Source organism: Fringilla coelebs (genome assembly GCF_963513975.1).
Source record: "Fringilla coelebs genome assembly, chromosome: 4".
In the NCBI taxonomy this organism is placed as follows: Eukaryota; Metazoa; Chordata; class Aves; order Passeriformes; family Fringillidae; genus Fringilla; species Fringilla coelebs.
Genome location: NC_140032.1, coordinates 51,748,725 through 51,892,903, shown reverse-complemented (window position 1 = coordinate 51,892,903; position 144,179 = coordinate 51,748,725). Strand labels below are relative to the sequence as shown.

Here is a 144,179-nt window from a genome sequence, read left to right as displayed (position 1 = left end):
GCAGGAATGTCAAAGGGCAGCCAGTACTTTTCAACTTCTAGTACTTTATACAGCAAGAGCTGAACTAATAAATCAATTATTGTCCCCAAATCCAGTTTCTTAGCAACTTCAAAGAATCATCTCAAAGTATGTATTGAGTCAAAACTCCAGAATTTGACCAAGGGCAGTGATGTCCTCGTGCTCACCAAGCTCTGCTGCGCAGGGATGTGGGTGGTTTTACTTCAGCATTCCCCTGAGCCCAAATCCTTCATTCTTCAGAGAGCCCAAGGACATTCATTCTTTCTGTATAAAGCTGAGGAGTGTTCTCTTTGCCCTGCACCTAGAGAATTCCCATTACCACAGAAATAACCAGTTACCTTGGCAGAAGTGGGAGGAAAGCAGATCAGCAAGCCATGTTCTGCTGTCCAGAGCTTTCCCTTTCCCTTTCCCTGGCTTTGAGCATGGCTGCAGTTAGAGCTAAGGGAGAATGTGTGAGGGAGACAATGCAAGAACAGAAGGGAAAGCTGCACTGTGGCCCCTTGGGAGATAATCCACTTCCTAATCCCAGTGCACCTGAAGGAAACCCCAGCACTTCAAAGGAAGCTGTGAGGTTAAATGGTCTTGGCACACGTAAATGATATTGATGTGAGTGCCTGATAGGGTGCTTTAATAACTGCTACTGCATCATGCAGCATGTGACACACTGGCTCTTTTCCTCCCTAGTGAGCCTTTTGAGAGTTACTCTCCTTGGAATCCTGTTGGCCAGGGCATGAGTGGTGCTGAAAACCTCCCATAGGTGCCAGCAGCAAGGTGTGCTGCTCACCTCTGGTGTTTAGTGCTCTTCTCCAAAGCCCTTTAAGTGCACTAAAGGGCAGCGATAGCCTTCTCTCTTCTGCTGCCTTTGCCTGTGTCTGGGGTGTGGCAGAGGGCAGGATCCTTTGGCTGGGCAGGAGCTGCCAGGAGATGAGTGAGTTTTGGGGGACTGGTGTGAACAGGTTCTGCTGCACAGACTCTTGTCATTCTGCACTTCTGCAAGGCTTTGCTTTTCTGGAGCTTCCCAAGGAAGATGATAAGCCTGAATGTTTGCTGACTAGTTATCTCAAGTTTTTCTATTTGGAATGAGCACATGAATGGTACAGACTGAAACAGATAAGCTTTCTTGATGCCCTCTTGGCAACAGAATGAACAAAATGGTACAAAATCTATTCTGTTTGGAAGCTAGGATGATTGGCTCAAACAAGCATATCCTCTCTAATTTATCCTCCTTTTTTTCTCCTCTCTATCACAGTAATTTCTGGTGTTCCTATCTGATAAAAGGTAGGAGTGGCAGAGTTCTTTGGAAGTCATACTCCACAAAAGTACTTGAGATAATTTTCAACCAAAATGAGTAGGTTTCCAATACCTGATTGGATAAATAACCTGGTCTGATCTCCTAGCCAGCCCTGATCTAGTAGCAGGTTGGATTAGACACCTTTTGCTCTCCCTTTCAACCCAAATTACCCTGTGACCTGAGGTCGAGGCATTTGTCTGTAACAGCACACTCAGCTGTTGGCTGGTAAAAATGCAGTGTGAAACAATGGTGTTAGCTCCTTACTGCCACTTTTGTGACAAAGAAGATGTGAGGTCTCCCAGAGTCACTGCACCAAGCTGGTGGGAGTTGCAGTGGCTCCCAGACAATTCTGATTTTTGTCACTGACTCAATTGGTTTAGAAATCAGTTACTTTTAAATCTGTGTTTTACTATTTCTTTCACCCCCCACCCCTCAAACTGGTAGCTGCTAAAAGTCATGTGCTGAAAATCTCCCAGTTTAAATATCAGCCCCCTTAAGGAGGGGAAAAAAAAGCTCTACCAAATCATCTGCTGCTTTCTTGCACATTTTCTGTTTCCCCTGCTTTTCAGGTGTGGCCTTAGACGCTTACAACTCTCCAACTTGCTTGTTTGCTTTGGGAAAATTAGTCTGTGTGGCTATTAATTGTGTTTTTTCAAGTATAGCTCTCAGGCTAGAGGCAAGTGTAGTTGGTTGGCTGTTGAAGGCTTTAAACTCTGGGCAATTTAAAGAGAGAGTGGTGGCAGATGAGCTGTCCATCAGCGAGATTGTTATTCGCAGGTCTAATGTCATATCCATGTATAACGAGATAGTGATTGACAGGAAAGTTTGCTTTGCAAGGAGCAAAGGTCAAGGTTTTGCTGACAGCTCAACAATGGAAATATTGCATCACCAGGACATTTTATGGAGTGATACATACATCTACATAAATGTAACATGTGATGGTGGAGCACTGGTGCAAGAGAAAGCTCTGAGTTAGGATGAAGTTTTAGAACACTTATAAATATAAGTTGTCTGTGCTTTATCCATCTTTTTGAGCAATAAACTCCAAGTATCTGCAGGCATGGCTCTTGCAATGAATTTGGCCCACATCACACGGAGAGCCTTCACTGCAGAACACTGTGGTTGAGTGGGCAAGACATTAATTGACTTTGTCAGTGACTTCCTTGGGGGACCTTGAACAAATGATCGCACCTGTGTGTTACTTTCCCCTCCATTTAAAGGGGAGAAAGCATTTTGTCTGTCTTGAGTTTTAGGTATGAAAACTTCCTAAGCCCTCTTTGCTATAAAAGAATTAGTTTAAAAGATCTGAAAGATAACAGAGAAATATCTGAAAGATAAAAGAGAACAACTGAAAAGACAGATGTTCAAAATATTGGTCCTTCTGGAAGATCTTTCCCAATTTTTCTCTTCTGGATTTTTTTTTTCCTTTAATTTCTTTTTTGAATTTCTCTGCTGTACTTTGAGTGACCTCACTTCCTCTTGTCCCAGATTGATTCTCAAATTATTATCCTTTCCTGACTTTACCTTTGAAAAGAATTTTTGCATTTATTGTACATTAAACTAAAGACTAAGAGAATTTTTTATTGCTGTCATGGTTGAGATTTATGCTATTTTTTCTGCTTTCTTCTGTTCCATAGTATCCAAGACTCCCTTTCCCCAGTCTCTGCTCCAAAATAGGTTGGGTTTTTTTAACTTTCTCTTTCTGCACTGCAACCTGTCAGTAGTGATCTTCAGCAGTGCCTGTGCTATAAACCCAAAGAGGGCCAACCAAATAAACCAGCAAAATAAAAATTCAAAGCAGCTCCCCAAATACCTTCCTCAAGCACACAGCCTAAGGGTTTAGCTAACATTTGAATTAGGCACTGAAGGCCAACAAATTCAGGCCCTGCTGGAGCAAGTGGGTCACTGGGAGCTGAGAGCTGTCCCTGCTGCCCCATCCCTTTGTTCCCACATGAGGATCCCACAAAAGGTGTCGTCTCTTCCACGTCAGGTTTCTTTTCCTGGCCTCCCCACCACAGTTACCCGTGCTCTTCAACCCCTCAGATCCATCCTCTTCCCCAGTGATAAGGGTCCTTTTCCATCATGGATGGTAATTCTCATCTTCTCCCACACCTGGAAAACTCCAGACCCTGGGCTAACCAAGGTGCCTCATTTCCCTATGCCATAAAAGAGCAGGAGTAGGTATGATTATAAAGGAGTAACAATGATAATGCAATGAAGTAGCTTCCAGGCAGTATTACTCATCAAAGTAATTAATTACTTGAATAATGGATGAATTTTAATTTTTAAGACCTTAACTCAGTACCAATATTTTTTAACCTAAAAAATAATCATCTTATTTAGTTAAAATTAAAAAAATTATTACATTACTAGCAGGAATGACAATTTTTGCACTGAGTAATTCAGCATTGTAAGATGTTAATCTTTTTTCTAGAAGCTCTTTATTTCATGTGCTTGCAAATACTAGCACTTCTGTTCTGTGTAAGCAGAAAAAGAAGAAAAAAAAGCAGACAAGTTGGACCATTTGTGCCTGATAGATAGTGATGCAGGTAAATCTGAGCCCAACTGTTATTCCCCTCCTCTTGGCAAGGAATGCTGATGGTTTAGGTTTTTTAAGGACTCATGTCTTCATTATACTTCCCATAGTATTTTTAATGGCATTCTGTGAAACTAAAATCTAAATCCACAATGTCTGTCTCCAAAGCAGGGCATCCTGCTCCACCACAGTGGCTGGGGCGCTTCAGTACTCGGGGTTCCTGTTGGAGATTTCCTCAGTGGTGGGTCTGCCCCATCCCAAGCATGCTGACCTGCAAATGCTGCCCAGTGAGGGCAGAAGGCTCCTCTGGGCTCTGGTGGGAGCAACTCTCTCCCTGCAGAAATGCACTTGAGGAAGGAGAAGCAAGGCAAAATCTACTTCCATGTTAGGAACGAGGGTTCATATCAGAATTCTTAGCAAGTGCATCTTCCAGGAGGCTCTGCTTGACTCAGTAAGGCTTCTTTTAGAACCTTGAGCCACCAACAGCATCCACCACGTACAATTCTTCCATCTCTAAACAACAAGGTTTTTGCTTGGATTTTGTAAACCATTTAAATAAGTAGTGGTTGGAATCTTATCTAATTTAAGCTTTTTGTGGGTGAACAAGGGGCAGACAATGCCAATAAGGTTCCTGTCCACCTGATTCACCCAAACTGACCTTTGAGATGGCTGCATTGACCCACTAGAATTTTATGTATTTTCAGTTCTCCTCTGCTTGGTTTCAGGAGGCAGCAGCACTGCCTGTCTGAGGGGGAATGTGATCTTTGTGTGCTGCTGTTCAGGGCACACTTGAGGACACAGAGATTGCAGTGACCAGCTTGTTCCCAAACCCCTGTGTGTGCCCATGGAGGCACTGGGCAGTGATGTCACATTCCAGCAGACTGCACAACCCCCAGCATGGCCCACAGGATTTGCCAGCAACAAGTTGCCTTTCCAGCAGTATCTACATTTTAGGCAGCATTTGTTGATCAATGTGTCCAGCTCTGGCCCATAATCCAAGAGGGTACATGCTGGGGGAGTCTATTTTGAAAGCAGAGATCCAGCAGCTCTCAGGTGTGATGGTGGTCAGCAGAGGGATTGTCTTGTAGATTCCTTCAGGTGTCTCAGAGCGTGCTGGAGCACAAATGCTTCCCTTGGCTTGCCTCTCCCGAGTCCTGGCTCTGTTTTTATGACCAGCATTCAGCTGAAGCCTGAGCTACTGAGGCAGGCTGGGGAACAGGTATTGTTAACCAGGTTCTGAGCAACATAACTCTGTTGCTTTTAAAGATGTTTTTCTTAAACCCTGAAGATTTTGGTTTGTTTTGTTCTGTTGTTTGCAGGGTTTTTTTTTTACATTGTTCTACTCCAGTGCAGTTCTGCTGTACAGTCCTTTGCATAGGTATATCCCCTGATATATCCCCACAAATATTCCTTATTCCCCTTCCACTGTAAGTGCAGAAAAAGCTGGGCAAGCACAGGGCCAGTGCCGTTGTTAGGCTGCCCAGCTGCCCCGGGGCGAGGGCAGCCCCACATCTGTGGTGTGCCAGAGGGATGTGCTGCCAGAAACCCGAGCTCAGCTCTCTGCCAAGAGGAGCAGGGCCAGCACGCCGAGCCCAGGCTATTCTGTCAGCTCCCACAGGCAGAGAAAGCTGACAGGCACTTCTAATCCACTCTGCTGGTACCCGTTAGATGACAGAGCATCAGCGCGGGAAGGAAAAGCCCTGGTAATTGACACCCACCACACGGCAGGGCTGGCTCCTGAGAAAACCACAAGGAAGGGCTCGGTCAGGACCACCTGAGCATGTGCCTGTCAGCTCGTTTGTGGTAGCAAATGTTGCCTGTATTTATATTTGTGTTCTCTCCCCTCTGCAGAGGGAGGTGATATGCCCTGCCATGGTGTATGTTACAGACGCGCTGCAGGAAGACACAGAATCCACACCAGGGCTGTAATATAAACATGTTTGGTGTGGTTTCTCTTTAATTTTGTCATATAGGAGCAGGCATGAGCCTCAGATGTGTGTTTCTTATGTGTTTGTATGGGATTCACTTTCAGGAACTTTCTCAGATGAAATTTATAAAGGCAATTCTGCATCAGCATTACGCTGGTGTCACTGCAGACATTTTTTGGTGACAGGCAAGGGGATGCAGTGGAAGGAATACAAGGTCAAATGTAAGAGCTCTGGCTAAAGGACTGCCATGAACTGTGTGTCTGCATTATCCAGGGCACTGCGGGCCCTGACCCAGCTGGCTTCAGCTATTAAGCCCTAATATTGAATAAAAATCTCTCTAATCTGAGGTTTGCTGTTGCAGTGCCCACTGTCTGCTGGCACAAGCTTCGAAGGAGCGCAAGGGAAGGCTTTCTGTCAAACACACTCACACCCAAGTTCAAATTTACCATTTTTATCTTCAAAGCCCAACCCAAAGTAGGGAAGGGACTGCCTCACGCCTGGGAGATCATGACCTCCCATGACAGCTACATGCTTCCAAAACAATGGATCTGTCAGCCACAACAGAGAGACTTGGAAGTGTGGGAGACAAAGATCTCTAGGCAACTTGGCCCACGATTATGGAATGCCTGGAGGAGATCAAAACCACCACAAAACTTGCCACCTTCAAATCAAATTTAAAGACCATGGCTTTTTATTTGTGCTTCCCCCCAGTACACCATCCCCTCAGAGAAAAGAAGAAAGTCAGTGCAAAAACACGTGCTTGTAGGGGTGGGGAGGCAGGAGGTAAGATGGAAATGGGGATCTCTTTAGCTGTTTACTTGCACAGGAAGTGCTTGGGGTCACTGAGGAAGAGTCTAATATAAATATTCAGACACCTGAGCGTAGCTGGAAACATTGTTGGGACTTATTACAGTGATGCTTGTAGAGATGTCTGCTTTCCAAAGTTCTTTACAGAGCCTGTACCCAGACCTGATGAAACTACCTTAGGGGACAGATGCTCAGTGTAAGTTGAGACTGAAAATGGAGCCAGACCTGAAATATGTGCCTGGAAAAAGCTGCTGATCAAAAGCATACCCCTAACTCAGTTTCAAGTCCCTGCTTCTAAGGGTGTGTGTGGTTAAATAGGAACAGGCATGGGCCTTGCATCTACATTTCTGAACGCTTCCCAGGAGGCCCACTCTCATGGACACTTGACATTTCTCCTACATAAATTAAACTGAAGTGATGTCTATGCAGTTCAGGATTAGAGGCACCTCCCAGTGCCTCTCAGTAAAAGTGCTGGCATTTTGTTGATATTAGTATTTCTAATATGACATAGTGGGAAGAGCAACATTTGCGTATATAAGAAATGACATTATATGTATAGATGTTCTAGGAAATTGATTTTTTTTTTCTCTTTCTAGTAGAAGAATAAGTCCAGAACTGTGATATAATTCAGCAAATGAATATCTTACTGGTCCATCTAGTCTTCAATTTCCTATAAAATCCTTTTGTATTTAAAACATGTATCCTTCTTCAATATGTTTTAAGTAACTTATCTATGTTTTATAGGCTTTATTTGTTTTTCTTTGACATTACACAGAGACTTTATTTTCCTTGCATATTTAAAGTATTCTGAAAATAGGTCCTGAGAGCCATCAGAACTATTCCACCCTATTATTTTGTTCGCACTTTTTGATTCAATATTGCATTCACAGAGTGATAGAAGGGAATCATAGGATTATTTAGTCTGGAAAAGACCCTTGAGATCATGGAGCTCAAATGTAAACACATTAAACAGTAAACAGGCATTCAGAGGCAGCTTATTGTTTCAATATGAGCTACCTATTTACACTCATAGAAAGAAATAGGTATGCATTATAACATCTGAGAATAACACCAGTAGTTCCACATCTTATCCCAAACACCAACAGTGCCCATTTTCCTGTGGCTGCAGCAGCAGAAAGTTCTTTGGCCCCAATCCTTTGTTTGACAGTGTATCTGCTATTTTGCTCTGAGCCCCACCCCCTTCAGGAACCCTTTTCCCAAAAACTTGGCAGATGTGTGCAGGTGCCTGGGGGTTGCACTGAAGCCTGAGCATGAAGGGAGCGTTTTGTAGTGGTGTAAGTGAAAATACAGGCATCTGTTGGAATAAAAGACATTGGCTGGAGATGGGTGTTCTGCACGTGAGATTAGGAGGTGGGTGTTGCAGGAGCAGTGCAGATCAGCAGTGGGAAAGGGAGAGAGAAAGGAAATCACCTTGTCTAGAGACCTCTGGATCCCTCCCCTGGGCCATCAATATCCACCTCCTGACTGCTCCATTCTCCAGAGCTGCTGAGCTGTCTTGAGTTGTCCAGCCTGACCTGTGCCATCAGCTGCTCACCCCTCCAAGTAAAAGCATTCTCTCATGTCAGCACAGCTGTTAGTTCACTCAAAGGAAATAAAGGCTGCTCAGGACTGAGTACTAAACTAAAGTACTAAACTAGCACAAACCCACGGATGTAGCAAGGAAACAGCCTCATTTGCCTACAGATCTGCACATTCTTGGAGTTCCTATAACACACTACCAGCGAGCAGTAATTTCATCCAGTCAAACCCTTCTTCAGGACTATGCCCTTTGGTGACATTCAAAACAATCTCTTCTACTGCCAACTCCAGTAACACCATTGTATACAAGCCAGTTTATGAGGCCTTGGTAGAAAATGCAGGAGGTGCACTGCAGAATGGGAGTAGCCTTTCCCACAACTGTGGGGCTTGAGTTTCTAGCAAGACAATCATGCTTGAAGACGTGGGAGGCAGAGGTGACTTGCTCCATATCACTTCTACACAGATCCATGGAGATATCCCTTTCTAGCTTTCTGATTTTTTTTTCTTTGTCTTAGACTGCAGCTAAATTGGTGTTTTCTTCAAAATGAATTCTTAAGTGTTGATAAAACTAATTTTTTTTAATAGCTGTGAATAAAAAACAGTAGTGAATGTCACAAGTTTCACCAGCCACCACACTGTTTACCCCTCTTTCACCAGCAGTCTGCAGGGTGCTTTGCTGAGCTACAGACAAATCTCAGGATTTTCAACCATGTAGGAAGAGCTAAACCACAAAAACCTAGTTTTAGTCAGTGCTTTACCTGTCAGACCTCTTTAATTCAAGGTTGAACTGTGTGCAGACATCGAGCTTGTGAAACCTTTGCCTAGAGAGACACCCATTCCTGATCTCTGTATTCCCGTGGGTGATTCTGGATTGAGGTCACCAGCTGGGCTTTAATCCTTCTCTGTGTGGGGGTGGCAGAAGCAGGTCTCCCTCTGCACACCCACAGCAATCCTTCCCTGCTCATCCTCTCCCTGTGGCTAATCCCACTCCAGGTGTAGGTGGTGGCCAGGCACCGGAGCTGGTGGACCCCTGGCAAATTCTTTTTGCCTGTTTCTGCTCCATGGTTCTGCCTCATTCCTTCTTCCAGAGGAAAATAAATTCCTGCCAGGTCTGGAATGCCTATTTTGTACGATGACAGCCTTCTTTCCTTTTTATCTCTGAAGAGTCCCAGAGAGAGGGAATTGTTTGGATGTACAAAGCATTTCTTTTACAGAGGAGAAATGCTTTTGCTTGTAGGCTGTGATGCAATTCAGCTTTCTGCAGTATTGGTTTCCACTCCTTTTGTTTTTCACTGTCAGCAAGTGTTACTGGGTATACTACACCACATTTTCCTGTCTGTGACTAAGGATTTCTGTATTGGCCGAGGATGGAAATAATAGTAAAAAAGGTCTTGGTGGCCGTGGGTCTTGTTCTTTTCAAAAAGCCCACTCCCATGGCAACAAGGCCTATTAGAAGGTAGCAGTCTTGTCACCACAACTTTAAGTCCTAATAATTCAACCAAAAAGATAAAACGAAATGTGGCAACTTTATCTTGCTCAATCTCTTACATAAAGTCATTTCTCAGAAACTTGATCAGTGGTAGAGACAACAAGCATTTAAAGGGGAGAGGCTTTGAGAGGGGAAAAATCCATTCACATCCGAGTTTTGAAAGATGAGTGAAAGATGGAAGAAAACATGATATTACAGCAATCTTTCTGCTTCTCTTGCACAGTGAACAATTGACCCAAAGTTTAGGATTTTGAGATTTTTATGATTAATAGGCCAGCTGGAGATTTGAAATTTGCCTCCTATGTGAAATAACATTTGCTTTATGAAATAATTATTGATTGCAAACACTTCTGCCAACAAAGAAAGAAAAGAGTAACAAAGAATAAAAATACTTTTGATTAAAGCAGTTATATCTTGTTCCCAGATCATTTTTAAAAGCAGCCTATACTTAAAATGTACATGGGTTCCTATGGGCCAGCAACAGGATTCCCTGTGTCTGTTACCTGTCCTGGCTTCAGAATAATTGTGTGAATGCAAGTGACAGTGTGGGTTGGCTTTAGGAGTTGAGGAAAGATTTGTCTATTAATTATAAGTGGCTCTTGCCTAAATATTTTTATGTAGTAAAGAAATGCCAGTTTCTGCCCCTGTCACAATGGCAAGTCTGGGTGTTGCCATGGCTCAAGGTGGTTTGAGCTGAAGGAAAGCCAGGATGGGGCACTGCTTCCCTACAAGGTATAGTGGAGTTTAATTTTTGATGTGAAACCCATCACAGGCTGCCTATAAAGTTGTTGGGAGTCAAGTGCATGGGGTTGGAATCAGGGTGTTTTGGGAATCGGGGTGGCACTTGCTTGTCCCAGAGAAGGTGGGGAAGAAGCTGGCAGAGCCAAGGCTCCACTAGAGCTTCCTGGTTTCCCATTTAAATTGCTTTAAGCGGGAAGGCCACGAGTCTTGTAGGCTGCTCAGCCTACTGCAGTCAGCCTGCAGAGCACAGAAGAGGCTTGTGAAGCAGGAGCTGGGAAATCAGGCAGGAAAAGCTCAGTGAGGAGTGAGATGGCAAGCACAGAGGTGTTTCACCAGGCTCTCACTTCCCTCCCCAAAGCCGGCTGTAGGGAAGCACCACTCTCGGTGCCGTCTGTAGCCCACATGCCCTCTCTTTTGGGATTTGGTTGATAAACCAAGGGACAAACCTGAGTGGTGATCCCACAGGAGGGCTGTGGCTTATCTTACAAAATGGCTGAGAGGAGCACGCAAAGTGAGCCGAGGTGCATTTTTCACTGTCTTGAAAAAAGCAAAGAAATTGTGACCACAAATGAATTCTAACGTGTGTGCCTGATATGGAAAAGAATGTAGGAGGCAAACAGAAATGATCACAAAGCCAAAGAGTTTTCCTTTTTACTCTGAAACTCTCCTTTTTGGTACATCCTTGCATGAGGCCAAGTTATTCTGGGACTGGATCTCCTTTCAGAGATAAGGGCAGAGCAATTTGTTTCCCTTTGACAGGAACATGGGTTAAAACGTTCTTTGCCAGTACTCAGATCTTTCTTTGTTCTTTTGTTGGTATAATCAGAAAAAGGACTAAAAGACCTTTTAGTCAATAATAAGAAACTGCCAGCTTCTGAAGTTCAGTTTCTTTTCCCCTGTGAGGGTAATATCATGACAGTATTTTCTGTTTTGCTGGGCACCAATATCAGTGCCCTCATGCAATGTGAGCCTAGGTCAAGTCCTTTCCTAAATGAGCAGGTAGCTTCAGACTTGGCTGTTCCAGCAATATGGATAAACTTCTATTTTCACCAGTTATTTCAGATCACTTATTCTGGATATTACTTACTGTATACCAAACATCCACAAACCTGTTAATATTGGATTTTCAGTAAATTTGTGTCGAGTACAGATTTGACATCCACAACTGTTTATATTCTGTTGACTCAGGTGAAAACCTCATAGTAGCCTTTGTGAGCAAAATCAGATTAAGTTTTGCACTGGGGAATGGATTGGTTTAACCCTAAGCAATGCTGATGCTAACATGACTTTAGAGCTTGTGTTCCTGAGTCAGGCTGATGCATGTGCCTGCAGAGAAACTTCTAGCACTTTTTGATATGTGGCATAGGATTGGTTTTTTTTTCATACTTTGCTGCTGTCAGTGGGTAGTGAACTGCTCCATTGGACTGAATGTCTGGTGTGAAGTGGTTAAAAATGTGTTTTCTAGTGCAAAAAAGCAGAAAGATAAATAAAGGGCACATGACTCCCGTTTCCAGAGGGTTCTCTTTAAGCTGGATTGGAAAAAGTTGAACTATCATATTTGGGCATGAGCTCGAAAGAACACCTAGTTTGGGTAGCTGTATATATTTCAGGGAATGAAAAAACTAAACTAGTTTAGAAAAGATTTGTAGTAGGTTAGAAAATTATTTGAAATAATGAAACTGAATTTTTAAAGCTGTAGGGTTGTTTTAAGAGACAGCTAAGGGAATGATGGAAAGAAACAAAATCCTTGTTTTCTGGTCATTTCTAAAATCAAAAATTCTGGACTACATCTTTCCAGCCGTGGGGTTTTCCCTAGAGAGTTTGCAATGTTTTTGTAATGTCATTTATTGGAGCAGAGCAGTGGAAGAGTTAGTGTGGGAAAAGGAAAGCATATTTAGCAAATGCAAGGCATTTGTTGTTTTCTTGCCTTGTGTAGGGATGTAGAAAACAAAAGGACAATTACTGAGAACTGCTGTGCTTATTACAGTAAGGTAGAGCTGGTACCTGGTGAAATAATGCAGGTGGGGAAGAGCAGAAGGTGGTGAAAATGACCTTCTGTATGCCCCCAGCCCCAGGGATGCTGCTGCTGTGGGTGCTGACCTCGTGTGTACAGCATCCCACAGCACAATCCATGGGGCACCCTGTGCATGTCACACCAGATAGACACTCACATGTCTGCTTGGGAAATGTCAGAAATCGATAGCTCTGAGGACAGGAAAGAAAACCGCGGGAATTTAAGGCACAAGGAATATTTCTCTGTCTGCTCCAAGGGCTCCTAACCCCCAGAGAAACCTGCCTTTAACCTTTGCCCATGGAGAGGGCTTCCAAGACTTGGAGATGGACTAAAATCTACCAAAATATAGATAATAGAGAGTACTATGGTATGTCACTTGGGTGAGAAATTTAGGTTTGGGGATTTTTAGTACAGTGTAGGTAGGAAGCAAGATGGAGGAATTTGAGTGTAGTCCCTGTCGTCTTCTTCATCTACTCCGATTTCTGCCATGTTAGTGGCACAGGGTGATTGGTCAAGGAAAGCACAGTGCAGAGGTTACCCAGACAATGGATGGGTTATTAGTAGATAAGTTGAAATAATGTACGTTTTAAGAGTTAATTAGATAAGACAACTTTAAAAGACCTTAGAACTGTACATTTCGGGGCCCATTTTGCTTTTCCAGCGCACTGAGCCTGGTGCAGACAGCGTGCAAAACTTTAGATAACAATAGACAAGAAGCTGAAGACCAAAAATTCCTGTGCATCTCCTTTTTCCTGACACAGAACTACTACAAGAGAGTTTCCCCCATCCAAGGAGCCCCCAGAAGCGCCCAACATAAAACCAACATCAATAGCTAGTACCCTGACAGAAAACCAAGTTGTTACCTGGTGTAATGAGAGCTGCTCCTGGCTGGGGCACTTCTGTAAAATGGCAGAGAAATCTGCATGTGAACTTTTGTGCGGTGTTTAGCAGTGGTGGGGAACCTGCTGACTTGCTGAAGGCTGTGCTATTTATGAACAGATAAGGAATCAGGGATTTAGAAGGTTGTGAAAGTAGTTTTCTGCCCTGTGGAGCTGTACAAATTGAAGTAAAGGATTTTAGCACAGATCATTAAGTCAGTTGGGCAGCAGACATGAGCAAGGCTCCTTCATCACAGCACTGCATGTCACCTTCCCCCAAGCTCTGGTATTTCCTTATACATTATCCTTTTGTAAGCTTTGTTGTTGTTTTTCCCAACTCAACAGGAGATCACACAAATACAAACGCCCACGCACAAGGTATGACTTGGGTTACCGTCGCACCCTGGAGAGTAATGCTCCGTGCTGGTTTTACATGTCCCTTCTCTGTGAGGCTTCCCACGTGATGCTGCTCAAACAGAGCAACCAGGAGGCAGGAACAATGTCCCTCTATACGCTGCTGGGCCCGCATTGTTCCGTGCAGGGCCCGCTGATGAACGTGAGATGGCACAGTCATCGTCATTAGGCGGAATTTAATAGCGAATCAAAGTTCGAGGGGAGAATAGACAGATCTCAGCTTCAGCCTCCCTTGGGCCCTGCTGAAAGATTAGAGAGAAAGAGTAGGGCCTTGCTAAGTTGAAGGTATCAGATTGTTTTTCAGCAGTAGTTACGCCTGTTGTAAACCCCTGAGAAACACCCAGTTTAACTCTTTGGAAAAAGCATTGCAATGTCTGGGGGAGAGGGGGAGAGGGCATGTAACAGAGGGAAAGGTGATGTCTGATTTTATTTCTTTGCTAGTCGTTGCAGAAAGAATGATTTCATGCTTCAGAAATTCTAGTTTGTATAAATTAAGCTACGACCTTCCTTAAGAGATGGCATCTCTAAACTTTAGTGACCATATGTGACCCAAAGGAGCCATGCTCCGGGAAGACTGAGTTCAATTTTCCTTGTTTTCAGTATGCTTTTTCCATTCCAAAGGCTTTACCACTGGGAGATTTTCTTTAAATTCTTTGTCAATTTTCCACATAACTTCTCCAAGTGCTGTAGGTGGGGTGTCTGAGAGCTGTCAGCACAGGGCAGCGAAGGGGTTAATGTGGAGTGTGAAGAGGGGGAGTGACCCCGGGAAAACTCCCCTACCAGCACCTGTACCTCAGGATCAGAAAAAGCTAACAATGAGAAAGCAAAATGTGTTAGGTGATCTTCCTCCTGTGGTGCCTGAAATGTCACTGGGCACTGGCTCCTCGCCTCCTGTTTCCAGCCTCCTTTCAGCCAAGGCTCTCAGTGAAAAGACAGATGATGGCACCTCTTTGTATCAGAGCCTGGTGATCAGCTGGGCTGTCCCACAAGTTTTATTCCTTTGTTAATGCCTTGGGATGTGTTATGTAGCAGCGATAAAATCGCTACAAAGAAAGCTAAATATCAGCCAGAGGGATCTCCACATAGATACAGATGTAAAAAAAAAAAACAATAAACAACAAAATAGGCAAAACTGGACTTGGGGCCTCTTTTCCTCCTGGTCTGCCCAGGAATCCAGCTTCCCTGGGCTGTGCTGGGGTTGTCTCCAATAGCCCCTTGCAGTTTTATCCTGTTCCCTGCAGTAATTTGGGCAGCTTCTCATAATCCAATAAGCATTCCCCTGAAGTGCCTCCATACCTGTTTCTCTGGTTTCTTTGCCCAGGTCAGCAGGGACACTGGAAAATGCCCTTTCTTCCTTTGCATTCTTAGAGGAAGCAGAAGCTCTTGAGGATGCAACGACATTTTGGTTTTGGGGTTTTTTTGGTGAGTGGGTTGCTTTTTCTTCAGGAAATAGACCGAATTGGAATACATTTGGGATTTTGTGGATGCTTTCCTTAGTTGGGTCTGTTTAGGCTGTAGGTGTCAATGCTTTGCAGTGCTCCATCTCACAATGTTGGTTTTTTGTTGTTTTTTTTAAATTTGATACCAGGCATATCTCTCAGTTCACATTGTTGCAGAACCATAGAATTTTTGAGAATAGCCTTGAAACTTCTACTTTCAAACCTCTTCTCCAAATGTCTAGCAATCTCTCTCTCTTAACCCTCCCTCCCACAACACCTTCAGTTTTGTGACCAGAGGGAAGTCACCAAATGAGAAACAATATCCTCAAGATACTTTTGTTTTTAAATACTGGAGTGAGTGAGGACAATATCCCCTTCTGTAACATCAGTGGCCCACGGTGCCAAACCAAAGACCCTCTCTGCATTCAGCCCGGGGCTTCCCCGCTCACTGGCTTCTCCCTTTCCTGATGCCTGTCATTCTCCACTCTCCTACAAGTGCTCCCACCAAGTCCAAAATCTCATTTTCTCATCTCAGCATGTTAAAAAACCAACCAAACAAAAAAACCCAATGGAAACAACCAACAATTTTTTATTGTGCTCTAAATGTTTTGAGGGTCTCAATGAAATTCAGCTCAGTTGACCCCAAGGTCTTTGGTACACTTAGGTACATCTGTTGGCCCAGCCAGCACTGCCTGTACTGCATGGGGTGTCTGCCTGAATGTTGGAGTGGATTCTTAGCCCAAAATGTCGTATAAAATGGTTGCAGATCGAGTTCTCTGAGTCAAAGGCACATCTCACAAAGCACCTTTAACTTAGAGAAAGTCAAAGCACACTCACCAGGGAAAAGGGTCTGAGCCAAACATTTTAGAATAAGAGACCCGGGATACAAAGGGCACCACAAATAATTGCAACATTAGTAGGCAGAAAACTGTAGCTAACCATCCTGTCCAGAGAGGCATGACTTTGAATGCTGATCAAGGCTATTTTGTCTTGCTGACCGCTTAGAGTTGGGAGAGGTAGACTCAGGGGAGTCTTACTGAACCCCTAACTCACCATGACTGACCCCAGTGTATCGGCCTTTCACACTACATGACTCTGAGCCAGCAAGCTTGAGTTTACTGATGTGTTTCAGACTCATTAAGGTTGGTTTTCTTCAGCATTTCTAATGAAATCCTACCTCCCCAGAAGTATGTGTGCACACAAAAAAAGAGACCCCAAATGAAAACCAAAATGAAAGGAGATGAGCTACATAATGGTGACAAACTATTTTCTTGCTTTGCTTTATTAACCAGCATAAATGTTGAGTCCCTCTTAAATAGCCCTAGGCAGTACAGATATTTTTTGCTAATACAATGATGAGAAAAAAGAATGCTCCTTTTTTTCCTCAGAAGAAATACTGCCTCTGCAGTCTGAGTGGCTTTCCAAATTAAACCTGAACACTACAAAGCAGTCAAAACATTTAGGGAAGCATAAGGGTTTGGGGGCAGTTGATGTTTGAATAAATCCCTCTGTAAGCTGAGAATTGTCTCTGTTTTTCTGTCCAGAAGGCTACTTGACAGAATGCAAAATGAAAATATTCCCATGCAGTAATATGCTGATTCTCTGACAAAATTTTAAATCCCCATCATGCACTGCCATTACTGAATATTCAAAAATTAAGTGAGAGGAAATATGAAGCTGATTGGAGGCAGATCACATTTCTTCAATGAGACAAAGTTTTGCTTGGTTATATTTAAACCTCTGTGGGGAAATTGGGCAGCAGGGGAGCCTTCCCTTCCCAAGGTGTGTGATGAACAAGAGCAAGCATAGGGATGGTGCCTTTGAAGTGGGGTTGTCACACACACCTGCTGTAACACAATTGCAAAGACTGCTGCAAAAGTGGTCTTAGGGCTACTCTACTTGCCCCAGACAGTTCTTGGCAATCTGAGACAGGAGCTGGGCACTTGCTCTTGCTGGCTGCATGCATGCAGCCTGGGAAGAGACTCAAGCCCTGTGCCAGAGACTTGTGCTCTGAGAGATATTTTGTGCCCATAGCATCAAACAGGAAAGGCTTCCTGACCTGTAGTGTGTGACCTGATGTGAAGCTTGCAAAATTTGACTCACCCATTTGGGAAGAGTTCTCATAAAAAACACTTGGCCAGACATTAAACTAAGTAAATTTCCCACTCAGTGTGAGTTTGTGTATGCATTTGCATGTATGGATGCAGTGTAGAAAAACACAGCTACATATTGTACAGGGTACTGATGGGTGATTACCTGATCACTGATTGCTGATTATTAGTGAACTGAATACCAGGCTTTTGTGGTGTGTAGTTGGTTCCCATACCCATAGGGAATTAGTACCATTGTAGGGAATTAGGCTGGTTATATTACATGAAAATGTGCATGTTATGTATTTCTAAAGCAAGAGCTGCTATGATATACTTGATATCAGAACTGGAAGCTTTCTTTTTGTTTTCTACATGGTTAGAAATACTGCTATAGGATGCCAGGACTCACATGTGGTCTTTCTTGCCTTCTCTGTCCCTAAGTATATTGTAAATTGAGATGGGGGAATAACCACAGTCCCACCAGGACATTTGAGTTCTCAGTTCATGAAAAGTGCACTAAACGTTGCCTGTAAATATTGTCCCTTAGAGTTTCAGAACAGAGAATAGAAATCTAAAAGAGTAAAAATGAAAATTTGTCCCGCTTGTTGCAGTGAAGCCAGAGAGTTATAAAGGACCTCTGAACAATATTGAGTTTGGGGTAGCACAATCACATCACAAAAGATTTACCTTCACTCTGCAAACTCAATATAGGGCAATAACAATCTATTACAAGCAGAGCACTACAACGTCAAAGGAATATTTAAAAGAACTAGACAGAACCTTTAAATCACAAAAATCGAGTTAGTTTGTCCCAGAGGAAACACCCTGGGGACAATCCCTAGCAGGATTTTCAAGAAGTGTTGTTCAATTACCAAAAGTTGTATCCAGTGTGTATCTTAAGCATAACCAGTAATCTGTCTGCTTCTAAAAACCTAAGGGACAGCAAGCAAAAGTCACCAGTCCTAAAGAAATTATTGGAGTGGCAAAATGATAACACTTGCCATGTACATGCATGGCCACACGTCCCTTAGGTCAAAAGAAGGGATTCTGTTGTAAAGCCTCTATCTGCACCAGCTGTGCAAGTAAGACATTAGGTATCTATCACAGACAGCATTCCCTAAGTGGGTAAGTCAGCCTGCACGAGAAAGAGGTGGCATACATGCCACATGTCTCTCAAAGTGCAATGACAGCAGTGACAAAGCCAGCAGGTACAGTGAAGCACCAAGACAAGAAACATGCCAGCTTCCCAGGCAAAATTCCAGTTGATGCTCCTTTTTCAGTTGCTATTTACTCTCACCATAACTAAGGATTTATGAAGCAGTTATAACTCGGTGAACTGTCAAAAGTAACAATCACCGGTGTTGCATCAAATACAAAATATACATTTTTTTCTGAAACATAACTTCGAAGATCCTCCTCTAGCTGTCTGTTCTGTACAGAGCAACAGTTCATGGCTACAGCTGAGGAGGCATTGCTGCAGAGGGATGGAGTCCTCTGAGCTGCAAGAGAAGCTGATCCTGGCTGCAGTGGCAGGGTTGACCTCACGGATGCAGTAGGGCACTGCAGGAGTCATGACAATGCAGCCACAGCTGCCTCTGCCTTCCGTGGGCCAACACAGGGACAGCGTGGCATGAGCCAGGGTGGGATGATGAGCCTGGCTCACAGCATCCCTGGAGCAGTCATCCTTTCAGAAACACCCCTCAGATCCTCTCTTCCAGAGTCCAAACCCCAGCTAATAACTGAGCCAGTCACTAGGCCATTAGTATCATTTGCTGTTAAGGTGGTGTTACCTGCTAAGTTCCTTTGGGGCATCAATGCAAGGTCCTGCTGCAGCCCTTGACTGAGGGCATATATTAGGTTTTATTCAGCCTGCAAGGAAGTCAGGCCACCACTCTTTACACTAGTTGCTTACCACTTTTTCGATCAGTAATGATGAGAAATGAGACAAAGCTAGTGCCTATTATCCTCCTTTTCCAAATGCTGCAAGATGACCAAAAATGAGTGTGAATAAACTGTTTGTCTGCTGATGAGAAAGCACTATTATCAAGGAGCCTCCATAACCTCCATACGGGCAACTGCCAGGTTAGCCAGGTGCTGATATTCTGCAAACATTCAGCAAAGAAAATCAGATTTAAGTAGGTGAGCACAACAAAACAACCTTCTCCACCTGTGTCCCACCAATACCTCTGCTCTAAGGTGTAACAGAGTATGTACAGAGCCATTAAGTAGGTAAAATAGGAATTATTGTGCACCCACATTTCATGAGAATTTGATTCCAATTAATGGAAGGGGCAGTTGGGTACTTAACGAAACTGCCTTCAAATCAAAGGTAATTCAGAGCAGGTCACGGGATTGGGTTAACTGCAAAAAGCCTCTTGCTTAAATCCCCAGGTGATACCTGACACACCCAAGCATTAACTTTTTAGATGGGAGTACAGAAGATAAGCTCAGAGGCACACAGTAGCCTCTTTGCATTTGGCCCAAGAACCAAGCTTAAAAATACAAACAGGCTGTCCTGCACAGAGCGTGAAATGCTTGAATGTCAGAATAGTATTGTTGGGGCTCTATCAGTATGCATAGCAACTATCGTGTGTACAGCAGAGAATAGAGCTGCCTTCGTGAAGGCAGGCAGGAATAAAAGCCCCATATCCTGTTTTAACCATTCCCAGGTGGCTTTGGGGGGAAAAAAAAATTCTTTAGAATTAAAATGTTATTGACCTCAGTGACACGTGTATTATGTCTCTCAAGGCCAACAGTAAATATACAAAATGTTTATGTAAATATATATCTGTTTAGTGAAAGTACGAGTCAACAGAAGAAGCATTTCCTTAATAGTTGCTGAAAAACTTGGCCTCAATACTTGGAGGGTATTGAGAGAGTTTTATTAACTTCTACTTTTTTTTCCCATGCTCTTCAAAGGGACTATTGTAGGACATTGGGCCACATAATCCCGTGTCTTTACACTGTAATGCATAGTTGGGGGGTGGGCAGTGCAAGAAGTCAGGTTGTTCCCAGATGTCTGTGACAGAGCCAGGCAATGCTGTAATACATATGTTTAGGTACTACAACAAGTGTTTTCTGTCCTGAAAATGGCCTGGGTGCACCAGCAAAGGCCGCCTGTGATGCATATTCATCTCCCTGACCTGAGTACCTGGGGTAAGCAGAGCTGTCTCTCCCCTTCCGTGGGTCTCTGCCTGTGCCCTGTCTCATCAGGCTGCAGGGGCTTGTTGTGTACAGTAACACAGGGAGTACCCATCCTGGGGGTGCAAAATCAGCCTGGAATTGCCTCCCTGAGCTGGGCAGTCTTGTGCACACTGACAGTGCTTGTACACGTGCTCAGCCTGAAGCACAAGTGGGGTGGGTTTGTAGGTCAGTGGTCAAATTCACTATTGCAGCAAAACAGAGTCTTTGCCTGGGTGAACCAGCCTCTAGAGCCTGCTTCACACTGGATGGGCACTTCCATTTGCAGGACCATGTAAGGGCAAGAGGGATTCCAGGAGCAGGCCTTGGTGAAAGCTCAGCTTCTCTAAGGGAAGGTATTTAAAAGAACATCTAGTGGAAATTGATGGTTGCATTCATTTTGTTGTTATGCATTTCCAGAAAAGTATCTGCAGGAAATAAAAAAGATTTATTCATTCAGAAGTGCAGTTCCTTTAAGTTCCTAAAAGGAACGAGTTTGGTACTTACCTATTTATGGGAATGCATCTGCTGTGAGATGAGGAGGAACAAAGAGAACGGCTTCAGCAGCAAGAAGGGAACATGGGAATGATCACAATCAAGTGCTGTTAGAGAATCTGGAGCAGGTCTGGCAGTACTCCCTCCCTTAGAGGTCTGGAACTTTCTGGAAAGTAACTCAGGAAAGAGATATATCAGGACATGTGATGGGAAAGGTGATCTCCTCAGTCAGAACTGTGGTCAGAACTAGGAACAAAACTTCTGAGAGAAATTACTTAAGGTGAACAAGGTCTGCTCCAGTCTCTGCCCCTTCTTACCTTCAGCCTTGATTTCTGCAGTATTTAAAGCCAAGGATGTCTCTCCAGGAGATGTCCTGAGGATAGCCATACCTCTCAGGGAAGAAGTTAAAAATAAAGTGAGAGCTGATTTTTGTCAATATGTGATTGGTTTGTGCGAAATATTGGGTGGACTTATTCTGATTCTATGGTTTTGATTTGCCTGTTTGGATCTTTTCAATAGTAAGTTATTTATTGGGTGGAAGCAAGACAGTGAATCTGGATCTGTGCAAAACCGAAAACAGAACTCAATCTCTTTGTCCTCCTAGAATGAAGTTTGTAAGTTATGCTGCAAAAAGATTATGCAATCCATCTCTCCTCTGCTCTTGAAGTACTATTTCTGTGGACTCCGCTGCAGTTGGTCAGACCAGTATAACCAAGACTGAGAGCGAAAAAAACTAGTACTGCTTTGTACTTTGTCCTGAATCAAGGAAAACAATAGATACAGGGAAATGGTGAGGATTTACCAGTCCCCCAAAAGGAGCAGGCATCAAGTGAATTGACATAGGTCAGTCCTAAGCTGCTGAGAAAGAAGAGGGTTATGACTTCAGAGGCCAGACATGATGTATTGGTCAGAAGAGAAATATTTCCCCTTCCACTCGTTAAATCTGTCTGCAGCTTTTGTTATCAGCAATTTTGAAGCACAACCTTTATGTCCTCTAGAACTAGGCCCCTTTTGAAATTACATTAAGTCAGAGACCCAACTGCAAGTAGACCATTGAAGGACAAAGTGTTTCTCCACCAATATTAAAAGAGTCCCTTTTTATCAGGACTGTTGGCAGGAGCTGCCTTCCCTTGGAAAATAAAGGGTACGTTAATAAAACCCCTCCAGACCTTAGAGAGCAGTAGGTGGGGTAGGTGTACCCCATCTACAAATTCTCATAGTGCTTTTGTTTTCACTTCTGTGATGCTAATAGTTTCCCTCTCTCATTTCTCAGCTAATTAGCTTATCTCTTCCCTGCAGGTTGGGGGAATAAAAACACAGCTCCTGCTGGAGTTCTCTGATGTTCAGGCAGACATCTTGAGAACACAGATCAAACTGATAGTAGGCTATTTTATAGGGCCTTAAAAGCCACTAAGAAACTGGTAAGGCCCATTAGACTTTCTGTCATGCATATGATGAGAAAAATATACCAGCATAAAATCCACTTTATTGTCCTGCCATGACAGCAGCAGCTATTGTGCTAGGAAGCTTTTTGGACGGTAGCTCTACCTTAGTGTTTCTGCTCTGCTGGCTGGTGAGGTTTCAGGGATGGCATCCAAACAGAGAGGCTTTGTGATAGGCTCTCAGTGACCCGTGAGGAGTAGAACACACAACCTGCTGGTTTGACATGAAGGAGAAGCTCAATAAAAGCAGAGTGACCTCTTTCAGTTTCCCATTTCAAGCCTTAACATCGAGTTCCTTGCACAGAGATTGGCTCGAAGAGCTGGTACCGTGTTATAGTCCAGGCTCTTTTCAATGTGAGCAGAGTTTATCTGGCCTTCCTTAGGGCCACTGCTCCTTTGCACTTTCCTCTCTGATGTCTTTAAACAGACAGGAGAAAAAACTGCACTTTGACAGGGGTCCCTATTCACTTTGTACTGCAAATATTTCACATTGACTGAGCTAGAAATAAATGGCAAATCACACTTTTTGCCTGCAGCACTCTTTCATAGTCTATAAGGAAAACAGGGAATTACCTGTTCTTTGCCTTCAACAAATTGCTAAATAATTATCTGCCTTTTAAGAATAACTGCTCTGCAGTTACAATTGATGTGCTAGAGAACCTTTTAGAGAGTCACAATCTGTACCTGCAGGACTAATTCTGACAGGTGTCTCCCAAAGCTCCCTGTAAAAGGAGCTGGTGTTGCTGAGGTCCAGCTGACACTATGGTGTGAAATTCAGAAGTCAGCATGGAGTTAACTGCCCCAGTTAGAGCAAGAAAAACTCCAGAGTTGGCCCTTCTACTCCCCTAAAAGGAGGGTGTGTCCATGGAGGGTGTGTCTAAAGATCAGAATTACGGCTCCTGTAATTCTTCCTGGTAACATTTTTCAAAGTTCTCTTTCATTTGGGTTTGCAACAGGAAATGTCTGGAAAGTGCCCAGACATTGGGCACTTGGATTGAGGGTTTTAAAAAAAATTATTCAGGATGGACCATGGATTTTATTTTCATAGTTATTCTGTCCTTAAAACTCTCTAGCCAAGCAAAATATTTGGGGATGCTAGATATGACACATAAATCTCTAACACATACTCAGAAAAAAACTGATGGTACAACTGACTGACAGCTGCTTCTTATCCTTAATTGCTTATTTTCCCAGAGATTTCCAGATTGTTGTACCATTTCTCCTGCCCTTTCTCCATTATGGCAGAGGAGGCTTATATGAAGCTCCTTACAGAGAGCTGTTTTGGTTTATTCCAGATGCTGTCTAAAGATGATAGCCAACAGGTGATGTGCTTTTTTCCCTTGCTACCTCGAGATATTACCTTAGCCCTGTTCAGATCTTACCAACCTGGTAACCCGGGACTCATTCTGGCCTTCTGCATGTGGCAATGTGAGCCACACTCAAATCTGCCCTTTCATTATGTCTGTGAAATATGCTTTAGTATTCAGTATCACTAATAGCATATCCTTATTGAGAGTGTTTTCTGCGCTTAATGATGGATTCACCACTCGATTTGCATATGTGTTCAAAGAGTGATATGTGTTTTGGAAGTGGTTTTACAATTAGTTTTCCGTAAGTTTGAGTTTAAAATACTGGTTGTTTTGCTCCATGAGAAGCTGTTGGTTTGTTCTGCTTGAACTTTGTAAGAGAACAAGTCCATATTTCTAGTATGCCCTGACCTTAAAACTTACTGAAATTTGTGCTGCTACTCTTTAAAGACAAATGGGTCCTAGATGTACTTCACTAATTATCAAAGGCCAATTCATAATAGTACTCCTCAAGAGCATCTCTGAAAAGATATTTCTGTTTCAAATGACTGCCAACTCCCCCTATTCTCAGACCAAACCACAGAAAACCACCAGCCCTTGCTTACTGTTTTATTACTATTGTTTTTATTTACAAATGCTAGATCTGCATTCGTATTTTTCCCTAAAATCCAAAAACAAACTCGGGAAACCAAGGACAAAGGAACAGCACTCAGACTTCTCCATTCAAGGCTGGATTAATAAAGCTAGCTGCTCTTCAGTCAGCAAGTGTCTGTGGGACAAACGTGGCAGTGTGTATCCTCTGCAGCCACCGCTCCCCAGCCTGCTCTGTCTGAGATCACTCAGAGCAGTGCAGAATCCTGGGAATCCAGGTCCTTCTGTCTGAAAGCTGCCCTTGCCTTCACATTTGCTGCCTGTTTTCTTTCCAGAGTGTGGAAGGAAAAGTAGAGTATGGCTGGGTTGAGCTGTTACCTGTGCACTGGCATTTTTCTCACTGAAGCAGGGATGAATTCTGTAAGTGATGAAGCCGGCTCATGACAGAAGCAAAACTGCTCTGACTTGGGTGATCAATCACACAAGCTAATCCACGCGTAAAAGCTGAGCTTCAGCTCTTAACTACACACTGGCCACAATCTCTGACTTCAATTTGCATTTCTTACTTATAGAGAAATGGAAAACTTAACTTTGAAAATGTTCATGTTATTTCTTAGGCTGCTCCTGAGGCTTTAAGAGGCACTCTTGGTTATTTAACACACATGGTGTTTCTGATCGCTACAACATTGTTTTACTGCAATTTCTGAACAGTCCCCAAACAGAGTTTCAAACAAATCAATAAAACACATAAACAGTCAAGGCAGAAGGTGAACTTGGTATCAAAAAATTCTGATTTGTGTGTAAGCAGTTTGAGGTAGTTTTTGTTTCGATCAGAATTGTGTATTACTTCTAGTCCACTTCAAATGTTGCTTTATTGTAATTTGCATTATTTATGGTGGAGAATTTTTTTTTTTAACACTATGCAACTTTCCTTATGATTTAAAAGCAAACTTTTGTTATTGATTTGAGCTGCTGGTAGAAGGCTCTGTCTAAGGGTGAGAATTAATGCTGACTGCCCCATCCCCTGCCAGGCTGCGCTGACTCCCTCCGCCGTCCCTGCAACCTCTCCCATGCTGCTAAGGTCCATGTCAGACAGGGCCCCCTGACATGTTCCCCTTTCAGCCACTGCTTTCTTCTGAGAGCTGTCACCACCCCCTGGAAGCACATCCTCAGCGTAGACACAAGGCTCCTACCAGCCCCGGCGGCAGGCTGGAGATGTGAAAGTAAAATTTATGTCCGGAGAGACTTGGGTTGCATTGGGTGTGTTTGGGCTTGGGGTTATTGCAGAGCAGGCTGTGCTTGCACTGAGTATGGGAATGGATCCTGCCTGAGGCAAGCACAGAAACCGCCAGCAGCGAGTCCTTCCTCCCCCCACTGAGACTGAGGCTCACAGGGAGATGTTTGAAAAGCCTTTGGAAGAGGTTTCCCTGAATGCCAAGAGGCAGAATTGTCACCTGCAGTTATCATTTTTAATTGCTTTGCCTTGGTCTGTTATAAATGGGAAATGAGTTAAGATATTCTTTTTAAACTTATTAGGAGGTATATTGAGTGTAAGCAGTCATGCATGGGAAAAGCAAGAGGTGCTGGAGGGAGAACACACACACACACATATATACATATACATATATATATATGAATGAGTTTCTGTCCTTTGACATATGCTATTCTCTCATTGTTATTTGTTACATAACACACACACACACACATATACACATATATATATTTTATATATATATATATTTATATATATATATATATATATGGGTTTCTGTCCCTTGGCATATGCTCTCTTTAACTGTTGTTGTTTGGCCGTTCTGTGAGTTTGTTTTTCTGGTTTTGTTTTTTTATTTTTTTTTAATGTTCTAATTATCTCTTTGTCACTGAAATTTCATGAGTAGTGGGCTCAGGTGCCCAGGCACTGACAGTGGGGGGCTGCAGGGGCTCCACCCTCTGTGGGGTAAGGCCAGAGGCTGAGCTGTACTGGACATGGGTATTGCCAGCCAGCTCCAATGGACCTACAGCAGGGCACAGCTGGAAAAATGTATATAAGAAAGGGGAAAATATAGTGTAAGAAGCAGCTCTGATAGCTCTAGTACCTGGTAACTAGGTATTAGCCATGACAATAGTGTTTGCAAGTTGTAGCAGTGCTGAAAAAAAATTAAAAAAAAATCAAAGCCCAACAGAGTAAAAACAATTCCTCAGGTTGAGAAACTGTGTCCTGTGATTTTATTTCTTCCTCACCTTGCTTTCTCATCCCCCTTTTTCTCCCCTGAACTTTCCTCCAGACAGACTGTAATGGCTTTATTTTTGTTTTAAGCTCAAACAACCTTTTCCAGTTGCTGTCATTGGAGTCTATTTAATTTCAAGCCTCACCACATGCTGTAAACACAGGACTGCTGCCAATCAACGTGGTAGAACCTTGAATGAACTGTTTCTTAACTTGATTAGAGCAATTCATATTTGGACCCTTTCCTGCCCACACACCTCTCTGCCCACATTTCCATTTCCTTTCCAAGTCGTGTAAAGCTCTGATCTTTTTTTCCCAACTAAATTTTTGGACTCCAAATAGAAAGCAATACAAAAGCTGTACCATTAGCCTGCATCATCCCTTCTCACCCCTTGACACTAGAACTGAGTTTAGCCAAGTTAGGCTCAGTACAGAAGCTTTTATTTCCAGAACAAGGAACCTTGCTTGTTTGCCTGAAATACTTTCCTTGTCAGCATCCACTTTTCCCACTGTGCCTTCCAGTGTCAAATGATTCATGATTCAAATACATTCTTGCAAACATTTGCATGTGAGGTGAGCTTTGAGATCCTTGTTGCTGTCTGGACCAGAGGTAACTTCATTATTTGGTTGGTGCATTTCTATTCTTGAGCAAGAGGTGCAGCTGTTGTTGTTTCCCAATGTGTCAATACGATAGGATGCACATGTGATGGATTCATACTTGTCCACTAGAATTTAAGGAAAATTTTCTTGTATGGCAGGGTAATTCAAATTTTAATCAACTACATCAAACCATCCTACTGTGATAAAAATGGATCCATTCTGTGAACATCTTATCTTCTTTCATTTCCCTAATTTCAGTTTGGGTCCCATGAGCCTACAAATTTAGGGGTGCTGAAAAAATTGATTTTCCTAAGTTATTTTACTAGTAATAGGATCTGTTGTGAGAAGCAAAATAATGTACAAGTTTCAATCAGCTGACCTAAACACTTGGTGAAAAATATGGGTGGAGCCTTCTCTTTCTGACCTATGTGAAAATCACTGTGATTTTGTAGCTGTGCATAGTAAATCCTATTGAATTTTCTTTCCTCTTTCTTGAGAAAATAAAGCTTCAGTTTCCACTTGACTACTCTCCTTCTACACTACACTCCTTACTTAATTAGAGCTCTAGAAAACTGTCCTTTAGAGTTTTTCCTGCTGCCATTTTATATTCATTAATCTCAATACGAAGTGCTCCTACCCACACCCATGTGCTACCTCAGTGCCTCACATCTATTGGCATTTGGTCCAAAACACCTTTTTGAATCTGATTCCTGCCTCTGCACTGGATTATGTGCATACTAACCTCTCTCCTGAGCATATCTCCTGTACCTGTGACTGATGGAGTGTTACTGTAGGCAAGGCAGGTCAGTGAGTGTGCTCTCCTCCAACCTGTGCAGCTTGGCTTTAGCAGCCAATTCTCTATTTGCTGAATCATGTTCTTGTATTAAGGCAGAAAAATGCCAAGCCTCAATTTATGTGAAGACCATTTCCTCTGCCACTATACAGTGATGGTCACACAGGTGTATCAACTTGAGCACTTGAGCAATGCAAATCACACCAATGATTTGCAATGCCCATTAATAACAGGGACTGTTAATTTTATTAGCATCTTGCTAAAAGGGTAAGTGGCATAAAATGTCATTTTCAGGTCCATGTTGCTTCTGTCTCAAGTACCAGACTTTGTCCAGTCAAAACCTAGAATTAAATTTCACATAGCTTAAATATTAAAAATAAAAAAACCCCAGGTGGTAAATGTTCTTTGTGAAAGCAGTGACACATCCTCCAACTGGATGGAAAACCTCTACTGCTTAAAAGACTGTTAGGGTGATAGTCATAAACCGTGGCTGTATTTAATGGTTATTGCACTTAAGCTGATTTTGAAGCACACTTCCTATGTTGTCATTCTGATGCATCCATTTCCTACATGAAATGCATAATTTTAACACAGCACAGAACAAATTTGTTCATGTTTGAGGATACCAATTGTAGAGAGGTTTAAAGATTTCTGTTGTCTTTATCACCTGGCTGCTAAATATGACTAGGTGAAATACTGAAAATAGGACTGACTGTTAATTTAAGACTGCAGCATAAGGAATAACTTTAAAGACTGTTCAGTGTTAAAGAATCATTTTTCCAGTCCAGAATGTGTGACATTAGAGACTGTCTCACACTGCCTGCTCATAGAGATTTTTTTTTCTTTTTTTTTTTTTTTTTTTTTTTTTTTTTTTTTTTTTTTTTTTTTCACCACAAGCAAGATATGGATATGTGCTTTTTGAAAACAAGGCATCTTTAGGTAGGAAAAAAATCTGCTGGCAGGTAGAAATCCATACCCAACACGGAGGAGGATTTCCTTAACTGAGAAAACAACTTAGCTCATCACCACAAACAATGTATTTATTGGAAGAACAAAGACCATCTTTTGACACAAAGGAAAGGGTCAAGGGGGAGAAGAGTGTGTGAAATGTTGCAACTTGAACAGTGGATTTTTCTATGATGCACTGTCCCAGGATATACCACCTTTGTGCTTAAAATCTCAGTCTTATTTAGCTTTACAATTTTTGTTGAAATTCTAACAACAGAGCTGAATTGAGGCAAAGGATATCGCATGTCATGGCACAGCCAGCCTATGATATACTGCAGGTTTCCACAACTATTTCTCTAACTTGTGGTGCCTAAGGCAGCTGTGGATGGTGCATCTCATGATGGTTTCAGAATTAGGACAGAAATGACCCAAGAGTTTAAATCTACTGACATGTTCTTGGTTTACTGTGTAAAAGTTCTTTCTTCTGTTAAGAGATCAGAAACCTTTAGACACAAAACAGTCTGGCCACACCAGGAAGTGACCAGTTGGGATCTCATTCCCTACCAAACATGATGTTATTTCAAGGCAGCTAAGAGTCCTTAAGTGCATCCTGGAGCAGTCAAGAGGCTGCTGTGGAGAGAGGCAAATTTTATGATATGGAACAGATTTTTATTTTTGCTACTGCCAAGAAAGTCCCACAATTGATACTCTTAGTAGGGCAGTCTGAACGTGCTCTGTAGTGCAAATTGGTACAGAAATGATTGAGTCCTGCCTTGGATTTGCACATTCTACATTGAGGCCTTTTATAAAGATTTATAGAAAGCAGCTCTCATCAGACCAATTTAAACAGCTTGAGGGGAAAGGAATTTTTCCCCCACAATGACAAAAGCCTATCAGTTCTTTTGAGGAATAGGAGCTTTCTCCACCTCCCATCTCCCATACACACAGCCTGGTAAGCACCAGCATGGATACCAGATCCTCCTCTCTTAGCCTTGTTTCTGTTGTCACTAATTACCCAGACTTGTGTTTAAACTCTTAATGCAGTTTTAAGTCTATCATTTTCTTCCCCAAGTATTTTAGAACAGGCATTCTTGGGAAATCCCTGCCAGTTGTTATTTTTCAGGCTGTTGGAAAGCAATGCCTTTTTTCTTTCTGGTTCCCCAAAGAAACCATTTGCTTCATGTTCATTCCTTGAATTGTAGTTATTTATACCAAAGCAGGCACCTCTAACAGCTTCACTTTTTTTTTGAATAATACACTTTTTCTAGCTTGGGACAGGAAAATGTGTTGAAAGAGAAAATTAGGTGGGTTTTGAGGTATCTTCTTTCACAATAGAGTTTCTGCCTAGAGGATTTTTTCACCTTCTTACCCTTCTCTCATTCCTCCTTTAAGACCATATCACAAAATATCAAAATTTTTCCCTCAGTCTTTTTGTTTATGTTTAAAAGTAATCTTTAGCACTAGCAAATTTTCACAACTTTTAGATCCACATGACATGCTAGTTTTAACACTTGTTGTAATGTGGCCTGGAGGAAATTTACATTTGGCTGATTCGTTTAGACTACCCTATATTCCATGTATTGGAAGTCTCCTATTCAGTAGGATTCCAGCATCATTTCAGTAGGATTCCAGCATCATTTCTTTGTGCTTCAAGCTTTTGAACTGGCATTTGGAACCACATTTTGGTACTATTTCCTGATAGTGAGCTGTATCCAGGGTAAAGAACTCCTACGAGCATCGCAGATTTTCTTGCACTCGACTTACAAGGGGAGATGGATTAGAGGATTTTGATGACATAACAAAATTTATAATTTGATAACTGGAATTAAAATCCAAAAAAGGAACAAAGACACGGGAGGCTGAGGGAATCCTGTCCTTAAAATGCAGGTGTTCAAGGAGTGGCTTCTGTATGAGGAATGATCTAGCAGGCTTAGACCTTTTAGCTCACAACAGAGGGGATGTAGTGGGAGGACAGTCAAGATCAACAAAGTAAGGAGCAGTGTGGAGAGAATGGACAGGGATGTGCTGTTTGTTGTTTCATCTAACATAAAATCTAGGATGCTCAGATCATGGAAGAACCAGGGTAAAAATGAGAGCAGGGAGATGATTTCTTCACCCCAGTTTGAAGTAGGTGCATGGATTTCCTTGGTAAATGATGTTGTACATTTTAAAAAGTTTGCATGGGTTTAAGAGAATGAAGAAATGTTCAAATGACAGTTCCATGGTGGATGAGCCAATAAGACAAACCACATCACTCTCAAGAAATCTGAGCTGAAAGCAGCCTGAGACAGTGGCTGGGAGGGTCCTTTGCCTTGCCCTTGTCTCAGTCAGGCACCTGCTTCTGGCCACTCTCAGAGATGTGGCCTGGAGGGGCCCTTGGACAGAATCAGCACAGCCTTTTCTGTGCTCCCCAGCCCAACCTGATGTTGCTCATTGTGAGGCTCCCCTGATTGCTCATATTTTGCTTTGAACCAAGATAGAGGACTTCTTCTCTTTAGACTGTGGCTGAAGCAAGATTTCTATTCCACCCACTTAGTCCCAGTGAAAGAGAGAGGCCACTCTGACCCCCTCCAGGGACACAAGCTCCCAGGGAAAAGTTTGCTATTTTCATCCTCTACACTTACCCAATGTAGCACATGTATGAGCAAATAGCAAATGCTTCAGTATGGATTACTGCAACATAACCTATCAGCAAACATTTTACTCACGTGAAATGCCCTAAAAGAGGGAATGATCTCATTTGCCACCCAGATGAATTTCCAAGAGATGTGTAATGTTGAGTCTCAGAAAATTGCCTTCATAAAAGGCAAAGCTGACAGATGCAGGTTCTGTGGCTTTAAATTACAAAACCTTGTAAAGATATATATATCTTTTTTATATATATATATATATATATATATATATATATATATATATATATATATAAAAGACAATGCAATGCTCTAAAGCAAAAGCAAATAAAAATTCAATGGGCCTTCATATACTGTTTTTTGTACTCAGAAAGCAAGGTTTAATAAAATTCTTTAATTTTATGGCAGAAGACATGTCAAGTGCAGTTTACATTTCTCAGCCAATAATCATATTTTCTTGCAAGGGGCTGATACATTTATTTTTTAGAGACAGACACAACAAATAATAAAGGTTCTTATTTGAGAGGAGAAACAAGCATTTTTATCAAGATGAAAGGGGTATAATAAATTTATGAGACCTCACATACAGCTATAATATAATAAATTAGGAGGATTAATGGAATTGTGGGCTACAGTAACCCTCACTAGTAGAATGCCTATTTTATGGAGCTTGATAATATAGTTTATCATTGACTCCATGGGAATTCCCACAATATATTAGCTGTGGTGTAACAATAAAGCACACACAGTAAGAGGCATGTCTCTTTTGACACACATTCTCTTCCCACACTTATTTTACCAGGGAAACAACTCCGGTGCAGTTTAATTAAACTGCACCGCAATGAATTAGTCCAGGTCTTAGCCCCCTGACAGTGAGGAGCCTGGCATTACCACAGGGGGCTGTCCCCCTGTGACACCAGAGACTGCAGAAAACCTGGGAAAAAAAGGGTAGGGTCTCTCAAGTGACACTGTCACTGTGCAAGGCCTTAGCTGTCAATCACTGGATCGGCAAAAAACCTCAGACCCTTTCACATTCAACTTTATCTGCCTACATTTGTTCGCTTTTATCTGACCTTTAGAAGGAGATCCAAAAGTGACACGGAGAGGAACTTACAGACATCCCCATTTATGAGAAAGGTGGGCTTTGGTGGTAGATAAAAGCTCCCTGTCAGTGGATAATCAGCTGACAAGGCTTTTAGTCATTGCCATGATTTTTAATTTTCAGGAATCGAAATCACAATTCTAGAGAAAAACATTTTTTATAATGGGAGGTGGCCCAGACCAGTATTAAAATCTGAATCCAAATGAGAATGTTTAGGCTTCACAAGCAGACAAGAATCACACTGCTTGCAGCCCACAGGATTCCGTGGTATTACACAGGCCATTGAACTGCCTGACTTTGGATGTAATTCTTTGAAAGAGGGTATAGCTTCATGGAAAATAAAAATTCACTCTGTATTTAGACATCAGCAGGAACACAAAAGTGATGATAGTCCTTGGGAACTGTGTGACTGGTTAGCTGCTGTCTCATTTTAAAAAGGGACATCTGATTTTACCCAAGCTGCTCTCATTATAAGACACCCCAGGATGGTGTAATGGCCTGAGTTAAATCAACTGAAGAGCAATCTGTCACCAAATTCCTGTTCCTCCAGAAGTGCTCAAGGGTGCAACCAAATCACCTTAACCTGAAAACCGGGAGGTCTTCAGTCTCCCAATAAATCATATTTTCCACTCCTTTAATAGATATTTTATATCTTGTATCCCTCACTAGTACACTGAAACAATCACAAGGCGACATACTCTTCAAAGAAAAGAAGTTGATAACGATTTTTAAACCAAAAAGATTGAATTGTATAATTCTCATGATCTTGGAGGGGCATTTAATACAGACAGAGGTATTTCCCTAGAGCCAAATGCTGGAATGTATAGGAAGGTAATTCCCAATAAAACAGCAAAATGGTCGTCCATTATTTATAGATATGCCCATATGGAACTTTTTATTAATTCATGAGACTATTTAAGAGTGGAAAGCCAGAATTTAATCTTTTAAAAATGCATTTTTGGTTGAGAGTACCTTGCTGGACTTAGCTTAATGCTTTCTTTGAACATGCACGCCACACCACAGAGGAATTCATTAGACAATGGCAATTAGATCTCTAATCATTTGGCACTGCTGGAATTGCTGCACTCTATTTAAATGCCAGACATGGTACCTTAGAGATTGGCTCATCCTGTCGCCACATTTCCACCGGCTACCGAGCCTGAGAAATGACAGTCACATTAGATGTCATGTAAAGCATCTGACCTTGCTCTCCCAGCACTTGATCTTTGCACTTCAGGCGGACATTTATCATTGTCCTGCAGAGACAGGACTCAGGTGGTTCAGATCCACCACTGGTTTTCATGTTGTGAAGGCATTGTAACATTCCCTTAACTTTCTCCTTCAGTCACAGGAGGAACAGAAATACAATTTTGTTGCTGCCCGGCCAGGTAAATTTACTTAGTGGAGGGAGAGAGAGAAGCAGGTTCCTGTGGGTCAAAAGAGTGGAAACCAGAGGTGTTGAGTCTTGGAGGACACACTCTTCAACTCAAACAAATTCCCAGTGCTTGTAACTGCTTTGCTGGTAGAGTCAAAGACTTTTATTAATCAATATTCACTGCTTTGTTCTTTTTATGACACAGGGAATGCAGAGGTCAGAGATTTTCAAGTGACATAAACATAGCAGATAACAGCAGCCATTGCTGCCACACAATGGTCCCTCAGCTTCAAAAGAAACAGAAAATCCCATCTGCAACTGGTAAACTTTGCATTGCAGCTCTTTCCATATTGAACATAACTGCTGTGATTGCATTTATCCTCTCAGATATGCACATGGGGATTCAGGAGGACTTTAGGCTCCGTGAAGAGTTTGATTCCCTGTGTGATTCCCCAAAAGGATCCAATAGAAAGCTCCTTTTTTGTGCTTGAGGAAGCTGGTTAGGACTCTCTCAGATACTGGTGTTTCAGTTTGCAGGTTTCTCTGTGTAGCAGAGATGGGTTAAGGGTCTGAAAGTTGCATGCAGTTAATGTCCAGCTCTGTGGATAAGCTGACTGGCTGTCTAAAACGGTGGGCTAAGTTTGCAGCTAATTTCAGACTGCAAGTTTGAGGCATATCTCAACTCTTGAAGGGATAAACCCACAACTGAAATGGCTTTTAAAAATAAGGTCTGCAGGATTGTGCTGATTTCTGTTAGGCATGGTATTTTTTAGAGGGACTCTCAGAGTGATTGTCCTTCAATTCTTGCTACTCCCAAATGGTTACTTTCACAAGGAAAATGACATTTACAGATATTATCTTGTCTGATCACCCACTCCTGTTTTAATGTTCTCCTGATCCCAGTTTTTAACCCATCCATTACCTCATTTTGTCTCAGTAGTTAGGCAAATTTTGCTGTGATAACAGAAAAATGTAAATAGAGATGAAAGAATGCAAATTTATTGTGAACATACTGCATAAATCAGACTCTACAAAGTTTGTTTCTAACCCAAATTTGCACCCATCTTTCATTTAAAAAAAATACTTATATACTGATTGATAAAGTTACTGTTCAGGAACAAGGTAGAGTTTACTGGGAAATCCTAAGTCATTGTTACATTTTACTTAACTATTTGGGGAGAGATAGGAGGCTTTTCCCACTGAATTCAGTCCCTCCACCTCCCACACTGGTGGCATTTCACCTCCACAGTGTTGGTTAAAACCAAGCTGCAGCTCCTTTATTGCTGCCACCAAGTAATAAGAAGTATGAAGCTTTTTTCGTATACTGAGCTGAATAAAGGAAGGGTAAAAACCCAACCTACAACCAAGCTATGAAATGCACAGATTTGACCTATGAGTTGTCAGGAAAGCCTATTTGATGGTAGACTTTTCTAACCACAACCCTTCTTGCTTCTGTGGATGCGTTGATGGGATGATTGGCTCCAGCACGAGTTACGCACCCAGTGCCAAAATTGTGGGCAAGAGTCAAGGTCAGCGATGTGGCCGTGGTGTCCAAGGCAAGGGGGACTTTTCAGCTCACTCTTCCTGTGGATGGAAGGAGGACCATGTTCTGTTGAAAACACTCCTTCCTGTATCAATTCTGACTAGATGTAGCTTCTCCCTTAAAAACTTTACATGTCAGTAACTTGAAATTGTATGTTAAATACACTGGCACATCTGGTCACTTGGCTTTCATTTATACAATATTATTGTAGCACCAACAGTGGGAAACCTAGAATTCTACATGAAAGGGTCAAAGCATCTGTCGTTTATGCTGCAGCTTTCATAATGATACAACTTAAACTAGAAATACAATCCATAAATTCTAGTGTAATGAAGGAATATTGGTCTCTCATTGCATCTTGTGTGGACCAAGTCTCGCTGCCTCTGAGCACCGTAAGGAATGGCTGAAATTCACAGCTTTGTGGTTTCTTGTCGTCCTGATTTTTTAAGATTTTCTAAGCCTTCTGCTGTTGACATTCTTTTAGAAAACTTTCTCACACACTTTCTGTAAATAGCACATTGTTTTGCATTCCTTTATAGAGGAGAAGAACTTTGATATACTGTTGGTTTGTCCAGTGTCATTGGAGAGGTGGCACTGTCACCCTCCAATCCACTGTCACTTTTAGAAAACTATATATGTTTGAGTCAGGAAATAAACTTCCCCCTTTTTTGCTCTTCACCTAGAGAGCAGCGGTGTGCACCTGCGTTCTTTCGTGTTCCACAGCGACAGTTTCTTTCCTTAATTGCTGCTTTCCTGGATAGCAGGTGTTTTAAGAGGACACAGAAATAAATCTATTTGCAGCGAGTTTATTAGCTGTGCTAATATAATTCTTAATGCCTGAGGACTTTGCATAGCTGCAGTCGAATTATAGGGCCCCGTTCCTTCCCTGTACCTGCGTCTGAGACCAAACGTAGCTGCTGCTCAGTAGCTGGGCCTCCTGCGGAGGATCTTGACATCAAAGAGACAAACTAGCTAAGTCATAATTAGCCCCAAGCTTGTTTGGTGTAAATTGTAAACAATATATCAAGTTGACTAATTGTAATGAGCCTAAGTAGCAGACACTGAACCTCGGGGATTGGCGCGCCGTGTCGCCGCATTAGCCGGCGGTGCGGCCGTGGGGAGGGGAGCGGAGCGCGGTCGGTGCGCGAGGATCCCGGCCCTTGAACCCGGGGACATCCATCCATCACCGCCCGCATCCCGCGGGCAGGATCAGGTGCCCCGGCTTCTCTGGGTGCGCGCACGCAGAGCCGCTCGGCCGCGGGATTTCTCACATTAATCTCTGCGGTTCGGGACGCTCCAAAGAGGTAAAAAGGTTGAAAGCCACCAGAAGGATCATCAGGAAAGTCACAGGCTCTGTGTTCACTGTTTGTTGGTGATGCAAGCTCTTTATTAAGGAAAAAACTGAAGCCCTTCTCTCCTGTTCTGCTTCAAAATGTGTAACAACTAAATACCGAAGCAGCCAATCTGTGGGAGGCTGGCTAAATATTTATTATTTACTGGGAAGAATTTCACTGTAATAGTACAAAAGCACTACGCTGGGTTGGAGGGAGTCAATGCATTTTAACAAGAAACAAAACTTCTTGGACCAGTCACATTGCCTGACAGAGATTCTCTGTGCTCCTCATCACCCCTGCTGCAAGTTCAAAGGCTGCGATAGGCAGAATATGAGAAATTCCACACTGTTGGTTTGTGTGTGTCTGCTCTATCACAATATAGGAATAGATCAAAGATTCCTAATTTTTATTATCTCCTAGGAATGTAGGAAAAAACCATAAATATCTTTGGTAATGTGTAGTGACATAAAGGAAGAAAAATTAAAGTCCTTGCAAATCAGCAAGCTATTAGAGGATAAGAAAAAAAGTCCTTATGGGTTTTGATGAGTCCTTTGTGAGTTTTTAAGAGCCCACCTTTTTAGAAAGATATTTTTCTCTATTTATCCTCACCAAGAAAATTTTTCCCTGTTCCTCAATGAAATTTGTACTACTAAGTATATTATGAATGAAAAAAGGAATATATATCTGGGAACGAGGAGTGTATGAACGTTTGATACTGAACTATGGTGTGTGGAAGCAAATTAAGAAAACTGCAAAAAATGTTTCACAATTGAACTGACATACACATTGGGGCATAAAATGTCTGTTCAAAAGAATTAAGGAAGGGTCCTCTCATCACTCAGTCACAGCTCTGTCCTCTTACTTCATTGGAAAGTGCAAATGTTATTTCTGGCTTCCGGGAGCAGTGGGAATAGCTTTTTCTGCCATCCATGCAGCCACCAATCCTGAACAGGTCGTCTTAAAATACAATTTTAAGCAGACTTTCTCCCAAGGCCAGAAAGAAGCACCCACGGAATACTTTCTTAGTCTTAAACAAAAAAAAATAGAGATGCTGTGTTCAGTCTCAAAAGGAACCATCATGAAAAGGAAAGATTTTTTTCCCTTCCCTCTAAAGTACATTTAGTGCAAGTTCAAGTAGATTGGTGGCTGCAGCCAGCTGCCTGGGGAAAAGTATATGTGAGAATCTTAATTTGCCAGTGGTTGCTCTCTTGAAGGACAGTGGTGTTTGTATTTGGCAAGATGGGTTTTCTAAATTACTAGTTGTGTTTGTAACATCTGTTCAAACTGCATAAAGCAGAATTTCAACCGTATTAAACTATCCTCAGCCCGTAATACCCCTTCTAATCACTCCACATTGTAAGTACCTCTCCCCTTTGACCCTTCATTAATCTGATGGTGTTAACTATTCATACATAACTCATTCAGGTGTTCCTGGATTTCTCATGGATTCTTTTAATTCAAACACTGCAGCTAAAAGTTCCTCATATCACAATGGCAAGTTTGGGGCTTTAGTACTTGATGAGATGGAGGAAGCTGCACCTCCCATAAACTCTGGAATGACTGGCTTGTGAAGTGAGCAGAGCTTGCCGGCCAGCTCACAAACACCAGGCAAACAAAACAGAATCAGTGTGTCTCCAACTGATACTGTCTGTGTCCCTCAGTCTGTGAAATAAAAAAACAAGTTTCTCCCAACTGAGGCTCACTGTCCCCTGGAATCTGAAACCCAACTGTGCCAACTTGGCTGGTTTGTTTTAGCGCAATGGGAAGAACAGTGAGTCTTTGTCATAATGACAAAGGTAGAATATTTGCTTGTCACCAAATCCTGCCCAAGAAGAGAGCTCCACAGACGTCACGCTGTACGTTTCAGTTTGTGACAACAATACCATCCCAGCGCCCCAGGAGAGCTATTGCCCGTTTGAAAGGGATATGTGATATTAAACAGGGACACACCTAGCACCAGGTCAGGAGTGTTGTTAGTTCAGGACATCCCTGGCATCAGATACGTAGCTCATGGCCCGGGCTTAACGTGGCTCCGACACTCAGTAATACATATATACTATACTGATTTGCAGGCACATGTTTTAGAATTGTCTACAACTAGCTTTGCTGGGCCACAGGATGAAAACCAACCTTATCACCCCTGTGCTGAGCTGATGAATAATCAGCCGGGCTCTGCTGGGCACACACGAGTTGGTGCCCTTTGGAATCAGCGTTTAATACCTGCGATACAGAACCTGCTGTTTGACAACAGGGCGTGCTCCCCTGAGGCGAGCCCTGCAAGAGATGAGTAAAGCAATTAAGAAGATTGTTATTCCAAAGGGCCATATCAGCTTACCCTTTTTATTATATTGCTCCCCCATGGGGAGCTATGACAGGGATCCAGAAAAAGGAGCAATAAAAAGCCACACCTTCATTAAGCCCACATAGCCTCACTTTGTAACAGCATCTTTTTTACTTGGTACCTAACTAGCACCTTCAGTTACCCCAGAAAGGGAGGCAGGTGGTTTCCCTGTGGTCAGTGCAGAAAGTTGAAGGAAAAACTTTTAATTTTGGCCAACTGCTACTTTAATCATATCCAGATAAAATTTCATGATAGAGTTTGCATCTGAAATACAGTAAGATAGCTGGGGCATGGGTACGTGGATGTTTTTTGCAATAGGTTTGGAGGAACTAGCATTTGCAGCAAAAAAGTGTTAATTTGTGGCTTATTAACCACACAATCTGAAATCTATATTATACATAGCATGATTATATCCTGTGGCAGCTACAGTCCCTTGGTTCTTGTTACCTGTTTTGATTCAAAAGGCTCTTCCTGTTGGTTTGGGGCTTTTTATCGTCCATTGGCAATGTTATTTAGTGACACAGCTCTTCCACCAAATCTTGAGATGATCAGTCTTCCCTCTGGTTTAAATGGCTTTCCTGATGATGCAACTATTTTAAATTCTGTTACAATCCTTTGGAAGTGGTCACTGTGGGTACATCTGACTTGCTTTTACCTCTTGGGGGCTCATATTTGCCAGTTTTAGTACTTACAGTATTTTATCTAAAACACTTTGTGCCTCCCTTGTGCAAACACAGGGAGCAAAGTTGATATACTGGGACTGAATACTGCTGCAGACACACACAGATTCTAGAGCTTAAATACATGTACAATGACTTTCATTTCAGTCTCAGACCCACACAAGACTTTGAAGTTAAAAGCTATGATAATAAAACAATCAGTGAAGCAATTCTAAGAGTCAACTGAAGATAAGTGAACCATGTGCACTCTTTCTTGTAATCGCAGGAAATAGAATGTGTATCAAACCTAAGTTTAGGTATCATGCTATAGCAGAATGAATCCCACTTTCCATACTTACAGTTTAAATGTTTTCACAGCTGTATTCTTTAAACATCCCTTAAAGTTTGTATTTACTTGAGAAATACATATGTACAGCCTTGCAGTAGGCTCTAACTGTGGAAACAGAAAGAAGAAGCAGGATGACAGCATCATTGTTTCCCTACATGCACAAAGGAAATTGAACTCCATGATAATTTTTGTATTAATGCTAAGATACTAACTTGGCTTTCAGGAGGAGGGGGCAGAATAAAAAGTTCCAGACATTTCTGTTTTGGCCTACTACTAGTTTTTAGAAAAACCTGATTATGGTAGCTTTCTTGCTTCCTATTATTAATTGCTGTAGGATTCTCAGACAAAATTCAAACTGAAATGCCAATATTTTAATTTTTTTGTCTCTGTGTTGAGCACAACATTTTGTCACAACCTGCTTTTCTGCTCTCTCTTACAGTAATTTTGTTCTTTTTGTGGTTGGCTGTTTGCCCTGTCTTGGTGGTATATCCTTCAATTTATGACAACTAAGTCTATCAGTGCATATTATCTTCAGCAGATATTACCGCAGGGAAGAACATTTTTTTATGACAAATTTATTCTCAGATATGTAGTTGTGACAACTGGGTGTCAATCAGTGATCATCAGGCAGGTAAGAGTGGTGCTTCGGCCGTGAGTGTCATGATCTGTCCAGGCAAGAGAGAATAGTGTTTTTCTGATGAACTATTCTCATCATTATGCCATTTCCTCTTAGCACCTCTGTGGTGTGAGAGGTGGTGCTCAGACCTTGCTGGCTGTTGGTGAACCCTCCTGTTGTCATCACTTCCTTAGAAAGACTCTTCTTCCTGTCAATCTCTGTGATATCTGCTCCTAAAGCAGCTCCTGCAGTTTCAGTGGGGAAACAACTTTTCATCATTTGGGTTCATCTAAAAACATACAGACTAGGAGGAGTTATCACATTTAGGCGTCCCACTTTGTAGATTTGCTACATGGTTGGGTAAAGAAATGTTTTGTTAGTAGTAATTTACTTTGAACCCGCCTTTTACTTATTCCAGGGAAAAATGCTAATAGAAATATTTCTTTAAGGAATAATGACTAGCTGTTATATTTTCAAGTGTTCATAAAATACACAGATGAAGGAAAACACAATACCTGCTTGGATTGAGATTAAATGTGAAATGACTCTTTTTTTCCCAGGTGTCAGTCAGATCAGAAAACTGAGCTGAGTCTCCTTATACTCCCCAAGCTCTCAGTGAAACCCTAGTGCAGAGGTTGGAGGCTTGTGGCCAGTTTTGGGGCATAAAAATATTTAACTGACTAGCTCAGCCCTTTATTTGCTGATCTGTTTCATGTGCTACCTACTAGTCAGGTATTTACTACAGCTGTGCTTAGGAGAAAGATCTGGCACTCCTTTAAGCAGATTAAATCTGGTTTTCACTGTTTTGTAGATATAAAACCTATTTTGCCAAAGCAGGTGTCATTTCTTTCACTTGACTGTACAGTTAACATTCTGACACAGCAAGGGGCAAAACTTGGTTTTCATCACTTGCTTTGTATTGTTTCATATCTTAACATGTAGCTCATTATTAGGCCTTAATTAGAGCAGACATCACTTTCTGATGTCAGCAGGCTTGGGGTGATTATTCTCCTAAGCCTTTTTTCTGGCATTATCATATCAGTGATACAACCTGTAAGGCAAAGCTTTTTGAAGCAGCAGTGAGAGGGATAAGTTGGTTTTGGTGAGGGGAGGTTGAAGGAAAATCACAAGGAAAATCACAAGTAAAACAGAAAAATAAAACTGGATTGCCAGTCCTATAGATGTTTTAAAACGTACAACAGAGTCTGAATCAGGGTTCATTCAACAGGACCAAAAACAAGATTAAAATGTAGATGAAATCTCAACCCAAAATCTGTACACAGGGCTGGGCAATCAGCAAGAGCATCTGGGCAATGAGCAAAGAGGAACTTGCCAGCTCTTAAATCATGCAAGCTCAGAAAATTCATTCCTCTCTTCATCCTTGAAGGTACCCAGAAGTCTTGGGCAGGTTTTCCTCTTTTATGTGGCATCTCCTGGATGGAAGCATGTGCTCTGCAGCACACATCCATGGAGAGCCCAAGATCCGACCTTCATGTGTGTGTTAAATTGGGGGAGAGCTGGCACTGCTGCACACATGCTGTGTCATCAGCCTGTGCATGTGTAAAAGCCACTGGTGTGAAATTTGCATTCAGAGCAAGTGGGGCAGCCTGTAAAGACCTAGACAAAGGGCCAGAGTCCCTGCATCCCACCTGGAGAAAATCTCCAAGTGGAGAGAGCAAGTGTGTCTGGGAAACATGGGCAGTCCTGCTCTTGCTACTGTTTGGGCAAGAATGTCTGTGATCCCACAGTGACAGACTGTGCTTGAAGAGTTGCTGTTTTTTCAACTAAAATTAAATGTCCAGTTCTACTGTTAGATTGTAGCTGGTGTGCTGCAGCTTCAGGGACTGAGGCTGATGATACTGACGGCCAGGATCAAATTATGGAGCTTGATCCTTTAGCTGGGATGCAGACTACACTGGCTCAAACAAGCTTTTGGGATTTTTTTTTCCCCTATACAGAATGGTTCTTATGATGTAAAACTAAAAGTATGTAGTCCTTGCTGTATGCTTAATACACATCTAATATTTTATTGTTAAATTACCTAAACCAAATAACATAAAGCTGGATGCTTGCTCTGTCCTGAGCAAAGAAAAGCAAGGGCAAGAGATATTATTTTATTTTTCTTTCACATGAGCAAATTGCAATTATGAGAAGCATTCAGGCAGCAGGATCATGAGTAGCATATATGACTCTGTAATAACCTAGAAAAATAAATAAAGGTGGCTGACATCCTGTTTCCTTTATGATGTACTATGTCATAGAAGAGAGTGGCATTTTTTTAGTTTTCATTTCAATCATTTAAGGAGATACAGTTTGTAAGAATGTGGCATGCAGAGGAAGTCACCTCTTATTGAGGGGTTTTTTTTTTTTTTTTGGTTTGCATGTGGAAATGGTGAAACATTCACTCACTCACCAGTATTCCTTTATGGGCATGTGTGTGAGATAGGACACACCTTACTAGGGATGCTTTCAAACTCATGGCTCAGATGCTCTGAGAAAGTATTAACAGTAGGCTTTGGTTTACTATGCAGGACAAACAAAGATAAGCACCATTAAACTACAGAAAAAAGTAGGAGAAAATATTAAATAATCAGAGATCTGGTAATTTTCTGATCACAGGGACTCTTCAAAGAAATATAAAGTGAGGGAAAGATTTTCTGTCAAATGTGCTTAACTGTACAGGCACCAGCTTTTCCTGTAGCACATTTACCTGCTGTGAAGCATTTAACTTCAAATTAACAGCAAAAAACACCCTTCCTTACTTTTTCTTTCCCAATTAAAAATTTAAAAAAAAGCAAATGTTTTTCAAGGACTGTGTTTTAAAATATCTGCTTCAACTCAATAATCAAAAATACTTAGTCAGTTTAAACTTTTCCACTACTGGCTTTTACTGCAGATTAAGGAAAGTTCCTGCACTAGTAAATATTAATTAATAAAAGTCTCATTTTCACAGCTTTGCCAACAAAACACAAAAAGAATTAGTGAATTTTATGAAATGAGAATTCAAATAATTTGTGCATTTAACTACTCCAGCTCGATTCTAAGCTCTCTTTGCTAAATATATGTTAGGTCATGTTTCCCAAATGTATTCAGCCATGTGATATGTAGTACCAGCTCATTCATATCAGATGAAGTGTGACTGGAAATAAAGCTGGATCTTTTTAAGAAGACACAGTCCTTTGCTCCATATTTCCAAACCAAAACAGCTAAGTTCATTGTATTTTTGCTACATTTCATTACTGCTCTTCTTCCTTCTAAGTGAAGACTAATGTAAAGACAATCACTAAAGAAGCAGCAATCATAATACCCTATACTAACTAAATTCAGACTTATGGCTACCCACAGGAGAAATACATGACAGATCCATTGTTCTGTATTAGCAGGATATTGTCCCAGTATATGAACACATGCAAACTTTGAAGGCTTTGAATATTTAAGGCAAGACACTAGTGGCTCATCCCAGTGGGAACCACAGAAAAGGGGAACCTGATTAAATTTAATGTCATTGTCACTTTTTTTTCCATTGCTAAGAATTATATAGGTAGCCATAGCTACCACACTGTTCAGACACCATGACCACAATATTCTCCCTCAGAGGTTGGCGTCAAGGGCTGAATTATTCACTCCAAGAATGTGATTCATTGCTAGATGTGAGTCTCTCCCATTAAAAGATTTGTCAGCACATAAAATACATGTACATATTCTAGCAGCTTATTTTAAAAATCGCTGTTATGCCCTTGCTAGCCTCAAAAGACACCAATTTTTATTGGTATAACTTAAGTTTGGAGTACATCTGCCCCATTGAGAAAGCTCTGAAGCAACTGAGAAGTTTTTACTGTTCACTGTACAACAAATTATGAAGTCAAAAACTAAGGCAGGAATATGTAAGAGGCTACTTACAGACAATGCAATTAAAATCAGGATATTTTTAAGCCAGTTTCTTAGAAATGTTTGCCTTAGAATGTTTCTTAGAAATGTTTGAACTGTCCCCTTATCTATTGTTTATTCTGTCAGATGAAACCTCAAATAAATATTCTGCTTAACTGTGGAAAGCACATAACTCTGTTTCTCCACTGCTGTTTCTGTTGCTAAACTCCCAACTTCCCTGGACTTGCTTCACAGTGCTATTCCTAAGTTGGATAGACTAATTAGACTCATTTCCATCCCAAATAACTTCTGTGAGCATGCCTCATTTACCACTCACTGAGTTACATGAATAAAGAAATGTCTCTATCTGCGAGGATCTGCCCAGTGTAAAATGGCTGGCTCCTCTAACGTAGGGAATAACATTTTCTCCTCCATGTGATGCTAGCAGCCCTTTTCATCATTTTTCCTTTATGCTCCTTTTCATCATTTTCCTTATGCCAAGGAGAATTGAGTTCTAAAATAAATGCCCAGCTCACAAAGTTTAACACCACAGCAATCCTTCCACATACGCTGATTGCTCTGATGGAAACCCGAAGTTTTAGGGAGTTTAGGGATGTGACAATGCTGAGCACGAGAGGGCAGGACCATTAACATTTATGCAACTTGATCTCAATGGGGAAGCTGATGACAGGCAAAGTGGCAGAGTGCCCTATTCTACTCCCCTAATTGTTTCCAGCAAGTAGAGTAGGGCAGGATTATCGGGAGAAACTAGTAGGTGAGCAGAGAACTGCTTCACTCCATGGTTTTTTCGAACCCCTGGGTCTCTGCTCGGAGTCTGTAGGAGCTGCACAGGATGCTTACTGCAGATCCTGCCACACAGCTACACAGAGACAAAATCTGAGAGCAGAGAGAAAAACATGGATACTGAATACTGGATTCTTACAAACCAGTCCTTTTGCCAAAGTTGATTTCAATGAATGAATCAAAAAGTTTTTCTTTTTTTTTTTAATGAAAATGTGTTAGTTGCAGAGACGCGAGTACGTTATACATTTAATATCATTTTCCATTGGGATTTTTAAAAATTAATTGGTCTGTTATATTTTCCAACAAGATTTCATATCCATTATCCTATTTTGGATTCAAGAAAGGGATTTCTGAATAATATGGCTAGTCATTTTTGAGTAGTAAATATTGTAAGTTAATTATAGGTAATTTAACTAATGTAGCTTCTAAGACCTTGCCAGAGGCAGGTATTCTCTCCTGCAATCAACTCTTTAAGGTGCCTACTCACAGCAGACTACTGATCTGAACTAAGATATCAGCAACTGTGTGGCCAGCAGGACTAGAGAAGGAATCATCCCCCTGTATTCAGCACTGCTGAGGCTGCACCTCAAATCCTGTGCATAGCTCTGGGCCCCTCACTACAAGAAAGTGCTGGAACATGTCCAGAGAAGGGCAGTGGAGCTGGAGAAGGGTCTGGAGCACAAGTCCTGTGAGGAGTGGCTAAGGGAGCTGGGGATCTTCAGCCTGGAGAAAAGGAGGCTCAAGGGAGACCTCATCACTCTACAGCTCCCTGAGAGGAGGCTGCAGCCAGGTGGGGGTTGGTCTCTTGTCCCAAGTAACAAGCAATAAGATGAGAGGTAATGGCCTCAAGTTGTACCAGGAGAGGTTTAGATTGGATATTAGGAAAAAAACCCCAAAAACCAGAAAGAGCTGTGAAGAATAGGAATAAACTACCTATATAATAGAAAGTGTTGGAGTCACCATCCCTGGAGCTATTTAAATGTCATGTAGATGTAGCACCTGTGGGCATAGTTTAGCAGTGGATATGGCAGTGCTGGATTAATGGTTAGACTCAACAATCTTAGAAGATTTAGAAGTCTTTTCCTAACTAAATGACTGTGTGATTTTAAAGATGAATTAGAATTTACTAAGACCATTCCATTTAGTAAGACCACGAGCACCACACAGCTTTGGTGTCTTCAGAAACTGGAACCAGCGGGGCTTCCAATAGCCCTGCCATTTTTTAGAGGTAACCCAAATCCCAACAGAAAAGTCTGGATTTGTGTCAGCATGTGGGGGCAGCACAGCCAACAGCTGCTGACCTCCTGGAGGAGGGTGCAGTCCTGCTGCTGCTCTGGCTGGTCCATCAGGAGTGATGGAGCATGCCCTGCCCCAGGTACTGATGGAGAGCTACTGGCCCACCATCCCCCTCTCCCCCCATACAGAGGGATGCTTGCACTCTGGAAGCCTCCCTCAAATACAGAAGTAAGATAATCAGAAAGCAAATATTGCCCCAATGTAGTTTTAAGTCAATATTTTGAGCTGCTGCCTGGCCTATTTGATGGCAGCCAGAGGCTGGAGGTCACCTACCTGTTGATGATGGCAGCAGGAGCACAGGAGGCAGCCAGCATTCTTCCTTGCCACTGTTCAGCTAGGTTTGTTTGCAGATTGAGTACGTCAATCACAGAACTCATCCCATTCTCTTCACTGGGAGCTTTCTGCTTGTGCAAAAAGGAGGGACTCAGAAAACGCCCAATACTTCTCAGTGTCAACTCCTATTTTTAGTCCTTCTGGGAAGCCTTTTGCGTCTCGAAAATTTGTGAAGGATAACAGTGCTAAAACCGGAGGCAGCCTGAACGGGATCAGGATTTGGTGCTAAACATTAAAGCTTCTGTGCTGGAGAGAAGGGGACCTCGGAGGCCATTGGGATAAAGCTTGCAGAAAGCCGGAGCCAGCGCTCTGCTCCGCAAAGGAAGCCTGGCATCTAGTGGACACTAGCTGTTGCATCACTTCTGCCTTTTGGTTAGTAGGACTGAAGGCTACCTGTACACCATCCAAAAACTCTTCCTGACCCTAAGTTTGTGTGCCTGACTGCAAGCTGTAGTCAGCTTTTGTCCTAATTGTGGTTAAAAATTCATGGCTACTTTTAAATCTGACCAGCTGCCACTTAAAAAGTCGAGCTCTATTGTGAACAGGTCCTTCATGGAACTTGCTTCTGTGATATAAGTCCTATTTTCTGTGGGTTTTTCTGCCACAATGTATGTAAATGTGTGAAAAAAACTATATTAGAAGATATGTGAGGAAATCATGCTAAATAACTGCTCAGAAGGAGAGATGCAAGATACAATATCCATAAAAGTAGCTACATGAAGGACTTGCATCATCATTTAATCTTAAATATATTTTTGTTAGTTGTTCCAACAACATGCAACCCCCCTAAACTTCTTTCGTTACATTCTGAAGGTAATTTGAATGCTCATTACTCTCCTTGAGTACCAAGTCAACATTTAAATGCATTACCTTTCTCTTTCTTCACTTTTCTGTTCTTATTCAGAGTTTATACTAGGCCAAGGGGTAAGTATGTGTCATCCTGTGTCATCATGCTTTGAACAAATTTGTTCCTTTCTCTTAGGGCAGTATTTTCTGTACTTATGCTAAGTTGTATCTTACTATGCAATCAGCCCTATTAGAAATAATAGGATTAGCTTTAAAATAAACAACATTAACCTAAGGAGAGAACACAATCCATGTAGCAACTATTTTACATTTGTTAATTAAAATTGTATTACAATATGGTGGTCACAGTATTTTAGAAAAAACTTTAAATTAATTGTTTCCTGATAAATAATTCAGTAAGACAAGTGATAGGCCTAAATCTCTGAAAAAGCCTTAGTAAGCAAAAAAAGGCTGCATCTTTAAAGTTGATTTTGAGCGCTTTATAAATGTCGGTGGCAGCTCTCTCCCCCTGGTGGCCAGGAGAATGAGCTTGCTTTGGTTCCTAAATCACCAAGATCCCTGTTACTGCTCTCCCTCCTTCCCAGCCTGAGGAGGAGATTTCTGCCCAAAATGAAAATCGGTAGTGGGCCATTATTTAGCACACAAGTCATTCTTTGCTATTGATAGAAGTGGCGAGAGAATTCTTCAGAGTGGTACTCAAGACATCAATGGAGCAGTAATTGAACTTGTGACATGCAGATGATGGAGCTGCCTTGCTCTGGTAAAAAATTCTGTCAAAACTAGATTGTTTAACCAAATAGTCCCAGAAGTGAGAGAGGTTTAAGAATATGTATTTTATTATTCTTGGTCTTTTTAAATGAGAGAATGTACTTTAAAATAATTTGTTTGTAAAGCTCAGGCAGAAGTGGCAAAAATGTTAATGACTTCATGAGTATTTGAAAACTGAGCTGTCAGCACACCAGAAAGTTAGAAAATAAGGCACCACAGTACTTGCTAGGGAATACTTATATTCCTGTAAATAGCTCATGCTATGCAGGCAATATATATTGTGTTTATTTGTGCTTAATGTGCCATGCCAATTAAGAGGCACATTTGTTTCCATCCCAAAAGGTTTATTCTGTTTGAATTGAAAATGTCAACAAGGTCTTAAACTGTGAAGCAGGTCTTCAGGAACCCTCATTAACCATTCCTCTTGCCCTGCCCCTCAAAAAGAAGCAAATATAATCAGTTAGAAATTGAAAAAACTCAAGAGATTAATTTTGTGTGATGCCAAGCTCTTCTCGTGCTGGCTCTCACAGTGAAATTAAGGGACTTTTAAAAACATGTTGTATGAGAACAAACCAGGGACAACGTGGCATTTATATGGGGTCTTTTCCATTGGTTGATAACTGTTTTATGGACTGCTTATTAGCTGGATTTCCCCACTTCTGAGGCCAGAGATGCATTGGCTGGGTGATCTCTATGTTCCGCTCTTGGCTTTGCTGGGATTGCAGGAGGAGAAGGAAAGTTGCCCATTTCCATGCTGGCCATGGTTGTCTGTCTGTCTTTTTGATGTTCATCACAAAGTGTGGTTGGCAGCAGGGATAAGAGAACCCCTGCCAGCCCCAGCCCTTGGCAGACCAGTGGATCTCTGAGCTCAGCAACAGCTGCAGTCACTGCCAGAGGCTGGGAAGTCTGCCTGTGCAGCCATGGCCTGTCTCGCCTTTTGTCCCTGAGCTACAGAGGGCCAGAGACCATGGAGGCCGAAGCAGCATGTAGCTAGAGGCAGTAGCATCTATCTCTAGAACCTGTACGTTGGTTTATCACAGCTTGAGATCCAGTCCTTCATTCAGCCTTTGCCTCTTCCCTCTTTTTGCTCTTACCTTAAAATAAGGAGCTGGGAATTTGGGGGGGTGTTATTACATCCCTGATAGTCTCATTACAACCCATATTGTAAATAGACTCAAATACTGTTTTTTCTCATTTGACATACGTAAATATTGACCAAAGAAAACTGTATGTGTTAAAATGTCAACTGCATGGGCTTGTTCATGTGATATTTCTGTCACATGCGGTAAAAAACAATTAAAAGGATTAACTAAGAAAAGCTTCCATGAGGTCTGCATGACTTTCTGAGTTGTCCCAAGTTGTTCTTGTTAAAACTGGGCGCAAGAAAACAGATTAGGGAGCTGGGAAAAACAGCTAGACTAAGGGAACAGAGAAAGAGAGAGGAATAATGATTTTTAAAATGTAGTTGGAAGAGGTAGCAGGAGATCATCCAGTTCTTTCTCTGCCTGAAGGCAGGATCAACTATAACTATGTCAGCCTTGACAGATGTTTGCTTAACTGGTTCTTGAAAGTTTCTAATGATGACGAATTCACAATCTCACCAGATGTTATACTCCAGTGTTTATTTATGTCTATGGTTTGAAAGAACTTCTTAAGCCTAATGCCATCTCTGTATGTTCTGTTTCTCATGAAAATAGGGGACAGATGTTTGTCTATGTCTTGCAGTGTTTCTATGTGCACTTGCAGACATGTTTCCTTGGTATTCTCTGCTTTATATTCAGCACATCCCATTTATTAAACTTTTCCTTAAAGGCCATGATCTCAAGAAATGAGAATAAATAGAGGTTGTTTCTGAACTATCTCCAACTCAACCACAATAAAACAAGCAGTATATCCCAAACTGTGTCCCAAACTGGACACAATGTCCTTGTCTTACTGTGCACTAGGCATAATAGTCCTGCTCAAAGAAAACAGCAGTCTTGGGGGTACAACCAAACATGGCATTTCCATTTTTCATAGTGGTGTAACCTATTATGACTCCCAGTTCTGCTTCTCCAGAAGGGTTATGTAGGTTATTTTTTTTTCTTATCTGTTTTATCTGTATTTATGCCACTCTTTATTTTTTTCCTTTTTGATCCAGTGATTTTTTGCTGCTGAGTAACACGTAATAATTTTCTAACAATTTCTTTAATTTGCAAGATCACTTTGAATTTTAATCTTAATTTCAGTGCAGGACTTCCAGCATGCTTACAGTCCTGTCTCAGTTTGGAATCATCTGCAGTTTGCATCCTGTGATCTGTATGGTAAATACAAGAATTGGACAAAAGCCACAGGAACATGGTCCCATAAGATAAATTCTTCTATACTGACCATTCACTACTGGGCTCAGTGTTGGAGATTGATCTGGATTGTGTTTCTATGGCTAATGGCAATGCCATAGGATACCCCAAGTCATGGATCTGACACACTGCCAAAAACTTTACTGAAGTCAACATAGATAACGTTTGCTGTTTTCTCCATATTCATGAGCCTTCCTCCTCTGCTTCAAAGTAATTTTGACATTGCACATTTTCACAAATCCGTGCTGGATGTTGCTCCCTAGGTGTGTGTGGGGGACAGGGATGTGGGTGTGCATTAAGTGACTATAGCTTCTTGGCATTTTATTGGCATAATAGTTCTCTCTCATTAAAAGTGTTTCAAGCTTGGCTGTGTCACAGCCCTGAAAATTATCTTTCACTTTAGAGTAAATATAAAATCTCACTACAGAGATAGGAGAGAAAATTGTCATCCTTTCCCCAAATGTATGATTTTTCTGTGTGCAAATAGTTAAATAGAGCCTAGTAACAGTAATCCTTTCTTGCAAAGTTTATAATAATATGACAGTGTTAAATTAAATAGCAGTTTAAAAATGTCATGTAAATCCCAAATTACCTGTGTGACCTTTCTAAGTCCCAAAGCTTTAAAGATAGCTTCTTAATGAGATTTCAAGTTTGAAAATGAGAAGTTAAAAATATTTCTCTAGCATCAAGATATATTTTTAGGAATGAGCCTTATTTTCCTTGAATGCAAAAGAAAATGAAACAGAGTATTTGCTCCGATTACAGAAACAGACATGAGAGAAGGAACGCTGATCCTAGGAGTGGAAGTGTACCGGTACTTAATCTTTTTCTGTGTGCATTTACAAAAACCATTACTCCATTACTCCAGCTTTTAAATATCAATATTTGAAGTAACAAATTATAGTACTTTATAAAGAAACCCAAAGAAAGTATAAAAACAGCTCAAAGGACGATCTGAGTTTTTCCTCTTAGAACAATAACAGGTCTATGACTTTTTAGGATCAGATTATTTTTTTAACCAGTGCAGGCATAGATTCTTTTAGCATTCTATTTGCAGTAAAATGAGGGTTTATAATTTAAAAGCATGAATGAAGCAGAAAGTTTATACATAACACATAAATAACACATAAATGTATCTAATGAAAGAGTGTATATGCCTTGGTCCAGTTCCTTTGAGATTCAGAACAGTACATGATAAAACTCTGCTACTGCTTATGCACTAATAACATGCTCGTGAACAAACTTTATTTGCTTGAGGCCAAATTCTGTTCTTGAAATATAGTCTTTCAGAAGTCCAGTTCAGCCCTTCTCTCCCTCAAAAGTAGCTGGGGAAAAAATAGCTGGATTGGGTTTTATAAATAAAATTTGGAAAAAAACCCCAATCAACCAACCAAACAAAACCCTGTAAAAATGTTTGGTGCAAATATGTATTTGCTCCTGTGTATTTATTTATGCAAGCCCCATGACAGTGTTTTAGTGAATTATGGGGACAGTTGTATGAATGCTGGGCCAAAGAACTTGAGTTTTCTGTTCATTTTTACTCTGTCAGTTTCTGTACTACATGACACCAAAAATGCAACAGTATAGAAGATTTAGAGCAGTGTAGCCTGATAGAAGTAAGCCAAAAAGTAATTATGGAAGCACACACTAGAAATGTATTTTGTTTCAATTGATTCAGGAGAACTAAAATACCTTTTGGCCTGCACTTTTGAGGTTATGCTTCTATCAAAATAGTTCCTTCAAGCAAAAAAGTGATTTGTCTATGATTTGCAAACAATATGGGAGGTCTCAGCTGCAGGTGACAAAACAAAATCCTTGGTAATGATGCATGTTCCCACAGTTCTGTCACTTCTTTTTGTTCTAAAGGTCATATATTCAACATGTCAGGCAAAATTGAGTCTGATGAAGCTGCATTTTTTCAAGTGTTTTTAACTCCTTATGTATTAAATAAACAGTAGCTACTGCTTTCCTTTCTAGAATAATTTTCTGACTCAATACAGACTCGAAGTGCTCAGGATATTTAGGATGCCATTAAATTAGGGGTGTTGAGCAGATGGTGCCCATTAAATCAGGGGAGATGAGCAAATTGGGCAGCAAATGATGATCCACATGTTATCATGAATGGATTAAAGGATCTAAAGATAGCCTGCAGTCCTGTGGGAGCAGAATGAAATGGGAAACTCCACGATTGTCCCAGGGAAACTGTGTTCCAGCCTTAGGCAGATTCATCCACAATTCAGCTGGTGCTTGTAAGTAATATTCACCTGAAAGTTAAAACAAAAACCTCAGCAGAAGTATTATTGATGTATGGTTTCTGATAAGTCACAGCCTTTTAAGAGCTACCCAGACCTTTGATTATGGTTAGCTTGATTTCTGAGAGAGCATTTGCCCAAATGAATGAAATTGGTAGCAAGCACAATTTCTGAAATTCTACACTCAAATTTTTCTCTCTCTTGTTTCTTAATCAAATATATATAAACTCAAAAAAGAGCAACTAACTACTTCAGAGAAATAGAGAAAAATAAATTAAGATGTGTTTACTTTTTAACAAGTAAAACTATACATATATATATACACATAACTAAAATGTGTTTACTTTTTAACAAGTAAAACTATATATATATATATGCACATATATATGTTTATACACACACACACACATTCACACATATATATGTATATACCAAAAGCTCAATACTGAAATAACAGTACTGGAAATAAATTACCTCAAAGAACCTCAGGTGAGAAAAAAGGAAAAAAGTAGAAATGTTCTAGAATGGTAGCAGTATGTAGTAGTAGTAGTATGGTTCATGTTCCTAGAAGACATGAACCACAACAGACAGTTTTAAAGCTTCTTCATACATACAAAAAAAAGATATTTACACAAAGTAATACCAATATAAAACCTGTTGTACAACAAAACCAGTCTTATTCTCTTATTCTTTCCCAAAGAGTGTTCTTTATTGTTTGCTGAGTAGAAAAAAAACCCCATTGTCTGTGCAATGGACAGTAAAAAGGAAAAAACCCTTGGCTAAGAGAGAAGAGAGAGTTCCCACCTGAGGCCTTACTCTGCCATCACTGTGCAGCTCACACAACAAAATAATTTGGATATTCATTATTTAGGTATGGTGATGTTGCTACATCAACATCATATGCTACATACAACTCTAGTTCCTTTTTCTAGTGGCAGCTGAATTAGTTTCAACATCTTAATAAATTTAAACAATTTTATTAGGTTTTTTTTTTATTATTATTATTATTTAGAATCAGATACAAACCCACCAGCATTTGACAACCGGTTTTGTTGCTCTCAGAGCAGAAAAAATCTCCCCAGTCCTGTACAATATTTGGGGGCAAGCCCCCACAGAAATGCTGTAAGGCTTTACCTGTCACAGACCCTGTTCATTTTACACCACAGTACGACTTCAGTGGGTTCTCTGAGGTAGCTGAGGTAGACCTTCCCTAACAGAAAGTTGATGAAGTGATAGAGCACAAAAAGGGCATGAATCTAAGGAACAACAGTTGAAACAACAAAGACTTGTCACGAACAGCTATAGGCACATTTTGTCTTGGCTGATTATTTACTAGTGAACAACAATTTTACTGCCTTGCCTCTTGTAAAATGTAACACAGAATGCGACTCTTTGTATCTCATCAGGTTTTAACTTCTATTATCAAACTTCTAAAACTGAATTTCCTTCTACTAAGAACAATGCAAATTCAATTTGCATCAATTTCAAAATGAGTAATTTTAAACTGATATTTTTGTTTTCTTTTGCTTCTTTCAGTGTTCAGGCCATTATTATATTTCACTGATCTATAAACCTTCATAAAGTTCTCTGAAGGCCTACATACCATCTGGTATGCTCCTCTATCACTGGCATAGCAACAAAACTGTGTCTTAAATAAAAACAAATCAATTGCAACAGCTTTAATGTTGCATGTAAAGCAAATCTGTATATAAATAGATTCTTTTCAAATTTCTGCTGCCATTCTTAAAAAAAAAAATCTTACAAATTAGCCTTCAAAACAATAGCAGACAGCAATCTGTCAGTTCTCCAGTAAGCATGAGCTGTCTAACCAGTGTCATTGCACCTCAAAAAAGACATTTTCCCTGCCTTGCTTGCCAGGTATTCACAATAGCTTGTTAACAATATTAATACCTACCAATTACCCAGTCTTTCCAAGTTCAAAGCACTGTAAAAACTGAAGTAATCTGCTGCAGCATTTTCTAGGTTCATGCTAATTCCTGTAAATGAAATGCTTTTAAAATCTGGGATGTTCTGGAGTGTTCTGTTTAATTCTCTTCAGTTTTGCTGTTTTCTTATCTTGAGCTTGCTTTTTCTCCCAAGTTCTGGAATTTATGGGTTTTTTCTTATTACTTTTCCCCCAACACTAATGTTCGTGACTGCTGCGTTGAGTCACAAACACAGACTGACCTGAGTGTATGCTCCACTTTACACTTACTTTCCCCAGTTTCACCTTTCTTTTCTCAACTTTTCCAACATTACTCGTTCAGCCCTGCAGCCTTGAAGCCCATTTGTCTCCGCACATTTAACAGTATTGTTTGGCTGTGCCCTCTAAGTCAGTCAAACAACATGACTTGACATCTATCATATACACAGTTTGTCATCCTTTCCTCATGGAAAAAGGGGTCAAAGTCTTTTCAGAGTCCTTAACCTTTAGATGCTCAGTGTGTTGCAATAAGTCAGTGTGAGGCAAGCACATCAGAGGTGCTAACAGCAGTACTAATGCTTTGCAGAGAAGCTCATGAGCTTTGCCATGGTTATCAAGTCCCAAGAAAGAGCCAAATTCTCAGAGCTAAAGTAAAAGTGTCCTCATGGACCATACTTTTTTCCTCTTCTAACCCACACCCAGCTTTACTTCTGATGTACCTACAAGCTTCTTTATTCCCTTTTTTGGGGTAACTTGCCTTTTAAGTGGGTGGAATTTCAAGTTGGTAGGAGTCTGAGCTTGTGCTGACAGGCAAAATTCTCTTCCATTTTCACACTGACCTGCTCTGTGCATGAAAGCCCTTGATCTCTTGTCTTTTTATATGTCAACAGTGAGTCTAGCCCAGGCACTCCTTCTCCAGCACAATTTAGTCCTCCACAGAGAATAACCTCAGGGGATAACCTCAAATGATCTCTGAACTGCACTGTTCAGACACCAGCCAGTCTGCAAATCCACCTGTGTCTTGGCATCCACCTCTGGGGGCAAAATCACTCTTCTGCTCCATTTACACTGCCAATTGTTTGTATTTGGGATTAGCAGAAGGCAGTTTCCAACAAATTTAAACTCATCTATTATCCAAATTGTAGATTAATATTTGATGTTAAGGCAAGACATCATCACTGAAGCTTGATTTTCTCCAAATCCTTTTGCTTCTCAGGTGTTTGACTACTGCAATTTAAAAGTCAAATAACTTTAAGGGTGAAGGAACATCCTGTGAGCCCAGAACTACAGAGCTGGCACAATGGATGGGTAAGTGGCTTCTTTTTCTGGTTTTCTGTTAGCCAGCCTAACCTCTCCAGAATGTCTTTATTAGCTGCTGTACCTGGCTTGCCAGTATAATGCTTATTCATTTCTGCCAGGCCTTGAAGTGCTTTATTTCATGGCTGGCTGGTATGTTAAAGGAGTAAAGTTAGTTTCAGTACCTCTTTGCCATTTAAGGTCACCATTTCAGCCCTGGTGAGGTTCTCTGTGCAATACCAGGTAACCTCAGGTGCCTTTTGCACACCCAGCTGCATGTGCTCTGTGACCACACATCCACAAAAACCCTGCATGGCAGCAGGTCCTGATCCAAGACAGCAAAAGGAGGTGTTTTCCCACCTATTCTGCCAAAGGAACACAATGCTGAGGAAACATGTTGAGGGACCTAAGCTGAAAACTGCCCTAAATCCACACCTGAAGGATGGGGTAGCATGTAGGTACACACAGTTTGTGGTAATTGGGGTGGGGCTGTGGCCAGCCTCATCCCCAATGGGCTGCAGCTGTGAGCAGCAGGTGAGCAGCACTGACAGCAACGAGCCATGGAGTGCCCAGGGGCGCTGACCCATCACCAAAGGGAACAGAGGCACACAGGTGCAGTGCATGGACATGAGGGGCACAAAGGCTGGGCTGAAGGACAAGAAGGGCAGATAACTGCAGTCTCCTGCAGTGGCCTGGGGTTACTCTGTATGGGTGGAAGCCTTCTGGAGTTGTGTGGTGATACTCTGTGTATTGTGGCCATCTCAACTGCAAGGTGTGCTGCGACAGTACCATCCAGAGGGACCTGGACAAGTTTGAGAAGTGGGTCTATGGGAACTTCAAACTGAAGTTTGACAAAGCTAAGTGCAAGGTGCTGCCCCTGGGTCAGGGCAACCCCTGGTATCAATACAGGCTGGGGGCTGGACAGACTGAGAGCAGCCCTGCTGAGGAGGACTCCAGGGGGGTGCTGGATGACAGGCTGAATGTGATCTAGCAATGGGCACTCACAGCCCAGAGAGCCAAACGTGTCCTGGGCTCATCCAAGCACCATGGGCAGCAGGGTGAGGGAGGAGATTCGGCCCCTCCGCTCTGCTGAGGCCTCACCTGCAGGGCTGCATCAGCTCTGGGATCCCAGCACAGGAAGGGCATGGACCTGATGGATCAGTTGTCACCAAGACGATCAGAGGGATCGAGCGCCTTTCTCATGAGGGAAGGCTGAGAGAGTTGTGATTGTTCGGTGTGGAAGAGAAGGCTTAGGGGAGACCTGAAGGGAGCCTACACAAAAGATGGAGACTTTTTACAAGAGTATGTAAGTGGACAGGGCAAGGGTCAACAGCTCCAAACTTAAAGGGAGTAGGCTTAAATTAGAAAAAATTCTTTACAGTGATCTTGGTGAGGCACTGTAGCAGGTTGCCCAGAGGAGTCATGAATGCCCCATTGGATGGGTTTTTCAGCCTGGTCTAGTGCAAAGTGTCCCAGCCCATGGCAGAGCTCTGGAACTAGGAGTCTTTAAGGAACCTTCCTACCCCAACTATTCTTCGATTGCATGACCCCATACTTTAGGGTTCCAAATCTCCCATGATGGCCCTTCCGCGGCTCTCCACTCAAACTTCTCAACTTGGAGCTGGGGGGCGGGGTGTGACCACGCGATGATCTGGAATCACAAACGTCACTCGTAGGTGCGGTGTCTGGAGCTGGAACCCGCAAACCCGCTCGGTGCCGGTAGCCGGGACAGACCCAGAGCCCGCAGAAGCGCACGGACCCGCCGCCGCCCCGCCATCCCTCCCGCCCCTCAGGGCAGCGCCTCCCGCCGCCCTCCGCAGGACAGGCGCACGCGCCCGCGCGCTCCGGCCCGGCCCGGCGATTGGCCGTGACGTCATCGCCGCGCGCCGGCAGCCCCGCGCCCCGCTCCTGAGGGGAGCGCGCCGTGCTCGCGCCGCCCGGGCCCCATCCCGCCCTCCCGCCGGCCCGCGCTGCTGCCCCGGGGGCCGGCCCGGGCCCTGCCGGCCGCCGCTCCCTGCCGCCGCCCCGCTGCGCCACAGGTGCGTGTGGGGCCCGCCGCCCTGCCCGGGGGGCGCCGGCCGCCGTGAGATGAGGAGGGAGGCCGGGGGAGCGCGGGGAAGAGGGAGAGAGGGTGGGCGATCGGATGGATGGATGGATGGATGGGCAGGCAGGCAGGAGCCTTCCCTCTGCCTGACAGCGCCCCTGGGCGCGCGTTCCTGTGGGAGCGCCGGCCGTCCCTTCGCCAGCGTTTTACTGTCTGTATTCGACCGGCCCTGCCGCCTCTCACCCCTTCCTGGCTTTTCCCACAGAAAGGTTAAGAATATGAGCCTCTACAATTTGGACCGGTTCCGCTTCGAGAGGAAGGGGAAGGGCGCGGAGCAGGTGTCGCCGTCCCCGTCGGCGGCCTGCGCCGAGGCACCTGGCGCTGCTGCCGCGGTCCGTGCCGCTGGAGGGGATGAGGAGGAAGGTACGGATGACAGCAAGAGGCCAGGCACTCCGACTTCGGACGTGACGGAGAGAACCGGTGAGTCAGGTGTTTGGCATGCGGCTTAAGGGCAGTGTAAGTCCTTAATTTCTAGAAATTAAGTCTTTTGTTTTGGTGTTTGTCATTTTGGGTTTTGCCCCCTTTGCTTGTTTTACAAATGTGTTTTTCTGTGCAAACATTTCACGATAATTTCCACAAAAGTATCCTAATTTGAAACATTGTATGCTCTAATTGGACATGTGCATTTACAGGCAAGTCGTTGACCTTCTGGAATAACTTTTTTTTTAATTGATTAAGTAAGTTTCAGATTAAATGTTGAAAGAGTGTTATGTTTTCCTATTTGTAAACTCTATTTACTGATACTTATTTTATGCGAACGTTTCGAGGTTTTCAAGGAAGAAATGGCTGTTATTTTTAATTGTCTGATAGATGCAACACTGTAGACTTAATTTTCTGAGTAGAATCCTTGTCTAATGCATCGTGGAGCATCACAGATGGGATTGAAAAGAAAGGGAACAGTTTCTTTTCACTTGAGCCTGGTTTTGTAAAGAGCTGAGAGACCTGGCGCTGATTCTTAGAATCTGTGTTAATGGTTTTGTTGTAGCGTTTGTCCTCTTTTGGGGCAGAAGCTTGGGGTTTTCATGGAAATGTCAAAACCTTGATTGTGTTGTAGTGTGTTAGTTTCCCTTGGCTGAGACAGTAGGGATGTGCTGTTCCTGTCTGGATTTGTTGGTTAATACTAAGGACTGAAATTGCTGTTGGCTGTGTAATCACATTCACCAGTGTGTTTTTCCTGTTGCTGAGGGATTTGTGAAACAGACAGTATCTCCTGCTGATTATTTGGTACTTTTCAGACATATAATTTGTGGTATAGTTGTTGAATTGCAGGTGTTATGGGAGACATCAGACAGACTTTGTGCATTTATTCAAAAAATGAAACAACAATGTCTCTTGATATTGTTTAACTACATTTTTTTACACGTGACTGTCTCTTGGTGCAAGGCAGTTTTTCACAACACCTTATCTCGATGATAACAGAGAACCATTCATGCACGAGGAGGAGTTCCTCTTTTAAAACTAAAGTCAGAATTACAGGAGGTGGATATTTACTCTTCCCTAAATTTTGGTTTAGTGCAGGTTGATTGTTGTCAGTTGATTGGAGTGCTCTTGTGTTTACATTAGTAAATATTAAGCAGTGCTCTGCGTTAAAATATATAAAACATGTAAGTTGCCAGTCTGGATCTGAGTAACCTGTCCACTTGCAAAGAGTTTTGGTGACAGGGAGAACTCTGCAGAAGAAGTGAGCAGCTGTTAATTGTGGTTTCTGCTGATGTGTCTTTGTAATGCTTGTATGGGACAATGGGCACTTCTTCAAAGTGCACTTTGGAACAGGTGTTCCCTTCCTGTTTGTGGTAAATCATTGTCTTGTGCTGTGGAGGAGTTACTGGGTGCAGGGGCCCTTCTTGAACTGTGGATGTAGTTCTGCAGTAATGGATGGTGCTGCTTGTTTTGTGGCTTAGTGTTTTGGGGATTTACTTTATTTTAGTATTATGCTTCTTCCTTTAATCTGCCTGTGGACTTTGTCAGTCTAAGCATGTAGCTAGACCATAACTGTCAACAAATTTCTGTGCTTGTTTTTCAAAATGCTGGTTTTCCTTGATTTAAGTTCTGCAGGAGTAGGACTATGGGGAAGGGATGTAATACCCAATTTAGAGGCATTAGTTCAGATACAAGGTAGTGAAAAGAAGGGCGAAGGCCAGCCTAAAGACATGTAATGCAAAGCTAAGTGCTTGTGAGGAAAAACTAGTGGGAGATGGTGGTAGCTAACAGTGAAACAGGGTAGAGTGCAAGAGCAGTCAAAACTACAGCAGGTGTCCAACTGAAATAAGTATCCATGGACACAGATGCTGGTGGAGAACTGGGGCACTAATTAACATTTAAAATTGAGATGTAATTAGTAGCGCTCCGCATATACATAATACTTTATCTTTCACAGATATTGAGTGTTTAAGGATGATCAAGTGGTTTAGTGACTTTTTTCTCCCACTTATTTGCACATCAATGTTATGCAACCTCTTTAAAGAATTAATAATTAAAATCACAGTTTCTATGTCTACAGATGTTAACAAAAAATAAAACACTCAGATTTTGTCTGCGTGATATGAGGCACTTAAGTGTAATGGAGAAGACTAGATTTGATTAGTAAATGCCTGTCCTTCTTGTTTCATAATTACTGTCAGGAAGACAGAATTTTTCTTGGTTTGGATCAAATAAAACAGTCAGCTTTTTTTTGTTGGTGTTGTTGCTATTGCTGAGTGGTCACGGAAAGGCCCAAAGCTGCGTTTATGGCACTGTGTACTCTCTGCTGCTAACTGCAGCAACAAGTCAGACTATGGAGTTGTTCTGTATGAGAAGCAGTTTACACCAGGTTCACCAAAAATAACTTGCCCTAATGCTCAGTGAATCATGTGAGGACAACAATTACTCAGATTTCTTCTGAAGACGAAGTGATTGACAAAATGCTGGTGCAAGAAACTGGGGAAAGAAGAGGAGAGTGATCTTTATTTCACTTATACAAACAAAAATGCTATTAAATCGTTAACAACTTGGATTTTTTTTTTTTTTTGCTAACAGCTTTGGTGTAGTGCAACCACTGTGTTTATCTAAAAATAATTTAATAATCTTTATCCTTCAGGAGTACAAATAGTTCAGTATAATTTCTGAGAGATTTCTTCAGATTTCTGTTTTATTAAGTGCCCTGAAGTACACCTCTAACTAAGTATAGGATTGTCTAATTGTCATCCATCTTCAAAAAATATAGTCAGATGTTGTCTGTTGTGTCATGAACCACCATTACCTTTTTAGCTATTTTCTTTAGTTTTGTTTTCCCAGGACAAGCTAATATTGGCAGATGGTTCTGTACCCCCTTTATGTCTGTAGGTCATGCTTCTCGTTCCTTTGTGTTGAGCATGCATCCCTTATGCTTTAACAAGCACTTTGTGGTGTCATGGCTACAAGAATTGGTCAGTCATCTTTGTACACTTGTCTGTACTCAAAATTGCACAGACTTGCAGTGACTTTGCAGCCAGGTTGTAGGGAGTAATTCTGGACTGCATTTACTGAGGGATGGAAACCAACTCTGGGGACAGTTACCAAATTATATATGGTAGATATCTCTAAAAAGAGTTGGAAAAATACACTGGAATTGCTTACTACAGTTTTTCATACAAATGAGTATTATTTACTGAATAGTAATATTTACTGGATCTCTTAATCTGTTAAGGAAACAGTGAAGCATCCTAATTTTCGTTTAGATGTTTTTTAATTATGTAAATAGCTTGGTGAACTAAGATAATTAGTTTAGTCTACACTGTTGCAGAAATGGAGCAGAATTGTACCAGAACTGCACAAATTAGAAAAATTACCAACATGAATTTCAAAACAAGGCCTTTATTTAGGTCTCAAAAAGCATGCTTCCTAAGCTTCCAAAAGCAATTGAAATAAAAGTTGTAAAAGAAATTAAGCTACAATATATAACCCCATGGTTGATGGCTGATTTTGTTGATATCCTTTCTGTACTGTTTGAATATGTATCCTGAATTACTACACTTTGAGATTAGAATGCTCAGAGCTCATTTGCACTGGGACTGCTCTTTTTTGTTCTGATGTCATTTTCTCTGGGATCTGAGCAAGTCCTGTCTTTTGGTTATGTCTCAGTTCATAGAGTGTAATTCTACTTAGAGTATTTCTGGAAAGAAGTGATGACTGCAGTATGAAGTGAAGTTTTCTAAGGGTTCATAAGAAGATACATTGAAGTAATCATCATTTGAAAAGGGCAGCTTTAAGAAGTACCTTAGAGTAATACTGATATTTAGGATTATTTTAGCCAATGGAAAAGACTTTTCCTTTGAAAAGGGAATACTTATTACCTTGTAGACTTGAGCAGCGTGTGCTTGATACTGCTTTCCAAAACTAGGTGGAAGTTACTTTTTATTTGACAATGCTTGTTGGACAATGTTAGTAAATGTAGTAAGCCTCCTAAGTATTGCCTCAGTTTTTGCTTTGGTTTTACCTTTGTTTTCATTTGGGAGAGAAGCTGGCTTTCTCAGAGTGTGGTGTATGATTTGTGTAGGAGGTTGAGTTTAGAATTACAGTGTATTCTCTTTTTATGGTAGCAAAAATTGGTGGTTGTTGTTGGGTTTTGGTTTTGGTATTAATGTGTGCATATAGGGATACTTACAAGTTTTCCTATTTCTGGCCTCAGAGTCAAAAACTGGTCTTATGAATGCAGGCATTCCTCAATAGTTCTTTTGATTTGCCTGTAATCAGAAAATTCTGCCTCCGACAATTATATATTGTTGCTATAACTTTAATCTATTACTACTGTACAAGGTTACAGTTTGCTCTAAATATGAGGACTCCTTATTACATGTGTGATTTCTGCTTCCCCCCACTCAGTAGGGTACTCTGTTCAGTGGGATAGGTGGAGGAAGAGCAGAAGAGTGGGCTTTTTTTTGAGAGGGAGAATGTTTGTGTTTTTTTCCCCCAGGTAACTCAGCATTTTATAAGTATGGGAGTTAGGAGCTGTCATGAGGACTGGACGGTAATTGCTAAATAAAATAAAAATGAGAAATCACTAAGTGAAACAGTAAATACTCTTTATTTAGATATTAATCTTATCTAAGATTTATACTGTAAAGAATAAAACTATTCTTAAGACTATCATATTTTTGTCAAATTTCCTTGTGTTTTTCCTTTAAATTCAGTAAGGTTGCCTCTTTAGCAAAGGTGTCATGAGCACCTGTTCTTTCTGTGTCACACTGCTTACAAGGGGAATTTGTTTGAAATTTAGACTAATCTACGAGGCGAAGATCCATGAAAACTGTCTATATCTGTTCTGTTAATTCCATATAAATGTGAAATTCTCATGTTTCTTACAGAGTCCTGTTCTGATATTGAGTCACATTTTTTAATGCATTTTTTATTTCTATCCTATTGTGGTAGCCTTTGCCCTGATAACCCAACTTTATAATGTTCCCAAAGGTCTCTTTTTGCCCCTTTCCTGTATTCATCTAAAAACTTAATCAGTTTTCAGATGAGACAACTGCATCAAGGGCAACACATCTCCTTCTTAGAATGGACAGATAGAAGAAGGTACTGCTGAGGAAGCTTCCACTGCCAATGTGTTGATCTTGGATGCAGGGAAGTCTGTCTTGGAACCATGTACTACTGCTTCAGATCTAATAATTTTTAGGCATCCCTAAATTTGCATGTATATAGACTTTTCAAAAAATATTAATTTGCAAAGTGAGACTTCTGCCTCTTCTAAAAATCATTACCATAATCCTATATTGTGTTTTGAAAGTGATAGAAAATACTTAGGTTTTGATAATTCAACTAAAACTAGGTCAGTCATCACAGATGAAGGACTTAGATGCCATGTAGCTCCTTTCTGCATTTGCCTATCAGATTAATTTATTCTAGCTTCATCTGTGTCTACTGTCTGCTGACAAATCAGCCTTGCAAACTGATGTTACATTCTACTAATTCGACTCGGCAAGTTTCTGCAGTACTGAATGGAGACAGAAGAAACTGCCTTTACTTCCAGCCAAAATTGTGGTTCCAGGGTCAGCAGCACTCCTGGTGCTTGGTTCACAAGAACATGAGTTTTAAAAAAAGGATGGGTGTGTTAGAGGGGAGAGAATGCCTGTGATCTTTTCTTTGTGTTATGAGAATTTAAGATCTTTTTATATGAGGACTTTCAGTGACAGTAGTATCACTAAAACACAACTTCCCCAGAAGTTGGTGGCTGACTCTCCTGCCCCTTGTCCTGGATTGTTCCTGCTTGTGGCTAAGGTGACCTTGTTAAGGGATCCATTCAGTGCAGGTCACTCAATGTGTGGCTGCAGGTTGAGCTGTGGGTGGGGAGAGCCCCAGGCAGGAGGCGGGGAGCTACTGACCCCTTGCACAAAGGTCCCAGGTGCCCGTGGCCCAGCCAGGGCGCAGGACACTCAGGAGCTGATGACTCCGGACTTGCCTGCACTTAGACTGTGAGGGTGTAAAAGCCCAGGATTTTTTTGTTCGGTCAGAGGCACCGGCTGGAGCTGTGATTTTGTTACTGTACCATGATTAAATTACATTGGGGATCTAGACATCTGAGAGTGCTCTGGGAAACCTGGAGTGACTCTGTGGATGTGGGATCTGTAGCTGCAAAGGGGTCTTGGTCCCAGTTCAGATGCTGCTGCCAGAGTGGCTTCTGGATGCTTGGACCAGGAAGTTTTTTTAACAACCTGAAGTCTTAAGGCTTCAATGATTGCTCTTTTGAACTGTCATTGAACCTTTGTTGATCTTTCCTCAAAGACACTGAGTTACATTCACCTCCATCCCTTTAGCCACTATTAAGCTCCATTTTAAAGTTTTCTTCTTTTTCTGTAGTGTACTCTGTAACATTTGGTACCATATTTTTTTTTAGTTTATTGGGTGCCTTTGCCTTTCAAAACCTGTGCAGTTTCCTGTGTCAGCAAATATCTTGTACTTCTAGGATTTATCATTTTTTTCCTTTCATTCAGTGCTGCCACAATGCGTTATTTAAAATTTATTTTCCACAAGATTTCTTTCATACAGAAAATGTTCTCTGCAGCTGTCATGTTCTCTGCTCTATGCATCAATTTTCTCTCTTTATAGAGAAAAGAGAGAAGTATGTTTTGGTTTCTGTCCATGTTCTGATAAGCCTGGAAGTAGTTCAGAGGACTTTGCTCGTTATTCATTTATCTAAAAATAAGTATTTATTTATTTACTTATAAGTAGTAATTAACCTAAAATACGTGTTCTCTTAAATGTTGTAATATAAAAATAATTTGATGTAAGAGGGCTAAAGATCCTTTGCCAGGTAAGTTCGCACTTTAAGAAATGCAGCTGACAGGAATTTTGTGTGCATGAGAAAGTGAGTTCTGTTTAACTGACTGTTGTGTCGCTGAAAAAAATCACAGCTACCTGATGCTCTAAGTACAAATTTGAAGTCATAAGTCATTGTCTCCTCTTTTTTCTCCCATTGAAATGTCTTGCACAGAGTATTCCACCGTCCCAGAAACTCCTGAAGCCCAGAGGAAAAGGAAACAGTCTTACTTCAAGCGCCAGCGCCAGCGAGGGGTGCAGTTCCTCGATGTGTCTGACAGCGAGGATGAGGAGCCAAGAAACGTCCCTGCTGCCAAAGAAACCCAGGCCCCGAGGGCAGAGGTGGCCTTAATGTACGCTTTGAGCCCGATTTCTGTCCTGTCTCTGCACTCTCAGGGGGTGTTCTAAGTTGACACCCTGAACTGAAAATCAGAGCTTAGGTTGGGTTCTTGTTTGCTCCTTTGGGATTCAGCTGCCCCTAACTAGACTTTACTGGTTTTCCAGGGGAGAGGTATCCTGCTAAAACATTTTTTCAGAGGGAGGAGTTCTGCAATGTTGAAACGTGATGTTTGTTCATTTACACATTTGTGCCTTTGCCCTTCTGAAATCCTATTAGTACAACTTGAAAACTTAGCCATGAAACACTTCCTTTACTAATTTTCAAATTTACTAATGCTGGAGTTGATTTTTTTTTTTTTGTATATGCAACTATATTTGTCCAGGAAACAAATAGCGCTTCAGTGTGTTGTATGAGTCCCAAGGTAAACTTAAGTATGAATTGTATGGTGTGTTTCCTCTGCATAGTGAAAACTATTTCTTTCCTAAGTGATTTGGAAATTTATATTTTTGAATGTGCTGGGAGGGAAGAGTCACTGTGCAGAAGTTGCTTGTGTGTGTGCTAAAATGGAGTGTTGAGAGAGCAGGTGAGACAAGATGTAGATAGACATCTGCAGCCATTTGCAACAGTGTAAAGGAACCCCTGCTAGTAATGTGTCTGTGTGGTAATTGTGCCCTCTAGATGTTCTTGTGCTAAGCAAAGCAAGATGGCTTTACCTGCTTTTTTGATAGTCTAGTTGAATTAATGGGCAGAAAACTTTTGTGGGAATTGCAGCCTTCACAGGTGTTGGCTCTTGTCAGGTTTTCAGTCCTACACAGAACATGGAGTTACTGGAGGTTTACAGCAGAAGTGAAATAAAGCATTTTCCTCCTGCTGTTACCTGAAATTCTGATGTTGTGTTGTTTTGTTTCTTCTTTTAGTGTTTGCCCCCCAAAATTTCACACTAAGGGAGCTACTTGCAAAGGAGAAAAATATTAGCAGTTACAAGTGAGCTCCTGCTTCTGCCTGTGATTTAAGTTGTAGATTGTGCAAGGAGACAGAGGTGGCCAGCTGGTTGCATGCATCAGATTGGCTTGTGTGCAGTGCTGTGTAAATGCAGTTACTCTGCTTCTGGGATCAATCCCACCTGGAAGCAGTTCAAGTGGTTTAGTACCATATGGAGCTGATGCTGATAAGCCATGCAGGACGCAACTTGCAGAGCCACTGCTTGCTGTTCCTATACTGTGTTGCTATTGCTGGGAGTGAGAGATGGACAGCAAGGTGACTCCCTAGTGGAGTTGATGAACATGAGACTACATCCTCTTGTGCTCCTGAGTATTCCTGTGTAGCCACCAGGCACCTCAGTGCCTGACACTTTGTCCCAGTGTGCTGGCTCAGGTGCTGGTTGATGTGTGCAGAGCCCACAGAGCTGTGTCACAGGTGGCTGTTCTGGTCGAGCTAACAAACAAATGGAGAGTGGCGCAGGAGTTTGCTGAGATCTGCCCAGGCTTAGGAGCTCTGGCTCGTGCTGAATTCTGGCTTTGCATGGAATCAGTCAAGTCATTGTCTGCATTGTGCATTTTAGTGCATGTGTTACCTAGGTTGTGGGTTCTTTGGGGGTTTTACTTCCTTTTTGCAGAGTATCCTAGCTTCCCTCATTCTGAACAAGGCACAGAAGAGAAAGCAGAAAGTTTAGAGTAGAAAACACATCTTCCTAGAGAAAATGTGCCACGACTTTTGCTACCAGAGGGTTGCTGTCTGGGAAAAAAAAACAGAATTTAACACAAGAGTTGCTTAGCAGTTAAACGAGTGTTTCTTTATGCTTGATAAGAATGTGATTATACACAGAAGACAAGATTTATGATGTATGCAACTCTGGCTTTGTTGAAAAGTGTCTAGATGCTATTCCCTGATAGGAAAGGATAGGATAATTGCAGTGTCACCATTTTCATTTGGATTGATTTTTTTTTTAATATGCACTTTTTACATGTAACCTTCCTTATCAAGGCAGAAAGATCAGAAAAATGCCAATAGATTTTAATATGATACTTCATTAAGTTTTTTTTAAGTGGAAGTAGGATTCATGTTTTGAGGCTTACAACTCAATGCCTTGGTGGACTGAAGAATAATTTGGATTCTCTCTTGCCTTACTTGTAAGAGGCACAAGCAGCGAGTCCTAGTAGCTGTGTGTGCCTTTTGAAAAGGGAGAGAAGGATTCTTTGATGAGTAGTTACCTGTGTGTACCTTTTATGTAAGTGACAGGTAACAATTTTTTTCCCAGAATTCTAATGCAATTTGCCTGTTGCAACTGCTAAAGGAAGATAGAGTGAGGAAGACCAGGTTTATTTTTAGTCTTTTACCTATATTTATGTAGAGAGACCTGCAGGCAAGCCTTTCTGATGGTGAAATCCCTAGTAAATGGCAAACTCCATATGGTTCAATTAATTCTGCCTTCCCAAAAGGAGATTTTTGTGTCTATAGGAGGAAGGAGGATGGGAGACCCATGCTTAGGTTCAGTCTTGTCTGTGCAACTCAATATCCTAAAAGGTACATAGGGGTTACTTTTCCTGCAAATTAGCGTTAATAATCAATCTTTCAGTAAATTCAGAACACTCTTTTTTTCAGAAAGGGTCTTGCCATATTTATACATTTAAGATGCTGCACGAGGAGCTTTGAATTTTCTTTCTCAGTGAGCCAAGAGCTAGGACAGAGAGTTGATACTGCGCCTGGAAAATGTTTACAAAGAACCTAATCCATATCTGTTTGCCTGTTGGGCAAATAAACACTAGCAAAGCTGTTCAAAATAAACTTGGTGTAGTCTGATGTAATTTAGGTAGCTGAAACTGTTCAGGTAGCTAAACTGTATTAAGGTGGCTGTTATTAAATTATCGATAACCTTTCATAGCACAATATGAGGGTAAGTAATGGTATTTCCCTTCTTCCTTTCTTATTTCCTTTGCCAAGTTGAAATTGTTTAGTGCAAAGAGGACACTGTATTTGATAAATGCCTGACTTTGTCCTGAGTAGAGGTATCCCTTTGTGTACAAGTTGATTCAGTGTTACTGAATGCATCTCAGTGCATTTTGTGTGATCCTGGTGGGTTAGTTTACAGTAATGTTCTGGTATAGTAAAACATTCATAAGTAAAAATAAATTTTAATTCTTGTTTTCTTCCTCTGTAAGTAGCTCTGAACCATCTGATGATGACGACCAGCCTGAAGAGGAAATGGCCCAGCAGGCACTTGTAAATGGTGGGGACCAGCAGCCAGCTGTGAAGGACCATGTAGGGAAGGAATCCAGAGACTCAAAGCTGCAAACAATGAAGGAACGTTTTCCCCAAAGAAGTGACCAAGAATTATTAAAAGTAATAATGCTCAGTTCTTTGATTTATTTTGATGATTATTTTCTAGGATTCTGTAGGCAGTTTTTCTAAGCTTGTGACTTCATTACAGTCTTGTGGTGAGTTAATGTTGTCTGAATGCTAAGTACCCACTAAAGGTGGTCTGTCACTTTGCTTCTCAGCTGGATAGGGAAGAGAATTAAATGAAAGGCTCATGGATCATGATAAAGATGTGGAGAGATTGCTCACCAGTTATTGTCATGAGTGAAACAGACTCAACTTGTGGGAAAGATGTAGTTTATTACCAATCACATCAGAGTAGTGTAACGAGAAATAAACACAAATCTTAAAACACCTTTTCCCCACCCCTCCCTTATTTTGAGGCTTAACTGTATTTACTATTTTCTCTATCTCCTTCCCCCCCCACACCAATGGTGCCTGGGAATGGGATATGGGGACTGCAGTCAGTTCATCAGCTCTTCTCAGCAGGAAGACTCATCACACCCTTCCCTTGCTCCAGATTGGATCCATGGCATGCAGTCTTTCAGGAACAAGCTGCTTCCCTGTGGGTCCCTTCCATAAGGTCACCGGTCCTGCCAGCAAACCTGCTCCAGCATGGACCCTTCTCTCCATGGGTCCTGCTGGGAGCCTGCTTTCAGGGGGGCTTCCCATGTGGTCACGGCCTCCTTTGGACGTGTACCTGTTCTGCTGTGCTGTCCTCCATGAGCTGCAGGTGGATCCCTGCTCCACCTTGGCCTCCATGGGCTGCAGGGACACAGCTGCCTCACCATGGGCATCACCACTGGCTGCAACTGCAGGGGAATCTCTGCTCCAGCGGCTGGAACACCTCCAGCTCCTCCTTCACTGACCTTGGTGTCTGCAGGGCCATTTCTCTTTGAATTCTCCTTTCTCTCTCCTGGTGCAGGTGTGTTGGTCCTCCCCATTTCCTTACCCCCTGTCCTTCTTAACAGTTATCTACTGGCCACTGTCACTGATGGCCTTGGCCTTGGCCAGCAGCAGGACTGCCTTGGAGCTGACTGCCACTGGCTCTTTTAGATGTGAGAGAAACTTCTGGTGGCTTCTCACAGAAGCCACCTATATGGCCCATGCTGCTGACAAGCCTGGCCATTAAAACACAATGCAGCTCTTAATTATTGTTTAGTTAATAGCAAAAGGGTAAAAGTAACATTTTAGAGGAAGTACAGCTATATAACATTTCCACATGCATGGGAACTTGGATATCTATAAAAATAAATATATAGACACGTGCTTCAAATAAACACCTTTAGGTAAGTTCACAACAGTGAACTCGAGTGTATAGAAAATTTATCAAATGTTTCTTTGTTGTGATGTTTAAGCTTAATTATGGCTGTCTCAGTTGATAACTATTGGTAACTGCTGCTGTTGGAATAAGCTAGCTCATGAAATGCAGAAGGAGTGGAATCACTGCCATCTTCCAGTAGATGAAACACTGTGCAAGCTTGCATTTATGGCATTTAGCAAAGACTTCAGTCCTTCCAGTGAGGCAAAGGGTAGGTTTGAACTTACTGTAATGTATTCTGATTAAGCTGATGTGGGAACTCTTGGCCATTGTCCAGTGTACAATACAAATCTACAGGTAACTCCTTGCAAGTGAGATATGGTAGCTCATTACAGTAAAATGCCTTTAGTACCATACAAGGCTTTCACTAGCTTTTATTTATAAAGCTAAATGTGTTTAAATTTGTCTGCAAAGTTTCCTGGTTGTTGAAATGGCATTGAAGAAATACACACGTTTTCCTGGTGCTCCTTGCTGGGTGTTTTGTTTCCCAGTGAACCAAGCTTTATGGTTAGGCTTCCTTTATTTTGGGAAGAACAAAAGGGTTGCAAGTAGGAGTTTCTGAATTTTTCTCCTGAACATTAGAATTAAAATTTGTTGTGTATGTCCAGAATGTATCTTTTTCAATTTTTGGCTGCATGGAATTTATCTGATTCAAAAACTGATAAAAGTTCATTGTAGCTTAGTAACTTGCTAGAAATGCTATGTGGTGTGTCTAACTGCTGTTTTGTGACTTAGCTACTGAGCAGCATGTGAGGCTGATGGTGTTTGTTTTCAGGAGAATGCAAGATAGCTCCTGTATCAGTAGAACTTTTAGAAAATGGAGACACTGCAGATTTTTTTTCTGCAGTTACATAGCTGCAACATTTTTAATGAGAGCAGAGGAGTTTCAGGCAAATCTGTTGTTCCTTCATGAAGGATCTGGAGCAGGCTGTCCTGACAAACTTGACACAACTGATGAATGCTATTAAGGAAAAAAAATCACGAGTCTTTTGAAAAGGAAATTGCGCCAATGTAGCAAAATTGTAAGATGCTGTTTCCAAATGTGGACTGATACTTGGGAATCAGGATTCCTCATAACTTCATTTTTTGTGGGTTGTTTTTTTTTTAATATATATTTGTAACATTTAAGCCATTTGCTTTTGTTGCTGTTACCTTACCTGCAGAAAACCTGAAAGTCTCAACATGCACTTTGTAGAAGAGATATATGTTGAGATTACATGTGGATGGAGTAACAATCTAGGACTGCAAGGATATATTGATAAACCTTGAGGCACATTATACATTTCTTGCATGTACTTGCAGGAAATGAACCAGTGCATCACAATAGTATTCAGATACTTTTAGTTAATAAATTAGAGGGTTTTGGTTTTATTGTCTTGTTTTGTGATAGTAACATTGAATAGTCTTTGTAAAAAAGCTTCTAGGTAAATGTGCAGAGTATATTTGTGAAGTAGGGAAGAAAGTGATAATAAGTGACATTGTATTCAAAAATGTTAATTTGATACCTCTTGGTTTTGCTCTTGGATTTTATAATACATGTATATTGGGGGGGGGGAGTGTTTTTCAGTCACGGCTGATCCAGCATTGTCTTCCTCTGTTCAACTGGATTAAATTTCTCCACTTAGAAGTTGTCTTTTTTTTTTTTGTTTTGCAGCTGATAGAATCAGCATGCACAATGGATGAAGCAGTAGCTGCTGGTTTGAAGCTCAATGACAAAGGTATGTTTAACAAAAAACCCCACAAAACAAAAACAAAACCCAAACTTTAGAAACTGTAGCTAATTCAGTGCAGTTGATTGGGAAGTGTTTAAAAAGTGGTAAAGCTTCTGCTAAAAGTTACAGTATTGTATGTTTATTGTAATAACACAAAACTGAATTTACAGGCTTTGCAGGGAGAAAGATGAAAAGAGAATGTGGACCAAAATCTGTAAATAAAACCAGAAAGGAGAATTTGTTCTATGAAGCTCAAGATTGCTTTGCTTGTGGTTTTTTAAGTGATTCTGTTCCTTCTTTGTCTAGAGCTCGAGGCAAAAAGTAAGGAGTTAGCAGAAGTAATTCTAAATGTTCTAGGTGAGCAGTCTGGTTGTATGGAAAAAATATACTGGGTATGTAGTTACTATGAAGTTGATATTGTTTATATCAAGGTCCGTTGCAGTTTTTTCTTCTGGTTGTTTTCAAGACCTGCTTGTAATTCTGAATAAGAACTGTTAGTCTTAAAGATTAGACAGATGCCCCTGGTTCTCTAGCAAAACATCACCCAAACCATGGGTTTGAACCCTCAGAGTTTATTTAGGGGTGTCTGTTCTGCACCTCAATTTATGCAATCCCATACTGTTACCAGAACAAAGGAACAAAGCTAGACAAAAAACCCAACTAATTTTGTGGGAGTGTGTTGTAAGTGTTAGATGTGTTAAAGGATCATAATTCTTGGGCTTCGGATTTGTTTCTTCACATCACCCAAGTCCAGGGTTAAGTCTTGTCTTGTATTTTTGATTGTTGGAGCTGGTCAGGGGAGAGTGGAATTCTGATATTATAGAAAGCAGATCAACCATCTGTTTACAGTTCAGCTGTCCAAGGTTTTCCTGAGGGATCTTCCTGAAAATGATGGAAAAAGCTTTTTCTGATCACTCTTGATGGTTTAGTTGTTTTGAGTAGTTCATGCATCTTTTCATGGAGGATCTTATGGATTTGGAGCAGTATGTCTAGGGGGAAGCGTAGGCTGAGGGAGAACTGTTGTACTCCTGCTTTTAGAGTACAAAATTTTTTGCTTATTTAATTTCCCCTTTGTACTTAGCGTATTTTCATTTTCTTCTTTTCATATAAAAGTGCAAAGATTTTTAACAATTTCAAAAAGTTTTAAGGCCATCCAGGCTACTTTGAGTGAAAGGGATGCTTTTGTGTTTGATGGGGTTTTTTTAACCAACCAAATATAAACTTGGAACCATTTTGAGTTAATCACTGTGTGCATGGTCAGATTCTATAGATGGAAGTTCTTGGGTACTGGCAATAGGAAACAAGGCTGGCATGTTTTGAGAAATACACCAAGTGCTGCCGTTCCTGGAAGACAGATTACTTTTTGAGGGTTTTGATAATATTAATCCAATTTAAGCTACTATATATTCTTAAACTTTGTTGCAGTTCACAGTATTTGAACTAAATCACTTTGATTTCTGGTATGTAGGCCCTGCCTTTTGGCCATTTTTGTGTTGATTTAAGAATGTTGTTTCACATCCTTTAAATATGAGCAGCAGAAAAATCTTCTTGGCAGCAAAATTCTCACTAATGACAGCTGTTGTATATAATATTTAGTTAGGGGTAAGCATGCCTGACAGTGATGGTATAAATCATCTCATTTTGGACACATTTTTTAAATATGGATTCATTACTGAACATCTGCTTTAACTGTGTCAATTTCAGGTCTGCTTTACTTGTAAAATGTTGGCTGTGTGAGAGGTCAAGGCAAGATACAGTTTTGCTAAGCACAGCTTTGTGAAAAAAGTGTGACCATGATATCCTTGACTTTTTCTGTCGTGTCAAAATGACAAAAAACTTGTATTTATAGCTTGAATTCAATAGTTGTGTAGAGCTAAAATAAGAAACAGTGCAGATTTTTTTAAAGGTATGAAGATTAGATGTGACACATTGAAAATATGTGTCTAAAATGTGAAGTTGTAGTAATACCTGTTGCTTGTGATTTGTTTCTGGTGTTGTTTTCTTGAAAACCTCAGAAGTGGTGGGTGTGCTTCTGAGCTGATGCCTGATGTAAATCTGTCTGGTATTCACTGCTTTTTGAACAGTCAGAAATTACTGGTTTCTTTTATCATGATGAGCGAAGTCACACTAATAAAAGGGACTTTTTTTTTGTTAGAGGTAGCAGCAAGTAACAGGGGAAATAATTACAAATGCTTCTCTAAAGTCTGAGACCTTGGAGCTGCTTTTCTCATTGCTCATTAGTTACAAAATTTATGGGGAGAGCAAGGATTCCTCTGGAAGGCCCTGCCTGCACTCTGAGGATGATTCCTAACAGTAAGAGTTTCTTTATCCCTTCAGCCATATACTCCCCTAGCAAAGGAAGGAAAAGTTAAGTGTCCTTTGCAAAGAGGATGTCTTCAGAAAGTTGGCGGTTTTTTTGTCATTTGCAAATGTGGTGGGTTTCCAAAGACCAGAGTTTGATTTTTAAATAATTCTGTATTTATAGGTTCCTGAGACCATGATTTTCCAGATCCTTTGTTTCAGTTCAATTGCCTCTAAAACTGCTCATGATGGGGCTTCCTTCAAGGGCTATGGAGTGCTCAGCCCTAAAGCAGGACCTAAGCATGATGTAAAAGCAGGAAAATCTTTGAAATACTCTTATATCCAGCTCATGTGTTTTTTTAGGGCAAAGGGGTTTGCCAGGGTCACTGTTCACATTCAGAATTATCCATCTTGAATACAATGTTAATTGAGCTTAAGAAATAATGATGCTTCCAATGACTTCTGGTGCTTGGCCCAGCAGCAGCCTGACAGCTCCTAGTTTAGATATCAAGACAACCACACATTGCTCAGACTTAAGCTAGTAGCAGGCATTTTCCTGGCAATATTGTTTAAATTATTTAAATTATGCCCCATTTTTGGAAGTGTTCAAAGCGTGGTTGGATGGGAGTCTGAGCAACCTGATCTAGTGGAAGGTGTCCCTGACTACAGCAGGGGTTTGGAACTAAGTGATCTTTAATGTCCCTTCCAACCCAAGCATATTTTAATCTAAATATATAAAAATGCATAGACTTTGAAAAAAATCTTAACAGTGTTTTCTGGTATCTCTTACTAGATCCTTACTTTAAGGAAGAGTTGCTAGTACTTTGCTTTTCTTTGGGATGTTTTAATAATTTATTTTTTTCAATAGTTTTATGGCACTTCTCTGATGTCAGAGTGAATAACTATAGTAGAAAATTTATTTGGAAGTACTTCCACACAAAGTGTCTTCTTGTATGAAGATTTGGCTACTTAATGTTCCAGAGTTAAAACTATTTTGATCTTCCAGACAGTGTTCTGGATTGGAAAGCAAATGTGCTTTTTGTGAGTATGTGGGTGTTCTTTTTCACTGGTCTGCCAGGGCAGGCTGGGAGGGGAGGTTGGCCAGAGGTGCTGGTACAGACACCAAAGCTCTGCAGGCACTTGCTGTTCCAGAGAAGATTTAACTTCCAGTAGTATTTCAAATCATGGACTAGGAAGTTTCACAATAATTTGTTCTAGTAATGCTGCTTCAAGCCAAGCTGGTGTGCAGAAATACTGGTAAATATCTACTTGCCTTCATGAGCCATGCACAGCAGCAGTCTGGAAGTGCACCTGGCTGGGCAGGCCTTAATGCTGAGATGAGATGATAATCTCTTGATAATCGCCAGGGCCCAAAGACAGTCAGAAAGTGAGTTGTGGCGCATGTGAACTGTTCTTAAGTGATAAGGTTATCACAGACTTTATATGCATAGTTTTCTTTGAGATGTCTAGATTTAATGTTGAAAAGCATTTGATAACTACTCTGGTGTGCACCTGAGCCAGAAATCAGTCACCAGTGCTTCCAGATTGGCAGTGATGTACATATTCCAGCACACAGATGGGCTTCAGCCTGGAAGAAATAGCAGCTTGAATAAAACCAGACACAGATACGCCTTTATGCAACTTGTGTGTAATAATATGTGGTAACTATTAAAAAAAGGAGAATAAAATGCTATTCCAGTTGTTGTATATGAGAGGTAATTACTTGATTAATTGCCAGCCTGCTGAAGATAGTTTAGAGGTAAATAAACATGTACCTTCAGGCAGCTGCTTTGTTTCAAGTTTCAATGTATCTGTGCTCTGTAGTAGGAAACTTATGGAGGCTGGGAAGCATTGTGTGGGTAACAAGTAGCTGCTGCATTGTTATAGTAAGTAAAATATCCTGCTGTTTTGGAGTGAACTTAATGAAAGAAACTAATTCTTTTTTTTTTTTCCATCTCAATTCTTTTTGAAGCTGCCTCTGGTAAAAGGAAACAAAGAGATTCTCCCACAAATTGCAAAACCAAAAATGAGCGAGTTGCAAAAAAGTCAAAAGTTAGTTATGTAAGTACTGTGCTTTTCTCTTTGTGCATTGTAAAATAAATGGAATTACCTGACTTGGTCAGTGACAGTGATTGTGTTTTATCAGAAAATTAAGTCAAGTCTTGCCATCTGGATGAGTTCTTTTTTATTTTTTTTTTTTATTGTCAACATTCTGAATGGAATTACCTGCCTTGTTCTTTTGTGCTTGTGGCTTTGTATCACACCAGCCAGTTCACTGTTTTTGCTGAAAGTAGTTGATGGCAGGTAGCAGTGTGTGAGGCTCTGAGCACCATTCAGTTTTTGTGAGCAGCAGTGGGAATTACAGGCTCTGGATCACTTTTCCTCCTCAGGTCATTCCTTGTATTTCCTCAAGCATATGAAGTTACCATATTTTGCTATATCTACTGCTATTCTTTGTTACAGATGTTGCTTATATATTTGAAACTATGACTTGTGGAAATCTTTAAAAATAATTAATTGGTTGCATTTAAAGGAATGGCTGCTTTGACCTCTGCTAATAAATGGGAGCTATGTCATGATCCTGGTGCATTCAGGATGGTATTTGGCAGATTTGCACAGTTCTCAGTGCTGTCATGAGGCCATCTCAGGAGGCATCCTTGAAAGCCACTTACGTAGGGAATTCTATATAGATCCTGGAGACTGGATGAAGGAGAATGACTGTTGAAATTTAGGCTAATGCTGTCCTCAGACAGAAACAAATAAAGAAAGCACAGTTTTCTATTAAAGCAAAAACATTACAACTCATTTGTAATTCCTTCTTTCTGAAAGAGAGATGTGAAGTGGGTTTGTACCTCCTCACCAATCCCCTGGGTTTGGTTATGAAAGGAGGCTTTAGTTAATTATTAACCAGCCAGCCTAGCAAACAATGCTCCACTGGACCTGATTTTATATATCAACTTGATTTCTGTTCTTAACAGTTACATTACTATTAAAGGGGGAAGGTTTAGAAAAAAGCAAATGTAGAATATGGATTTTTGGAACTCATTCTAGAGAACTACAGTGAGAACTTGCAGGGGTCCTGGTTTAGGGCAAATTTGGGAGAGAATCCCCAAAGAGGGGCCCCTCCAGAAAGCAAACCCACACGGTCCCTCCCCCCAACCGGTTACGGGAAGGATTCCTTGGAGAGAAGTGGGAAGAACCTGTTTATTTACCAGGCACAGCACCCCCCAGCACACAAAATGAACAATGCCGGATGACAGCACTGTTTCACCACTCTGAAAAAGATGACAAATTCAGAAAGTCTCTCTTGGGGGGTCGCTCTGGTATCAGTCCCTCCGGCGCTGAGGCAGCTGCTGCAGTCACAGGGTGCAAACTCTCGGTGTTCCCAGGTCCCAGTTCGGAGCAGGTTCGAGTAGATCCAAAACAGGGAAGGAGAAACAGTCCAGGAAAAAATTTGGACTGTTTAGCTAAACTAACTAATGAGAAAAAGCTAGAGCAAGCAGAAGCAAGAGCAAAAGCCAAAAGCCCAGCAAAAAAGCAGAAATACCACTATGTACTGCCCTGTCTGTATGTCCCGCCAGCCATGGGGGAGCGGCTGATAAGGAGCCAAAACAAAACATTCCCTCTTCAAAGCCAGTCTTGAAGGCACAGAACATAATATGCAGCATAAACAGCACACATGAATGGGGATACAAGCATCATAACGTCAGCCTAGGACACAGGGTTTTTTTCTTAGTTTTGCTTTTCCTTGTGGTTCCTAAGACCAGAGCATACTTGGGCAGCTCTTCTGTGGACTGTAGCTGTCTCTTGGTGACACTAACACTCACTGAGGAAAGGAATAATTTCTCTGTTACTCAGAATGCCTCTGGGTGATGGGGTTTTTGCTCCTTCAGCAAGGTAAATGTTGGTATCTCTGCTGTAGACAAGTAGCTCTGTGACCACTTCGCATTCAGAGCTTCAGGAAGGAACTGGTGTAGTTCTTTGTGGTGAATACAAAGCAGAGCAGTGGCCCGTGGAAGTTTTGGCACTTGTTAACTTCCATTTTGCAGGCTGGTAGTAGCTGTTAGTGAAGTTATTGTTTATGAAAACTTTTACCAGTTTTTGATGTGACTCCGTGATGCTGTGACATAATATTTGTGGATTTTTTACCCATAAATCTTAATATAAATGCATCATTTGACATGTTTGTAGGCTGTGGTGGGTTAAACACCACATGCTTAGTAAGCTAATCTGATCACCAACCCTGACATCTTCTGCTTTAAGTATCATCCAGAATTGCCAATAACTTTTGATGTTAAAGCAAAATAAACTGGACCGTTCTATATTATTTATGTTTTGGTATATATCTTTGCACTGTGAATGCTTATCAAGTAAAGAGTCACAGTTTTCCATGACTGACAATATTTTCTATGTTTGTGCAAGTTTTGGTCTTTTATAATTGACTAGGAATCACTTAAGCTTGAATTTGTCTTAAGTGCTTTTGTCATTTAGAGTAGCTCTTTAAGGATAAACAATGCTGATGAGGTTTTCTTCTGTTTCTATAGTTGTAATTAATATTAAACCTAATAGGTACTTTTTTTAACATAGCTGGATGACTCAGAACCCAAAAGACAATGGGAGAGGCAAGAGATGCTTGTGAAGAAGTTGCAAAGTACATTCCCTGGATTGGATAAGGAGGTGAGCTGATGTCTCCCTATGGCACATCAGGTTTTGAGTTCTTAAGAAAACTGTTGATAGTCCATATGAAACAATTCTTTTACCGACAGCACTTCCAGGAAGGCTTTTGCAGTTCCTGCTTTTACAATGTAACTTGTCCTGAGCTGAGAGCTATGGGGTGCGCTTAGGACTACAGGGACCTTGTCTTCCTATATTTCTGGCCCCATGACAAGCTTAGCATAGTCAATTTGATGACTTACTGTAAAAATGCAAGAGGAAATGATCCCTCCCTCTCTCACTCTTCTCCCCCAGACTGCTTAATATATTTAGCACTTTGTATTACTTCAGTGCCTGATGGTCCTCAGCAACTACTTGAGTTCTTTCAGTTCTGTGCTTGAAATTGTTGGAAGCAAAGCTTGTTCATGTGGGTTCTTACACTTTTGAAAAGTGAAGTGCAGCTCTGCCTAAACTGAGTGTACAAAGAAGCTTAAAGGTTTTCTCATTTTGATTTCCTTTTATTTTGAGTCATCTGATTTACTGGGGTTTTCCTTGCCTGTTGTTACTAGGTACAGAAATTTAGCTTGTGCTTATCTCACCACAATGCAAAATGTCTTATTTTTTATTAGGAGCTGAGAGAGGTACTTGAGGAACATAACTGGGTGTTTAATGATGCACTGGAGGCCCTGAAAATATTTGCAGACGACGAGGAGGGTAAAGACAGATTTATAATTCATTTTATCCAAAGACAAAACAGACTTGTGATGCAGATATTTTTGAATGTTCAGCAATGACAGTCCTGACAGCACCATACCTAGAAACTTGCACTTATACTTGAAATTAGGAGGATAAAAGGCGGAAGCTCAATTTTTCTGTGTTTTTATTTTTGCTCTCTAACTAGGGATAAATAAATAAATATCTTTGCCCTGCTAATACAGATAGGGTATAAAAAGTTGTATTACCTCTGGATCTCTCATAAAATGTATTTTGGTACAGGTCAAAGCTGATACCTGCTCCCTTCCTGCTTGTTTAAAAAAAAAAAGTTTGTTTTTTAGCTGCACTATTTGTAAATTACTGGTTTGCAAACTAGTAATTGCAAGTAACTGCATAGGCAACAAGTAATAAATGCTATTTTGTCAATTTTAGAGTGTATTCTAGGAGAGGAACATCCTAGAAGCAGGCCTTGAATTATGCAACCTATCTGTAAATCCCAGTACTTTAAATGTGGCAGGGAGCAAACTCAGTGATTCTAAGTAACTCTGCAAGTTATAACTTAAGTCCTATTTAATGAGTTGCTTTTCAGTGTGTTACACAGCTGTCAGATATGTACATGTTTCGCTGTATCAGCTGTTTAAGTGTTCTTGGGACAGGATAGTGTTCTTAACTGGATTCTTTACAAGTGGAGAGAGCTAGCAGTGCTCAGGAAGTTGTGTCCTTGCTGCTGCTTCTGAGAAGGCAGATGTCAGGGTTGGACTCAATCAGCAGCAAGCTGGGATTGGAGAGAAGAGAAACTTCTGTGCTGCAAGTGCTCTCTTGCAATGAAGGAATCAAAACCCTTACAAGGCGCTTCTGAAAATTACTTTCTTGTGCCCAGTTAAATACCTTCTGTCTTATTTTAAGGCAGCTGAGTTATTTTGGTTGGTGGTGCCTCATTATTTGAGGTTTTTTAGCATGTTTTCATTGTCCCACCCCAAATACTGTACTAGAGTGCATTGAAATGGAAAAAATGCATCATTTTCTTGGTGACAGAATGCTTGCTTTCTCAAGTCAGCACAATTAATATCTCTGCAGTCAGGTGCAGTGGGACCAGTATCTCATCTTAAGGATACATCAGAGTTCTTAATTCTTTGCTCTGATTCAGAGTTTCTGCACCTCACATTATATTCATCACCAGTATTTTAAGATACTTAAAACCTTCTGCTATTTGACCATTTTACAAATGAGCTTTACTTACCTTGTACTCACAGTTAGAGCTTTTTACATATTTTATTTTACAGATTTGCTTTTCTGTTCTCTTAGGATCACCTGATTTGAGTTCTTGAGTATTAAATGCTAGAACTGTGTTTTACAGATCTGTAGGTTTTATTTTGGAGGAACAACTTGTGTTTTCATCAGCCCCATACCAGTATGCATTGACTTGTTACCTTCTGTGTTGCCTGCATAGGTATGGAATTTCCTCCCAAAAGGAAAGTTGCTGACTGGACTGAAGCCTCCACTAAAACCCAGAGTGAGGAGAGTAAAGAAAAGATGAAGCAGAAGGCTTCTGAGAAAGAGCAGAATGGCTTTCAGAAAAAGGACAAAGGCAAAAGGAGCATTTGGAGTGCTGAGAGAGAAGCAGAACACACGGAGGACGAGTCCGCTTCTGAAGACGGCGGAAGCTCCCTGGATGAGGACTACAGCAGCGGCGACGAAGTGATGGAGGATGGCTACAAAGCCAAAATCCTCAGCTTCCTGCAGGATGCTTCCCTGAGTGAACTGACTCTGATTCCCCAGTGTTCTCAGAAAAAGGCTCAGAAGATAATAGCGCTCCGGCCCTTTAACAGCTGGGAGGCTCTGGTAGGTCTGCATTCTTCCTTTCCTATCCCCAGCCTGCCTAGAGTCAAGGTGGCTTCAGCCTAGGGAGGCTTAGATGGGTGGCCTTTTCCTCATTAGGCTGAAATGCTATGTTCGTCCTAAGCCAATAGCATTTCAAATAGTGTCATATGACCTGATTTTGAATGAATTAAGGGGTGATTTTTCTGGAAAACTCAAGCTGATTGGCTGACATTACTGTCACTCACTCTGTAGCACAGAAAGTTGGTTGATTTCACTGCAGAAGGAGAAATTAGAGCTTTCACTTGAGAAGGAGGTGTTTGCTAGCCTGTTCTGAGCTCTTGTAGCTGAAAACCCATGCAGGAGGGGAGAAAGTGGCAGGACCTTTACTGCAGACACTTGTGCAGCAGCAGCAGCTTCCAGGGTAGCTCCATGATTGAAGAAGTCAGCATGGATATTTTCAGTTTCAGGCAAGAAATGGTCGTTCTCTTTCTTTTTTTTTTTTTTCCTTCTTTTGTGCCTTTATTCTACTGCAGCTTAGTGTCTAGCATGGTTTTGTTAGCTAAGCAGTGCAGCCATTTTTAGTGGAATGAGCTGCTGTGTTTTATTAATGAAAAGTAAAGCATCAGAAGGCTAAGCCACAATCCACCACGGAAGGGAAAAGGCTATCTGCTGGTAAGTACATTATCTACTGTCGCTTTGTTGTTACTTTCAGATGTTTACCATGGCTTGTTTGTAGACTTCACATTTCATACAGTTTCAGTTAACTGCAAGACCTCAGACCTGCTAAGAGCAATGTCCCGGTAAGAAATTTGAATTCTTACAATCTGTTACAGCAGATTGTCTTGATTTATTTTATTGATGCTTTGGATTTTAAAGCAGTAACTGTGCACAGGCCTTTTTACAGAATAATTGATGTTTTTCATCAGTGGGCATTCTGAACCCCCCCCCACTGATGTATGCAAGAACTTTTTCAATCTGTGTAAAACAATAACATTTATTAATCAGTGTGTGAAATATATTACCATGAAAGAATAAGAGATACTAAGCAGAATTTTAAGGAAAACAAAGTGGTCTTTGTGTGTTGTGTTGTAAGGGAAGGGGGGAGACAAAAAGACAATATGTGAAAAAAACGAGGTACTGGTATGCTGCAAAAGAAATCCGTTTTGCCCCAAGCCTTTGGCTTCTCACAGAACATCTGTCATACAGCTATTACTTTCTAAACTTGTTGGATTTTGTCTGAGCTTAATTCTTTGCAGAAGTATTTGCTACAGGGCTCTTTTCCTTTTCTGTGTTAAATATTTTACAGTTAAAAAAAAACACTGCATGGGCCTGTTTGTGTTCAGACTTCATCTTTCATGAAGATTGCTGCTGTCAGCAGCCACATGTTTATGTAGTGTTGTGAATACTTGCCCAGAGTAGAAGTGATTTGCAGCAGATTTTAGCAGATGTTTTGTATCAGTGTGGATTTAATTGTTTATAAAGATCCAGTAGCTCAGTAACCCAGTGTTTTTCCTACCAATTAATAAGGGTGGTTAGAATAATGGGGAGAGCTGATTCAGTTGGAGCGTTAAATAAATTGGCTTAGTTTTAAGTCTCTTTTTATTGTAATGGTATCTTGTGTAACACAATATGAAGTACTACGAGTTGTTACCACTTGTTCATTATTAGAATTGAGGAAGATATTAAGTCTGAGATTAAAAATAAAGCCTACTTATTTGTAAATTGAATGTTTTATTCCAGGAAAGCATAAATGAGAATGTCTTTTATTCTAGGTGGTTTTTTTTAAGTTGTACTAAGCTATTTTGTTTCAAGAGGATTTAAATTAATTTCATAAGCTCATAAGATTAATAAGAGCACTTGCAAATACCTACTCTTGGAATAGATATTTCGAGTGCTTAACTTGATCTAGTGATGCTTAAAACACATAGAAAAAACTTAGTAGACATGGTTCTCAAAATAATTGGAGAGAGCTGAAATTGTCCTTGCTTACGCAGATTGATTCATTTAGCAGTTTAGAAATGCCTACACTGTAGGTCAGGTACATTTTTCTAGGAGGAAACCTGGAATCTTTTCCTAATATCCAACGCCAGTTTTCTCTGACACAGATTCAGGCCATTTCCTCAGGTCCTGTCTCTGTCACCACAGAGAAGAGATCTGTAACTGCATCTCTGGTTCCCTTTCTGAGGAAGTTGTAACTGCAGTGGGGTCTCCCCTCAGTCTCCTGTGTTGGCTTCTCACCTCTCTCTGCTGTTTGCTTTGAGATCCTGATGATACCCCACTGGCACACATTGTGGGCCAGCAGACAGCATGGTTTCTTTCCTTGATGGAAGCCCTTCTGGGCACCACTTGCCCTTCCTCCTCATCCTAACTCCTCTATAAAACTTGTCGGTTCTTAATCATATTAACAGCACTCTCGTTTCCCAACTGTGGAGTTGCCCAGTGTTGGAAATGGCAGCCCGCAGTGCCATTTCTCAGCAGGAAGGCTGTGAGCACAGTCCTGTAAGGGTAGTACCTGCCTGCCTTCACTGCATGCCAAGAAACAAAAGCAGAGCCTAGACTGGCTTCCAGAGGAGCTCAGCTGAGGTTTTGGGGTCTGGGTTGGTGGTCTTGCAATTTTCTGCTTCTTCTGGTAAATGTGGGAGAGGAAGTGGAGAAGGTTTAATGGTGTTGTGGTTCTGATTTTTTTTTAAGGTATATAACTGTTACCTGTTTGGATTTCCTTTTAGTGTAAAAACATATGTATCAATGTGAGACTTGCTGTATCCTCTCATTTTTGTCATTCACAGTATTATTCTATCACAAAATAAACTGTCTTACTTAGCATCTAAAGACTTTGTGGTCTATAGAAATTCTTACAAAATACACAAAAGTTAATGTGTGTATTATGGAAATGTAATGGAAAATGTTACATTCAGATGCTGACACAGTACATCACTTTTAGGGGAATGGGAGAACTGAGCTGTCAGCAGCTGATGTACTTGTCCATCATATTCTGTACACTGCAGCAGTATATGAGCTAGGAGGTACAGACTCAAGGGAGAGTAGCTCCACCTTTGTCATCTCATTTTGTTTGGCTGCACGTGTACCAGTGCTCCAAAAACCAAACTCCAGAACCACATTGCACCAAAGCCAGCTGAAGGGAAGCAGCAAATACATCAGTTTAGGGATGAGAAACTGCTTACAGTGGAATTGGTGTTTGTTGATCGAGGCTGAGACTGACTTTCACCCGTAGGCATTAAAAGGAAAGCCTTCATCATCTTGCAGGTGGTGTAAAGTAAGCCCAGGCGGAGTGTGCTGGTGTGGCAATTCCAGTTGTGCTGGGAAAGCTCATGGGTTCAGTTTCCATGATGGTCTCACATTTTTGGGCCTCATTTGTAAAAAGCTGAACTTGGGAGGGTGTCAGAACCTCTAGAAAGCAAAGGCCACCTGTGGATCTGCTTTGAGTTCTGAGCAGGGTAACACCCTGTGTTTCACATGCAAACCAGTGGCTAAAGTATTTCTTGTTGCAACTTGGACTTGAATGTTAATCTGCTGACGTGAAACAATACAATTTCTGTTAATAACAGATGGCTCAATTCTCCACACCTGTATTTATGGATTACAGGATTTCTATGCATGCCAACCAAAGCTTTAGTCATCAAAACAAATGTCGAAATTTTGTAGGCACCTATTAAAAACTATGTTCTTTTTTATTTCTAAATAGAGGTGTCAATTTAGAAAATTTCTTTAGAGGTATTGAAATGTGTACCTTAGCCTGGTCTAACCTAGGAGTGTTGGTAAACTTTCTGGAGTTTGTGGGTTTTTTTATTTTAAACAAAAAAATATTTCAGGACTGTAATTGCCTCACTCTGGTTATTTTTCAAATATGTTTATAATGAAAGCTGTTTTGTAAATTCTATTTTTAACTTGGTTATAGTATTCATCCTAACAAAACTTGCTTTTACTCTGCAATGTGACAATATTGGTGAGTTACTTAACACATAATAGCTGGATCATATGACTCCTGTTTTATGGAAGGAATTCTTGGAGGATATATGCATATGAAGTCTTGTGCTAAATTTTAACAGATCCCTGGTCTAAAATTCAGAAGAATCTGTGTGAAAACCACTTCTGTTTTAATACAAGAATGCTTAACCCAAAGCATCTTGTATTCTTCAATTCTTTTAATCCATTAATAATCAAAAAAAGCCTGTTCTTTACAATGAAATATGCATAAGTACTTGAGAAAATGTTGTAATTACAAATATGACCCTAGTTACTGCAGAACTATTTTAAGTGGTATGTTTTACACTTTCTGCAGGTGGCTCTACATGGAATTTAGTAGAAAATTGATGGGCCTGAGGGGCCTGTTTTGATAAAACTTGAGGCTACTTGTCTCTGACATGTAGAATATTCATACTGTGATGAAAATCTGAAATTTAGAGGAAGGAAATAGACTGTGTGTATAGCGTGGACTTGAGGAAGCAAGTGGTGGAAGTAAGGGTTCTTTGTACTGGCAATACTTAGTGACCACAAAAGACCTGGCACGATGCCTAAGTTGACTTTGACTCCCTTTGTGGCAGAGTTAAAATTGGAACCAAGTAATCCTGAGCCCCAGACGGACCCATCGCAAAATGTAATAACCTTCATTATGGATTCATTTGTTTGCCTACGTTATGCTTGCATCTTCCGCCTTTAGTATCTAATAGGGTCTGTTTAAAAGGGCATCTTAATGAGAATCAGTGGGGTTTTTTTCTTCTTTTGGGGTTTTGTTCTGTTAGTGTGCCTGGCCTTCAAAGCTGGCCTTTCTACTGTGTGTTGTCTCCTGTTAAGGATTTTGAATTTAAAGTGCTTCTGTTTTATGTTAGAAGCTCTTCAGAGAATTTTTATCCCTTAAGATGTCAAGTTTCATAATGTGAGAAGCTGCAATGATGACCTTCAGTATGGATTCACACAGTTTGCAGTGGGCCAAGTGTAAGGAGTATTTGGAATTTTGAGAGAAGATGGGGACGCTATTGCTGTCTACTACTTGAATTACTGCCTGCAGCAGCTGTGGATTTTCACTGCAATTGCTATTACCAGTGTTCATAGATTTTTAATTATTATTATTTTGCAGTTTACAAAAATGACGAAGACTTCTGGTTTGTCAGAGGATATAGTGTGGAACTGCAAGATACTGCTGAAGGAGAGGGATGTGGTTTTAAAGCTCATGAATAAATGTGAAGACATTTCCAATAAGCTGACAAAACAGGTAACCAGGATTACTAGAGATGGAGGATGTGGATGGAACATAGAGCAACCCTCCATTCTGAATCGCAGGTATCTCTCATTTTTATACTTTAGAAGGGTGTTGGACAACAAGGTGTACTTGAAGACTGGGGTTTTCAGAACTGTAGTCTCTGAAAGTAGAGTTGCAGATTTTTGATACCTAGTAGCTCTCAGAGAATCTAACATTTTTTAAGTGTATCAGGAAAACAGGAGGGCAGGATGAGAGCGTAAAAAATTGTAACAGTGTTTTACTTTCTCCAGTTTCGGGTGAATATAACAGCTAACCCTAAGCAATTGAAACATGAGTTGTCAACTTATTTCAAATAAAAACGCAAGCAAACCTGCGTCTGTAATGGGGGACAGATTTCAAATAGAATTTGATTGCAAAAATGCTAGTTGGAACAAATCTGAGCAAACTGGGCAGGTTTATCAGCTGAATGAAAGACATTGGTCAGGAAGTGCAAGTTTACCAAGTAATCTGGAACTCTGTATGCAGTCAGAGTGGCAGCTGGGATGTTCAGAGAGGTAAATTGGATAGGATCTCCAAATGGATATTAGGAGGAATGGAAATGGATATGGATATGGTGGAGGGTATTATTCTAAGGGGTAGGAAATGTAGGGGTGTAATGGGAATGGCCAAAGCAGTAGCTTGAATTCCAGTTGGATGCTGTTAGAAGCAGAAGATTCTCAGCTGTGTGAAAATAAAACCTGGGAGGAAGTAGGAAGTCTTAGGAGGAAAGATGCCAGCGAGGCTTCTTCTTTGGAAAAAGTACTGAACTGGGTAACTTGCTGTTGAGTGTGTTTTGTGGGTTGTGTGTTTGGGTTTTTCGTTGGTGCTGATGCAAACAGTAATTGTACAACAGAGCAAAATTAAGGATGCAGCTCCAAAATGCCACTTAATTCATTGTGTATTTTAGAAATGAGAAGTTCTGCAACTGCTTTTATCTGGTTGTGTATCACTGATTGTAGTAGAGAAGTATTTCTTGTGTCACTCACTTTGATCATTTAACGTCTGTGAAAATGGAGATATGCAACTCAGTTTGTGTACGGGTGACTGATTAAGAAAGTTTGTGGTTTTCACTACACAGAGAGGTCTGGAGTGCGTTAAAATAAAGGCAGTGTTAAATCTGCCAGTCTGTGATTATAGTAAGTGTCAAGTTGTGTTTCAAGGAGAAATAAATAATTGGTGGTAATAGGCTTGCTTGTTTTTAACAGTTTGAAACTGAAGCCATATCAGAAGATTGGTTTGAACTGGTTAGCTCTGCTGTATAAGCACAGATTGAATGGGATCTTGGCTGATGAAATGGTAAGTGTGAAACTGCTTATTTAAGAATCATTAAAATTTTGCAAAAAAGACTTTGTTCAATCCTCGCCTAGAAACCTCCAGGACATTATGAGTAATCCTAAATCGCAAACAGTTCTCCAAGATCTTAGAAGATGCTGATTTTCCATTTGGAAATCAAAGGTAGCCTAAGATTCATGGAGAGTTACAAATCACATAGTGTCTTCTGCTGCAATGGAACTGGTGTCTACCACAACAGCTTATTTTCAAACTATTGAGTTTAACAGCTCCTTGCCCAAAAATATAATTAATTCTACAGCATTCAGTGTAGTGACCCCCCTATTTTCTCCATTTCTCCACCAGTTTCAAAGCAGGCAGATAACAATACAGGAAAAAATAAGTGGGTAGAAACCTTCTCTGCTTCCCCAGAAGCAGCATTTCCAGCATCTCTTGTCATGGCAGTCCTCATCAGTGTTGAACTAAGAGAGACAGGCTTATGGGTTTGAGGTTTTGTTAAATGCTGACACCACCTGTAGTTGTACAAAGGAAAAAACTTACTGATGCAGCTGCTGAAATTGTGGTCTGTTGTTTTTAATCCTGGCTGCTGTTTGTCTTCTGATGAACCGTGAATGAAAGCACTGCTTTGCCTTGCTGTTATTTAGGCAGTGTTTCTCAACTTCTCTATGTTTCATGTTTTTTTTGGGGTAGATACATGAAATTTTTTAATTCATGATGCAGAAAATAGGAAGAATGAGTGTTGGTGGAAATGTAATCTGATTCTTTAATCTTTAATCTCATTCCCATATTAAATTCCACTTCAGAAGTAGCTGGAATAGCCACTTGTACAAGTGGCTCAAATGGAAATAAACATTTAGTTTCTGAGTAATCATTTTTCTGCACCATTGGCTTAGGAAGGTAAGTTTTTGGAGGCAATTTGAGAGATGAACTTGATGAACTAAAATGAAAGACTTCATTGATTGAAAAGATGAATCTTTGTTCAAATATTGAGCTGAAATGATAATGAAGTTTGAGGGTGTACTTAAGAAGGAATTGTCTTCTGTAAAAGTGGTTAATCAGAACAAATTTTATAATCAGATTTCTCATCTTTATTGGGCCATCACTACGCTGTAATTGTCATAAAAGTTCAAAACAATTCTATGTCATGCAGATTGTAAATTTTGTTTAAATGGATTTATTTTCTCTTAGGGCTTAGGAAAAACAATTCAAGCTATTGCATTTCTGGCTTATCTTTACCAAGAGGGCAATAAAGGTCCCCATTTGATAGTTGTGCCAGCTTCAACATTAGGTAAGTTACAACCTTCAAAAATATTTTTGTTAGGGAAAAAAGAACCAAACCAATCATGGGCATATTGTAAAGCAAAGATAATTTAATGAAAGAAAATTTGATTTTCTTATGATGGTACTCAGCTCCTTAAGTCATTTGAATTGGAATGCAGACCATAGTGCAGGCATGCTTGTTCTGAATTAATTAGACATAGCATGGAACTTTTTTAGACGACCTGTCTGCTTCGAAAAAAATGAAGCTGCTTGTTACAATCTGAACTTCTGTAGCAAAGTAGTCTTTTTGCCTATTGAATATTGGCTGAACTTGCTAGTCTTCAGGCTGTGCTTAGGGTTAGGTTTCATGACATTTTAAACATTCACTGTTGTTTTTTTTTTTTGTCTTTACTGCACAGCATCTGTCAAAGCAGATGAAAATCCTGAAATGATGAAGCTGTCTTTTACTTGTGTGTTCTGATGGTATATGGCCTCAGTTGAAATTGGAGAGAGTGTGGTAGAATGAAATGTTAGCAAAGTGAATGAGGTTGAGCAGAGAATGGTTCTTGATGGAGTAAAATTTGGATTTGTTGAATGACAGGGGAAGTAACACGTATTTAGAAAGTAAATGCTGCTTTTAGTATAAAATACTGATTTGGACTTCAAAAATTTCTCTTGATGCATCAGAAAAGTTTCCAGTTGTACAACTCCACTGGAACCCACTTTTTAAAACAACTCTTAATAATGCATATATTACTTAAAACTTGAGGTGTACTTAAGTGAACAAAGGTGCTTTTGTGAAGTTAGAGTTCCAATTGTAGAGGCAGGTTGGCAATGCCTGGGCACTGCAGCCTGCTGGCACTTTTCCTGACACTTTTCCAGAGGTGTCTTCTCACCCCTGACCTGGGTCCCTCCCTTCCCATGTGGCATTTAGCAGAGTCCCCCTTCTGCTGTGGTTTGGGGTCCGCAGTTGTGTTGGCTGTCAAGCAGCTTCCCCTTGGGCACAGCAGTGTTGCCTGTGGCTGCTGCGCTGCTGCACACCTGGAGCTGCACAGCCGGGATGTCAGGCCTCTGCCTGCTCCCAGAGGCACTGTCTCTCCTGGTGACATACTTCTGCAGGCAAGTACTGACAGATTAAGTGATTTGCTTTCTGGGGATTTAACTGTCTAGGGAAGAAACCAAGCTGCAGAGTTACACATTGTGTGTATTTCACACAGTGGTTACAGACCGTGCAGGGCCTGTTCCTGCAGGAGTTTAAAGTGCAAGCTGGTTGAGTTACTAAAGCCCAGTTGGGGTTGATTCAGCTTCTTACTTAGCAGATTCAGTTTCTTACTTAGCACTTTTCCAGTTTTAAGATAGAAGGTCTCTTAACCTTCAGGAGAATTTAAAGGGATTTGCATTAGAATTGGATGTTTGTGTTGATGCTGAGGTGTGAAACAGCAAGACATAATAAATTATAAATGACTTGGGTTTTGTTTTAATGTTGTCTTGCAGATAACTGGATAAGAGAAGTTCATCTGTGGTGTCCTGAACTGAATGTCCTCTTTTACTACGGTGAGGAATCTAGTTAAGAAGTGAATCCAGTAATGCAGTTGCTTGCATGGCGAGTGTAAGAAAAGATAAATTGCTCATGGCAGTTTTGTTTTAAGACAGTTGTTAAGTACACAGATTTATTGATGAGTGATTTCTCTGCAGTGTTTTTAATCGTTAGATGTAAATATATGTAATTGTACTAGTTTTATGATTTGTCCTCCTTTAGGATCCCAAGAAGATAGGAAACATCTCAGGTTGGACATTCACAATAAAGTCGTCGATTTCAATGTGATTGTGACTACGTAAGTGCGGTAAAAACACTACATTAAACCACTACAAACACGGAGCTTTAGTGAGGTCCTGCTGACCTCTAGTGGTACAAGAAACCAGACAATTTTAGGAGTTGTGTTTCAGGTAATGGTTAACTAGGCTTTTATGATTATGTAAGAGATACTGTGTCATAGATGCTTTAGATACGTATCTGTCAGCATGTACATTACAGATAATATTACATTGTAATGGACTTCAGCAGATTTTTAGGAAGTGTTACTGAGAGCATTGGTTCATCAAGTAAACTGAAATAATTTGCCAGTAATGAACTCTGTCGGGGTTGGTTACTTCCAGGCAGTTCTACTGCCCCTCGTACTTTCTCCATAATTCTTATCAACATTAGAGAATTTAATTTAATTGTGATAACAGTGCATTCATTTTCAGAGAGAGACTTAGTGCAAGTGATGTTTGTCTCTGACAGATACAACTCTGCAATCAGCAGCTCAGATGATCGAGGACTGTTCCGCAGGCTGAAGCTTAACTATGCAATTTTTGATGAAGGTCATATGCTCAAGAACATGAGCTCCATCCGCTACCAGCACCTCATGACAATTAATGTAAGAGGTTTGATTATTGCTGGGTTAGAGGGGACAGCTCCTGGCTTTTCTGTTCGGTAGTTACTTGCGGGGAGAAAGTGGAATGTTAACTGTAATGTTCTAATACACGTAACTTTAGAGGAACTACAGTATGCAAGTGGATTTAAGTGTTGGTGTGGTCTGAGGAGTGGATCCTGCACTGTGATCACTTCTGGGACTTAAGTAATAAATTTCCTGTACCATCATTACAATGATGGTAGTGCTTGAGTTTCAGGATTAAGCAAATTCCCAGTTACGTCCCATAGCAGCAAAGATTTTAAAGATGGTGTTCTGATTACTTGTGCTGAAACCTTGTAGTACTTAAGGACCTGCTCTGATAGGGCTGAGTGAAAAGAGCCAGCTTGAAAATGTTTTTTTCTTGTGGCTTGCAGCCTGAGTAAGTGGAGTTTTGAAAAATATTTTAGAATAGCTCTTACTCTTAATAATGCAGTCTAGCACTGTAGTATTTGTACAGTAATAATAGACTTAAGATCACTTACTGCAACTTATTTTTCAAGATTATGTTTTCATCAGTGGCCTTTTTAAAAAGCTTATCTTTAAGCAATAAAACTTGCTTGTACTTGCAATTCAAAACTTGTACTTAAGTACTGTATGACATTAGAGAACTTGATATGGGAGCAGCAATTAGCACAGTTGTCAGGAGGAAGAAAAAGTACCTCAACAAAAGAAACCCAACAACAATAACCAAAACAAAGCCTAAACAGAACAATCAAGAAGCAGCCTAATAGAACCAGGAATGCTTTTTTAATTGTCTTAAATTGGTGCACAGTTCCCCACAGATCTGTAAACAGTTTTGCTGACTTAACAAGGAAATTATTCCATGAGTTCCAAATATATTATAAGTTTAAATAGCTATAATTTCAAGCAAGTTCATTTTCTCACTTCTCCATAGCTGTGGTTTTTTTGCCAATAATATTTTTTAGCCCATTTTACAAATCTTTCTTGTTGCTCTTTGCACTTTGGACAAACAGGCCAAGAATCGCTTGCTGCTCACAGGGACTCCAGTTCAAAATAATCTGTTGGAATTGATGTCCCTCTTGAATTTTGTCATGCCCCATATGTTCAGCAGTAGCACAAGTGAAATTCGAAGGATGTTTTCTTCAAAAACAGTGAGTACCATGAATTCTTTTCTTGAAAATAGCTTTTTTCTTTTTGGTAGAAGACTGCTATTGCTGCATAACTTCTGTTTTATTGGTGTCTTATGGAAAAAGGTAGTGTGATTATGAAAATCTAGAAAATGAAATAATTGAGTAAACCTTTTAAATTAAAATATCCTGCAACAGGATCTCTTGGAATATTAATGGTCAGGTCAAGTATGTCTGTTTTGGCTGGGGTTTTCATCAAGTTAGAGAAGTTAAGGTGGTGGTGTTACAGCTGACAACTTCACGCTGCAATTGAATTCTTTCAATGTTTTCTTTAGAAGAGTGCTGAAGAACAAAGCATATATGAGAAGGAGAGAATTGCACATGCAAAGCAGATAATAAAGCCATTCATCTTGAGAAGAGTAAAAGATGAGGTAACATTTTATCTTTAGAATGATGGGTTTGTCTTATCAAAAAGCCTGATAATCTCTGAGACCCAACACTATAATATGAGATGAAATTACTTACTGATCTTAAAAAATGTTAATGGGTGCTTGCAGACTGCAGTGGTCAGTGGTCTCAAGGGCATAATGCTGATTAGCAGGGGAGTAGATCCCAAGTATTGCATATAACAAATATTATTTTATGCAGTTCAGGAGTGTGCAGACCATGTTACTTGATGGGGAGGTTGATGGATAATCTAGGTCAAGATCTGGGTTGATTTGCTGCTTGAGTTAGTGAAGTTGCAAGCAGTGAAAGGACCTGGGATGAGGAGAATTAAGAGTATCATAACAGCTACAAGATGGTGCGGAATTACTGATGGTTCACAACAATACAGGTTTTATCTGGTATCATTTTGTTTTGTCAGGTCCTTAAACAACTACCTCCCAAAAAAGATCTCATTGAACTGTGTGCCATGTCTGATAAACAGGAACAACTCTACTTGGCTCTCTTAAACAAGCTCAAGAAAACCATTAACAGTAATGGTAAGGGACTCATTTCCTTTTGGTGGATTTTGTCATGCTGAGACACGTTGAACATGACTACAGTCTTTGCTTTGTAGAAATGTCTAAAGCTCATAAACTGTCTCTATCCCTTCTATGAATTTGTTTGAAGTTCAGCTAATAGGTGAATTTTCAAACAGAGTTCTTGCAAACAAAGCTCTGCTGAGAAATAAGTGTTTCAGGGGGTTCTTTTCAATAGTAGTACAAAGATGCCTGCTTTGTTTACAGAGAAAAACTCTGATATGGGAAATGCAATGATGCAACTTAGGAAAATGGCCAATCACCCACTTTTGCATCGTCAGTACTACACAAATGACAAGCTCAGGACAATGTCCACCCTCATGCTCAAGGTAAGGGGATGAGATTCAGAAGCAATCCTTCATTGCTCAGAATTTCTAATGCCAGCTTGTTTCTTTGTGTGTTTTGTTGTCAGGCTTCTGGTCAAAAATGTGTCTTTGCCAAACTTAATTCATTGTTGCTGCTTTTCATTTCTCTGCATCTATCCAGTGCTCTTATCAATCTGTAGGTATTTACCACTGATTTTTGTATCATTAGAATGGAGAGAACAGTTGTGGGTCTGCAGTAATCTCCTTTTCATAAACTCTGCCTTAGCACCTCTTCCCTCCACCCCAGAATTTAAAGCTAGAGTGTTTATGGAAAAAAATTTTAGGTGGGCACTTGAGTTTAGTAGCTTTCTGAGTAGCAAGAACCGAGTAGTACAGAACTAAAATAGGGAAGGCCTAAGTCTTGATCTGTTAAGGGTTTATTTTTTTTTTTTTTAATTTGTGTGAGGTTAATGCCTGAGGAGCTTGGGGAAAATTGTTCCTTATGTTTAAAATATAAAAAAAAATCTCAGCATGGAACAGATGCTCTAAAAAAGTTGGAGCTGGATTTGAATATTCTTCAGCTTTGTTTTAAAGTGAAGCCAGACAAGTTTGGGGAAGCAAGAAGTGACCCATCGGTTTATGAAGGATTTTTCTCTTTTTACTCCCATACCATCATACTGTCCAGATGTGGCTTTTTTTTCTTCTTTATTCCAGGGATGACATCTCTCTACCCACCCTACATTTTGGGATGGGTTTTCCATGTCTTCTGCCATCTATCCAAGGACTGGACCTCCCTTTTAGGGAATGTGTCTTCAGGGGAAGAGGTCTGATAAAGGGGTAAAAAGTTGTAGGTCTTGATGGGAAGTAGGTAATTGTTACGAAGGTTTAGCATATCCTTCTTAAGTTTTTGACAGTCAGAGTGCTTGTGAGAGCTAAACTGTGAAGTAATTATCCTCTGCTATAAACGTGAAGGTGAGAGTTCCTCTTTCATTGCTTGCATGAGCCAAGCTCTAGCATTTGTCCATGTCTAGGTGTGTTACTTTTTTTTGCAGAGATTATGGATGTTACTGTGTGGTGGATTTGTTTTTACTTCTCTGGTGAGATTGTGTATTGCATTATTTGCCTTTGTTTTTGCTAATAGGAACCCACACATTGTGATGCTAACCCTGACCTTATCTTTGAAGATATGACAGTAATGACAGATTTTGAGCTGCATGTGCTTTGTAAGCAATATTCTCACATCAATGACTTCATGTTAGACGTGGATCAGATCCTGGATTCTGGAAAGTTTAGAGCATTGGAACGCATTCTCTCCGACCTTAAGGAGAAGGTATTACAGATGGCTGACGCTTTTTCCTGTCTAAAGAGTGTCTCTAAATAACTGGTTAAATTAATATCTACCAGCTCTGTATGCAACCTAGTTGATTTGCTGTGGAGTTTTACAATGTAATTTAGTGCATGTGCAGAATTGAGGAGCAGCACTTACAGCTTTTAATGTGCAGCCCTGAGTATGCGCATCACTTTAGAGGCAGCTGAAATAAATTTTCCCAGTTTACCAAGTTTCAGAGTGCTCATCCAAGTTAACTACTTGATTAATGTATGGGGTCTTGCATAATTTTCACACCTCATGGACTCGGACCTTCTCTTGGCAATTAAATAAGAGTATTACATTAGAATAATCATGTGTGTTAAGCCAGTGGAAAGGTAAGAGGAGGTGCCTGCTTGAAGTCCTGCCCTGAGATTCAAACAGGTTTATTTTGCGAATAAGCATGTGCCATATTGCTTCAGAGTATCCTGAATTTGCGCAGCGGGGTGCTCTGGATCTGTTTCAGACAAAATAGCACTACTCTGTGTATTACAAGAAATAAATAAGTTTTGAATGAAAATATTTTGATGTTTATGAATTAAGTAATCTGTCATTTATGCATTTGATAAGTGATTTGTTTGAGCCACTTAAGTACAAAGTAATTAAAATATTACTGCAATAACAGACAGTGAATTAATGCAGCAGAACTACTGGATATGGAATCTGCTCTGAAAGTCAATCCTGACTTGGTGATTTTCAGCTTAGTCTTTTATTTTGGAAAACAGGACTTCTGTGAAAGTAAAATCATATATTTGCATCAATAAAGAATTATTTTACTTCATAGTTGACATGTTTCAAAATTTTTGCTTTGCTTTGTCCTTTTCAGGGTGACAGAGTTGTGTTGTTCAGCCAGTTCACTATGATGCTGGACATCTTGGAAGTTTTTCTAAAACACTGGCAACATAGATACATTAGGCTGGATGGAAAAACACAAATTTCAGAGAGGTATGTGACTCTTGCCAAAAATGAGGGAGAGAGAAAGTGAATGTGTTGGAGGGGGGGAGGTGACTTTGGACCCTTACCTTTGTTTTCCAGTGTACAGAAGTCTGTGCTCACTGGACAATGACCATAGAAGGCATTTAATGTTGAATTTCAGATCACCTTAGTAAGGGTGAGGGTGAAAGATGAGTTTAGGTGGTGGGGTTAACAGTCTTAGCCATGGAAATGAAAAATGTGTGTCTTCAGCAGTTACTGTTGTGTTTGATTTGTGTGTCAGCATGTCATAACACCTGTAGCTATTCCTTGGAAGTAGAGTGTATCTCTTTTGCAATAGGCAGATAGACTTTGTTACTCTAGGACAAACCATTCTGTCTGTCCCTGCAGCTGAAAATGTTTCAATGCTTTTCTTGTTTGAGCTGAGCTGGTTTTCTTTCTCACAAATTTTTGAAGATTTTTTTTAGATGCTTTTTCCTTTATTTCAAAAAATTGTCGTTCTTGCTGTGGTGTAACTTCCCATGTAGAGCTGATATCTGTTTCTGCCCTTGCACGTGCAGTTAGTACAGGAGATTGTCATGATGCAAAATTCATCCCCTGCCTCCTCATTTCTTTCATGTGTTTCAGTCTTCCATTGTCCTCCCACTGACTGTGTGTTCTGTGATCATCAAAAATCTTTTTCTAAGTCTGTTTTCACTCTCTGCTACCCATCTGTCACTCTTATGTTTCTCTGGTCGCTGCAGAGGACTGTTGGTACCCTTCTTCCTGCTGCATAACATCTGTACTTTGGAGAGACTGTGCACTGCCACTGTCCTCTCTTCCAGAAGATCATCCCAGCTTCTGTGTTCGGCTCTGGAGCCAGTGTGGAGTGTTTTCCAAGGCCTGATGCATGGTGTCTTGTGTTCTGCAGGATACATCTGATAGATGAGTTCAATACAGACATGGGTATATTTGTATTCCTTCTGTCCACCAAAGCTGGTGGCTTGGGCATTAATCTGACCTCGGCCAATGTTGTTATCCTGCATGACATTGACTGCAACCCTTACAACGATAAGCAGGCAGAAGATCGGTGCCACAGAGTGGGGCAGACACGGTAAGACTATTTTTAATTACAGTGCTTGGTTTTCCTTGGAGGAAAGCTCTCAAAGAAAGCTAAAAGGACAGTATTTCTGATTAAAAGTTCTAAGCAGAGACTTGTGTAGAGCAGCTGAGGGTTGTGTGGGAGCTAGGAACTGTAATTGTCTTAGTCCATGTTGCTGGCAGAACAAACCTTTATTTACACTTTCCTCCTTTTCCTAGTTCCCTGTAACTCTCAAACTGTGCATAATTCTCAAATTTCTGGGAACTATTCCAAGGTAGATCTGAAGTCTTTGGGACTGTCTGGGCCAAGCTGTTTGTTCTCTTCAGGAGACTTCGAAGCTTTTAAGTGTCACCCTGTCCTAAAGAGTGAAACCATAGAATGTGTGTAATTTCAACTCTATTCAACAGTAGAAGGGAATTAGGGGGATTTGGACTTGTTTGTATTAATGGAGATTTTTGTGACTGTCCAGATATTTGCAGTGGCTGGGAGTGCAGGAGAAAACGTGTTTTCTGGCAATACAGAGCACTGTTATTCCAGAGAAAAATCTAGAAGCTCTTTATACTGCCCTCTCGTTCATTTCCCCATCCCTGCTTTAAACCCCAGCCAGCTGAGCCGAGCCAAGGCATAGCATCCTTCCCTTTTTCACTAATCTAAACTAGGCAAATGGATTTTTTTTTTTGTGGTTTTCAGAGAAGTGCAAGTCATAAAGCTCATCAGTAAGGGGACTATTGAAGAAACCATGCTCAAAATCAGCCAACAGAAATTGAAGTTAGAACAAGATATGACTGCAGCAGAATCAGGTTGGTGTCTTGCACTTAAGTAAATTAAAGCTGCAATATGTTACTCTGAAAAAAACAATGTTCTTCATGCAGACAAGCCTTTGTTGTTTGGGGGTTTTTATGTTGAACTAGAAAGATGTATTTTTGCTGGTTGTTCTGTGATTTGACAGGAGGTGCCCTCTGAGTCTGACCCAGAAATCAGTGACCAGGTCCTACAAGCAGAGGATTTTTTTACTGTTTTGGGGATGTAGGCTTTTATCTGTTTATGCAAAATCTTTTAAGCTGTACTAATGCTTCTCTTTATTCCTCAGGAGAAGAAGGAACCATTCCAGCAGATATAGCCACACTATTAAAAGCTTCATTGGGTCTTTAAAATGTAAATATGTTGTGAAATTCAAGGAAGAAATGTGATGAAATACCCCAAGGACTCTCTTACATTACTGTTGACCAGGAGTTTTATGAACATTTATAACTTTTTGTAGTTTCTTTGTTTTCTTGCTCATGGTATTGAAAATTTTTAACACCAATAGCATTCTTTTGATGCTGAAAAGCATAAATGGCCCAAATGTGCCAACCTCAGATGCTAAATAAAGGTTTTACAGATCACTTTTGAAAATGGGGACCGAAGTAGTTGTTTTAACAAATCTGCTACTGCTTAAGATTTGTCAGTATTTTTGTAATTATTTCTACCTCCAAATATATATATATATAAACTGTCTGTTTCACTGGATTCTGCGTGTAGATTTTTTTATATGTGCCTTATTTGACAATGCTCGAGTCTGTTTCTGCTTGTTTTGGTTCATTTGATGTACCGTACTGGTTTTGTATCAACCTGTTCCAATAAAATTCCATAGATTGACAGAATGTTTTCATGGTTGCAGTGGTTTGGGGCAGGTGAGGGGATGATAATGTGCATGTTAGGAATCAATTAGACAGCTCTCAAACCAGCTGGAATGTTTCAGTTGAACTGACTTGGCTTTGTCCAGCAGTAGTTAATTACCAGTGTGTCATTATACTCTAATTACAGTGGTGTGAGGATATTGATTGTAAAAACAGAACTCCTGCCAAATGGTTTGGTTAAGTTTGTGGGTCTTCTGGTCAACTGTACATGATTTCTGCAAATTCAGTATGGTGGGAAATTAAAGCTTTTCCAAAACTTTTTCCAAATGTGAACTAAACTGCTTGGCTTTGCCTAGAAATGTTCTGTGGCTGTGCTGTCTGTTCCAAAATGCACAACTGAAACAAGGTGAAGATGTACTGTATTGTTTGAGAAGGGATATGGGTAAGAATCAGTTTTCTGTGCTTCTTTAATTCCAGTGGTTCTGCTGAGCTGAACAGTGGGATTTAACAGAGAACCACTGGTGTTTAATGCTACAGCTGACGAGGTTGTGTGTTTTCTGTTGAGCATGATGATAACCCAAATCTTTTCCAGTTGTACCTGCATTTTCTCATTGCTTAGTTCAAATGCAGATTGAAACAAGATCCCTGCCCTTCAGGGTGAGTTGTGTGGTGTTCTGGATGTGTCTGGGATCAGTTAACGTAGTCTGGAAGAGCAGTGGTTGCCCTTGGGGTCGGTATCTCTCTGCAGGTGCTGTGGAACTTGTGTGTGTTTCCACCTTTCCTCCTTGTAACTGCTTCTGCTGTTTGTAGCTGGGGGTCTCAAGAGATTGCAGGGCCACCATCCTTGGAGATTACCAAGAACTAACAGGATGCAGTCCTGGGCAGCTGGCTCTAGGTGGCCCTGTGTGAGCAGGGCCTTGGACCAGATGACCTCCAGAGGTCCCTTCAACTATTCTATGGTTCTGTTCTGACTGGGAAAGATGTACAGAGGGGAAAGAACACAAAGCCATTCTCTGAAGTCAGTTGCTGAAGAAGAGAGTTTTGGGAGCTAAAGAAGGAAAAACATATGAAGAGCCAAAGCAAAGCACGCAAGGAGTTGCAAAGCAGGTGAAGATGGGGATGAGTAAAGGTTGTTTCTGTCTGTTCTGACAATACCCAAGTTGTCTCTCTGAGGGGTTGTTTGATGTCACTCATGATTCAATGAAATAATACTTGAGGTGGGAGGGGAAAGTAAATGTGAAGGGAAGTACTTTCCCAACAGTGGCGATTTCCAACAGTGTTGCCCAAGTTTGTTGTGGTTTATCTGCTTACACCACACTATGGAGACCTCTCACAAGCACTTGTCTCCCCTTGAGTTTGTGTAAACCACTTTCATCCACAGCAGTCCACACTGCTAGGATTTCCACCTGCCTCTTCTCCAGTCCTGGAAGAGCAAACCCTTCATTTGTTCTAAACCTGGCTACCTCCACTGACCCCCAGTTTGAGTCTTCTAATTATTGGCATAGATACTGGGCTGTTAAATATTTTTGCAGCTGGTGTGTTTATGGAGAACTGGTGCTGGTGTGGGCACCAGCTCAGCTGAGCAACTGCTTTTTGGCTTGTTTTGGAGGTTTTTATTTGTTTTTTTCAGGGGCACAGCATAAACCTCAAGCTTCTCAAGTACTATTTTTAGGCCCATGAATTTTACTAAGTGGGTTTTCTTTTCACTTCTCTTTCCTTTTTTTATTTTTATGCTTAGTGTCCCACATATCTGCCCTCTCCTTTAACTTGCTTTCCTCCAGATTGAAAGACTGCAATAGGCAAAATGTTGTTGAGATTGCGCCTCTCCGTGAAGGTGCATTCACCTTTTCTCCCTTTGAGAGTGCACAAAACCTTAATTGGTTTGATGAAGCGCTGTGTTAGTAGAGGGGGAATGTGACTGAAACCATGCTTCTGTGAATCAATATTTATTACTCTACTAAATCAGTATTTTAGATTCTCTTGCAAGTGGATACAAGTGGTAGATTTTGATTTGATACAGCACAGCCATCTGAAGTTAATTTAAATGATTTAGAAGTTAATAACTTAGGATGCTCATCATATTGAAAACTAAACAAGCATTTGTTTCTCTGAGCAGCTGGTCTACATCACACTCTTTGACCTTTTCTGGATCCAGGCTGCAATCGCTGGCAGTGCTTGCACTCTCTCCCTGAGAGACAAAAGCCTGGGGTATTTGTCTGCCAGATCAGGCTTACAGGATAGAAGTGTTGTACTGCACACATCCCAGTAGAAATCAGCCCACGTTACCTAGTGGAAATGGGACAGAAAGCAGTAAATTTTAGTTAGTAATCTTAAAAGCCAGGACTACTAATATTCTCAAAAAACTTTGAACTTACCTGGTTTAAGTTTTCATTTTGGGATTGGGGTTTTTTTTAAAGCCCATTATTACAGGGCTAGTAGTTAGGCTGCAATGCAAGCTTGACCTCAGTAAATATTGGTACAAATATTGCTACAAATATTAGTTGTGTTACAATATTAGTCTTTCCTGCTTTGGGTAAAAAGGGCATTCTGTTTATATAGAGGTTTTTTTCGTATTGCCTTATAAATAAGTCAGTGATGATAAACAGGATTCTGTGTAGTCATGAATTTGTGTTCACAAGTGCAAAGGGATTTAAAATGTTTTGTGTCAACATACTTATGAAAATGTATTTTCTGCTTTAGAAAATGCAGATCCTAGTCCTGGTTTGCCTCACTTTTCTAATATTGTGGAAAACAATTTGCACTTTGCAGTTGAGTGACCAGTTGTGCATTGGTAAGAATAAAGGACTCAAAGTATGGGGTGAGTTCCTTCATGGCCTGACATGAAACCCAGAAATTCAGCAATAGTCCATTACTTGAATTTTCTGGCAATCTGATGGGAATGGGAGAAACAAAAATTATACTTACAGAATTCCCTACCAGCCACTTCTTATCCCCTAAGAAAGTATCCAAATCTTTCAGTAGCTCAGGTGCTTTATTGGTGAGGATATCATCAAATGCTTTTTTCTGGTGGAAGAGCAAAACAGAGATGCACAGCAGTCAGCAAAACTGAATTTTTGAGGTTTTATTATTTATGAAAAAGAAAGCTGAAATATGAAAAAGATTAGGGTTAGATACCAAAACATGGCATTCATGGCTTGCTGAACTGTGACTTAAAGCCAATTCCTCCCTTAATGAACACCGGAGTGCTCCTTGATGCTGACATGATATTTGTGGTAATGTGCTAACAGAAAAAGCATGCAGCCATGGCAAGGCAGGAGCTCAGCCATAGATTTGGGAAGAATCCAGCTACAAGATAGATTCCTAAGGTCTCATAGCAATTTTTAAGGGGCTCTTTTGAATGTCATCTTTTCTAGTGTGCAGACTGTCAGATTTCTAGAATCCCATGCAGTCAGTCAGATGCTGGTCAGTTATCCTTGCCTATCAGCTCTTCTTATGGGAGATGTGGAACTTGGGTTTTGAGCTTTTGGTGGGGTTGATTTATCTTTGAGCTTTAATGTTCATGTTATTTTGCTTTTTTGTCCCCAGAGAACTAAGATTGGAGGTGGCTAAAACTTGTTTTTAAAGGATGATCGAAAGGCTCAGACTTTAGTGTCTGTATGTTAATGGCTGAAGCGTGAGGTTATGGTGCTGGTTCTCTACAGGCTGTTCCCCATAGCAGAAAGTCTTAAGACTGCTTTTAAAAGGGCTAAGCTGTTTCCTTTGGTGAGGAAAACTGCTTCTGGTTTTCTCTTCTCACCTGCATGGAAATAATTAAAAATGCAGGCTGTTATCATCTGGTCAATCCACATGGCACAGTTTTTGCAGTTGTTGTGCTTTGCCTAATTTTTGAGGAACATGCTCAGGCTTGGGTAAATAAGCACTGGTGTACAGGAATGGAATTATTTCTACAGCTTTTGCTGAGGTTAATGTGAAAAAAAGAAAATTAGAAGAGGCAGAAACCTAAATGTAGGCTGAAATCAAATCAGTGTTTCTACAGACATGATCGAAGATTTGACATCATTTTCTGCTTTGTTAAGAGCTTAGTAACTGTATGAGGTGAATGCAAATATCAGGCGGGAGTTTGGAGTCCAGAGATCTCATATCTGGGCCCTGGGTTGCAGTATTTCCTTTCTTTTAGGTAACTGATCCCCTCCCCACTGCAAAAAAAGCCCCAAGCTGTTGTGTGATCGTGACAGTAACACCATTCCCCAAGTACAGGAGTGCACAGCCAAGTTGTGAAGCTGGTGGGGGCAACCAGGATCCCTCTTCTGCAGTGGCACAACCTGCTTGTCTCAACCCTGGAGCTCTGCAGCAGTGGGTGCAAAGTGTTGCAATGCCAGCTGTGTTCTGGGGAACGTGGGGTGAAGGGGGAGGCTGTGCCTGGCATGGAGGGAGTTTCCAGAGGCAGCTTCCAGCTCTGTTCCCCTACTGTGCTTTGATTTCTCTTTACTACTGTCTAGATGGCGATAACACATCCTCTCACCGTTCCCTGGGCGTCTGTTCCTGTGAGCACTGGTCAGGCCTGGGGAGGTGTTTGGGCTTCAGTGTGAGTAAATGACTTAAATCTGGCCTGGTGAGACCGTGAGATGCCACTTCGACCACAAGGTGGTGGCAGCGGATCCGGGAGGAGAGAGGGAGGAAGGAAAATGTTGGGAGCGTGGGAAAGTGAGATTCCCGACCATCCTTGGCCTCAGCGCTTAATTTAGCCTGCATACGTGCGGATTGGCACATTTGGGTCGGCTGCCAGCTCTTCCCGTTTAAATTAATCACTGGTGACACGATCTGGGTCCTTTTTGGGAGAAGTGCTTGGGTACGTGCAGGAGTTACAACAGAAGCTTCCCCATAGAAGCAGGGCAGCAGTGCTGATTCTGCCACCAGCATGTCTGGTGGAGTGTGACTCTTCTGAAATGATGAAAACTCATGAGTCAGCTTACCTAACCCTCCAAACTAGGAAACTTAAGGAAATCACTTGGAAATGTAAGTACTTCACACTTTTCAGTACTAAACCTCCAAGTTCCAGATTTTCTCCTACAAGATTTCAGAGCACTTTCATATTATTTCTTTATTTATTATGGGTTTGGGGCACCATTTTTGACTCGGTGGTCTCTGCAATAAGATACCCTAATAATGGGTATCTTATTACCTAATAATGAGATACCCTAATAATAATAACAACTCTAATAAGATACCATAATAAGCAATTCAGATAATGATCTGAAATGTTGCCTTTGAATAAATGGAAGGTGGCTGCGCTGGCACTTTATGGTGAGAGCTGTTGTTACCCCTCCACTTTCCTAAGAGGGTCAGGTGGTCTGCTCGGGGCAGAGCTGTGCAGAGACTGTAACGCTGGAGTGAAATCATCGCCTTCTTCCCCTAGCAAATTATCTGTGTGCTTGTTTTTGGGATTCTGGTGACAGGTGCTGGCCTGATGCCAAAGGAACCCCAAATGCTCTAGGACAAGTCTTTGACTGTGTGTTAAAGTAGCCACAGCACCATAGCCTGGTGTCAGAAGCACTGCAGAGGTCCAAGTTGAGCTGTGACATCTGAAAAGCACAGTGAGGGCTGTGCTCCCTGCCCTGATTAGCAGTGCCTGCTGTCCTGACAAGCAGTCATCCCTGGCAGCTGATGTTACTGAACATTGGTACTTACTGAACACCTAGAAGAAATCAAAATGCAGAAACACTAAGGGATAGGGCTATTTATCTTATTGAGTTGGCAGAAAGATTTGAGTACAGGCTCCTTGAGACAAGAGAGAGGAATTCCATAGCACCAGCTGGGGTGGAAGTGTCCTGTCTTTGCCCTTTTGAAGAGCAGTTTGGTGTAGGCACATCAGCTTGGTTCAAGCTGATGACCTCAGAGTTTCTACCAAGGGTGAAAATAACGTGGTGAAGGAGAAGGTGGGATCAGCCTCAAGAAGAACCACAGAGCTCCACCAGCTCAGCCTTGTTGAGCTGGTGCAGTGACCAGTGGCTGACCCCCATCAGTGACTCCAGAGCAGGTGCTCAGATACAGGATCATGGCTTACATGCTATCTTTGTTTGATTTAGTGATTGGCTTACTCTCACGTCCTGGTTTTTTTCTCCCCAAGGGAACAGTGTCATGAAATCATCAATGGTGTCCACAATGGCATCTGCTAAAGCCTGTTCCACAGGCGTCTGGCCTGCCACACCTGTGGGAAGCAAGCATATGAAGGGACATTAGAGACAGCAGCGGCAAGAATTTTTGATACCCCAAAGGTAAACTGTGAATATTTTCATAAGTATACATGTTCTCCAGGTCTTTTTGATGCTAACAATGTGGATTTGACTCTGCATCCGGGTGCAATTGTATCTACCTTTGCTTTTTCCCAGTTCTGGCCTTCTACAGCCACCCAAGGTAGTGAGTTGTTCTATCCATTAGCTGAGCTAGCCTGAACATTGTTTCTGTATCGTCTCTGCTTTCCACCACACATTCAGCAAGGGCCAGCACAAATTCCTTTCCTTTCATCTTTGCCCATCCCAGTTTTCTGTGTCCTTCTCCATCTCATGGTCTTTCCATTTTGGTCCACACGTTCTCCAAAAGTGCACCAGTGCAAGTCTGCTTCTCTTTCCCTATATCCTGCCCAATCAGCCCCATTCAGAACATTTTCATGACATTCCACCTGCTTTTTTTTCTTTCATTGTAATCAGGGACCTCAGCTAAACTTTGTCTCGTTTGTAAATCTGCTTTTCTTCCCTGTAGCTCCTTGGCTTTCCTGCAGTTCTCTTAATGCCTCTACCTTTTCTCCCTAGCTGTCACTTCACAGACCTGTGCCTATGCTTTCACCTCCGTGCAGGTTCAGATGACAGACTGCGTGCCCTACCTCTGACAGGTCATCTCCCTTACTGAAACTTTGTGCTTTTGAAGGTGAGGGCTGTGCCTCTCCTCTTGGACCTCAGGTTCTGTGGTCCTTCAGCTATGAGTTGTTGGTGTCAGGTACCTAAAAATGCCATTTCTTAATTTTAAAGGATTAGTGATGTGTATGCAGCCTTAATGGCAGAACCAGCCAGTTTTCACTATGAAGTTGAAAAGATATCTTTTCCCTTCCATGCATGGCTCTTTTTCCTGCTGTAGCTGACAGCATGACTAATTCTGGGAAGAGCCCATCATGGTCAGAATGTTCTCCAGATTCCAAGCCATTGTCACTGGTGTAAGTCAATCCAAAAAAATCTGAACTTCAGGCTGCAAAAAGAGCATGGTTCCAGATCAGCCTCCCTACAGGAGCCAGGGAGGGAGGAATCTTGGGTGGAAGGCAGGCTTTCCCATTGTTTTTCATCACCAAGTGGGCTTTCTTCATTCTCCTCTCTTGCAAGGAGTAGGCTGTACCAAAGCTGAAGGAAATGGGCTGGGACAGAATATTGCAGACATACTCAAAATGTGTTGTGTTAGTGCCTTGAAGAATAATGCTATGAACTTCTGCTTCCTTCCTCAGTTAGAAAATGGGAGATATTTTGAAAGGCAGGCTACATCCATTTGCTCACGGTATAAAAAAAAGTAGAACAGTACTTGCTTCCCAGCCCCCTCTTCAATTTGCTGATGCCCAGCATGCCATGGGCACATCTGCCTTCAGCCAGACCAGTTTTGCAGATGGTGTTGAATGACAGCTCTTTGACCTAAAGCAAAGCCTGGCCACTCTCTTTGATTACTTGTATTACTAAGTCCCATATAATTTTATCCAACTGGTTGTGTACTTCCACAGCATGTAACTATTTAAAGATGCAAGTGATGTCAACATCTCCTCTAATCTCTCTGCTAGCCAGAATTGTTGCCTAAATCTGCTTCAGAGTTCTCTGCCTGCTGTGATAATCTCTAATGCTTCCAAAAACCTCTTCCTCCTGGTCATCTCTCTGGTTAGCCGGGCAGGTCAAAGTTGAGCTTTAGGGAAAACTGCCCTGGCAGCCTTAGGGAAACCACAGGTGTGTGCTTTCTGTCATGCAGGGACAGGTGGATAAAGTGTACTGGCTGGAGAAGTCAGCCCAAACCCCAAGCCCTGGTGTCATTTTTGCCGTGCTGGTGTTGATTTCTGCATGGTTAGGCTTGCCAGGCTGTTGGTTTGTTTCTGTTTTTACTGTGGATGTAGTTTTACCTGAACAATAAATGTGAGCTCAGAAGAGACAAAGAAAATAGTCAAAAGATATATTACCTGCTTCTCTGGCAAGGTATCTTGCCATCGCCAGGCTCTGGTGAATGATAACTCCATCTACTTCCAGAATAGGGAGTTTGCCAAATGGGATAGCTTGGAAAGCAAAGTAAAAAAGAAAAAACAACCAAAAGTTAAATCATAGCCATTGACAGTGGGAGTCTGTGACAGCTGAAGTTTTACCACTCAGAGGATATGCATTCTTATAGCACTTAACAGTTTCACACTGTTTCTGTGGAGAAATGTAAGGACTAAAAATAAAAAAAGAGTAAGGATTTAATCAGAGTGCACTGTGTGAAGGCAGCTATAGCACAGAAAGCAGGGGTGCATTTCCTGTTTCCTGGCTTCGTGCTGCAGAAGCTGAATATACTCCTGTATGTCCAAAATTCTTTATAGAGAGAAACTTTTCAGGGGAATATTAGTTTTTCCTTCTCTATCCTGCTTTTTTCTCCCCAGCAAAGGGGCTGCCAAGGTTAAGTAAAGTACTGCTGAAGACTTCATAGTGCAGGATGCAGCTGGGCATGAAGCAAGAGACTGGACAAATTGAGAATCAGTGATTCATTTCAGAACTGACACCATGACAAGGCATTTCACTTGGCAGTCATCACTGACACAAATATATCTTTCACACTGCACTACAAATCCTAAAAAGATATTCAAATACACTTGATGTGGCTTGCATTAAAAAAAAAAATTCTGCCAGTTACAGGGAAGAAGCCTCCAGATTTTAAGTACAGGGAAAGACAAACTAAGCTGGTGTTGCAGATATCAGAAAGGGAGTTTGAGATAAGAAATCAGTCTTAGTTTTCTGTTACTAATTTCGTAGTTACGTGGAAACTTGGACTGCTGTTTTGCTGTGTTTTGGAGAAGCTGCCTGTGTGGTATGAAATGGAACTGGAACCTTGGAGCAAAGGCTTAATCTGGGAAAAACAGTTGTTTAGAGCAGTGACAATCTGCTTGTGGGACCCTGGTGCTGTTCACTGAGGGAACTGTACATCTCTGCATTTCCAAGGAGGCTGTTTCCAAGTATGTAACTGCAAGCGCTGACCATAGCTAAATGCTTTGTACCCTATTTTCATCTGCATTACACTTCATATAAATAAGATTTATGTCCATTTTAAGAGTATCTTGTGATGTAAAAAGGTGGTAGTGGAAAAGTGAAAACATTGGCCATTGGAAGCATGCAAAGTGCTTTCAAATCCAGGAGAACTGTCTTTACAGGGCAGCTGGAATGACACCTCTATTCCATGAGCATTTTTAATTCTTAATGAAAAGGGGACAATAGTGAAATCTTATGCGTTCATAACTGTTTAGAAGGCAGCTTCATAAAGGGTGAACACTGCTCTGTGGTTTAGCATGCAGTATGTGAATCACATCAAGTACCAGGTCCTAGATGTTAAGTCCTGACCTGCAACATGAATTTTGCAGTTGCACAAGACATCCGGGACTCTGTGCCTTTTTTCTGTTTTGTTTTGTTGCCATTTTTTTTCCCTGCACCTGAACATAGTACTCATGATATTGTTTGGGGTTTTTTTTTCCCCCTTAAGTTTTAGCACACTGGGAATTCAGTATGAATTTGGACACTGATGAAGAGCAGAAGCAAGAGAGTTCAATGAGCATTAGCTGCTGTACCCCAGGAGAAAGCAGGCTCTGCTGGTTGTTACTGAAACAATAATAGACTTGTTGCACATAAGACTTCGCATGTTCATTATCCAGAGAGCAGCAAGGTCCTGGCAAGTCCATGTTTTGTTCCACTGAGAATCACTGAGATATGACAAGTTGTATCCCCTGAATGCTTCACAGGAGAGCTCTCTGGCTATGAAAATGAGAAGAGCCTTGGTTCTGTGCTCTGGGTTAGTGCTGCACAGGGCCCTGAGCATCACTGCTCCAAAGCTGCAGAGGTGTGTAACAATGTTTGCTTATGTGAAGCACATCTTTTAGGCCAGCACAAGTAGAGGGGATGACTGCTGGATGTGCCAGTGTGATCAGCCTGCTCCACATCCCCCCCAGACCACAGAGACATGTACAACAATGCCTGACAAAAGGAAACAGCAAAAGTGCAGCCAGAGCAGGGGTAATAGCTCCCCCCATGAAGGAGTTAAGCAGCCTCTTTTGGAGGCCCCGGTAGGAATGCTCTGGGGTGATGCAGTTCTGGCAGGGTCAGTATGACTAAGGCAGTCTGTAGCAATAGCTGTCAAAACACACTGTCACTCACTGCTCAGGTTGGGAAACTGCGAGACTGGGATTGCTTCATCCAGAAACCCACAGATATTTTTGCTGCTGTGTTTACATACAGGAGAAGTCATCTGTAAATCCCAGATTTGACTGATGTTTCACTTTGTGGGTAACTACAAGAAAAATTAAAGTCAGTTTGTTGTTATAGTGGGGGGGTTTTTTGTTTGGTTTTTTTTTTTTTTTTTTTTGGTTTGGTTTTGGTTTTTTTTTGTTTTTTTAAAGAAACCCTTGATTACAACTAAAGGATGGAAGCACCTTTCTGAATAGTTAAGGAACACAGATTATAGTGTCCAAGGCAGCTGACTGGCAGAGTGGTAGTCAGCTCTCATGTTCTGTCTCTCAGGAATCTGGTCATTTCTGAATTCAAGGAAATTGCCAATCGTTCCTTGAAATCATGAGTAATGTCTACAAAAATCATCCTCCTCAGTGCTGAGCTAATTTCTTGAAGACCTGATTATTCTTTTCCGAAAGAGTCTGCAATTGAAAATATACAAACACAGCTTTGTTTTGTGTACCTACAGTTTCATGACTCTTAATACAATTATAAAATTAATAAATGAGAGTGGACTTTATTTTGTTATCCCATAATATCTAAAAGGATTTATGCTTTGATTTATAATGAGACTTGGGGTTTGTTTGTTAGGAGGCAGCAAATCTATTGCTACCGTTACTGAACAACGGACTCTTTAAGGCATAACAGATGGTAAATGGTAGATGTTCCTTCCTTTCTTGTGTATTCAAAATGTTATTTAATTTTTTCTTAGCAAGAACAGGGAAAAATTGGGATTTAATGTAAACAGAGGGGTTTTTTCCAACTGATAGAGTGCATGTATATAATTATACACTGATTTTGTTGATTATTGAATTAATAAACTATAAATTAGTGCAATTCTAAGAGGTTTCTAGAAAGTACATATGTGCTGTGCAGATAATTTTAAAGATCTGTTGTTTCTTCTTGGGTTCAGGGCAGGCTATTCTTGAACACCAGAAAGTACAGCAAATATTCAGGCTGTTTTACAACAGAAGAAAATAACAAAGACTAGTCAGGAGGGAAGAAAATATTTAAAGTACATTTTCTCCATATCTGAGAAGAAGGTATAATGGCTTACAAAGCTGTGTTTTCAGTCTGGAAAAATTTAGATAAAAATAATCTTTGCCTTTGAAATGTTATTGTCTAAAATTCATGTAATGGCCAAAATTTTTTGAAACCTGTTGTAAAGTATCTTTTTCATTTTGAAATTTAGAATAGCAGTTTTCCCAGATTTATCTTTTTTTGTATGTCTGAGTTTGACTGTTATGAGGAAGAATGCATTTTCTGTGAAACCTGGGAGTCTTCCTCCTCCAGCTGGAAAAGAGGGGGGTCGATTTTTGTTACACAGCTCATCCTAAGGGAGGATGTGAGGAGCCTTCACACTGGATGGACACTGATTGCTGGAGGTAAGGTTTGGGTTTGACAAATGACCTCAATGTGGCTTCTAGAAACTTTGCCAGTTGCAGAAACCACACCTAGGCCATTTTCTCAGGGGCTCCAAACAAAACAGAAACCTCTCTGCACATGGTTTAAGCAGTTTTACCCTTAGGCTCAGGAATATGGGCTTCTGTGAACTGCCTTGACCTCCTGTGGGGCTTCTGGCCCAATTCTGCTCATTGACCTGTTGGAGGAGATGCCCAAATGCCCCGTGTGCATAAGTATGGCACTAAACCTGACGAGGCTTTCTGAGTTTTGGTGAGAGGCGTGGTTTGTGTGCCTGCAGATTAGCAAAGCAGGTGTAGGCGGCAACTCCTGCCAGGCTCCTACTTTAGATGAGCAAGTGAAAAGGTGCTGTGTGAGAGATGTTTGTGTAGAATCAAGGTCATGGGGGCAAGGCATGAAACACCATCCATTGGGGAGCAATTACAACAGAGCAGCAAAGCCAAGGTAGTGCAGGCTGAAAGGATGTTAGTGTCACTTTGCTGGCTTTCCTCTTACCCTTATTGTTTTGGGGGCTGCTTGGCACTCATGTCAGTTTAAACCCTTGTGTACCCATACAGATGTGCTTTCCATGTTTTTCAAAGCAATGTTGTCTTACAATGTTTCCAACTCCCACTTGAGCAAATGTATTTTGAGAAGGAAAATCTATTGCTGTCACCATGCAAACAGTGTCATTTCTCAGCCATGCACTAAATATGACCTTTCCCATTTAGTTCCCTCTTTCTTTGCCGCTCATCTGAAGTACAAAGCTGGTGGATGCTGGTGTTCCAAATTTAGATTGAAAGAGGAAAAGGGTTTTTAAAAAGCCTCCTTTTTGAATAACTAAACCTGTACTCCTCATTAAATTGAACTTTTATCAGCAGGTTCTTGCTTTTCATATTATGTTGGTTATTTATCGGCTTTTTTCATCACACGCTGGAATGAAATCTACACAGTCTACACTTGCTATGAAGAAAACTGTGACAGAGGACAAGTTCTCAGACTGATCTGCAGTCTCTCTTCTCATTTTAGGAAGATCTCACTAGAGTATCTGTACAGGGTTTAGGAATTGGATTAATTCCTTTTCATACCACTGTAGTTTTCATTGGCTTTTGGGACAAGAACTATGGTGTTTATACAGGTCTCTGCTGGATGCTGAGTAGGGGAGATGATGTGTGTTAAAAGCAAGACCATCCCTTTAATTAATTTCCACTCCATCAAGCCACTAAGGGCTGTGATGACTTTTCATACCACTGTAGTTTTCATTGGCTTTTGGGACAAGAACTATGGTGTTTATACAGGTCTCTGCTGGATACTGAATAGGGGAGATGTGTGTTAAAAGCAAGACCATCCCTTTAATTAATTTCCACTCCATCAAGCCACTAAGGGCTGTGATGACTGCTGGCATCCTGCCATGCCTGCAGGCTCTCACTGGTGCTCAGGCCTTCCCTTTGAACACAAGCTCCTCACTCATCCTCCTGGCCATGACCCAGTGGAGGGTGCTCCTGTGGGACTGTTCCTCTGCCAGGGACAGGGAGGGGAAACAACAGAGCTGAGCACAGTTTTGTCCAATCCTGGCACCTAGGCTGGCCAGCTGCTGTGCTGTGCTTCTCACTGCTCTTTTTCCCCATGCAGATACAGCTCTTTACTTTCTCCTTCCCTTACCTTTTTCTTCCATTTTCACTGATCTTAACTTCTCCATTATTCTTCTCCTCATTTCTGTTCTGTCCTTCCAACATGTTCCCCCATTTTTCCCCAAGCTGACCTGCCCATGACTCATCCTGCCCATGTTGCAATTGTCTATGGTTCTGATGCAATGCAGCCTATATTTAAGTGCTTGATTATTGCTCAAAAGCTGAATAATTAATCATTTGAGAATCAAGCTCAGATTGGCTCCGTAATAAGGCAGCTGGATTAGTCAAATGTGGGAGCAAATAAATGTCACCTGCTTCTTACTGCAATATCTGTGTCAAAATAAGTTCTCCTTTGCCTTGAAAATTGACTATAACTGTGCTTCCTATCCATTCATATTGAAATTGGATCATGAGAAACAAATAGATACTTTTCATGTATTTCTTATTAGAAGATGCAATATGTATTTTTTTAATGGTGGCAGAGGAGCAAGGCACTTGGGAAATGGTAGCCCAGAGCTGGTGGTACCTAGAATCTGAATCTTCTAGAAAGGGATGATGAGGAGGATGCTGTGATTTAATCTCAGCCCAGGTTTGGTTTTATTACAACTCATACTCTCTTTGGAAGTTCTTGCCAAGGCCTACTTTTTACCCAGAGACAGCTATGTACACATTTTAGTGGAACTACATTGCAGAAACTCACTCAGGAAGCAAAGCAACTGCTACCCTGAGGAATTCTTGTCTGGTGTCAGGCGCTTCTCAAGATTTATCTGTTATCTTGGGAGTATTTTCAGGGCCATTAGTGTGTCAGGCTTCCTAAGGACCTTTCAAGCACCATTCTACACATCCTAAACTGTTTATGGGATGTTTATGGCCATCGGTGCAGGAGAAGCATCCTTCGCTGTGATGAAAACGTCTGTTATTGCCATTGCTTCAAATTGCTTTAAGGAGCCACAGATCAAAAGCTTTTGCTGCCTGCCAGCCTAATATCAAAGATGGTGGTAACTTAGTTCACCATTACAGTGGATTTTCTGCTGTATCATGACTTATGTCAGTGCAAAGATGCTTTCTGTGAGCAGTCTGCTGTGTGGGAGTACAGATCTTGTATGAGCCTGTTGCAGATCTTGAATTGATTGTCCTTTAAACAGGGGCATAGTCAAGTCAGAGTGTTCAAAAAGAAGTGTAGAGAATGAATTTGTTTACTTGTTAAAATAATTATTGACTTACATATGGTGAAGCGCTAGGGAAAGCTGCTGCTTGATAGTTGTCTGATTTTTAAAATTCTGTGCTAAAACAGGACAATGTTAATACTTATACACTGGCTTTTTAAAATGTGTTTATATTCTAAACTGCAGTCTTTGCCCAAAATCATCAGCTGGAAAATTTGCCAAAGATAATCTGATTAGTGTCAAAAGGGGAAAAAAAAACAGATGTTGAGTTATAGAAATGTTAATTTCAGAGTGTATAAGCCAAATAACAGGAAGATCTTGTGTTAGAATAGGCCATCCTTTCAAACACAACAAAAGCACCATTAGGTGTAAACAAAATCAAATGGGACAATATTTCCAGGAGGGACTTATTTTTTTGCCTGAAGGTGCATTAGGATACAGTTTATTGGTGGCAGCCACATGAAAAATGCCAAGAAAACCCAACAAACCCCACCATACTCTTCAGTTCAGGTCAAAACTTAAACTTGCTGCAGCTGCCAGTCTGCTTTCTCAATGGGCTTTCTTCACATTGATCTTTATGCACAGATTTTCTGTTTTCCCATCAGTTTTTACAGATGGGAAAACAGAACTAAGTCTTTTCCTCAGAAAAGCTGACTAAGTCTTTTTTTTTTTTTTTTTTTTTTCAGAAATAAGTCTTTTCCTCAGAATAATGTCAGTATTTCCTGGTTTATACAGTATGATGATTTGGATACCTGGATATTTCTTGCAAAACCTTATTTCAATTTTGAGAAAACTGCTGAAGCAAACTTATCCTCTCAGATCCCATTCAGATTCCTGACTCCTTGTGCTCTTGGACAAGCTTGAATTCTTCGATTTGTTCCTTTTTAGCTCAAGAACAAAGCAAAATTGGTAACTTTAAGGGTGCAGAGGCATTCACATTCTAGAACAAGATGTTCTAACAGCAGACCTACCACACAAGGCAACAGCATTGCATCACTCCTGGAATATTGTTGATGATCCCGATGTCTGAGCAGCACAAGAAACAATCTGCTGAGGAGTGCAGGAAAGTTCTTCCTGTGCTTTTCTTCAGTGCTCACACCACAAATCTCCCAGCAGAGCTTTATTTGTACAGGATGTGGGTACAGTAAATGTGCAGCTGCAGCATGATCACCACAAAATCACTGAGAGTAGAGACACCCCAGAAATCCTGATCTACACACTTTGTAACTCTACCTGCTGCATGAACAAATGCTGCAGAAGTCATTAACCTTTGGACACTTTTGTTTTTCTTTCTGTGCTCTGAAAAGTTTGCTGGCAGGCTTACCAAGGGTTAATTAGAGTTTTTCATTTTCTCTGCATAATGCCTTTTCACAGCAGCCTTTATAACTGAGCCCTAGATTAAATTCCATGTCAGATAAGAAGTTTAGTAAAATTTGGGAGCTGCTGCTCTAAGATTTGTGAAGTCGTCTGTGCAAAATTCATACTGGTCTAAGAGTTCTTTGAATTTCAGTCATCTGTAGACACCCAGTCAGTCACTCAGTCAGGGGCTGGGAACAGGAATGTATCTGCTAATTGACCAGGAAAACATACACCTACATGGAAATAGGTGGGTGCATATCTGAAAGTGCTGTTTACATCTTATGGCAGCAGGCGAAACCTTTGCTCTTCAAATCTCCCTGAACTCTAGCACCAAAGTAATGGTGTCACATCTGAGACCACTGACATGCACAATGCAGACAGCAAGCAATTAAGAGGTTTGCTAATTAAAACTAGAGTAAAAGTTTTTTTCATGTGTAAAAATGTAATGCTGCTTAAGGAAATATTCTGGAGATCACCTGATGACTATCTCCTCCTCCTCTGTGACTCATTTCTCATGGTTACTCAGAGTATTTCCAGACAAAATGTTCTCCCACAGGCAAATCATTCAGAAAAGCACTGAATCAAAGGTAGCAACAAGGCTTTGGAACAAACAGCCTTAAGTGCTCAACAAGGCCAATAACCAGCACCCCAATCTGCCCTAGGGCACCTAAACCCTGACTTTGCAGGCTGTGACTCAACACAAGAAAAGGCTGTCTCCTGGAGAGGGAGTAGGTTTGTCCAGGTTTTGTGTGCCTTCACACTAAACCTGTAAGTGTTGCATACAGCATCTGCCCTATGGAAAACAAGCCTTGCATTCTCTGCTATCCTGAGTTTTCAAAATGTGCCTCAGCTCCCTCCGCAGAGACACAGTTTGAGGAGGAAAAAGCACCAGGTAACAGGATTCTTGCCCAAAAAAGTTGAACGACTGCTGTGCTCAAAAGTAAATGTGAAATGACGAGATCCATCCAACCCACTGCTTGTACACAGGCATAGTTCACTCTGCTGAGAATTCTTCTGCACAACTCTCATTTGTATCTGTATTCAGATCCTTCATATAAAGTTTTTTTTCTCCTCTTATTTTTCCTGAACTGGGCCTACCTTAGAAAGAATAGAAATAAAGTAGCAGATTCCAGTCAGTCTCATCCTGGTGAAAACCAAAGGGTGGTAAATGTTTAGCAATGGTCAAGGGAATTACAGCTGCATTTGATGTAACACCAGTTAAAGTAATGCAATTTAGTATGCAGTTTATTTTGTAGCCTTCAAAAATCAGTAAAATTGGTCAAATTAATTGAAGTAATTACATAATTACAGATTGAGGTGAGATTAAGAAATACCAGACAAATTGCCGTGCACACTTGCATATATCAGTTTGCCTTTACCTACTTGCCTATGAAAGATGTGGAACCCGTTTTGACTGCAGTCTGCAAATACAACATGATGTCCCTCTTTTTTGAAGCTTCAAATATGATGAAGCAAGATAAAAAAAATACTTAGGGAAGAAGAATACTTAGGTGCTGCAGCTGCACATTTACTGTACACACGTCCTGTACAAATAAAGCTCCAGTGGGACGTGGAGTGAGCACTAAAGAAAGGCACAGGAAGAACTTTCCTGCACTGCTTCTTGCGCTACTCAGACATTGGGATCACCAACAATATTCAGAGTGATGCAATGCTTTTACCTTGTATGCTAAATCTGCTGTTAGAACATCTTGTTCTAGAATGTGAATGCCTCTGCATCCTTAAAAGTGATTAATTATGCTTTGTCTTTTTAATTGTCTTACTTCATCAGTACAGAAAATGCCACATAAAAATATACTTTCCTTATACTCTCAACTTTGTTTCAGGACAAAAGTGAGTGTGCATACGTGTCAATATGTGTGCGATTAAGTATGAAAAGCCTTTGCAGAGCTTACATCAGGTCATCTGAATTCTTAATCTCACCTTTAGCTTCTACTCTGCTCCCTGAGAACTGCAGTGAAAGAGAAATAAGCTATACCACGTGGTCAACTGGCTTAAGCTCTTATAACAAAAAGGTTTCCAAAGTCAGTCATCCCTAGCTGAAAGTGTCCCTGTTCCATTGCTTCTTATTCCTCTCTGTGGATTTTTGCCAGTGTTTTCTATACTTGAGCACTGCTGAAGGCTTCAATTGCCACTTGGATTACAGCTGTGTTTGAGTGTTTATCATTCTAGTCACTGCAAACACGAAAGGCCAAACAAAATTTGCACCCTAGAAAAATTTGGTAAGTTGCAGGCTGAGCTTATTGAATGGTGTGAAAGCTTATCAAGAAACATGGCTTCATTCATAGAAGTCACCTCGTGAATTGGTTGTGTCTTTTCCCCAAATGAAAACCATTATTATTCATTCTGGATGTGAAAAGTCATAGCCCAGGTAGCCAAAAAGAAGCCTAATCCATGAAATGAAGACATGGAATTCCTATCCAGAATCTTCAAACCCAAGATCTGTTTCACTTGAACTAAGGCTAATTTAATGAACAGAAATAACAAATACCTTTAAAAGCTGGAAAGAGATTATTTAAAGTAAAATACATTAAATGAATGGGGTAAAATAGCCTGAAGGGTACTTTTGGAAGGGTTGGTAGGGCTTATTCTTAGGAACAACCATTTTCTCCTCTTGATCCTTTTGGTTTTTTCTTTGCTGTATCAACTGACTTTGTCTTCTCATCACTTTTCCTCCCTGAAGACCTTTCAGGTTGCAAAGGAGTGTTTTTCCTGACCCTTTTCTCCAATTTTGCTTTCTAAACCCAGGGTGAAGTCTGAGGTGTAGTCTTTGAGACCAAATTATCCAAAGAAGCTGAAATCAGCATTCATTTGGTTATCTTTAGGTACACAAAAGCTGTCTGAACTGATAAGGAGTAAAAGCCCAGCTGAATGACAGCAGGTTAGGCATTTCAGATTGAACATTTGGATCCAGTCTCCTGTGAGAGCATCAGCAATGACATTTTGGCTGTCTCACCTTAAAACTCGCAAGGCTTAACTAAACCCAGAAGTGTATTTCTGCTCACAAAACGTACAGGTACCTCTTCAACTGCTTTTCTTTTTGCCAGCATTTCTAGTGGAGCTTTGGCTATAAGAACCAATACTACTCACTTGGCTTGATTTTGGGCCAGTCTGCTGCTTCTATCCTGTGGTCTTCGTACTTCGTGCCCGAATAGGCAAAGAGGTAGCGGCTGATCTCTGCTCGTCCCCGCAGGTTGAAGTAGGTGAGCTTGTACCGAGGCATGCTGGACTCTGCTGGGAGGGGAGACAGAGCTGCTTTACACAGGGTTAACTCAACTCCCTTTTTACAGAAACACTCTGTCTGCTTGGTTTTGACAGACATGCTTGTACAATGCAGAGGAAATATTACACCAAGCCCTGGTGCGCTGCACTTTGCAATTGTTGCATTGCTCACACCTTTTTGTTCCCCATTTGTCAGCCGCAGCACAGGCAGACGTGGACAAAGACAGCTGAACCTGCAGTTCCTCCTTGACTGACTCTAGAAAGCTGGCTGGATTTTTTTTTTTCAGATGTAATAGGAACTTTCAGCTTTCATTAATTTCTTTTGTGACTCCAAACTCAGGCCATCTATAAAGTGATTTTTGGTTTGTTTTATTTTCCAGATATATTCTTCTGTACCAGAAGACAGTTGCTATCTCGAGCCTGAACTGTTCAGTCCCTTCATTCAAGACCAAATCATGAGAATTGCCAAGCTCTTGTGATTCTTTGCATCAATTATTACCCAGGTTGTATAAGCCACCACCCAGAGTTATTTTAGAAGAAAAAATTGCTATGGAAACCAGGCCACAACCAGTGTTTTGAGAAAATCATCATTGAATTTTCAGTTTTTGTACAGAAGCCAAAAGAGAATTTGAAATTACTTTTTTAAGTTTTCATGTGATTTATTTTTTTCCCTTCATTTCTAGCTAGGAGTCACATTACAAGAAGGTTCTGTTTGTTTCCCAGGGTAACAGGCAACAAAAGAAAGTATTTGAGGGTTTGATTGTATAGCAAGGATAGTACAGGAAAGATGAACAGATCAGGTTGCTTTAAACCAAAGGTAAGAATTTACACATAGCGCTATAATAAGAGAGCTCAGCTGAGATTTGAATGTGCTGAGGAAAAGATAATAAAACAACCATCTGCCTCCTTACCCAAAGCAAAACCCTTTGTCATTTTTGCTTTGAAGGAGATTGCATTTACTATTCTTTTATATGCATCACATTCAGAGGGTTTGTAAGAAATGCCAGAACACAGATCATCTACACTAGGACAAAAAGGGAACTCATTTTTTTTATTCTTTTTTCGTGAATAAATGCTACCATATAATCTCACAATAGAACAAAGCCCTGTTTAGTCATCTTGCCTTGAAAACATGTGCTTGAGGAGATATGTCATCAGCTTTTTGCTTTAGACAGAGAAACTTTTCATTCAGAGACAGAAAAGCTTACACTTGACTCACACTGAAAGGAGCAAACTGCTTTTGCCACTTCTTCCTCTAAAATCAAAGCACGTACCTTCTGTCTTCAGCGTAGCAAAAGCAAAAAGAAAACCCAAACAAAAAAAAAAAGTAAATGAGCACATTTGCTTAATTCATTGTAAAAGTTATCTGCTGCCCTACAGCACACAGCAGGCTCAGAAGTGAATCATTAGTGAATGGAGATTCACATTATTAGTGAATGGAGATGTATCATGTCAAATGGCCTAGCAGAGAAGCAGGAACAGAGCTGGTAAATTACCAATGGAGATATCAACAAGTGCTTCCAAACAGAGATTACAATTAAGTCGTGTGTTCCTTTGCACAGTATAAAAGGGAGAGGCTCCAGGTGAAATGAGTTGCATCAGGATGTAATTAGTTTTTTTAGAAGTGTTAATTAAAGGAAAATGTGTTTGTCTGCTGCTTGGCAAACACAGGTTACAGGTGCAACCACTTCTTTCTCTAAGGAGAGAAATTTTGACAAGCCCTGCTTTTTCTAGCAAGTTTTAGGGAAGTGGCAGAGCTTAGCTACTCCATTTTCAAATTTTATACCCAGATTTCTTACTTGGTATGCTCTATATATGATAATATGATATACTATTATATACTATGAATTTGATTATGTGCCTAGAAAGTCAATGTAAAAAGAGAGAATGAGATTGTAGCAGGATTTTCTTCCCTTGTCTCCCTGTTTCTGATTTGGTGTTGCCATTTGAGAGCTAGGAATAGCATTTTTAAAAGAGCATGTTATTTGAGATTGATGACAGTGATTCAGGAGCCAAAGGAAAAAAACCCCTCAAACCTTGAGTCTTGATTTTCAGGTTTTTAGAGACAAGCAAATGCTACTGATTTAGTGTCTGTTTCCCTCCTTTAGGAGTGTCCATAGAATTTTTTCCATAAACACCTATAGTAATCCCAGTGCCCTGGACTTGCTACACCACTCACACATGGCTCCTGGTTCCTGGCTGCCTCTCGCCCACTCAGCCCTGTGTTAGCAAATAGTTGCTGGCAGCTGGAGGGCATTTAAAAGCATAAGAATAGTAGATTTTTAAGGTGCAGTCGTGAGGGAGGAGACAGCTACATAGAGAGAGGGCTGGAGATGGTTGAGGCCGGAACATTCCGATAGGTGAGTGTGTTGGAAGAGCCTAATTCTTACACTGAGAGCTCTCTGTACACAAAGGCATGTGCAGTCAAGAGAAGTGAAGTGATGTAAAGAATTAGGGAATTTGGGCTGATGATTAGCAAGTCTTTCTGCCTGTTGTGGTAGACAGTGGAATAGTTTGGTCTGTCAAGGAAGCAGCGGAAGCTATTGTTTGAGTTGTCTAAAGCAAAGCTAAACAAATTTCTAATGAACACATCATAAGGAGTAATCAAGTATTTGTAGTGGTGATGCACTTTTAAGCTTATGATTTTTTTTCCATCCATAAGCAAAAATAAAAACAAAACTAAAACCAGCTCCACAAGGAGTTTACCAAAAATACGTGACATTTTAAAAGCCTTTATAGGTTTACTGTAAACATGTTTTCATAAATATTTGTAGGTTTTATTTTTTATTTATATTTACTGTGAAATGTCAGGAGTAGCACTTCCTAAACAATTACACATAAGTTTCTAAATGAAAGGAATGGTTGTGTTCAGAATAGCTTTTTGCCAAACATACAAAGTAAGCTGTTAGGGATTTTTTTCCCTTGTCCTCCTCTCCCTCATTTCCCCAGTGTGTTTTATAAAGAAGGGGATCATGAGGAACTAATTAAAACCATTTCAACCATCCAGAATTACTGAATTATTGAAAAATGTCATTTCTAGGGGAAAAATATCTATTTGGTGTCTTTGAGTTGGTTTTTGGGGTGAAGATGTTGGGGATGTTTTTGGAGGTGGAGAGCAGGAAAATCTTTATCTAAAATGGTTTCTCTTTTTTTAGGTTAGTCCTGGCTTAAAAATAGTGAAACATGGTTGTGGTGGGTGGACTTCAGTGCCCAGACTTGCAGGCATTCAGCCACCTTCTTAATGCTGTTAAGTCTGTTCAGGTGAGTTCATTGCAAAGCCAGGTGTGTAGAAAAGCAGGAGGGGGCGATTTACCCTCCACCAATAAACCTGCCACCTCAGCAGCGTTTTTCCAATTTGTGTTCTGATGAACACACGGCTGGGACAGCCCTGTTTACCTGCCCTGTCCTATACTGACAGCACTTCTGAGAGGAAAGCTGATGTCTTTACAAACAATTTGATAGGTGCAGGTGTTCACATCTTTGAAATGCATCTTAATGTCTCTACCGACTCTGGGCTGCAGGGTGGTTGCTGAGCCCGGGCAGCTTGGTCCCTGAAACAGACAAGGGTCTGCACAGCCTGAGTTTCTGAACTTTGGGGTAAAACAGTAGGTTCAAGGAGGGATATGTGGTAGGTGATTCAAGAAGGCTGTACCTTCCTAGCGCCTCAGCCAGTGGGGAAAGGAAGAGGGCACCATGTGGCTGGGATTTTAGGATAAAAGGAGGCTGTGCCCTCCGAAACCTTGAGAGACAAAACCCTGTGGGTGTGTGCCCCAGTGGAATCTCTCCCTTTATTTGAATAAAGTTGCAGGACTTATCTGTCTCCTTTTTGGACATAAACCTCTGGCATTTGTGGATTTTCCTGACACTTCAGTCCCAGTTTCATTGCATACAGCTTTCAAAGCTATGAACTCAACAGCTTTAAACTCACTATTAAATTAGCTTTAATACTTTAAAGTTTTTGACCCGCTTAGCTGATTTTCCAGCTTTCCTCTGTGACTTTCTGAAAGCCAGCTTAACTGGCTTTAACATACCTTTAAACAGAAGATTAATGGATCTCATGATTAAATGCAACTTGGAGCCACTCAGTGACAAAATCAAACAGGAAATCTGAGAGAATGTCAAATATGTGTAAAGTTGGCATTCGCCATTATACTCCGGGGTCAAAAAATCATGGTGGAGTTACAAGTGTCTAAGTATTTTATCAAAGATTTCAAATTATTTAAAACTGTTGTGGCTTTATGGAGATACTGTACTTCCTGAAGAACTTGGGATGCTTTTATTCCAGTTGAAGCAGGTCTGAGCAATCGATTTGAAAGCTTCAAGCAAGATTAGAGTTTAAAAACAGAGCCCAGGAATGAACCAGCATTTTCTGGGGACTGAAATACTGAGTTTCAGATAGCAGTGGTACAGAAGAGAAAAAGCACTGGCAGACTGGACCCTGCTCAGGCTGATTTTTATGCCTGTACCCGGAGCATGCAGCCTCTGCCAGGCAGTGCTTGGTCCTGCGTGCCCAGCCTCAGCAAAATAAAGCGCCAAAACTCTGCTGGGCTCTCTAGTGGAACAGTGTTTCATCTCTCTTTTGGAAAATCCTGCCCTCAAGGTAATACCAAGAAAATACTCTTCATGCTGGTAGCAGGCACCAAAACCTGGATGCATGCGAGGAACCAATTAACTTTTATTTATGTCTCAACAGAGACCGCCGCCATTTTAGAGTCTTTAACAGACAACGCCCTCAGAAAACGGCGGGAAGCTCTGGCAGGACTTCGCCTGGCAGCATGCCTCAATGTTGTCCAGGTTTTATGCTACAAATCCCTTTTTTGACATGGGGTGGAAAATCACTGCAGAGCTTTAATGCATTCTGCGTGCAGGAGGTGACTGGGACACGTGAGGGGGGCAGAGGCCGCCGCCATTTTGGGGTCTCTGTGCAGACAAGGCCGTTCGAAAATGGCGGGAAGCTCTGGATGTGGGGAGGCTTCGCCTGGCAGTCAGTCAGCGGGGGGAGCTCCCTCCACGGGGCTGCAGGTGGTGAAACTGCTGCTCCCGGGAACAACTCTCCCTGAGTAGCCAGTGCTGGGTGGGGCTACAGGAGGACCCCTAGCGCACAAACACAGGTAACTGCGCCATAACCAGGGCCCGCTGCCTTAGTTTCTCGGGAGCGGGGGACTCGTCTGGAGGTTTGGCTCATTCTGCCCCGCTGTTCTCCTTGCCCCGCCTCAGCCGTGTGGTCTACCCTGCCTCTCTGTCCCCCTTTCTATCCACCTTTGGTGATGTGATATTTCTTTATTTACGCCGAGAAATCTGTTCAAAAGAATCCCTCTGCAATTCCTTTGCAGTGGAACACAACAATGGCAGGTACTCAACGTGAGAATTCAGAGAAAATATTTTGAAATAAGACAGCACATAACTACGTTTTCCTGCATGGGGTTGTTAGTATTTGAGACGACAGTCAGCAGAGAGCTTTCCCTGAGCTGGTGGTGAAGAGGGGGAAAAACCAGCTAAGGTGAGCTGTGTGCTCACATGCATCCAAAGTCTGACAAAGGGCTTGTGCTGCAAAGTCCCCTTTAACTGTACCGTGTGCTGCAAGAAATTAAGGGTTTTCTAGCCTGAAGGTTGCATTAACACTAGAGGATGTAAAAGAGTCCAGCTGTTCCCCCCAAGAAGCAAGACCAGTACAGTTGAGGTAAAGTTCATCTGGGCGTTTCTAAAAGTTGGGACTTGAACTGCGTGCTTGGAAAAGGAAACTGCACTGTATTTCTATTCATTCAGCATGAGGGTTCTTTATTAATTTAGGAGTCACTTATGGAAAGCACCACAATTAGTGCCTGAGACAATGCTGCCCTGGCCGTGGGGCTGCCACAGAAGGGGAAGCTGCAGGTGTTTGTCTGCCAGGTGTCCTCTCTTGAATTGCAACCAGAGCGTGACAGTGATTCAGGAGTGATGATTCAGTCAATGGATACATCTTAATTTTATTGTAAAATTAAGCTTTTATAACTATTCAGAGTGCTTTTATTGTAAGATTAAGCTTTTATAATGATTCAGAGTGCTTGATTGCTGGAGCTGATTATATATTCCATTTTCATTATCTTGCAGGATGAAAGTATAACAACAAATCAGCTTTCACTCACGTAAGCCTACAGGTATCTCTCTGCCAAGAAGACTCTTACTTTATGAATTGAAGTTATGTACTCCCTAAGCACTATTCTATCCAAAGGTGAGAAGTTTTGCAGACGTTTTTCTGGGTTTTTTTTTTTCGAGTGCTGTTTTCAAAGCATTTGCTACTTCTTTATGACATTTTTCAGCAAAGTTAGCCTGAAAATCAAGTAAATTTTGAAGCAGATACAAACCAATCAACCTGATTTGGATGTCCTACAGGGATGGATGGGGCACTGCAGTTTCACCCAATTCTTACATTTACTCATACATTTCTGCCATGAACGCAGTCTGAAGTCTTAAAATTAGTGTCAGATGAATGTGTTTTCCATTAATAGTAACACTGGGATTTCATTAATAGTGTTTTCCATTAATAGTAACACTGGGATTTCAGAGGGAAGACTCTTTCTTGTCTTCCCTACTCCCAGTGACAAGGCCATGAGAACAAGTAGTGCTCCTGTCAGCTAGGATACTCAAATTAAAAAAAGGTGAGAAGCTGGCTGGGTCTCTGCATATACAGACAAAAGAAAAGATTCTTTGCACATTAAAGGAGCAATCTTTCTTAGGCTATCATCTCAGGAGGGATCTGACTTCTCCAAATATGGAGCATGGATTTTTCATTCTGTTCTTTAGGGGTTGGTGGACAGTTGTGTTACTTATGGAGTACAAACAAAAATCTTTAACCACAAAAGAGACTTAGCCTGTCTTGTTTCACCCAAGAAACGTTAAGAATAGTAAGTTCAATTTTGCCCATCTTTGCTTATTGTCCTTGTCATATATGGGAATTCCTCATCCCTGTGACTGGGGAGCTTAGCATTAAAGCAGCTTTCTCCCTCCTCAGTTTTAAAATAATGTTTTAGCTGTCCAAGTAAGTCTTTCTGCCCTTATTTGTTTAAATTTTCGCATTTCAGAGGAAGGAACCAGAGGCGCAAAAATAGTTACTGTAGGAGGCAAGTAAAGCAAAGCTTCCACAGCTGTAACTTTATAAACTGTGCAATGTAGGAAAGATAAAAATATCCATGTGCAGTATTTGTTGCTTTTTTATTTAACCAACATAACAGTCAAAGTTTTGGGGAAAGGCACAATTGTTTACAGTATCCCATTTGAGCAGTACTGAAATAGCAGAAACCGTCTGAGAAGCAGGCTTGCCCTGCCTGCAGGTGTGGTGCTACACTCCTCCTGGTTAACGATCAAATTGGTTGCTGCAGGAATGTCTTCAATTATTTTACCTTGAGTGAAAAAATATTAGAGATTTAAGAGATATTTTCAGCCTTTGAAAACCAATAATAGTACTGATTTAATAGTTTTGTTTAGTTTTTGTTGGGTGGTTTTTTTTGGTTTTTTTTTTTCCCCCTGCAAAAGACGTTTTTATTAGTTTGTTTTTTTTTTAGCAAAGAGGATAAGAAATTTTCTGCCCATCCTTTTTGGGGAGAAGTATTAGAGAATATTGGCAGATTCATTGAAGAATGAAAGTCTTCCAGTGGAAGATTTCCACAGCATTCTGTTTTGACAGAAAATAAAATTAAAAACTCTAATTCTATTTGCTGTCAACTCTCAGTCTGACATAGGCTCTCCTTCTGAAAATTGGTGGTCTCTTTTCCCACTCTGGTCCAATTATAGAAAATAAACATATGGAATAGATATCTTACATCTCTAAGCCAAATAGCAATCTGGACCCTGGAAAGAAAAGAGAAATAAAATCTGTGCACTCTTTTCTGTTTAATACACAAATCATCTGAAGTATGGGTCTATGGAATTTTATGTAGGGGCGAATTTTGAAATAAAAAATTCCAACTATAATGGATACTTTTTAGCATGATTTTCAAGGTTAGATTCCTGGATCACTTAGAGCATAATATAGATTTAAATTCTTTTTTAGAAAGATTTTGCATGTGCATGCACCTGCTGTGCTGCTTGTGACTTGTGGAGGAAATCAGCACCCTAAAATGAGAAGAGGCTTAACACATTAGTGTGGGAATACTGAGTAGCACTAATGGTTATAAGTATTTCAAGTGACCTGTTGAGTAAAACTCTACTGTCTGAGCACAACCTGATCTATTGATATGTGGGCTTAAAGAAAAAAGGAGCTGTAGGAGACCTCCAAGGAAACTTTAGGCTTGATTTGCTGATGTGGAAAATCAGAACTCAAAAAAATCTTTCAAGAACATGGGAAAAAAATCACTTGGTTTTTTGCTGATTTTTTCTAGAAAAATAACCACAATGTATCAGTGAAAGAAGAAGATAAGAAAAATATGAAAGGGTTTTTTTTTTTTTTAAAGTGGGAGTCCAGTGTGAATGGGCAGTGAATGGGTGTCCACTGTCAAGACTTGTTGAAGGAGAATGCCAGACCCCACTGGGTTTCCCTGAGCTGAGTTTGTGATTGCCCCTCAGGCAACTGCAGTCAAACTGATCATAATTAATTCAGATATCTGAAGTTCACCCTGTTTGAACTGAAGTGAATGAGGGAGCTCTCACATGTCAGCAAGATTAAGGAGGCAAGGAAGTGGTGATGGACAGAGCTCTGCTCAGCCACGTCAGCAGCGCGTCCCTCCAGTCTGCCTGGCTTACCACACCCTTCCCGTTAGGGTCTGAGCATCTGAGGTGACTTTGCTTTCTGTCTGATCCTCAAGCTTTGGATTTGCACCTACTTGGTCCCAGTTTTACCCAGACAATTTAAAAAATTGTTTTGTGCAACCTCTTTTAGATTAATGAATTGCACAGCCAAGACCATGAAATACTAGTAAATAAAATTGCAAGAGATCTTGGGAAAGATGCAGACAAAGGAGTGGTTTAGGATCCTTTCTCAGGAAAAACTACTTAAGTCTTCTATCTCCACATCAGATGTTTCAAGAATTCCCAGAAGCATTTTGTGGTAGAACAAAAGCCTAAATAATCTTAATGCTTGCCAACCCCATGTCATTGCTGTCAAAATTCAGGCCTTGCATCTCTCTCTGGACTCTTCAGATGAATCAGCATGACCTCATAATATTCCTACAAAGCTCAGAGCTCAGTTGTGAGTACCATAGCCCTGTATTGTTTAGCTGGCTCTCCAAAGCCAGCTGTTTTTTACCAGGATGAATCATGTCCATTTTCTGATTTCATAAGCATGTCCAGCACAAAAATTTTATAACTGTCTTGGCCACGTAACATATTTCCTTGGATGCTAAAAAATGGGCTTTTTTTCTCTCCCAGCCATGTGTGGGTGTGAGTGTATGTGTAAATGCAAGGGGCGTACAAGCACCAAATCCTTCCCCTTGCTTGTCTAAACTACTTTGCTCTTGACCTGTTGTATATAGTGAATCTACTGCATAATTTTGGGGTGTATAAAAACACCACAAAATTACAGGCATGAAAGAATTAGACAGGCTTTTAAGCACTGTATATGACCCCTGTAGCAAGTTCAGGTTTGACTGGGAAAGGTTTTTATTTGCTTTGCAGAATTCTCCAGTACCCCCCACTATGTGTCTGGTCACAAATTCCTGGTGTCCTCCTGCTCTGCCCTGCAGTACCTGGCACAGACCAATGTGCTCAGGAGGCATCAGTACAGTGGGCTGGGGCACAGATCTCAAGCATTTCCAGATATTTTGAAATTCTTTTCTTAGCCAGAGTGAGCCTGAGGAGACCCAGAACCTTGCTAAAGTGCTCTTCAGGCATTGCCAGTCTCCTTGAGAGGACCAGCGGTGCAAAATGTGGACCTACAGCTGCGAGCAACACCCAGCCAGAAGCCTGGGGACCACCCAAATGTGGCTATAAGTGAGAAGTGTGCAGGACTCTTGAGTTACAGTCAAAAACTGCTCAATATATAAAACCCTAACTTGTTCCTACACTTAAGTAGAAAATACTTTCTGAGAGGCAGTTTGCTGCCAGTTTCTCATGGAAACTGCAGCTAGTCTGGCTCCGGGGCAGTGCCAATTGCTGTGTGCCTGGTACAGAAAAATGGTCCTTTGGCTGAGACATGCAATTACACATCACACATTCTTTTTTGTCACACATCAACTAAACTAAGCTTGTAAGACGGCTTAAACCTTTGTTTGCCTTCCCTCTTTGTGTCTGCTACAAATACAAGGCATAGTACAATTTGCCTGGTATCACTGAAGGTCCTTGTTTTCTCTCTTTTTCCATCTCATGCTTATTCTTTACTAAGTCATTCCAGCAATATTTTTAGTTACTTCTAAAGAGATTCAAAAGTAGGCATTTCAGTTTTTCTCAGTTCATTGTTGTGGCTTGTTTTCTGGGAGTTTTAGCAGATTGCCTTGAGATTAGACAAGGTTCTTGAAAGTGGTGGCACTTGAAATGTATATGTGGAATTTGGCTAGTTTTTTCCCCCCTTTCTTTTTTCTCTCACTTCTTGGACTAACTGTAAAGCAGGTAAAAAAAAAAAATCACCTGTTTGAAATTTGCAGCATATATGGTAAGTCTCCAGCAGGTGTGAATGCGCATAGCTTTCTGTGCCCCATGCCAGCCCAACGCCAGCCCCATCAGTGGTTCCTGGGCAGTGTAATTAATTTCTGGTGGGCTTTCAATCTAAGATGTTTTGAAAATGAGCACCAACTTCATTTGGTCCTTTTGCTTTGCAGCTGCTTAGGAGAAGGTGGGACAGACAGCAAGGAGAAAGGTTATGAGCAAATCCTCAGAGCAGCAGAGCACATTGGGCAGTGGCACCAGGAGTGTGCTGTGCTGGGTAACATGCTCGCTGGAACCCAGAACTCTTTTAAGAATTACTTTGTGTATATTTTCAGTTTAAAGTTTGGAGAGCTTCCGTCTTATTTCTACACAAATAGATTTGACGGTGTGCCTGGGCATGTGTGCATCTGCAGCAGGGACTAATTTACACAATGTGCACATTTTTAGGGAGAGGTAGATTCTGTTTTGGATTAAATAAAACAAAATAATGAACAAAAGTAAACTTAAAAAAGACCTCTGTGTCTCTGTGTCTTTTTTTTTTTACAAATGTTGCAAGTTTTGAGTATAAAAGTACTTGTGTTTACAAACAGTCATTAGGAGTACAGAAGACAAACAGTTGTAAGGAGTACAGAAGCCCAGGAAAGATACTTTTATAGCTTCGGTTTGTTTGCTTGGATAGTCTGAAATGAACAGGGAACAAGAGACCGCTTTTAACTGAGGAAATGTGTGTGGGAGGATTATGTCTATAGGAAAACAACAGCAGTCAGAAGGAAAGAAAAAAAAGTCCTCAATGGCTATTTGAAGTAAAAGACAAATAACAAAAAAACCTATGACTTTGATAAGGAGAAAAATTGAGTGAGTGGAGTCAGATGCAGGATATTTTTACTATAGAATGACTGTGGGAATTAGGACCAGAGTATGTTAATCCATTGATTTAGAACACAGGAATTTGAAAAATGAACAGAACAGTGTACAAAAATGACCTAGAATAATTGGTTGGTGCTGCTTAAAATTCATCTAATTTCTCTGACGTTATCTTAGATTTCGCTTGGTTATGTAAGTGAAGGCATTTTAGTCAGCCTTTACATCTAAAGGAATATTGGTTTGAAATAAGTTTTCACTTACTAAAAACTCCCTGCAGAATTCTCAGAGCCTCCTCACTGATTTCCTGGCTGATGAGGCTGTCTTCTCTTGGCAAGTACCCTGACTCACTGCCTGATTTATCCAAGTAGCACTGACTGAGCACGGCACTGATGAGGAACGGCAGCCTGGTTCTACAACATGGCAGTGATCTGCCCGTTTGCCGCTGGAAAAGCAGCTCACAATTTTGAGCAAAGCCTGGTTTTAGCGATGCATGTGGTCGTACAGATGTCCTAAGTGGAGCAGGCACAGGTTAAGGATGCCTGGAAGTAGCAGAGAAGGTGCATAGATGGGGTGCTTGGGTTACACTGGCAGGCACAGCTTAAGGATGCCTGGAAGTAGCAGAGAAGGTGCATAGATGGGGTGCTTGGGTTACAGTGGCAGCCACCCTATGGAGCTGCTCTCTGCCGGTAGCACCACTCACAGGCTGAATAAACCGAACAAATCTCTACAAATTAAGAACTCTCAGGACGTGCTCCACACGTAGCATAATCTGACAGACTGACCTCGGACGCAGCCACTGTAGCGGTAGCCTAGGGAGGGCAGAATAGGATCAGAAGAAGCAAGGAGAGAGCGGAGCCGGGCTGCAGCGGCAGCAAAGCTGAAAGAGAACTCACTGCGGTGCGGTGATACGCCGTCCCTTCCTTTAGGTACGGAGTCCCTCTCAGCGCCGACCCCGGAAAGGCTATCGCGCTCGGGCTTCTAAATACCCAAACCACCCCCTTCCCATGGGACCGCCTGCATGACTCTCCTCCCCCGTCTCGCACACGCGCGGTGTCTGCATAATTCCTGATAACGAGCAAGTTCCCTGACTTGGGGCTAGCAGAGCATACCGACAGCTGGAATTTCCCGGCTTTCGTTCAAAGCAAATTTGAAGTGATAAAGTGCCATTTGAATTTATATTATAATTAAGACGGGCGCTGAGTTGAGTCAGATGATGACTTCTGAATGTAAAGTGTGTGGAACAAGTCAAGTAACGTCTTCTGTAGATTATTTCTAACTAATGTGAAGCCCACACTCTTTGATTCCTGTAGAGGAATGCCTCAAACAGCTGCAAACAGACACTCCAAAATGCTCCACCACCAGCACCGAAAAAAAAGCCACCTCCTAAACCTTTTACATAAAGAACCAAGTGTGATTTAAGTTGGTGGTTTTGGGATTTTGCTTGGTTTTGGTGGGCAGGGTTTTTGTTATCAGTGAAGAAGGATTTGTGCAAACTATGTCCATGAGTAATGCACATTTGTAGTTATGGCTGTCATGTTGCTGCTTCTCATCTGTAGTGAATGTTGTGCTTCTGTCTTTGTTTTTCTTTCTCCTTTTCATTGTACTTTGGCCTTAGCAAAGTCCATTCAATGTTGCTCTGCTTTGCTCTCCTCTGAGCATGGGACCAGAATGCAGCAGAATTGGAGCAAAGTTTTCTGATTCGCTGTAGTGCGATGTGTACCACACAAATCTGCTCTGAGGCTTTCTTTGTGTCAATAAACAATCATCTGTGTGTTCCCTGCAGGTGCAGGGAGTGGTGCTAACCAAAGCACTCTCTCCTGGAATGAGGTAATAGATCACACTCTTAATAATTTGCTGTAGGTCAACTCATTTTCATGTAATACATGTTTTTCCCTGACATAAACAGCTTTACAGCTAAGAAGAAATTTACAAAAAGAATCCCAAAGTGTCTTCTAATTTGGACTGATGTAAACTGAGCGATAAGCCGAATTGCTGAGGCTTACCTTGGTGGTGGCACTTCCATGCTTTCAGATTTGTCTTGGCTGCAGATTTATGCTTTAATATTCCTTTTTTCCAAAATGTGATCTTGGAGGTGGTGGTTTAAAGTGCATCCCAAAAAGTAAAGTTTCAAGTGCTCTAATAGCATATTTCATCTGTTTTTAGTTGTTGACTTTTGGAAAAGCAGCCTATATGGGGTAAAACAGTTCCTTCAGTTGCAGAGAAGCAGTCTGAGACTTTTTCCTCATTTCATTAGCGGAAAACTGAAGGAATGTTTATGGTTCTAAAGCAAATGGAATTTGAAACAAACTTATTTTATATATATTTGCAAATTTTGAGCAACTAGGAACTTCTATTTATTTTTATTTGGAGCAGAGAGTGGAACACAGCAACATGTTGTGGGATCAGGTTCTCAGCTTTCTCAAAGGGAAGCAGAAGGTATTATTCTCCAGGAATTGTTTTCAACAGACCACAGGCTGGCAAGGTTACCAGTAAAAACATGGTGAAGCATTAGTACGCACACTGGTAGTCTAACATTTGCTTTCTCTGTGAGGCATTTAAGGAGTTAAAACTGTATCTTCACTGCTAGAGTTCTATTCACTGAGCTGGTATGAAACACAAGTACTCATTTGTGCTACAATAAACCTTCAATGACTGACAAGGTACTGAAACACCCCCTTTGCTGTAGGAAATCTTTAATGTAGATCGGGAAGAAAAGATTTCCAACCTGTGACAGGAGTGTGCTGGGACCACATTTTTCACTTCCTGTTTTGAATGGGTAACTGAGTCCCTGCCCAGTGGAAGTTGCCCTCAGGGATGCATCTTGGGCAGGCATTATTCCCTCCCCTCACTGCTGCTCTGAGCATCTTAGGGTCTGGCAGAAGCATGGGTATGCAGACAGTGGGATTTGCAGGGGCACCTATCACTCAAGCTAAGTACAACTCTTTACATGATCAGGAAGTAGGCTCTCCTAAAGAAAAAGTAATTCTTCCTTTCTGCCAGATTTGTCTCAATACATGTGAATTATCAAATAAATTCCTCCGCTTTCTGAAATGGGAAGTGTTTTGTGCATACAATTTTGAAACAATGAAGTTAGTAGTGCACTGACCTGATCTAACCTTGTTTTCATTTGCTGATGATTTCTTACAGATTAAGCTCTCCCTTTCTGTTGCCCTTTTGCCCTGCAACTGCTGATGACGGCATGAACAATTGACTGAACCGCTCGACTAAGCAGTCAGGCTGGGACTGCGTATCCATCTGTTACATGGGGCTCTTTGCCTAAAGCATCTTTCACCTCTGTCCAACTTCTGGAAACTTCAGGGATGGGAGAGCAGACCAGTGAAGATCATGAAGTATTAAATGAAGCATGGATAAAATCTGGCTGCGGAGACATCCATTCGTGTCCAGCACCTTTCCCGGGAATGGCAGCAGGGGCACTTTAGTGGCATGAGCTGCAGTCAGCTGTCTCAAGACTCAGCAGCTGACCTCTTGCCCATTTGTCTTTTGGTCATGGAGCAACATAAAGGTTTCTCATGGTCATCTGAGCCCCACGGACAACTCTGTGGGCGTATACCTGGCAGTTGTGTGGAGTCACCCAGTCAGTGAAAGGATGTTTTCTGTGTGTTTTATACAGGGAAGTGAGGACATTTAAGTCAATGACACATTTCCTGTCTTGGTCAGTGTGGGGGCTCTCCTTGTGGTTTGAAAGCCTTAGATAAATGCAAAGGAACTCAAATGGATTAAATTTAAATCTGAGATTTAGTTCAGCAGATGTCCCTTTCAGGGCATTCACAGGCTATTAGAGGATCAGTACACTCCAGGCAGATCTCCTGCCCCGTGACTCCTAAGTGTTGGGGGATCCCTCTGCCTATTGATTGTGGCCAGAACTTCCCCACCTCTTCTGTCCCAGCTGCTGCTCCACCCTGTGCCTGGGAATGGATAGTTAAGCAGAAGGTTTGAAATAAAATGTAGCATCTCATGAAGTTGCCTGTATTCTGTTGCAGGTCTCTGTGGTGAGATAATCGCTTACTGCATGTTCCAGGAAAAACAACCACGATTCCCGAAATCTTGCTTCGAGAACAGTAAGAAGCCAGCTCCCCAGAGCTGAAATGGGAGTAAGCACATTGCCACAGTGCAGATTTTTCCCTGCTGGGAAGTAAATTCCAACCATTTTTAATGGTGAGTTGACTTTTGCACTTCACAAAACATGTCCATCTTATCAAGACTAGTAACCTGCTGTTAGTGCACCTACTTGTGTGTTCAAGAGAATAAATCTACTCAAGTCAGAAGTTTCACTGTAAACTTAGATATAGTCATCATGTTCGCTTCCTTAGTAATTTCCTCACCTACCTCTGCCTTGTTTAGTTGGTTTTTTTTTGTTTTTTTTTTTTTTTTTTTTTTTTTAATTTCAGTACTATGCTGCTATTAGGGACTTGAGCAAACTAACATTTAATATATGATACAGGAAGTGAATAATTACAAGTTTGATCATTTTCAAGCCACTTAAGGAGGGATATTAGGCCTGCAAAAGGCTAGACCTACCAATGCAGAAAAGGCACTTGCTCCTTTATGTTTGTATGTAATAGAGCTCAGCAATTTGCTGAGCTTGCTATTCTCTTTTAGCAAGCAGTAAATTCAGCCAGAAAAGTATACCTTCAGAAAGACTTAATGTTGGACTTTTGCAGCTTAAGTTTGCAAACACTTTTGAACAAAGAAATGCTGGGGGGAATATTGAAAGTACCAGGTATTTATTTTTTGAAAAGTTTACACAATTAAAGTTTATTGGGAATTAATGTTTTTGTTGCCTTTTTTTTCTAATTTGAAATATTAAAAAAAAGTTAGTGTATTTGAAAACACCATCTGTGTCAATATAAGCATGTGCAACTTGCTCTGCTCATGCATAGTCCATTACATTTTTTTGATAGTTTGTTAAAAATATACAGAAGAGTCACAAATGCATTTAAAAGAAATTATCCATTCTTAATCAAATATCCTTCCAGTGTTACTGTAACTCTAGTAAAAGGCCATGCTTAATGATCAATGAGATCATTGCACGAGCAATAATGAGATTTGCTTTTGAAGCAGAGCAGCTTAGAGAAGCAATCAACTACAGACAAGCCTGCAATTTTGGGGTTTTAAGTTTAGCTGATAACTTTTTTTTCCTCTGCTCCTGGCAGTGTGTGTGCAATGAAAAGCATCAGCTGAAAGATTCATCTTCAAGTTACTGCATGGAGAGCCATAAGGAGCTGTCTGTTAGACACACTTTTTCATGTTCAGAAGTGGTCTCTTGTCTTTATTCCTAAGTAGGAAGGTTCACAGCTACATGTGGTTTTTTAATATGAAAGACCCTGATCCAAAGTCCAGTAAAGCTGGCATAAGGACTTGTGGGCTCTTGTCTCAGGGGTTGGTTTTGCCATTGGGAATTTGGGCAGGATCATAATGACTCGTTTAGTTGGAGCATTTGAAATTGCCTTTTCTAGTGTGTTTGCCTCAGTCCTGAGCTAGCTGGCAGACTATTTGCTTGATTTTAGCACTTCTATTTATGAGAAACTGGCCAAGGCTTAAAAAGCCGGTTACCCTATAGGATGCATTCATCCCAGTAGCTTTTCTGCCTTAGCAGAGGATGCTCTTCCAAGCTCAGAGTTACAGTTACATGCATACCTGACAATTAAGTAAAAATTCTGGGTGAGTAGCCAGAGAACTCATCTATTCAGAAGATGCAGTTCAGCACAGAGACACTGAATGGAGGTATGTCAGCTGATGGCTGACCCCTACCCATTTGAGGTCTCTATACTGAAGCTTTGTTTCCTGTTACATCCTGCAGAAACTTGTCATGGAAATGAAAAACCACGTGGCCAAGTCAGAGCCGATCAGCTGCTTTTCTAATTTCAATTAAGGATTTGTTATCTCTGTTTAAAAGGGAAGGAAATGTTAAGAAATAAATAACTGTACAAGTTGCAGAAGATAAGAGAGCTTTGTTCCTCATTTTGTTCATGTGGTCAAAGAATTGCTGAAAGCTGGGGATGCTGTCTGCTTACTTGGATAGATAAATCATGAGGTTTCAGCCCCTTGTGGGCCCCTGCAATTGTATCACGTTGCATGAACAACTACGTAAAGGAATCAGATGTGCTTTATGAGCAGAATAAGCTGTGATTCACAGAAGTAGGTCAATGCAATTAGTGAAATGTTAAGACTCATAATGTAATGTAACATGTGCTGTCTGCCTGATTCCATCCACATCAGTTTCAGAAGGGATAACAGTAGACAAATGCGTCACTTAACAAGCAAATAAAAGCTTTTAAAGGGAAGCCTTCTTAAAAACACGAAGCCTCTTCATCTCATGTACAAGTACTGGATGGTCCCACTCAAAAGCCCCCAGGGAGCCCTGAGCAGGCACAGGACCTGTTTACAAATACTCACTTGGAGGGACGAAGCAGAAGAAATCATTCACTTCAGCATATTGAAATTTGAGATTTCTTAAAAAAACCAATTCTTTCATGCTGTCCTTTGTGATTCCACAAACCAAATCATTACTTACCACAATTGCTTTCAGCGAAACTAAAGTGGATTGAGAAGAATGTGGTTTAGAAACTTAATTGGGTTTGGTTGGTGTTGGTTGGTTTGGTTCTGTTTGTGATTTTTTTTTTTTTTTAGTTCTTTTGGGAGGAAATCTTTTGGCGGGGGGGGGTTTGTTGGTTTGTTGCTGGTGGTTGTTTTTTTTTTCTTTTCTGAATTATTGCTGTAGGAGAAGTCTTCTGTTCCCAGAAGTATGTGAGGCTAATCTGTCAAAGTGAGTGGGACAAAGGGATCAATGTCTAAGCCTTAATGCTCTGTCCCTATGGCTCCAGCAGTGACTTTGCAGCACCAACTGCTCTAATCACAATGGAAACCAGTACTGGTAAATCCAACATAAATTCACTAAGGGAATGCTTGTATTTTTTGTCCAGATGACAGAACGTTGCCAGTTCCACAGCCAGCCCACCTCTGATACTCACTGTGTCCCTAGTGTATTGGTATGGTGAAGGAGGTTAGAGGAAGTATAATATATATTTTAAAAAACTATTTAAAATACCAGATGGCAAATTAACTTGTCTAGCTAAAACACTAGATTCTTTTGATTAAGGAGAAATTTTCAGGAAGAATTAATGCCAATAGACTGAGGTAGTTCTTGGAACTTATTGCAGAGACAAGAGGAAGAAGAGGTAAATCTTTGTGCACCAGAAAAAAAATTTGAAGTCAAAAAACAGGAAAGCTGAAGTGTAGAAGTCATTACAAGATTAACAGAATAGAAAATTGCCATGAATTTATGAGCAAGAAAATTATTTACCTAGTTTGTGCTTAAGGAGAAAGGAACTCTGAGTGTTCAGCTTCTAAAAAAAAGAAAAATAACCTCACATTTGGGTTGCTAGCTGTTCTTCTTCTCCCTGAATTAAGCAATAGTCTGAGGTGCTTAAGCAGAAGTTACTTAGGTGTTCTTTGTCTGAATTTCTACTGGCAATAGAAAAGGTAAAGTAGGTAGGTAAGAGCAGTTTAGTTTCCTCTGTTTTTTGCTCTTTTCATCTCTCTGGTGGTTTCTGAAGCTCTTACACAAGCGCAGCTCCACCCCTGTGCTTGCCACATGATGTGACTGTGCTGTCTGCGAGCAACACACAGCATGAGGTGACACTTCTGTCTAACTGGAGCTCTCAAGGACTTCTGCTGACATGTGCTGCCTGCCCCACAGTGCAGTCCTTGAGGTGACAGTGCAATCCTTGGCCTCAGCCTTTCCTTCACGTCCTTTTCCAGGGAGAGGCTGTGTTCAGACCTGCAGGCACGTCTTTAAGGGTGCTTGCTTCCAGTGGCTTGAAATTCAGGGTGCAGTCCCCAGGTAACAGTGTGTGGTAGGCAGCTGCAATCCTGGTTTGCTCATAGAAAGCAAAGAAGCACAGAGCTAGAGGTGGAGACCTGGAGGCCATTTCTAAAACTAGTTATAAATATTTTATATTTTTATCTCTGTCTTGTGCTTCTCTACAGTAGTTGCAGGCCCAGAGACCAAAGCAGTGTCTTTAGTGGTTTAAAGTGCAGCAGAAAAGGATGGGAGCTAACATTTGGTTGATGTTAGACAGATATAAACTACGAAATTCTTTTAAAATTAGCAACAACCGGGCACAATTAGAATGTGAATCAGCTGGGGGAAGTTCTTTAGGTAGAGAAACAGGATAGCCTTTGGCTTTTTCTCAGATGCCAGAGTGCCTAAAATAGCCATGGCAGCATGTTCTGGAAGGGTGATCTGGATCAAAATGCAGTTCTCAGCAGCAGATGTGCTCCATGCTCCAACTCTGATAACCAAACATGGTGGTCAATATGAAAGAACAGAGCAAAACTGCACTGTCTCTTCACATTGCTTCTGTAGAGGAAAATGAAAAAAAAGTACTGTATTTTCTAGTAATGTGCTCATTTTAGCTTTGGGGAGATATTTGGAGGTGTTATTAAGTGCCTGATACATTGGGTAGACAAGATGTGTCCATCAGCAACAACCAACCAGAGGCATTTACTTATAATGGTGCAGCTTCCAAAGTGGCAGAGATGGCACTGAGCAAAGTGTCATAGCTGGAGCAAGTCTCTTCGGGGTAAAATGAACTTACATAAAACCAGTTCAATTTCTGGTTTCTACCAGTGCAAAATTATTCATCAATTTCAGTGATTTGAGATTTAATTCATATGGAGACAAGAGCTTACTCTGTCAGGACTCCTGGATTTACCTTGTTTTTTTCTCAACATGAGAGAAAATAATAAATGTCTCCAGCTTTCCAGAGATGGGACTTTCAAGGTTAATATCAGTACTTTTATTGCCTCATGAAGGGAAGCCTGAAATGATCAAGATTCCTGTCTGGTGAGCTGTTCTGAAGAGGTTTCTGGTTTTGAATTCTTGGTACACTGTCAATCATGATATTGTGAAAACATTTCTTTCTGCCTGCCCTTCTCTTTCCAATATTCTTTTCAGGAGATACAGATGGCAAAATGTTTATTAAATTTATTAAAATTTTTGTTGTTAATTTCAAAATACGGAAAGTCTTAGTGATAAACTGCAGTGATATTTGCAGAGCAGTCGCCTCTTCCTGTTTGCTGTAAGTAGCATTAAATGGCTTAGAGGATGAGAGAAGTACAACAGCATTTCAACAGAAAAATTTCTGTGTTTGGGTGCCAGTGCTTTGCTAGCAGAATGAAAAACAGAACAAAAATTGGAAGTGCACTGAGTAAAAAGACCAAGCTCTGTCCTATCGTAGGCTTTGATATTTTTGTAATTGTTTAATGCAGAAAGGAAAAAATCTGGATGCTAAAGTAAAATACTTGTTTTGAACATATTTTGGACTATTCTGTCTATCCTCAAAAATTGTAGGAAGACATAACTTACTTCAACTACAAGTTTTTTGATGTTTTTCCAAAATACTTGCTGTAATCTTAAAACTTTTGCAACATCATCTTTATCAGTGTTTTTCTTAGCAAACGTAGATAGATTTTTTCCAAGAGTTTTAAGTACCTATGTAAGTTGTCCTTTTCTCCATGATGATTTTTTATTTTATTATTTCTATAAATAAGATTATTTCTTACTTGCAAACTGTTCTGATTCTGTGACTTATATAGAAATATTTTACTGCTGGCACTTCATTTGACATATTTTATGCATAGCATCAAAATTGTGAGCATACAGCAGCTCATGAGCAATAGAGAGATCCCACCAATAGATTAAATAATCACTGCACTTCTGCAAGGGTCCAATAAGAATATTAGAGGTAAGCTGAGCCAAGAAAATGACACAAGATAATGTATCCATAGGTTTTCTGTTTCATTGTGGAACTTTTCTGAGAGTCATCATGAAATAATTCACTTGTCCAGACAATGTTCCCTTTTGTTTCCACTGCTTCAGAGAGGAAGAGAGGAGTGGCCTTGAAGGATCTGGCTGGGTTCCTGGGCTGGGCTTAAAGGTCAGATGTAGGTCTGCATCAGCCTGGTTTTGTACCTAAAGATAAAGCAGAGGTATTGGTGCAACCCCAAACGTTACGGTCAGTCTGACAGGTTGCCTGCAGGCAGCTTTCTTGCCTTTCTACCAATCTCATGACCTGTCTGAACGAGTGATCAAGGAGGTTTTGCTCACCCAGCTAGTCTCCTGAATTTCTTAGAAGTAACCCAAGCCAACTTTGTCTCTCACCCCTCTCACTCTCCCTTGCTGATCTACACATAGCATGGGCTGCTGCTTTCCCCTCGTGCAGCAATGGCAGCAGCTCAGACAGATCCCTGCTGGAAGGGGGTGGTTGGAGTTGCAGAGTCACAGTCTCCAGCTGTGGCTAAGTGAAAGCTGAGGCATTTGAGAGATGACCCTGGCCTGTGTGCAGGCAGGTGTATGCCTGAGAGAGAGGCCCAGAGCTCAGGTACTGCTGTCTCCTTTCAGATGACATTTTCCCCTTATCCTGTTCTCCGCATTGCTGTGTTTCCCAACAGGAGAGGTTGCTGTCACACTTCTTTCTGTGCCTTCTGTGGAAAGTGCAGAGTCTCCTCAAGCAGTGAACACTCTCTCTTTATCATTGCAAAATATGTGCAGAAAACATTACTGAATGTGTTCACCACATTCTTTACCTCTCCTTGTCCATACTAAATAATCCCTGCTGAGTATTGTCTGTTTCGAAATTTCTACTTTTGCTAAGATTTTGCTAAACTTATTAAGCCTCTTTCACTTTTTAAATTCTGCCTGTGTACAGGCTTCCAGTACACAGGAATGTTCCTGTGCTGTTTTTCCTGTAAAGTAGTTCCACTGCTGTTTTTCTTCTAAAGAAATAGCAAAATCACTGGACAGTTCTGACTTTTTTACCACAATATTAAAGAAATTAAAGTAGCTTTGTGTTCTTGATGTATCGTACTTCACAAATTTTTGAAAGGTGATGAGTTAGTAGCTGAAGTAGAGGAAGTAGCTGAAATTAAAAATACAAATTCATTTCAAAAAGTTGCTATAAAAGCAAGAGGAACTCTGTTGTCTGCCTACACCTTGTACTGCTAATCTCTTATCATAATCAAGTATTATTCTGACGACAAAGGAGAGGAGAAGAGTCCACAGATTATGAAATCCAGTTAGTGAGGTAAGAATCCCTTTTTTCTGGGTTGTCTGTGGAGGTTTCTATCCCCAGTAGAAGCAGAAAAGTGACATTTCTCTTTCCAGCCTGAGATGGATCAATTAGCTTCTGATAAAAAGGCCTTCAAGGACCCAACCTGAGACACAGTGCAGTGCTCTAGTGTAGAAGTACAGTAAGAGTTTACCTGGAAGTAGCTCTATGTGCATGTTAGTGTTTGAAAGCAAGGTAAAATTTTGTCACCTTGAGAAATTCATTTGTTGATTTAGTTACTCAGGGCTCAGCAATGCATTTATTTACATTCTTAGGGGGGAAAATAAAGGCAACAGATTTTAGTTCACATTCTCCAAGTGCACCGTAGCTTATACTTTCTCACAAGACTTATTTTGTGTAGATCCTTCTACTCCTAAGCAGAGAACTGAACTGAAAGCAATCACAGGTGATGCAAGGATTATCTCTTTTAGCATAGCAGGTTACTGGAAAGAGGATCTGCCCTTTGTATAACTTTGGTTGCAAACACTTGAGCTGACCACTAAAGCAGATGACATGTTTGTTCCATTGCTGAAGCTATCTTTGACCTCATTTTCTCATGTTATCCACAATTAGAGGGTAACTGATTGGAACTATTGGAGTTACTTGTACCCAATGAAAACTACAGACCATCCAAAAAGGACGCTACTTGTGCAGGAACATAGCAGTAATAAATGACTTTATAGTGATGCTGCTGCAGGTTATGGTGTTGATGGTAGAGTAGTTTGGGTTGGAAGGGATCTCTTGAGATCTACTAGTCAAGCCAGTCTGCTTAAGCAGAGGCAGCTCAGGCCTATGTCCAGTTGGATTTTTAATAGCTCCACAACCTGTTTCTGTGTTTTACTACCTTTAGAGTTTAAATGGTATCTCCTTGACAGAATACTGAAGATGGAATTTCGTGTGCTTTGCTGTATAGCCACTGTTTCTTCTCCAGGCTGACCAGTCCCAGCTCTTTCATCCTCTCCACACATGGCAGATGTTTCAGTCCCTTAGAGGCTTTTGCAGCCTTAGGCTGGTCCCACTCCAGTAAGTCCATGTCTTTTTTAGACTGGCTTGCCCAGAACTGTGACTGGAGCTGGTGAAGGTACACTCACTGGAATCAACAATCTTAAACTGTTTGTGGACTTAGGCCGTTCTCTGGGCAAGTTGTAAAGCCTAAGTAAATTATGCAAATGTAGGGCGTATTCCAGGAGGGTGTTGTGCAATCTCCTTTTCTGTGGTGCTTGATATGAGCTCTCAGCACTCAGCATAAGACTTTTGAATACTACACAACAGAAATGTGGAAACAATACGCCCTCATCACGATTAAGCTGGACTTAACCCCCTTATTCCTACATTAGATCCTTGCAGTGCCAAATGGTGATGTTAATTTTTCATAAATTGAGAAGACAGTTCATCAATTGGAATTATGACTCATAGCTTTTATTTTCTCCTCTTCCCTATTGGGGCACAGTCCTAAAAGTGGCCTTTTTTCTCAGTTTGAAATTGGTGACTCTCATCCCAGTCACAGGATAGGAGAGTTATTTAGTGAGTCCTGAATCATGCTTTGATTCTAAAATAGTGAGGGCAGGAGCCTGGAAACAAAGTTTGACATTATTATGGATGATACACATGAGGAAATGTGATTCTCAGCTTATGAGTATGATGAAAGTTCATTAAAATGGTGTCGTAAATAAATTTACCAGAAGAAACATTTTAACTTATTTCTAAAGCTAAGTATTGATCAAGCAAAAAGATCCAAGAGTGCTGAGAAAGTAATCCAGCTATGTTAGACCTCTGTGCCTCAGACAAATTTTGGAAATTGATATTTAAATAAAAATTTCTTCTAGTAGCACATAGATTAAAAAGTAAAAATAGAAACTTTAAAAATCCCTCCTAATTTAATGGAAGCTATCAGTAATTTGGTGCATCCAAATATTTACTTACCCTCATTCCAGAAGAATAGTTTTCCTCTTGCAGAAGCTAACGACCTGCTACATTGGCTTATCTAGCCTCAAGTGTTCAGAGACCAATTCTTTCTGACTGTGTTTTCTAGTGCATTCCATCTGGCATTTACCACACTGTTCCTGCCTCCCACCACTGACATATCACTCCTACGTGGTAGGTAGGGCTTTAGTCAACATGCCAAACATGCCAGGCCCTTTGGAGAGTCAGGACAGAGGCTGGATGTGAGCTGGTGTCTCTCAAAGGCAGGCTGGTGGCCCTCATGCACTGCAGTGTGCTCCTCATATGGATAGGGACATACCTGCTGCAAGAGGCTTTCCTCCACATGACCTCAGCTTACACACTTGGGGTTTTCAGTGGTCTGACAGGTTGGATTAAGGCAGTTTCTCTCAGGTAAGCTGTGCAGGTAAATGCAGCTCCTGGGGCCTTGTGCTGGCACTGGTCAACAGGGTAGTAGTGAAAAGGCTACAAGAAATGGAGCATTTATGTCAGGACCACTTTCCAGGAATGGATGGAAATGAGACCCTGACTAACAGACGCAGGGAGGATGTGAAACACTGTGGACTTCAGCTGCTTCTGTGTAAAAGACAGAGGAACACCTAAAATGTAAGATACTGTAAGCTGATTTGAGACTAATACTTCTGCCTTGAATACTTGTGTTCTAGGTACTTGGCTTGTTGAAAAACAGCCAGTCACTTGTAGTTCCAGCCATTTCCCTGATTGGCAGGAGGGTACTTGCCAGACTAAAGCCAGGTCCACGGGGCTGGTCAGATTGACTGTCAGGAGATGTCCTGCCTGGCAAAGGCAGTGA

General features: G+C 41.0%; 2 protein-coding genes across 8 annotated transcripts; one reads left to right on the top strand and one right to left on the bottom strand.

Moving 5' to 3' along the window:
* The first annotated feature begins 58,320 nt into the window (after positions 1–58,320).
* SMARCAD1 (SNF2 related chromatin remodeling ATPase with DExD box 1) lies at positions 58,321–99,674 on the top strand. Of its 5 annotated transcripts, none has more exons than XM_084205162.1 (24): positions 58,321–58,441; positions 58,712–58,926; positions 65,957–66,134; positions 69,283–69,460; positions 72,412–72,475; positions 76,743–76,831; positions 79,358–79,447; positions 80,053–80,137; positions 81,588–81,979; positions 87,054–87,256; positions 88,421–88,511; positions 89,694–89,793; positions 91,260–91,319; positions 91,525–91,600; positions 92,050–92,185; positions 93,196–93,333; positions 93,645–93,740; positions 94,175–94,292; positions 94,539–94,660; positions 95,778–95,966; positions 96,829–96,947; positions 97,846–98,028; positions 98,707–98,816; positions 99,107–99,674. In XM_084205162.1, exons 2-24 carry the CDS (start codon positions 58,725–58,727, stop codon positions 99,166–99,168), a joined length of 3,081 nt encoding a protein of 1,026 aa, XP_084061288.1. In that variant the 5' UTR covers positions 58,321–58,441; positions 58,712–58,724; the 3' UTR covers positions 99,169–99,674. The 5 variants fall into 5 exon arrangements, with proteins under 5 accessions (XP_084061288.1, XP_084061289.1, XP_084061287.1 ...); XM_084205163.1 differs by having other exon boundaries at positions 69,280–69,460; positions 93,648–93,740; XM_084205161.1 differs by having other exon boundaries at positions 69,280–69,460.
* A 1,891-nt stretch (positions 99,675–101,565) lies between these two features.
* Positions 101,566–131,323, bottom strand: HPGDS (hematopoietic prostaglandin D synthase). Of its 3 annotated transcripts, none has more exons than XM_084204734.1 (6): positions 131,189–131,323; positions 118,746–118,889; positions 107,797–107,889; positions 105,695–105,804; positions 102,561–102,659; positions 101,566–101,921 (listed from the first exon to the last, which is right to left on the bottom strand). In XM_084204734.1, exons 2-6 carry the CDS (start codon positions 118,876–118,878, stop codon positions 101,757–101,759), a joined length of 600 nt encoding a protein of 199 aa, XP_084060860.1. In that variant the 5' UTR covers positions 118,879–118,889; positions 131,189–131,323; the 3' UTR covers positions 101,566–101,756. The 3 variants fall into 3 exon arrangements, with proteins under 3 accessions (XP_084060860.1, XP_084060861.1, XP_084060862.1); XM_084204735.1 differs by having other exon boundaries at positions 118,746–118,886; positions 131,189–131,313; XM_084204736.1 differs by lacking the exon at positions 131,189–131,323 and adding an exon at positions 120,097–120,125 and having other exon boundaries at positions 118,746–118,886.
* Between the last annotated feature and the right edge of the window lie 12,856 nt (positions 131,324–144,179).

Coding starts and splice junctions, on each gene's coding strand:
- SMARCAD1 (XM_084205161.1), top strand. CDS start 58,725: ATGAGCCTCTACAATTTGGACCGGTTCCGCTTCGAGAGGAAGGGGAAG. Junction 76,832..79,357: donor AAAAGTCAAAAGTTAGTTAT/GTAAGTACTGTG, acceptor TTTTTAACATAG/CTGGATGACTCAGAACCCAA. Junction 95,967..96,828: donor TCTCCGACCTTAAGGAGAAG/GTATTACAGATG, acceptor TGTCCTTTTCAG/GGTGACAGAGTTGTGTTGTT.
- HPGDS (XM_084204734.1), bottom strand. CDS start 118,878: ATGCCTCGGTACAAGCTCACCTACTTCAACCTGCGGGGACGAGCAGAG. Junction 107,890..118,745: donor CTGGCCCAAAATCAAGCCAA/GTGAGTAGTATT, acceptor TTGCTTTCCAAG/CTATCCCATTTGGCAAACTC. Junction 101,922..102,560: donor AGTGGCTGGTAGGGAATTCT/GTAAGTATAATT, acceptor CATTTCCACTAG/GTAACGTGGGCTGATTTCTA.